The 106,973-nt window shown below is 43.2% G+C and overlaps 5 protein-coding genes across 7 annotated transcripts; 4 read left to right on the forward strand and 1 right to left on the reverse strand.

Annotated features, from left to right (window-relative positions):
* Nucleotides 1–17,214: 17,214 nt before the first annotated feature.
* LOC128407475 (alpha-1-antiproteinase 2-like) lies at nucleotides 17,215–20,444 on the reverse strand. The gene is made up of 4 exons (XM_053375868.1): nucleotides 19,757–20,444; nucleotides 19,078–19,348; nucleotides 18,633–18,780; nucleotides 17,215–17,414 (listed from the first exon to the last, which is right to left on the reverse strand). Exons 1-4 carry the CDS (start codon nucleotides 20,394–20,396, stop codon nucleotides 17,223–17,225), a joined length of 1,251 nt encoding a protein of 416 aa, XP_053231843.1. The 5' UTR covers nucleotides 20,397–20,444; the 3' UTR covers nucleotides 17,215–17,222.
* Nucleotides 20,445–35,198: 14,754 nt separating this feature from the next.
* LOC128407480 (alpha-1-antitrypsin-like) lies at nucleotides 35,199–46,345 on the forward strand. Of its 2 annotated transcripts, XM_053375880.1 has the most exons (5): nucleotides 35,199–35,278; nucleotides 36,682–37,369; nucleotides 42,341–42,611; nucleotides 44,129–44,276; nucleotides 45,965–46,345. In XM_053375880.1, exons 2-5 carry the CDS (start codon nucleotides 36,703–36,705, stop codon nucleotides 46,166–46,168), a joined length of 1,290 nt encoding a protein of 429 aa, XP_053231855.1. In that variant the 5' UTR covers nucleotides 35,199–35,278; nucleotides 36,682–36,702; the 3' UTR covers nucleotides 46,169–46,345. The 2 variants fall into 2 exon arrangements, with proteins under 2 accessions (XP_053231855.1, XP_053231864.1); XM_053375889.1 differs by lacking the exon at nucleotides 35,199–35,278 and having other exon boundaries at nucleotides 36,642–37,369.
* A 3,195-nt stretch (nucleotides 46,346–49,540) lies between these two features.
* Nucleotides 49,541–62,091, forward strand: LOC128407491 (alpha-1-antitrypsin-like). Of its 2 annotated transcripts, none has more exons than XM_053375903.1 (5): nucleotides 49,541–49,610; nucleotides 57,104–57,809; nucleotides 58,714–58,984; nucleotides 60,490–60,640; nucleotides 61,722–62,091. In XM_053375903.1, the coding sequence occupies exons 2-5, from the start codon at nucleotides 57,140–57,142 to the stop codon at nucleotides 61,923–61,925; spliced, it is 1,296 nt and encodes a 431-aa protein (XP_053231878.1). In that variant the 5' UTR covers nucleotides 49,541–49,610; nucleotides 57,104–57,139; the 3' UTR covers nucleotides 61,926–62,091. The 2 variants fall into 2 exon arrangements, with proteins under 2 accessions (XP_053231878.1, XP_053231888.1); XM_053375913.1 differs by lacking the exon at nucleotides 49,541–49,610 and adding an exon at nucleotides 52,810–52,833.
* Nucleotides 62,092–69,420: 7,329 nt separating this feature from the next.
* LOC128407499 (alpha-1-antitrypsin-like) lies at nucleotides 69,421–74,150 on the forward strand. Its single transcript, XM_053375926.1, has 4 exons — nucleotides 69,421–70,152; nucleotides 71,038–71,308; nucleotides 72,580–72,730; nucleotides 73,781–74,150. The coding sequence occupies exons 1-4, from the start codon at nucleotides 69,483–69,485 to the stop codon at nucleotides 73,982–73,984; spliced, it is 1,296 nt and encodes a 431-aa protein (XP_053231901.1). The 5' UTR covers nucleotides 69,421–69,482; the 3' UTR covers nucleotides 73,985–74,150.
* Nucleotides 74,151–89,387: 15,237 nt separating this feature from the next.
* LOC128407504 (alpha-1-antiproteinase-like) lies at nucleotides 89,388–100,082 on the forward strand. Its single transcript, XM_053375939.1, has 5 exons — nucleotides 89,388–89,469; nucleotides 93,829–94,440; nucleotides 96,480–96,747; nucleotides 98,344–98,491; nucleotides 99,836–100,082. The coding sequence occupies exons 2-5, from the start codon at nucleotides 93,846–93,848 to the stop codon at nucleotides 100,025–100,027; spliced, it is 1,203 nt and encodes a 400-aa protein (XP_053231914.1). The 5' UTR covers nucleotides 89,388–89,469; nucleotides 93,829–93,845; the 3' UTR covers nucleotides 100,028–100,082.
* The last annotated feature ends 6,891 nt before the right edge of the window (nucleotides 100,083–106,973 follow it).

The following is a 106,973-nucleotide window of genomic DNA, read 5'->3' on the forward strand; positions in this document are numbered from 1 at the left end:
TAAGCAGCTATTTATCTTGGGGCACTGTCTGCTTCATTAAACACAACTGACTAACCCCAGAACAACAAATATTGACCATGGCTTGCACTGCTGGACACCAATAGTCTCAAGTCTACAGCGTTGTGGCGATCACACAGGGTCCCCGGACGTTTGACGGTCTATTGATCCCTGTGCCACCACTGTGATTGCTTCCCCGCTGCCACCAACCCGTTTCTCTCGGGTACACACTGAGTCCAGACAGTTGTTAATGTTAAACCAAATAAACAAGTTTATTTTATAAGCATTAACAAGTTTATGGTTTCAGATAATTTTTCTTGTCAGTTTCTTAACCTTAGTTTCTTTATTGGCCTATACCTTCCTAATACCTTCTAACTGATTATCCCAGCTGTTTAACTGACTCCTCTTAACATATTCTCTCACTCTCTCACATCAAACTAGCCCAACCCACAGACTTATCCTTCCTCTCCCTTCTCTAATTCCAGACTGACTTCTTAACAACTCTAACTCTAACTCCTCCCCTTGGGTTCCTATAGGTTAGACATTTTACAATTAGTTAACCCTTTCCTTATGAACCCAGTATGATGTCACCAACCTAGGAGGGCAAACGCCACAAGCGTACTGTCCCTTCTAGTGAGGATAAAATTGGGGGTGTCAATGGGTTCTCCTGGCAATCTCATACCCCCAATTGTCCCATTTTAAGTGGGACATCTTGGATCACAGAAGCCAATCCTGGATTCTGTTTGGATCCTGGAATGTCCCATTTAAGAGGGGCACTCTGGCACAAATCAACAGGGCCAACCCGACTGTTTCCACAGGTCCTGAAGGCAGGCCAAGGAGGAAGGGGGAGGAAGGAAAAGGAGGGAACTCATGCCTGTAGTAAAAAAAACTTCCAGGGCTTAAGGGAAAGTCTTGGTTTTGGGGAAAAGTGTACCCTCCAAGCCAGGAGGAAGGGAGTCAGCAGCGTCGGGAGACACGCACTTGCTTCGTGTGTGCTAGGCAGGGGCATTTGGCTAAACAGTGTCCTGATAGGAAGACAGGGGGATTCCTTTCAGGGGCCAGGGTGGAGGAAAAGCCCAAACCCCAAGCAGAACAGTCAGGAAATGGCCAATCCCAGCCCTTAAGAGAGGCCAGGGGCTGGGAGACAAGTCAGTAGAGGGGCCTCAAATGGAACCAGCCATTCCTGGGATAGCTCTGCCCATGATGATACAACTCCCAGATGGTCGCAGGGTGCAAGGGCAAGCGTTGGTGGAATCGGGAGCTTCTCTAGACTTTGTCGATGCAGATTTTGTGAAGCAACACAACCTTGGGAAACAGCAACTAGACTCCCCAATCGAAGTACAGATGATAGATGGTAGACCCTTAATGAGGGGGAGGTGGTTCAAGCCACACAACCGTTAGGGGTGGAGGTGGTGGGGCACAAGGAGACAATGAGGTTCCATATCACTAAGTTAGCGACACACCCCATAGTCCTAGGAATGACGTAGCTCACAAAACACGATCCTGTCGTGGCCTGGTTCCAACGCTCCTTAACTTTCACGTCAGCCTTTTGCCAAGCGAACTGCTTGAGGCTTGAAGTACCTAGAGAGGTGCGAGCGAAGGGGGCGGAGGTAGGAGGGAAACTCACGGGTGAAGAGAGTTCCATACCCCCGCAGTATAAGGCCTTCAGAGACGTGTTCTGTGAGAAGGAGGCAGACCAGTTACCCCCACACCACCCTTATGACTGCAAAATAGACTTGGTGCCAGGGGCCCAGATACCCACCAGTCGCCTCTATTCCATGTCAGAGACAGAACTAGCCGAGCTGAGGGAGTTCCTGTAGAAGAATTTGGCAAGGGGTTTTATCCTACCAACAAAGGCACCAGGGGGAGCCCCAGTTTTCTTCGTAAGCAAGAGGGACATCCCAGAAAAAAGGCTCGTTGTGGACTATAGGAGGACCAACAAGCTCATGATTCCCAGCCGAAACCACTTGCCACGTATTGGGGATCTGCTGGAGAGGTTGAGATCAGCAAAAATTTTCACCAAGTTGGACCTGAGGGAGGCCTGCATCCTGATACGGTTGAGAGAAGGCGATGAGTGGAAGACGGCCTTTAATACAAGATATGGGACCTTTGAGTACTTAGTGATGCCGTTTGGTTTGCAATCGGGCACCACCGCCTGCCAGGCCTTCATCAATCATGTTTTGGCAGACTCGCTAGACAGAAACGTGGTATCTTACCTTGATGATCTTTTGATATACTCAGAAAGTCCTGAAGAGCATGTGCGACACGTAAGGGAGGTGTTGCAACGGCTGAGGGCGCATAGACTCTACGCCAAGTTGGAGAAGTGCCAGTTCCACGTGACAGAGGTGGAATTTTTGGGGTATCGTGTGTCTCCTGAGGGGGTGCATATGGGTCCTGCGAAGGTGAAGGCGGTTTTGGAGTGGCAGAAGCCTAAGACCAAGAAGGACTTGCAGAGGTTCTTGGGCTCCGCTAACTACTACAGAAAGTTCGTGCCTAACTACTCGCAACTCACCACACCCCTCACTGACTGCTTGAGGGCAAGAAGCCATTTGTCTGGACAGAGGAGGCACAGTGCGCATTTGAGAGGCTCAAGGAGATGTTTGCCATGGAGGAGTATCTGCACCACGCAGATCCGTACAGACCGATGGTAGTGGAGATGGATGCTTCTGAAAGGGCAATAGGAGCGGTGCTACTGCAGGAAGACAGCCACGGGGACTTACGGCCTTGTGCATTCCATTCGTGGAAGCTTAACGCCTCGGAACAGAACTACACCATTTGGGAAATGGAGCTGCTGGCTATAAAAGAGGCCTTGGAGATATGGAGGCATTTCCTAGAAGGTGCACGACACCAAGTGGAGGTTCGCACCGATCACAAGAACTTGGAATATTGGAAGACCGCGAGAACAACTGAACCAGAGACAGATCAGGTGGTCGCAGTTCTTTGCCCACTTCAACTTCCACATACAATATGTACCAGGGCACCTGAACTAGAGGGCGGACGCCTTGTCCCGGAAACCAGAATACATGAGGGGAGAACAGAAGCAAGAATTGAAACACATTCTGAAGCCAGAACAGTTGCAACTAGTGGCAACGTCGATTGTCGGAGTAGAGGAGTTCAAGCGCCAAACACAAGGAGATGAATTTGCGCAGCAGAAACTGGCAGCGATACGTAACAAGGAGAACAGCGCTGAAGGATTCACTGAAAGGGAAGGCCTCTTGTTTAAGGGTGAGGTGCTCTACGTGCAAGAAGGGGATTTGCGAGCACGAGTCATGTGGCAGTGCCACAACAACCCGACGGTGGGTCACTTTGGGCAGTACAAGACCGTAGATCAACTAAGGAGATGGTTTTGGTGGCCCAGGATGAGAGAAGAGGCCCAGGAGTATGTCAGGGCATGTGACACTTGCCAACGAGCAAAAACACCTAGAGCAGCACCAGCGGGGCTTCTGCAACTGCTTCCGACTCTGCAAGGACCTTGGGAGGCGATCGCGATGGGTTTTATCACAGACTTGCCACCTTCTCAAAAGCAGACAGCGATCTGGATCATGGTGGACTTGTTCACGAAAATGGCACACTTCGTGCCATGCCGAAACGCTGCCGTCAGCACAGGAAACAGACCACGTGTAGACCACGTGTTCAAACTGCACGGGCTGCTGTTGCGAGTGATTTTGGACAAAGGAACACAATTTATGTCACAGTTTTGGAGGAAGCTGATGCAGCTTTTGGAAGTTGAAGTGTGTCTGACATCAGCAAGACACCCTCAAACCAATGGAGAGTCAGAGAGGACCAATGCTACGTTGCAGCAGGGGGGCCACTAGGGCGCATTGGAAGATGGCCGACAATACCATCTCTCTGGCTCACATGAGGTAATTAAGAGGCTGATATGGGAGTATGCAGCCTCCCTTGTTACCCCAAGGGAATGGGGAACACTGCCTTGCCTGTGGTTGCCATAAATCACCCCCAGATTCGAAAGAAGGAGGTGAGGGCACTAGGCACACAGTCCTCGTGGGAGACGGCTCTCCCTGAAGCTGTCTCTAATCGCGCGTCCTGGTTGCAGGAGTTCAAAATAAACAATTAGAGAGAAGCAAATGCACATATTTCGAGTGAAGATTGGGAGATAAGACTGCTAATTAAAGTGATCTATCTGAAGTGGAGCAACGGGCTGGATTTAACAATAAATCAAGAAGAAGATTCATCAAAGGATCGGTATGTCGGAACGGGACTGAAAAGGGGGCGACTTTTCTTTTTTTATCTTATGTGAGTACCTGACAATCCTCCCCCCCAAGAAAGAATCGTTGCAATTACTGATTACAAGCAGGATGATTAAGAACTGTGTAGAAATAAATTACTAATCAAAGATATGGCTTGTGGGAACATCGGGAAAGGAATGAAAGCTCTTTGTGAGGCAGTTATAAAAAGAGAGATTTGCTACGGCAGGCCTGGCCACAGGATATGGAGGGGGAGGAGGACCATGGCTTGTTATTATATCGGACTGTGAGTTTGACCTGGCAGGGCCCCCTGAGAAAATTGAGGAGAGACTGGCATGCCTGTGGAAATTAACGGACAGACTTTGGGAATGTTTTGTACGGAGGTGTGGAAATGGCGTCTGTCTATTTTGATATGGCTCTTGGAGGAGTGTAAAATCTGTTACAATATGAGAACATCGCAGCTGCAGACAGCCAGCTTGTTGACATTATGTGATATGGCTAGCTGTGGGAAAGTAAATTCCCGGAAGTTCACAGGCTTTGGGAGTCTGTGTCCAGTGTGTAATTTGAGACCTTCCTCTTGCATATGTACAGGAAGTATTAGTCTCTTGCTTGCTGGAGTCTGAAGTGATCGGACGTGTTTTCTTGTAGGCTTGTACAGTCAGGAATAAAGACATGTAAATAGATTTCTGGCTATCTCCTTTCCCTGTTGGGAAGCAAGGAGGGAGGGGTGTGCATTTTCCCACACTGGGAGATGTCGCCTGTTGAGACCTATCCTGAACTTGTGGGGATTGCAGCCAGGGGGGTCACCGGTAAACAAGCCGGGAGCCTGGGAGAGGAGCCAGGCTTGTTTTCCAACATGTGGTAGCAGATCGGAGGTCGATGGATCGTAAACATCCTCTGCAAAGGGAGTGGTAGCACGCGGATGGTGGCTACTGAGTAGCGGCTGAGGACGGCTGAACACCGGTGGAGACGTGTTTTGCTGATAAGCTACGTTCCATGGACCCCTGAAGGTATGCTGATTTATGGCTGAAGGAGTGAACGTGGATAGGAATCCTTCTCCGGTTCACTGAAAAGAAGCTGTTTTTTTGGATTAAAAACAGCACAGAGAAGGCCACATACTTCGCATTCCAGGGCAGCTGATAAAGTCTGCCGTCGCCTGCCATGTTCCGTTGCCTAGCGACAAGATGTGAGTACTTTTTGAGCTAATTTATGAGCTAGTTAGCTTTATAGGCAACAAGAGAAAAGCAAGCCGAAACGAAAGCGAGGCTGGGACTGAGAGGCTTGGAATAGCTGTTGGAATTTCAGCGTTTGCTTGCTATCTCACAGACTGAGAAAGGGACTTTCCAAGCTGGGCTAACTGCCAGGTGCAAGCAGCTTGTAAACAGCCCAATAGACTTTTGGATTTTACAGCTCGCTGCTGAAGGCTGAGGCTTGGAATTAAGATGGCTCTGTTCTCTCAGAAACTCCGGAAAGTTTGTGAAGCTGGAGTGAGAAGCAAGGAAACAGAACTGTTAGAACTCAAAACTAAGACTTTGTCCAAAATGTATAATTTGCTGTTGAAATGGAATACTCAGGATGAGACGGTTAAATCTGTAATGATTAAATGGGCACAAGACGTTGGACATAATATTATGTTTGCTGACTGGGAACAGTTGTGGACCACTGGGATTAAATTTACGGCATGCAATGCCTTAAGAGAGAATATTATGAAAATGATGTATAGGTGGTACATGACCCCAGTCAAGCTTGCAAAAATCTATCATTTGCCCGATAATAAATGTTGGAAATGTAAGGAAAATGAAGGTACATTCTTTCACCTTTGGTGGACGTGCCCCAGGATTAAGGCTTTCTGGGAAATGATATATAATGAATTGAAAAAGGTATTTAAATATACCTTCTTGAAGAAACCAGAGGCCTTTCTCTTGGGCATGGTAGGCCAATTGGTGTCAAAGAAGGATAGAACGTTTTTTATGTATGCCACAACAGCAGCAAGAATACTCATCGCAAAGTATTGGAAGACGCAAGATTTACCCACTCTGGAAGAATGGCAGATGAAGCTGATTGACTGTATGGGATTGGCAGAAATGACTGGCAGAATCCGCGACCAGGGAGAAGAGTCGGCAGAAGAAGATTGGAAAAAATTTAAGGACTATTTACGGAAATATTGTAAAATTAAGGAATGATGAATGATGCTGGATTGAAATTAAGTGGTTTCTAGCTGTAATGGTATAAAGGAATATGAAAAAATGGTTTTTTATAAGTAAAAATTTAAGGTTATAATAACCTAAGATGTTGGATAGAAAATAAGGTATTTTTATAAGTTGTAATGCTTTGAGATAAGGATTTGCTGAACAAATAATTTGAACTGGACTACAAGAAGGGGAGGTATGAGGAGGTCAGAGAAATATGTTATTGAAAGTTAAGTATAAGTGAACTATATGTGTTTTTAATCTTTTTGTTTGTTTTTTGTTTGTATAAAAATTTGAAAACTTCAATAAATATCTTTTTTTAAAAAAAAAGAGAGAGAGAAGCAAGGGCCGAGAGTTGGCTGCACCAGAGGGGGAGAGCCAAGATGGCGCTGGCCAGATTCTTGAGAGCTCATTGAAAGCTGGGAGGAGCTTTGAGCCCCAAAGGGGAGGTGAAGGAACTGTTGCTGTTCCTGTTCTTGCTGCAATGGATGTTGCTGACAGGGGGAGTGAGGCTCGGAGTTATAGCACCCCCACTGCTATTGCAAGGGAAGAGCAAGCTGAAGCTCTGAACGTTGTTCTTTGTTACAATTGTGGTCAGCCTGGGCATATTCAGAGGAACTGTAAGAAGCCACATCAACAGAAAGGAGCTAGAGGGAGCTCTGCAAAGCCTGAGGCTTCAAGCAAAGGTCAAGCCAAGTCCCAGGCAAAACCAGCTAAGGCTTTGATGTTGCTTGAGGCCACATCATTGGTGGAAAACGCTTTTATTTTGAACACAGGTTGCACGCAGCACATGGCATCACACCGGGAATTGTTTTCTACGTTTAAGAAGCAACGCTTCACTGTGAAGCAAGCCAATGGCCAGGACTTAGAAGCGACCGGATTCAGAACTGTGTATCTGGAAAGCCTGAACTTGACTATAAGCAATGTGTATTTTGTTCCTGATTTAAAGTTCAATCTGCTGAGTGTTTCGCAGATAACTAAGAAAGGACTGGTGTTGTCCTATGATAAGGAAAGCTGCAAAATCTTCAAAAATGGAGAGCTGTATCTTTCTGCCAGAGAGAAAGATGGACTGTATCTGTTGACATTTGAGGAATCTGATTACAATATGTCTATTGCATGTGATTCTAAAATGATTTCTCTTGCAGGTGTGACGAAAGACGTCGAGGATCAGCAGACAAAGAAGGTTAACCAAGTTTTTCAGCGAGTGTATGCTGATGTAATTGGTCCTCTAGCACCATCTAGAGGCAATGCTAAATACTATCTTGTATGTGTTGATCATTTTTCTCATTATGTATGGATTTACATTTTGCAGAGGCCCAAAGAAGTCTTAACAAGGTTTCAGGAGTTTTGTGATAAGGTTAAGAATGTTCATGGTGCTAATGTTGATTGTCTTTTCATAGATGAAAAGCCAGTTTTTCTTTTACAGGATTTTCAGGATTTCCTGGAGAAACAAGGGATAAAGCATAAGGTTGCTGTTTCTCAAGCTGCATGGCACAAAAGTATTTGTGTAAAAGTGAACAAAGAGTTGCAAAATGGCATGAAGGCACAGTTCCTAAGTTCACATTTGCCAAATGAGTTTTGGGCTGAATCTTTATCTTGTTTTTGTTACACTTGGGTGAGAAAGGTTTCAAAAGGTATGAAAAGTTCTCCTTTTGAGAAGCTGTTCCATAGAAAACCTTCTGTAGCACGTTTTAAGGTTTTTGGATCTCATGTGCAGACAGAAGCTCCAGGTGGAGTTAACAATGCAAAAGGCATTTTTGTGGGTTATGAAAAAGGTCTCTACAGAGTAATTTTGTCTGAATCTGGTCAGGTGATTCTCACAAAGTTTCTAGAGAACGCTCCTGGACAAGAGAGAGGGGTTTTTCACACCTTTCCCACTGATTACAATTCAGATGATGATTCTGATTTTTCTGATTATTCTGGTACAGACAGTGACACAGACAGCTCAGAGAGTTCTGTTGACACAGTCATTGAGAGACGTTCTCACACAATGTCTAGACCTACACAGGTTAAAGCTGAACCAGAAGTGATTGAACCATTGTTTACTGTTGGGCGTGGTTCTCCAAAAGGTCCTGAGGATGAACCAGTCAGCAAAGAGGATCAGCACCTCATACGCAGGTCTGAGAGGGTTACAAAGGGCATACCACCCAAGAGGTATTCTCAAGAGTTTGCTAACTCAGCTGTTGCATGTGTTACTATTGTTGACAACTCTAGACAAGTTAAAGCTGTGTCTAAGTCAGAGACAAAGACACAACTGGGAGTTGCTAAGCGTAATACTACATTCCCTAGCCAAGGTAATGCAGATGCACTCATTCCTTGGAAAACAGACAACCAGAGAGTTACATTGGGGAAACCAGTGGCGGGTAGTTCCAAGGGTGGAACTGAAACAACAGGGGATTGTTATATGTATAACAACTGTTTGTTTTCTTCTCTGGACCAAGCTTTGTTCGCAGCTAACGATGATTCATATGGGGGAGGATGTTACAATATGAATACAACACAGCTGCAAACTGGCAGCTCGGTGAAAACATCACATGATGTGGCTAGCTGTGGGAAAGAATCTTCCCGGAAGTTCACAGGCTTCACACAGCTTTGTTCAGTGTGTAATATGAGACCTTCCTGTTGCGTTTGTAAAGGAAGTTTGTGTCACTTGCTCGATGGAGACTGAGCTGATCGGTAATGTTTTCTGTAGTGCTGTAAAGTCAGAAATAAAGAGATGTAAATAGACTTTCTGACTATCTCCTTTCTCTTGCTGGTATGCAAGGAGGGAGGGGGTGTGCATTTTCCATGCTGGGAAATGTCACCTATAAAGATCTCCCTGGATGCCAGCCAGGGCAGATCACCAGTAAACAAGCTCCGGGGACCTAAGCGGGGGGCCAGCCTCTCCCGAGGGGGCTAGTTTTCCAACAAAGACTTATTTGTAAAAAAGCCAGGCAATGGATTCAAATGAGGGGGGGAAAGGAGATTCTGACTAAACATGAGGAATAACTTTCTGACGTAAGAGCTGTACAACAGTGGAATGGACTCCCTCAGAAGTTTTTACCACAGCTGCAACGGGTGAGCTCCGATCGCAGTAAGCAAGTCAGGGCATACACCAGTACTGAGAGGGGCAACGTTTGGCTAAACGACCCCTGAAAAGGCTTGGAAGGAAGCTCAAGCCAAAGGAACTTCAGCAGTCTCCTATTGGAGTCCCGGCACCCCTCGCCGAAAGAAAAACGGCAGAGGTGGGGGGCAATCCAGGCACAGAGAATAAGATCAAACAGACCGGTGAAAAGCCTGACATCACTGAAGCAGCGACAAGGTGGTAAAATCTCTATTTCTATATTAAAATAAACGTAAAGTGGTAGCAGCAGCAACAAAACCTAAAAGGAAATAAGAGAAGAAGAAAAAGGGGGAACTCGGGGGGAGACCCCTCGCGGAGTGAGTAAACCCAAAACAAAATAAAGAGTAAAAATAGTGGAGGGGAAACAATGCTACCACAAAAGTAAAGTGAAGACAGAAGAACAGAAAAAATAGAGAGAGTGTGTAAAGAAATCACTCAGGTTGCAATTAAAATATCTGAACAGCACACTATCTAAAATGGACTTACTAGAAAGCGCAGAGCAGTGCAGGCTGCGTGTTATTGGAGCTGGGTAGAGTAGAGCAGCCGCTTTGAAACTGAAGGTCCTTGAAGGAAAGATAAAGACAAAGGAATAAGGAATGCTGTGGGGAAAAGGAGGGGAATTTAACAAATATGATGGTGACGAGGATCTGAAGACGCTGAGTAATCACTGAGGAGGAAGTGACGAAGACAAAATAGTGAATGTGAGGTTTAAAGGACGACAGAAGCTGGCGAGCTGAATAAATAAGAACACAGTGACACACAATGGACAAAGGAGGAAAAACAGCAGTAAAGGAAAATTGAAGCCACAGAAGGACATCTGGTGCTTGAAAAAGAGAATGCAAAATGTCTCATGCAATTAAAAAACAGACGACTGGAACTGGAGGTCAACAGCAACAATTAAGAAGGAACTCAGGCTTTGAAGAAATTGATTTGAGAGAGCTTATCATAAGTTTGACGGCGGACATTGGAGGAATGAGAAGAGATTTGGAGGAAAAAATCAATACAATTGACGGGAAATTAGAAAAATTAGAAAACAAAATGGGGAAAAATGAAAAAGAAAATGAAGAAATAAAGAAAAAAATAACAGAAGTCTTAGAAGGAATGAAGGAGACAGATAAGAAAGTACAAGAAATAAAGAATAAAAATCAACAAATGGAGGAGATGGTGAAGAAAATCAGCAAAGAACAAAGGGAAGAAAGAAAATAAAACAAAGATAAGACATTATTAGCAGGTATTAGGCTGCTTCTATTCCGCAGCCTCCTTCAAAACCAATTTTCACTATCATCTCCTTTTTCATACCTGCTCCTCTTCTCTCCTTTCCTGACATTTCCATTGGCTCACAGACCACCTCCATGGTACCCTCCAAGCCACCCTCTGCTGTAGCAGCATCGGATATTTACAGAACGTTCAGAGGTGTCTCTGGGAAGAAGCAAGGAAAACTATTTGCAGTAAGTGGCTATTTATGTTGGGGCACTGTCTCCTTCATTAAACACAACTGACTAAGCCAAGAACAACAAATATTGACTATGGCTTGCATTGCTGGATACCATCATCATCAACCTTTATTATGGTCCAGAGACCCAACGAATCATTACCAAGCAATACACAATTCATACGGCCTACCTCCAGGTTAAACAAGCATTTTGTTCAGAATATAGGGATCTAAAAACTTTGCCACTGCTAATGTTCTAGCGTTTGTCCGGTCTTCCAATAGGAACCTGACATAGTGAGCCTCTGATTTTCCTGGGAAAGGTACCAGCAATGGTAATAACAGTTCAGCCCTGGCTTGCTCATATTTTGCACAGTGCAACAAAATATGTTTTATGGAATCGATGTCTTGAGCACACGAGCAAAGTCTGTCCTGGTAGGGAACTCCTCTCAACCTGCCATCCAACACTGCAGAAGGAAAGACGTTTAGTCTGGCTTTGGTGAAAAGCCTTCGATAATTTGGTACTGTCAGATTTTTAATGTAAGATGTTAACTTAAAGACATGCCCATATTGTACTCCTACTGCCAGTAGACTGCAGACTGTTGGGAAACACCCCCAGGAAGGCTGCCAACTTCCCAAAGCACCGGGGCTTCTCTCCAGTGTTCACTCTCTGGCTGGATTCCTCCCTCAGTCCGGAGAGACCGGTTATGAGCGACCCCTCCCTCCTGAGAGGAGCAGGCTAATCTTCTTCTGGTGTCTCATCACAGACGAAAGAGACAGTCCGTAGCCTTCTCAACTACTTTATTAAGGCTGTACAACACAGCTCTTACAAGCATGACTACTCTCCTGAACAGCAAGAGCAAGAGTCTCCGACTCGACTCAGACTTCGACTCAGAAGTCAAAGTAACTCTAAGTAACTCTCCAGTTGCAAGAGAACTAGCTGAGACTTCCTGTCCCACGCTCAGAGACATCACATGATGTCAACAATGTAGCTGCTGCTCGCAGCTGGTGGGAAACTAAAATCCCAACACAAATTGAGTGTGGTCGAGATCACAAGTCACTGTGTGCATTATCCCATAATCTTTGCTTTAACGTCTTTAGGGCGCCTTCATAACCCAGGTAATACAGTTGGGGGGGGGGAGACAGACCAACAGAGGTGGCTTTTTTAGCCATGGTTTTCTGCCATTTGCTGACAAATTCCTCATTGGTCAGGTGTTGGTACAAACCCTTCCCTAGATCAAACACTGAAATCCTGAGCCAATGTTTTAGGGCAGCCCACCACGCTTTAGTTGAAATTGGGCATTCACCAGCTTCTAACAGAAGTGTGGAGTTGGGGACACAGTTGGGTACCTGATAAAAGCTAATAAAAGACTGATAAAAATAATAAAAACAGCATCAACTGATGCGGAGCTCAAGTCGATGCTACCACTAACAACGCCATCTTGACCTTCCGCCACCTCTGTCAGATACCAATAGTCCCAAGTCTACAGCGTACGGTCCCCTCTAGTGAGGATAAAATTGGGGGTGTCAATGGGTTCTCCTGGCAATCTCATACCCCCAATTGTCCCATTTTAAGTGAGACATCATGGATCACAGAAGCCAATCCTGGATTCTGTTTGGATCCTGGAATGTCCCATTTAAGAGGGGCACTCTGGCACAAATCAACAGGGCCAACCCTGCTGTTTCTAAAGGTCCTGAAGGCAGGCCAAGGAGGAAGGGGGAGGAAGGAAAAGGAGGGAACACCTGCCTGCAGTAAAAACAACAAAAAAAACCTTCCAGGGCTTAAGGGAAGGTCTTGGTTTTGGGGAGAAGTGTCTCCCTCTATGTGTGAGAGAGACAGGTTTAGTTCTCTGGTGACAGAGAGAAGCCAGACTGTCCACTGCACTGATCAATCTCCCCATTCCCAAGAAGCTAAACTATCCTAAATCCCATTATCACTTTTGAATGCCAGGAAGACCATGGCAGTGATCTGCCCTCTTTGAAGATAGTCCCAGGAAATACTGGGTTTGCCTCTAGATTACATGACCAGCTTGCTTCCAGGCTTGCTTATAAGAACATTTTCTTTTAATGTGAAGAGTGTCTGGTTCACAAAAAAGCATCCAATGTCAGGGGCTGGTCTGAATCGGATGCCAGAGACTGGTCTGACTCTGAAGATGGGGGGATGCAGTTGCAGACAGTTCAGCCTGTAACAGGGAAAGAAGGGGAGGATTCATCCCCATCTTCCTTCAACATTCCCAGAAGCAGATTTAGAGGCTGCATAGTTGGGGGAAGAGTTAGACATCTTTGATATGGTAGCTAAGCAACCAGGAGGGAGGGAGTGTTTGGGATATTCTTCAATCGAAAGTGGCGGGGAATTCCCTCCCTCCCCTCAAACTCAGAGGACTGAAAAGGTTAATGAACAATGGAAGCACAGGGGTGGGGAGCAGACCTTTGGTGCACTTCTTGCTGTGGAAGGGGAGGGGATTCAGAGTGAGCAACTGACATCCTGATAGAAGATGGCCCAGGGCTGCTCTCGGTAGTTGTTGTTGTAAATCAAATGAAGTATAAACCTGCCTGAGGCTCTTTAATCCTTATCGGAAGCTCCCAGAGAGAGGGGAAACTCCCATGCCTGCCTGCGTATCTGACATCCAATAGCGATAAGAGTGAAAATGTTTATGACACTTTAAATGGGAAGGATGGCAACTAGGCAATGAAACTGCAGGGGCATTTAACAGCAATCCAAGGAAGCCAAAGCACTGTAGGATAAAATGCACGTGCCTAAGACATATGACAAGAGACAAAATATACAGATATTTGTTTGAGAAAACCATGCTGGGTCTTGGTAATCACAGCATTATTTTCTAAGTGCTCACAGGCAGATTGTTTAATTATCTATTCTAGGACCTTGAAATCAAGGTCACTGCCAATGTCTTCTCCCCCTCCCCTTTTGAAGATGGGGAAAACATTTGCCCTCCTCCAGAGTGCAAAGACCTCACCTGTTCTCCAAGAATTCTCCAAGATTATAGACAGAGGCTTTTGGATACAGCTCATCAGGCCCTGCAGATTTGAATTCATTTGAAGTTCCATTGCCATCTTTTTTCCCTGCCTTAGACTGCAGCTCCCTCTATGGATTATTCCCCCCCCCCCGTTATCCCCAGGTTGGGCACTGCTTTTCTTTTCAGTGAAGACAGAGGCCAAGTATGTGTTGAGCAGTTCTGCCTTCACTCCAACACCAAATATAATTTCTCCGTGTTCTCCACACTGAGGACCTACTACTTGCTTGTTCTTCCTCTAGCTTTGGGCATAGTCAAATAAACCCTTTTTATTATTTGTAACGTCTCCTGAAAGCCTCAGCTCATTCTGAGCTTTTGACCTACCTGACCTTCTCCTTGCAACTGTTGGCTGCTTGTGGATACTACACCTGCATGAGAGTTAATAATAAAATACTGTTAACCTGATCTTTCAAATGGCACAGGTGTATACACACCCCAAATTATCATGGAGTGACAACTCAATCAATGTTTTATTTATTCAGTTTGGGAAAGACTCTCCTCCCTGGAAGAGAGGGGAGTGGTTGTGGGCGGGAGCCCGAGCTCCGCCAAGGGGGCGTTAGCCCCCTGCCTCCCCCACTCACCTGGCTGGCGCCCACGCCCACCGGCAGGCACCCAACCAGGTGCCTCCGAGGGGGCGTGTGCAGCAACTCAATGCTGCGGTGCCAGCCTCTCCTCTGCCTCATTCCCCGTCGTCCCGTCGCGAGTCACCCACCCTCCACTCCCTTTGAGCTCAGGGTCTTAGTCTTTTCTTGGCCTTGCTATGGACCTTAGGTTGGTCGCCCTGGTTGTCCGAGGGGCCTGGTAGGAATTTTTCCATTTGGCATTAGGCTTTTTGGTTTTTTCGCCTACCTCGTAGCAATCGTCACAACTTTTGTGGTATTGGTGGGTAGGTTAGGCATTGGAATAATGTGGTGTGGTGTGTCAAAGGGCTAGGTGTGGCCATCGCCTATGCCTTCAATTTTTGGGTATTCCGTTAAAGGAATCTGGCGGTCGTGTATTCTGTCCGATGCCTGCTTGGCGGGAGGCCATGGCACGACCCTCGGTGACATCAGGGGAGAGCCTATAGTTGGATTAGCATCAACAGGCTCCACCTACTGGTGAATAAACCCACCTCCTATAGTCATCCAATGCCTAAGCCAATACCTTTTCACTGCTGTAATCAATAAAGTTGTGGCCTTTTTTTGCCCATTAACCTTATACCACGTGTCCTTGTGTATTCATTCCACATAGCGGGGGTCGGGTCCTCAAACCACAACCTGGGACAGTAATCACTCTGATACCTAAAAGCATCTTATCAATCATGCTTTATATTGGAAACCCCATGTTTTCTGTGCTGCAACACAAGTTGAGCAATCATTTTTTAAAAAAAAATATTTATTGAAATTTTCAAAAAATAAAGAAAAAACAAAAAAAATTAAAAACACATAAAATTTACATTTCTTACTATCAATAACCAATTTCCTTGACTTCCCCACACCTCCCCTTCTTGTATTCCAGTTCCAATTTTTAGCTCAGCAAGTTCTTGTCCCCAAACTTTACCTTATTTTCTTTAATTCATTTTAATTAACCAATTTTAACTTATAAACCTCAATCTTTATACATCAGTACTTATTCTTAAAAATCTTTTTCTAAGGTCGACCCCAATTCCCTTCCACGAATTCCCCATTTTTATGTTAGTAGCAAAACAAAATTAAATAAAACAGAATATAATTGTACACCCTTTGGATTCCCAAAGCCCCACCCCCCCTTTCCCGGTTTCGAACCCCAACAAAAGTCCATCAGTCCATCTGCTGTCAGCCTGGCGACCTCACGTCCGAGGCTCTTAATTCTCTCTCAATTCCTCTCTGCCGGTTTTTTTGATAGTCCTTTATATTAAACACCAAATCTCGAAGAAGCTCTGTCCCAATAAGGTCCATATTTCTTCCAGCCAGGCCTCCATATTTAAAAGTGGAGCCAAAATCTTGTTTCTTGCTTCTCTTAAGTCCAAATGTCCCAAAAGCTCCAGTTTCCACTTTAGCCAGGTTTGTATTCCATACATCTTCAGATCTCTACATAAGGAGATCTCTCCATTCTCCATTCTTCAATTCAAACCAGATTTTCATCATCCTGATCTTATTTTCCTTTGTATCCATCTTAACCGGCCTCTGGCTCTCCTCAATCATCTGTGGCATTATAGCTCCTCCTTCCTTTTCCTTCAAATCATCATGTTTCTCTTTCATCACATTCTCAAATTTCTCAGATTTCTTTTCTTGTTCAGCTGCAGAAATTTTTAGTTCAACTGCAAAACTTTTTTGAGCTGCAAAGACTTGAGTCAAGTCCCTCCCAGGCTCAGTAACTTTATTTACTGTTCCATTCAATATTGTAACATTTGTAGCCAAAACATTGCTCTGTTCCTGCAACTTTGCCAAGAGAAAAAAAGGCCTCTCCAGTTCAGCCAGTGTTTTTCCACTTACAGCCATTTTTGTAATGTCCTGAACCCCCTCTAGAGGGATTCTGGTTTCTTAGTATCTTCCAGTTCCAACCCAAAAGTCAAGTTAGCCAAATTGTAACAAATATAACCAGCAAAGACAACAGGAACAAAGTTCTCCTTTTCCCCCAACTTTGACAGCTAGTTTGACAGCTGTCAAAGTCTTCTATGTCTCTCAGCAGGCTCTCTCACCGATTGCTCCCGGGTCCTGGGGGAGGGGTGACAATTCCGCTCTCAATATTAGCTCTTATCCTCCAGCACAATCACTTATATTGCCAAAACGTGGAGTTAATTGCTTTTATCCACAAAAGAGAAAGATGTTCTCTCAACCTTAGTTATAAAATCCTTGCTTTAAGATGTTTACAAGGCGGGTAGGCGGACTTCCTCTTTGCACCTTACCCGGTCGTGCCTAATTTCCAAAAAAGAATTTCCCTTTTTAAGTCCAATTTCCGTATTACTCACGGGTTGTTACTTTTAGTCCAAATGTTCAGAGAAAGAAGTCAGCGCTCTCCATCCATGGCATGCGGCTTCACTCAGTAGGGGAAGCAGTCGACTCACAGCACCGCACCGCTCTCCGTCCCCCGTTCCGGAGCCTTTAAAAAGGCTCCTTCGCGGGTCGGGGGCGCAAATGGTGCCCGCCGAGTCACCAGGTCCACAGGCTTCAGCGCCTGTGGTTTCTGAGGGTCCCCGCGTCGCCGCCGCGGCAGGACCCGACTCCTACTAAGCCGATTCCCTCCGGAGCTCGGAGGGAATCCGCCATTAGGCGATGGCGCTAACCCAGAAGTCCACAAGTTGAGCAATCATGCCTCAGTAGGATTCGTGACTTTTCCCATGAAGATGACGGTATCAGTTTCCTCGTCAACAGTCACCAACAAAAAGGGGAAATTGAACACCAGTACAGGAGGAAGGGAGGTAGGACCAATTTCAATAGCAGTAGTAGCTGCAGCTTCAGTGCCATTCTTGTCGACATTTAAATAAGCTTTGTGAATAGCCTGCAAAGAAATACAACAAAAATTAGTGCAAGATTGTGTCTGACTCAGGATTTTATCATGAGAAAATCTAGGCCTTCAAAACAAACAAATCCGCTGAATGTCTTAAGAAACAATATCATGTGGTCGTTTCTCACTCTGATTACCTATTGATCTGGTTCCTCTAACCAGTTCTAAGCATCATATTTGTGTATCAGTCAGCCTCAAGGAACGGATGGAATTTTCTGAAAATCTTGATGTCAATCTTCTCCATAATTATTTTTTCCTAGTTCTTGTCTCTCTCCCTTACTGTTGATGAGAAGCAATATCCCCATCCCAGGCTCATTATGCTAAAAATACGAACAATTCTTTCATATATACATCATATATAATATTACCCTATTACTCCTATAATATTATAAACACTAGGTTTCCAAAAGTAGCCAGCACATAAACAGATAAATACAAAAGTTTATATAACTGGATAAAAGACATATTTAGTAATATACTTTAAAATTAAGCTACAGTAATACACACAGCATATAGTTCATCAGCACTATAGTATATTGTATTTTAAAATGGGGTTTCAGAGTTTTTAGGGGTTTTGGAATGTTTTATGTAGATTTTCAATTTCATTGTTCTGTGCAGCACAATGACAATAAAGATATTGTATATATCATTTAAAAAAATTACAGTGCCTGAGCGGGTCAGGCTAAAGCAAGTATGTGATAAACGATACTGTCTGCACAAAGCTTGCAAATATATCAGATTTCTCCTCCTTCTCCAATGCTAACTGCATTCTTCGCAAAGCAACTGGTACCGAATCATCTGCTCTTGAAAATTCTGTGTCAGAGGTGGGGAAACTGTGGCCCTCCTGATATTTTTGGATCCCATCAGCCCCAGATAGCATGACCAAGGGAAGAGGGAGAGCTGGGGCTTAAGAGTCTCTCCATCAGTTCTGTTGGGAGACCAGCTCCATTGGGGCTCCCCTCTCAACTGTCATCAAGCACCACTCATGCCATTAGGCTATAGCAGAGGGAGAGATGGGTTTTTGGTTGCTCTTAATCATCATAGCTGGAATAGCAAATATTTTTGGCTCCTCCTCTCCATGAGAGATGCGATTATGGTTCAAGTACCCCAAATTATGTTCATTTGAACATAATTCAGACAAGAGGGTACCTCTGTGGAAAATGGAGGATGCAAGAAAATATAGATCAACCTGTTGAATTTTGAGAAGCCTACCTTGGAAATCTTCACCTCAGGCTTCCCAGTAATTCCAGAGAGGTCTGCTTGATCTGTGAAGACCTCCGTAATATGCATTCTTCTTAAGATCCCTTGGATAACATAGTTGCCAGAGATTGTGAACTTTGGAAGGAATAGATCTATTCTCCTGTTGAAAGAGGAACCAGAGGCTAGTGAGGTATTGCTTTGGAAAAAAAATGTGCCAGGAGGATTTTGGGTGTCATATGGCAGGACAGAATTCTAATCAAAGATGTGCTCTCCCAAGCCCACATTCCTAGCATGTTTGCACTCCTGTCTCAGGGATGACTATGCTCAATTGATCCTGTTCTGGAATTACAAGGGACTTGGTCATTACACAGCCTAACACTACCCCTCAAACTCACAACAATATATTTACACCTACAAATATGTACTACACTCTTTCCACTATAGCATGTGCACTTACTGTGATTTTGTTGAATTCATCCATTTTAACAAAACGTCTTTGCTAAGAGCATTTTCCAACTGCTTCATTTTTCCTTGGTCAGGAAGAATAAATAATGCTGAAACATTGCTCTTGTAAGGGAGCTTCACAACCTTGCAGGACAGGATCTTATCATGGTAAGTCTCAAACCAGCTGACTTTGTTCATCATAGGGACTTTCACCGTTGTTTCCTCATCCACGTAGAAGTCTCTTTCTCTTGTATGCAGAGGATCGAAAGGTTTTTCCCAATTGGCTTATGGAAAGAACAATAACAGCATACATGTCATTTAATTCTTCAATATATTAATTGTCATACTCAGAGCTTTTAATAAAAGCTTCTGTTTAGTGGCATCTTACTGTGCTGAGATACCTGCCTTTGCAGCTCTGTTCTTAATCTAGTTCCCAATTACTTAATCTCATTTCCAGGAAAAGGTACTCACAATATATTTGATTTGTTTCGATAATGGTGGAGGTCAATTTTCTGATTGATTAAAGGTACTTCTTTGTGATGAGAAGTCTGAGAAGATTCTTCTCACACAATGGGCAGATGATGACTCTAGACTAAAGCACCAACAAATCTCAACCACAGCTTAAAGTTTAAACCTTAAACTGAGAAGATCCAAGAAGCAAAACCTGTATAAAACAAGTCCATCTGACTTACCTCTCATGTAAATATAGTTCACAATAACCATTAGATCCTCTGGGTCAAGACCTTTGACAGCATCAACTATTTTCCCATTTGTTTTTTTTCCTATATAGCTATTGATTTGACTTTCAGCTACTGCAGGATTCTTGAAGTTAGTCGGAAGAACATCTGCCTCATAAAAATGTTTGGCATCATCCAGGAACTTCTTCGGGAGTTTCACTTGGTCATCTGTGAATAGGGCGTTCCCAATGCTCAGGTGGAGTTCAGCATTGGAGGGGTTCAGTATATGTAAGAGATGATGGAAACCCTCATGTATTTCCTGTTCAGTGGTATCTGACTGGTTAAAGCCAAGTCCTGACAAAAGCTGATTCAACGTGGTTGTTCTAGCTCCCAGTGACACCATGGCCAAGGCAGTGGACATGCTCAGAGGGGGAAAGAAAATGTTCTTCTCAGTGCTCTCTGAAGCAACGTGGTGGTAGAATCGAAAGGCGAAGTCAGCATTTCCTGGGGCTTTCTTCAAAGAGGGCAGATCTCTTTCACCTTCAGCAGGAGCAGAACAGCCATGGTCATGATCCTCTTTGTGGTCAGGGGTATAGTGACATTGGGCAAAAGCACAGAGACCAGCAAGAAGCAAACACAGGTAGAGGTGAGACATTGTGTTCCTCTGGAAGTCGTCTGTGAAGACAAATCACATTCAAAATTCATCATTGCAATGGCTTGCCTTTCAGTCATTCAACTCTTATATGCCTTTCTGGCAGGATTTTTTACAAAACTCACTTTCTTTTCTTTTGGCAGAATATTAGATGCATAGTGATCTTTGTTAAAGCCTTTAATAAGGTTGGAGTGAGGTAAAATAAAGCAAGATTGTTTGTGAGCGCATGTTTGTGTTTCTTTGTGATAAGAAAGCAGCATACCAAACCTCTTTCACCTAGCAAGCAGCTGTTTCCCTGTCTCTTGGAGCAAAAAGAGTTTTATGGCAGCTTAAGGACTCAGAGCACAATCCTATGCATGTATAATTGGATGAAGTGGGGCTTACTCCCAGCTAGGCCCCAAGCTATGTTTTGGAGGAAGTACCGAGGAGAATTAGGAGGGAAAAGCAAAGTACGAAGTGAGGAAGGAAAAAAGGAAGAGCTATCGGATGAGGCGGAACAAGAAGAAAGAGCTCAGCAAAGGGTGGAAGGATAAAGAACTATGCCAGTGGTAAATAATCAGACCAATAACTATTACAAAACTCTTCTCCTTTACCACTGCAGATAATTTAAACTCTTTCTACTAACTTTACAATTTTTTAACTAATAAAGAATGAAATTTAAATTGTTATCTTGGAACGTAAATGGTTTAAACAATAGGAGGAAAAGGCAGAAAATAGAACGTATCTTAGAGAGGCGGAAGTGGGACCTTGCTTGTTTACAAGAAACCCACGTCAATACTAAGCATAAAAGATTATTGGTAAAACCAAAGTTAGGGGAATAATTCATCGCATCTGATGTAAGAAAAAAGAGGGGGGTTGTAATGTATGTTAAAAGCTAATACGAACCAGTATTGTTATATGAAGATAAAGAGGGGAGGATTGTAATAGTCAAAATATCACTAGAGGGGGAACCAATTGTGGTAGCGGGAATCTATGGATCAAATGAAAGAAAATCAGAATTCTATGTTAAAGTAAGATCATTGTTAATGGAATATATAGATATGAGAATTATTGTGTTAGGGGATTTAAATGGAGTAATGGAACCAGAATTGGACAGATCGCAGAAGAAGAGAGGGGGAAATGAAGGGAAGCTGCCAAAACGTTTTGTGGAAATGGTAAGGATTTTCGATTTAGTGGATATATGGAGATATAAATATCCTGTTGAAAAGGAGTTCACATATTTCTCAGAACCAAAAAATTGTGTATGGTCAAATTGACAGTATATGGATTACTAAGGATATAACAATTAAAGCAGAGAATGCCGAAATATTACCAAAAACACTTACAGATCACAATCCAGTATCATTAACTCTTAAAGGAAAAGAGGAGAAAGCGGGGGGAAGGTGGAGAATGAAACAATTGGAAACAATTGGAGGAAACAATTGGAGGAAAGGGACAGATGTAAAAACAGTGTGGGATGCTGGGAAGGCAGTTGTTAGGGGATATTTCATACAACAAAACTCAATAGCATATAAGAATAAAGAAAAAAAGAAAAGGGAGCTTTTAGAAGAAGTTAAAAGGAAGGAAAAATTGGCCTATGAAAGCAAAAATAAAGAGAGATTAAATCAAGAAATTAAATTACTGAGAGTAGAATACAATAAAATTATAGAACAGGAGGCAGAACAACAAATCAAATTTTGGAAATATAAAAATTTTGAATGGGCAAATAAACCAGGCAAGATCCTTGCCTGGCAATTAAAGAAACAAAGAAATGAAAAATTAATAAATAAGATAAAAGTAGAAGAGAGGACAATAAGGGATATTACAGAAATTTAAAAAGAATTTGAAAAATATTATAAAAAAATATATCAAAAAGATGAAGTGTCAATAGAAGAGAGGAATATATAAAGAAAAATAAATTAATAGAGAAAGCAGAAAATGACCATAAATTATTAAATGAACCAATATCAACTGTAGAAATTAAGAAATCAATTCAAAAATAAAAAATAGGGAAATCCCCAGGTCCAGATGGCATACCAGAAGAATACTATAAAGAAATGTTAAATGAATTAATCGACCCTCTAAAAGAAGTAATAGAGGAAGTGATAGAGAAGGGGGATATTCCAAACTCTTGGACCCAAGCGTATATAACGTTCCTGCCAAAACAAGGTACGGACTTGGAATCTGTCTCAAATTATAGACCCATTTCGTTGTTAAATTCGGATTATAAAATTTATGCAGGATTATTGGCTAAAAGGTTGGAAAAAAATAATAGGAAAAATAGTACATAAAAATCATGCCGGATTTGTGGAAGGAAGACAAATAAAGGATAATATTAGAAATATAATAGACATAATGGAATATCTACAAGTAAGAAGAGATAAACAAGCAACCCTAATTTCAATTGATGCGGAGAAGGCTTTCGATAAAATCTCATGGGAATTTATGAAAAAACTATTAAAAGAATTGTGTCTAGGTGAAAAATTCCAAAAAGGTATGAATGCAATATATAACCAAGCAAAAATTATTATTAATGGAGAGTTTGGAGAAGAAATCAATATATTTAAAGGTACAAGACAAGGATGCCCCCTATCCCCAATGTTGTTTATAATAGTATTAGAGGTTCTATTAAAGAAAATAAGGCAGGACAACCAAATAAGAGGAATAGCAGTTGGTGAAAAAAGATATAAGTTAAGAGCCTTTGCAGATGATGTTATGATCACAACAGAAAATCCCCTACAATGCACACCTAGAATATTGGAATGTTTAAACGAATATGGCAGATTAGCAGGATTCAAATTAAACTATGGGGAAACCAAAATATTAGTGAAAAATATGGAAGAAAAAGATAAAGTGAAATTACAATAAATTACAGGATTGGAAATTAAAAAGAAAATAAGGTATCTTGGAATAAATTTAACAACAAATACTATGGATTTAAGTAATGAGAACTATGGAAAATGAAATAAAAAATGATTTGCAAGTATGGGGGAAATTAAATCTTTCCTTACTAGGGAAAATATCAGTAATAAAGATGAACATATACCAAGGATGATGTTTTTATTTCAAAGTATCCCAATACTAGGAGGAGATAAATGTTTTAATAATTGGAAAAGAGATTTGGCCAAATTCGTGTGGTCAGGGGAAAAAACCAAGAATAAAACACAAAATAATGATAGATAAGAAGGAGAGAGGAGAATTTGGCCTCCCTGATATGGAGTTATATCATGATGCAGTGGGTCTGACCTGGCTAAAAGAATGGATCAAATTAGATGACTCGGATGTATTGGATTTAGAGGGAGAGGAGACGAGATTTAGATGGCATGCCTATCTAATAGATGAGAAAGTCGAAGTACATAAAGGCTTCCTAGGGCATATAGTCAGAAAGTCTATATATAAAATATGGGAGAAATATAAAGAACCGAAAACTCCTTGGTGGGCATCGCTGGCAGAAATTGTCGCAGTGAAAAAATTAAATATGAAAGAAAATTGGGCTACTTATTAAATTGTATTAAAGGAAGAAAACGGAGAATTGGAATTAAAGGATTATACAGAAATTAAAGCTCATGTTAGTGACTGGTTCCAATATATTCAAATTAAGTATAGATTAGCGAAAGACGAGAAGTTAGGATTTGAAAAAGAAATATCAAAATTTGATAAATACGTAATACAAGAAAAATAAAAAAATATATCTAAATTGTATAATCTGATCTTAGAGTGGGAAACAAAGGATGAACTGGTTAAAGCATCCATGATTAAATGGGCGCAAGATATTGGGGAAAATATTATGTTTGAACAATGGGGAAAATTGTGGAAAGAAGATATGAAATTCGCTATGTGTTATATATTGAAAGAAAATTACCTCAAAATACAACATAGATGGTATTTAACACCTGAAAGAATAGCAAAAATGAATAAAAATTGTAGCGATGTCTGCTGGCGATGCAACACTGGAAAAGGTACTATGATGCATATATAGTGGAATTGTTTAAACATCAAACAATTTTGGGAAACAATATATAACGAAATGAAAAAAATGTTCAGATATTCATTTAGGAAAACACCAGAAGGTTTTCTATTGGGAATAGTACCAGGAAGTCTAAAGGAAGAAGACAAGACATTATATTTATACGCAACAGTAGCTGCAAGGCTATTGATTGCGAAAAATTGGAAAAGTGGTTTTATACCGACAAAAACAGAGTGGCTTGCCAAATTATTGGAGTATTACAATATATCCAAAACAATGGGAGAAATTGGAAGGCTCTCAAAAGAGAAGATAGACAGGGACTGGAAGGTGTTTAAAAGATACTTGCAAAACCATATTGAAATATCAGAACTCCTATTAGAATAAACAAGTTCCATTTCAAATACTGAAATACTAAATAAGATGGATAACAATGTGTAATAGAAAAAGAAGCAGAAAATTGGGTTAAAGGTGTGTGAAAGAAAGTAATAGAAGTGGAAAGAAATTGCAATTGAGTAGATTGGAAGTCTAACACAAAGGTGGGGTGAGGGAAGGTGATGGGCAAAGGAAATATCTGTGGGATTGAGTGCAGGTATGTTTGAACATTTCTAAGGATTGTATGAAATGTATGTTTGTATGCTTGTATATTTGTAATATGTGTGCATTAATGCTGAATTATTTTAATAATAAAAACTTTTCCCCAAAAAAAAGAAGTCGGAGAAATCTCCTTCACTGGTGGTTTTTAAACAGAGGTTGGATGGCCATCTGTCAGGGCTTATTCAGCTGTGATTCCTGCATTGCAAGGGGTTGGGTTAGATGACCCGTTGGTCCCTTCCAATTCTATGGTTCTATGTCATAATTTCCTAACTCCATTTCTGAAACTGCTTTTCTCTTTTATTCCCCATTTGCACTTCCGTTTCCACCTTTGCCCCCATTTCCATGCCTCCTCCTCACTTTTCCTTTACTGTCATTTCCATTTGCACACAGACCACCCCCATGGCAACCTCCTAGATCTTCCTCCTCCCATACATTGCAACTATTAAGCCGTCTTTCCCCCTTCCTCCCAATTCTAAAGCCATACCTCCTATTTTGCAGCCCCTTTGTAACTCTCCCCCAATTTTAGCATCACTCCCATTCCCATGCCTTCACCTCCCTCCTTTTTTGCAACTCTCCCTTGCACACAGACCCCCATTTAGCTCCTTCGATCTTCACACCCAATGCTAACCACCCTTTTCAACTCCCCATTTCTAAAGCTGCTTCTATTCCACAGCCTCCTTCAAACCCACTCCCCTTTTCACCATCACCTTTTCCATACCTGCTCCGCTACCCTCCTTTTCAGACACCTCCACTTGCACACAGACCACCCCCGTGGTACCCTCCAAGCCAAGCTCTGTCATAGCAGCATCGGGAAAGGCTAGTTTGTTACTTACATTCAGAGGTGTCTCTTGGAAGAAGCAGGGAAAGCTCCTTGCAGTGAGCTACTATTTATCTGTGTTGGGTCATGTTGTCCTTCACTAAACAGAGCAGGCTAACCTAACAAATATTGACCATGACCTGCATTGCTGGACACCTGTAGTCCCAAGTCCACAGAGTACTCTCCCCTAGAGTGAGGGTTCCAATGGGTTCTCCTGGATCCTGTACGCAATATGGGGATTGGGGCTCCTGCATCCCGGAAGTATCTTTGCTTCTGTATCTATTGCTGCAAAATAGATACCAAGCAGTAGCAAGATTCCAGGGGGGTTCCAGGCACCCACCCAGGATCTGTGCTCCTTTGGAGAACTGAAGACATGGCAGAGGCTGTTGCAGCTTTAAGAAATATGGTTTGTTCCCTATTTACACCACTGTAGTCTTATATAACACCATTTTGCAGGGTGAGCTGTAAGTCAAGATGAGCCAGGCTGCTCAGGTGGCAGATTTGGGTTCATTCTTCACAAGTTGTACCCATCTCTTCACAGCTGATTGAAATATGCCTCGCACATTGGAATCAGCAGAAGCTTCCTTTTACATGCACTTCCGCTTTTAAGGCACTAGGGAGCAGTGGGAGCTGTTAATGCACTGACAGGCAGCAGGGATGGGTAACAACAGCCTGGGCTTCTTGCTCAGGTTGTTCGCTTTCTTATGAAACAGGCTTGAGGCAGGTGAAAAGCCATCTAGGGTGCCCACTGAGCCTCTTGGCCATATTAGGCTGCCTGCCTGGCCCCCTGGCCCTGAATCAGCAAGGGAAACCCACATGACCTGAAAGTGTTGCTGGGCAATGCCAGGTCAATGATGAATAAAACCACTGCCATCCATGACCTGATTGTGGATGGAGGATTTGACCTGGCATGTGTGACAGAGACCTGGTTGGATGAAGCAGATGGGCCTGTCCTTGCCACTGTTTGCCCACCAGGTTTCTCTTACGCACAGCAACCCAGGTCATGTGGGCAGGGAGGGGGGGTTGCAGTGATTTTTAGGAAGTCATTAGTCTGCACCAGACGTCCTATTGGGAAGACCCGGTTTTCTGAGTGCATGTTCTGGAAGTTGGGCAATAGGGTCAGTACAGGATTCCTACTGGTGTACTGACCTCCACGCTGCACCAAGGATTCCCTGCCCGAGCTGCTTCAGGTCGTGGCGGATATGCTCCTGGAGACACCTAGCTTGGTTGTCCTGGGGGATTTTAACATCCATGCTGACACGACCTTACAAGGGGCCGCTCGGGACTTCATGGAAAGCATGGCCTCCATGGGGCTGTCCCTGAATAAGTTTGGCCCAACTCATAGCCGCAGACATGCCTTAGACTTGGTGTTTACCTCTACGGATGTTGGTGATCTGACACTAACTAAAAGCGAAACAAAAGAAGTGCCATGGTCAGATCACATCCTGGTGCAGCTGGACTTCTCCGCGACCCTTCCCCTCTGCAGGGAGGTGGGACCAATTCGGATGGTCCGCCCCCGCCACTTAATGGATCCAGTTGGCTTCCAGAGAGTGGTAGGGGATGTTTTACCCCAAGTTGATGGCCTTTCAGCTGATTCCCTGGTGGCATGCTGGAATGTGGAGTTAACCAGGGCTATTGACTGTCTGGCTCCGAAGCGCCCTCTCCGATTGCATGGAGCCCGGACAGCCCCGTGGTTTTCCCCGGAGCTGAGGGCGATGAAACAATAGTTGAGATGGCTAGAGCGCCGGTGGCGGAAAACACATTCTGAATCAGACCGAACATGGGCTAGAGCTCAATGTCGAGCCTACCAAGTGGCAATGGCGACGGTGAAAAGGGCCTTCTTCGCCGCCTCCAAGGCATCTGCAGAAAACAGCAGCAGGAGACTTTTTCAGGTGGTTCGCAATCTATCGGAACCACCTGTACCACGGGGCCTGGTAGGGACCCCAAGATCTCCTGCAATGCCTTTGCAAAGTTTTTTGCAGATAAAGTCGCTCAGATTCAGAAGGAGGTAGACTCCACCGTGGGAGCAGGGCCGGGGCGGGAGAGTGCTAGAGTTCTGTCTGGTCCTGTTACATGGGATCAATTCCAATCTGTTACCTCCGAGGATGTGGACAGGCTGCTTGGACAAGTGAAACCGACCACCTGTCTCCTTGATCCTTGCCATCCTGGCTGATAAAAGCAAGCCGGGAAGGGCTGGGTGATGGGCTCTGCGGGGTGGTGAATGCTTCCCTCTGTGAGGGAGCCTTCCCAGACCCGCTGAAAGAGACAGTCATTAAACCGCTTCTTAAAAAAACATCTTTAGACCCGGCCAATTTGGCCAACTATCGCCCAGTCTCAAATCTACCATTCTTGGGCAAGGTGATTGGGTGGGGGTTGCCGAACAACTCCAAGCACGCCTGGAGGATGCGGACCATTTGGATCCCTTCCAGTCGGGATTCAGGCCTCACCATGGGACTGAAACTGCCTTGGTCACGCTGGTTGATGATCTCCGGCGGGCTAGGGACAAAGGTGAGAGCTGTCTCCTAGTTCTGCTGGATCTCTCAGCGGCCTTTGACACCATCGACCATAACATCCTTCTGGACCGTCTTGAGGGGCTGGGAGCTGGGGGCACTGTTATACGGTGGTTCCGCTCCTTTCTCCTGGGCCTTGTCCAGAAAGTGGTGGTGGGGGATGAGTGTTCAGACCCCTGGGCTCTCACTTGTGGGGTGCCTCAGGGTTCCGTCCTCTCCCCCATGCTTTTTAATATCTATATGAAGCCGCTATCTGCCTGGCATGCTCTGGTCCATGGGGTCACGAAGAGTCGGACACAACTAAACGACTAAACAACAACAACATGAAGCCGCTGGGAGAGATTATCAGGGGGTTTGGACTGGGTGTTCATCAGTATGCAGATGACACCCAGCTCTACCTCTCCTTTAAATCAGAAACAGTGAAGGCGGTGAAGGTCCTGTGTGAGTGCCTGGAGGCGGCTGGAGGATGGATGGCGGCTAACAGACTGAGGTTGAATCCTGACAAGACAGAAGTACTGTTTTTGGGGGACAGGGAGTGGGTGGGTGTGGGGGATTCCCTTGTCCTGAATGGGGTAACTGTGCCCCTGAAGGACCAGGTGTGCAGCGTGGAAGTTATTTTGGACTCACAGCTGTCCATGGAGGCGCAGGTTAACTCTGTGTCCAGGGCAGCTGTCTACCAGCTCCACCTGGTACGCAGGCTAAGACCCTACCTGCCTGCGGACTGTCTCGCCAGAGTGGTGCATGCTCTAGTTATCTCTAGCTTGGACTACTGCAACGTGCTCTACATGGGGCTACCTTTGAAGGTGACCTGGAAACTGCAATTAATCCAGAATGCGGCAGCTAGACTGGTGACTGGGAGTGGCCGCCGGGACCACATAACACCAGTTCTGAGAGATCTGCATTGGCTCCCAGTACGTTTCAGAGCATGATTCAAAGTGTTGGTGCTGACCTTTAAAGCCCTAAACAGCCTCGGTCCTGTATACCTGAAGGAGCGTCTCCACCCCCATCGTTCAGCCCGGACACTGAGATCCAGCGCCGAGGGCCTTCTGGCGGTTCCCTCATTGCGAGAAGTGAGGCTACAGGGAACCAGACAGAGGGCCTTCTCGGTAGTGGCGCCCGCCCTGTGGAACACCCTCCCATCAGATGTCAAAGAGATAAACAACTACCTGACATTCAGGTAGTTAAGGCAGCCCTCTTCAGGGAAGTTTTTAATATGTAACGCTGCATTGTTTTTAACACTTGATCAGGAGCCTCCCAGAGTGGCTGGGGAAACTCAGCCAGAGGGGCGGGGTATAAATAGTAAATTATTATTATTATTTAGGGAGTTAGTTGGCTGGTTAGTTAGTTGGGAAAAGGCAGTTGGGAAAGCAGTTGGCAGGCAGATGGAAATAGAGAGACAGTGCAGTTGGTTCTTGTGTGAGGGGAGGTAGAAGAGTTAGAGACAGAATAAAATAAGACTAAGAGGGTAAAGGGTAACAGCGTTTCGAATGCATTTAAAGTTTATTTGTGTTTGCAGTAACCTACAATCTTCATTGTTAACTTAAGAACCTGACTGAGACTAAGTGATTTACTGGGGAGGACCTGGTTGGTTGCAGCGGATTAGTGCTGTACAGGTCAATAGTCCGTGAGATGACCAGGGGCTCCGTACGAACGCCACAGTAAAGGACCCCTGGATGGTTAAGTCCAGTCAAAGATGACTATGGGGTTGCGGCACCCATCTTGCTTTCAGGCCAAGGGAGCTGGCGTTTGTCCACAGACAGCTTTCCGGGTCATGTGACCAGCATGACTAAGCCGCTTCTGGCGCAACGGAACACTGTGACGGAAACCAGAGCACACGGAAACGCTGTTTACCTTTCCGCCGCAGCGGGACCTATTTATCTACTTGCACTGGTGTGCTTTTGAACTGCTAAGTTGGCAGGAGCTGGGACGCAGCTGGGACAGATTCGAACCACCGACCTTCTGATTGGCAAGCCCAAGAGGCCATTGGTTTAGACCACAGTGCCACCCACGTCCTTGTGCTAAGAAGCAAGGCTTAGACATAGTCCAGGGGTGGGGGACTTCAGGCCAAATGGCACCCTTCAGGTCTACTTTTACCTTTTTACCTATCAGGCTCTCCCTAGGACAGACTTCTCACTGGTGCTACACCATCAAGTACATTAGCTTCTCTAGAATGTGTCCTTGAAGGGTGATAAATGCGGAATAACCAGCTTCATATAACCACAATATGCTTAAGTCTACTTAATGCATGAAGGCGTTAAGCTGTCTTGCCAGGCTTAGCTATGTCCACTTCCCTTATCTTGACAGGAAATGGACAATCAAGCCTATTATTCCCCCCAGTCTACCTGTGTAGCTCAGCATGTGAAGAGGTTTCTTCATGTGAAGAGCTCTCATAAGCCACTCTTGAATTCCTATACCAATAATTTAGGAAATTTTGCCCCTTTGTAACTAAGCTAAGTTTTACTACCTGTGCAGGTGTATGGGAAAGCACACAAATCAGACTTTTGAAGAGTTTGTATGGAAACTAATTTGTAACTTACCAAACGTGTTATTTTCCTATGCTGGGGGAAGTGGGAAATTTTGTAAGGAACTTGGAATGGCATTGGTAATAATAATGATGATGATGATGATGATGATAATAATAATAATAATAATAATAATAATAATAATAATAATAATAATAATTTATTTATATCCCGCCCTCCCCAGCTGAAGCCGGGCTCAGAGCAGCTAACAGCAGTAAAAGTAGTACAGCATTCTAAAATCAATTCATTCTAAAATCAAGTTCTGTGAGGATTACCAAAGGAGGGGGTCAGGCTGTGCCTTGGCCAAAGGCCTGGTGGAACAGCTCTGTCTTGCAGTGTGATAGGAATTTTATGGTCTTAGATATATGGTAATGTTCATAACCGCACATACATAGATCAACACAGGAAGGCCAATGTGGAACCATTTTGATTCCTAAACTGAGCAAATGTTTTCTCTGCAAGGTCAAACTGGAAAAACCTCCCCATTGTCTTTTCCTTCACAAGTCCTGTCTTGGGGGTATGTCTGTGTTTGAATAAGGGTGTGAGCCTTATAATAATAATAATAATAATAATAATAATAATAATAATAATAATAATAATAATAATATCTTTATTGTCATTGCCCCCTCTCAGGGACAACGAAATTACTCGACTGCTCCATAAAAACACTAATTAAAACAATACAGTATAGTACAGCAAGGAAGATTAGATGACTTTCAAAGTCCAGGCTTCCCATTCAGGGCTGAGATCGCTCTGGAGAAGAAGCTGTTCTTAAGACGGCTCGTTCTTGTCTTCATCGTCCTGTATCTCCGTCCCGACGGCAGGAGCTCGAAGAGACAGTGACCAGGATGCGATGGATCACCACAAAAGACTGGCCAGGCTACCAAGGAAATCCAATTAAGTAACTTGCCAGAAAGGAGATAAACAAGGACAAGAGAAAAACAACATTTAAATTTCTGTGATGTAGATGGGATGTATCTGAGGGGTGGTCTTAGGTTACACCCCTTCTGTGATGTATGTATGATGTTTCTGGGGTGGTTTTGATCTACAGGATGGGAATTTCAAGTCTTTATAAGCCCTTGCACAGCATTTTTGTGGGTCCTCCTCCTTTCCTGCGAGTGAGGGGAGCACCCTGTTGCAACAGATCAATAAAGATCAAGCTTACTAGCTGCTTTGCTTCTCAATATTCTCTGGTTGGCCTCTGTTATTCTCTCTACCAATAGGGAACCTATGTAAGGACTCTATATGGGCTCTTGGATACCCCATAAGGGAAAAGGGCATATTTTTATTTACAACAGCAGGCCCTGTGGAAAGATGTCAAGTCCCACAGGGCCCTAGTCTCTTGTGACAGAGTGTTCCACCAGATCGGGGCCCCAGCCGAAAAAGCCCTGGCTCTGGTTGAGGCCAGCCTAAGCTCTCTGTGGCCTGGGACCTCCAAGGTGTTTTTGTTTGAAGACTGTAAGGTCCTCCATGGGACATACCAGGAGAGGCGGTCCCGCAGGTACGGGGGTCCTAGGCTGTATAGGGCTTTAAACCAGCAGCTTAAACCTGATCCTGTACTCCACCGGGAGCCAGTGCAGTAGGTATAGCACCAGGTGAATGTAATCCCGCGGCAAGGACCCCATAAGGAGTCTCGCCGCGGCATTCTGCACCCGCTGTGTAATTTAAAGATATAACAGCCTATACTTCCACGCTTTACTTAGCTTAATGTTTTGTGATTTTAAATCTCTGTGGGGGTTTTCTCACCAAAGAGCATTTGCCCCAAACTTGGATCTTGGCATCTAGGAATTCTCTCTCTCTCTTTTTATTATTTTTATTATTTTCAATAATCATAGTAACCAGGAAGTTTAGCATATATATATTCTGTGTAGAGATCTGCTTTGTAAGTATTCTGCTATCTCCTCCTCCTTTTCATTACACTTTTCGTATAATTTTTCAAAATATTTAACAAACCTCTTGGTGATTTCTTCCGTTTTATCTATGATCTTCCCTTCATCCATTATTCTATTAGTAGATCTTTCTGCCTTTTCTTCAATTGCCATGCCAGTAATTTCCCGGTTTTATTTGCTGACTCAAAATACCTCTGTTTCATCCACCTTAAGTTATTTTCTATCTCCTGATTAACTAATGCTGACAATTGATTTTGTAATAGCTTACCATTTTTGCTTGCTTTCTCATTTTAGGATGTTTGGCTAGTACTTTTTCATTTTCTTCATTTTCCTTTTTAATTTTATCCATCTTTGCGTCCCTATTCTTTTTTTGAATTGATTGTTGAATATAAAAGCCTCTTAAAAATGCTTTACTCACATCCCATATTACCCTAATATCCGTATCCTGCACCTTGTTATTTTGGAAGAATTCCGTAAGTACCGTATTTTTTCACTCCATAGGATGCACCAGACCATAGGGCACACCTAGTTTTTAGGGGGCGAAATAAAGAAAAAAAAATATTTCCCCCCCCAGCCCCAAAGAGCAAAGAAGCCAAGACAGTGAGCGGGATCCATCCCGCTGGCTGTCTTGGCTTCCTCTTTAGCCACGCACAACCTCTCCAGCCGGGAGAAGGCAGAAGCCAAGACAGCGAGCAGGATGGATCCCACTAGCTGTCATGGCTTCGTTTTTAGCCGTGGGGCTGGGGTGGGGGAAGCCCAAGCTTCCCCCGACCCCAGAATGGGTCCAGGAGCGGTGGCGAGGTTGCACGCAACCTCGCCTTCACTCCCGGAGCTTGCCGGGCTGGGGGCGGGGAAAGCCCAAGCTTCCCCCGACCCCAGCCCCCAGAACGGGTCTGGAGCTCCTGGAATGCTCCTGGAGCTCCATAGGACGCACACACATTTTCGCTTCATTTTTGGAGGGGATAAAGTGCGTCCTATAGGGCGAAAAATACGGTGATTCTTGTGCTTTGGCTAAAAAAATGGCATCGTTTAGGATTTTCTCATTCATTCTCCATCTTTAGTTTACCCTTCTCCTGTTTCTTAGTTCTACTGTAACCAAGTTGTGAACAGTTATCGATCTAAATATAATATCTGATTTTTTTTAACTTCAGTAGTAGATTGTTAGTTATCCATATTCCATCAGTCCTGCCCTCTGCCTTTTTTACTTGGGAATGATGGGTAATTTTTTTCTCTATAGGATGCTTGTAACACCGCACATCCTTCAGATTCAAACTCTCCACCATACTAAAAAAAGTAGGGGAGAGTCTTCCTCTCAGTCTACCTCCTGAGTCTGTATGATCAAACTCCAAAGAGGTAACTCCATTTAAGTTTCCTAGCAATATAATCTCCTCATTTATAAATTCTAATAACTTATCTTCCACTACCTTGAAGAACTCTATCTTATCCCATTTGGAGCATAAATTCCTGTTATCACAAATTTTTTGTTAGCTTTCCCCAGAATTCTACCCAGAATTCTACCTTCATTGTCCTTAAAAAAAACTGCTTCAAATTTTGGGTTAACGTATATTACAATGCCTCTCTTTTTCTTTAAATCTGGAGATATAAATTCTAGACCTAAAGATATAAATTCTAGGCATCTAGGAATTCTCATTTGCTTCTCTTTCTTCCCTAGGTGGAGGATGGAGAGATGCAGACATGCACATAGAGAAACCTCTTGACTGAATGTAACCTACTGTAGAAAGATCAGAGGCATGTTTGTTACTCCACCCACTTTTGTCCAACCCGCGGCTGGCATGTGATCCCTGTAAGGTAGCCCATAAGGAAATGTGACCCATGAGCTGAGAAAGGTCTTCCCCTACCTGCCATAGCCCATGGGCTCTCCCCTGACTCCTCCCTCTCAGTGTTTATCCCCGCCTTCCCCTTTCCTGTTTCTCACTTTGTCACCTTCTCTATGGAGTCTTTGCACATCTCTCTCTCTCCCCCTTAGTCCATTACTCCAGATACCACTGCTCTCTTTAACCCTTTCATTTTCTACTCCCATACCGTTATCATTTAGTTAGCTGCTCTGTCAAGGAAGTGGAGGAGTGGGAACCTGCCTTTCCTGAGGCATTGTTATAAGTGGAGGAGATTCAGACTGGTGAAATATGGTATTCCTTATTTATAGTATTTTTAGATCACCCAATAACTGAGGCTCTGTACATAGAATCATAGAAGTGTAGAGTTGGAAGGAACCACGAGGCCCATCTAGTCCAGGAATATAGTCAGGTATCTGTGCCTCTGAGCAAGCAGTGGTGGGTGCCACAATAAATGGCCACAATATGAGCTTGGACTACTCAGAAACGAGTGGCTTGAGATCCCTTTGGTCAGGGAAGTTCATGCTTATTTATTTAAAATCCAGCTCTTTATCAACCTGTAGTACCATTGCACAAAGGTCAGGCGGAAGCTGCAAATCCCTTGCATCACATTTTGTACCCGACTCCCTTTGGCAACCCATATTTGCTCTGCTTAATGGTTAATAATGAATACTGCGTACAAGCCTGGTATATAAATTACAGGTTTAAGAGGATCGTAGTGCAGAAGGGTGCTGCAATATTCTTTTGGTGATCTGTAAGTAAGCTATATATTCTTTTTCACTCCTCTCTCTAGCTTGTTTTGGCATAGCTTATGATATCTAGTGTTTATTTCATTTCCTTTTCTGGGTTAACATCCATGCAGATCTAAATCAATCTCTGTTTAATGTTCAGACAGATTTTTTAAATAGGCTAGATCAATGGCTATATTCTAAAGGTAAAGGTACCCCTGCCCGTACGGGCCAGTCTTGACAGATTCTAGGGTTGTGCGCCCATCTCACTCTAGAGGCCAGGAGCCAGCGCTGTCCGCAGACAGCGTGACGAAGCTGCTCCGGCGAACTGGCACCAGAGCAGCACACGGAACGCCGTTTACCTTCCCGCTAGAAAGCGGTACCTATTTATCTACTTGCACTTAATTGTGCTTTCGAACTGCTAGGTGGGCAGGAGCTGGGACCGAACGACGGGAGCTCACCCCGCCGCGGGGATTCGAACCGCCGACCATGCGATCGTCAAGTCCTAGGCACTGAGGTTTTACCCACAGCGCCACCCGCGTCCTGGCTATATTCTAAGTGGGGCTTAATCTCAGATGCAGCAACTTGTTATGTTAGCATGAAATCTCACCCACTCCTATTACAGGACTGGTTCATCAAACTGGAAACTCAGAAGTTCCACGACAGGTGGTACAGAGCAGCCCAGTAGAGTCAACTGCTGCACCATAAACCACATGGACATGGCAGATGTCAGAATCTTCCTCTGCTATGTAAAAGGAATGGGTACCACTGCACACTTCTTAAACAAGTGCCTGCATGTTCGGGCCAGCATCTAAGAATATGAATCATTTCTTTGGTTCTGTGTGTGGCTAGGTGCATAAATGACTGGAACTACTGACACAGTTCTATCCCATTCACGTTAATGGCAGGATTTCATTAATTTTATGACAGAGCAGGGATAAACCAAAGTTGCCTAAAGGGGGTCAGTTAGGATTCTCAGGTAAGCATCAGAATGAAAATGAAATAGTCTTTGCTATTCAAAAGTTGATTTCAAAATGATATGTGAAAATAACTATATACATAGATACAGGTTAGGTATAGATACATAGTTGTCAAAATTAATATTACTATGTTAAATTTCAAAAAGTGTGAAAACTTGAGAGTATCACAGAGAAATATTCCATGGTTCGAATGTGCCAGTTTTATTTTTAAATAATAAACTTTTTTTTAAAAAAAAGCCATTGAAACACTGAAAAACACAAATGTGGAAACCATTTTCTATCAAAACTCTATTCTGTACGTGATTTAGTGAAACTAACAACATTCTTTCTTACGCCACTCACAGGAAAGGTGAATTATTTCTGTTGTATAAATGTATAGGTCTAGGGCAGAATTCACCTTTGTTGCAGTTTTGGATTGATCCTTTAACATCTTGTGTGGGAATTATCAGCAGAAGAATTACAAATCCCAAATGAAGCTGGTCATCACCCTCTCCTTGTTACTGATTAGTCTTGAAGTCCAGTGCCATCAACTCCCAGGACACAACGATGACCAGGCTAGCCAAGGAGACAAGACATTACTGGAACATCCACATCTTTCTTCAGAAGAACAGAGACAGGATTCCTCCAGCTATCTTAAGATAGGTCCCAGTAACTCTGACTTTGCATTCACATTCTACAGGAACATAGCTTCAGGCGCGGGTTCGAGGAACATTTTCTTCTCCCCAATCAGTATCTCTACAGCTTTTGCACTGCTGACCCTGGGTGCCAAGTCGGAAACCCAAAGTCAGATTCACAAAGGACTCTCATTTAACCTGTCAGTGACTGAGGAGAATGAGATACACAAAGGATTCCGCCACCTCATCCATGCCCTTCACCGCCCGGATAACAAAGCACAGGTGAAGATGGGAAATGCCTTGTTCATTGAGCAGTCGTTGAAGTTTCTGCCTAAGTTTTTGGAGGATGCCAAAACCTTCTATGAAGCAGAAGCCTTCCTCACCAACTTCACCATTCCCAGAGCGGCCAAAAGGCAGATAAATGATTACGTGCAGAACAAAACTCAGGGGAAAATAGCCCATGCACTCGAGGACCTCGATCCAAGCACTATACTGGTTCTTGTGAACTACATCTTCTTCAAAGGTAAGTTGGAAGAGTAATTAACTGAAGGGACTGGCAACACAAATTTCCTTTAAGAGGAGTGCTCTAGTTCAGGGCTCCAGTCAGCCCCGAATTAGGAGCCTTGGAACTCACTCCCACTAGAGGCAGTAATGACCACCATCTTGGATGGCTTTAAAAGATGGTGGGACAAATTCATGGAGGAGGAGGCTTTCAATGGCTCCTAGCTATTGGCTATGGATCCCAGTTGCTGGAAACCTCAAGAGTGGAGATTGCTTATGAACTCATGCCCTGCTTGCAGGTTTCCCCACAAGCATCTGGGTGGCCACTGTGAGAACAGAATGCTGCAGTAGATGGGCCATTGGCCTCATCCAGTAGACTCCTATGTTCTTACGCTTGCAGTGCTGTTCAGGGAATTTCAGTACTGGGGAAGGGAAAAGAGACACCTTTTCTCTCTGCCCCCCCTCCTACACTTCCCCTGCTGTGCTGGGTACCATTAGAAGTTTACCAGTCCCAAACCTAAGTGCTTTATAGTTATATGGCAGAGATGGGCATTCCATGATGGAAGTTGAGAAAAGGGAAAAGATGTGCCTCTTTTCTTATTTGAGAGACGAAATGGTTCCATTTTCCTTTCTTCCTCCTGAAACTTCCCTATAATAACTCAAGGGGTGAGTGGGAGCTATTATAATTAGTATTAGCATTCATTGTGTTAATAATGTTATTATTACCATTCTGAAGAAATTTTAAAATATCCCTGTTCACCCAGGCATTTGATTGCTAACAGATACTGCTCCTGGCAACCTTGAAATTATGAGCTGTAAGGATAGGCCACTGTTTGTAAATGTTTTTAGATGTTCTAAATGTGTTCTTAATTATCTTGATGTGCTTATTCATTATTATTTTTTGAATTGTATTGTCATCCTGCTTTGCTCTTTGCCATCCTGGGCTCCTTTGGCAGGACAGGCAGCACAGAAAATTAATATCTTCATAAATTAGGGCATGCAAATTCCAGCCCTAATCCCAGTTCCCCACCCAAGATGCTTAGTACAAGCATACCTACCCAAATACTGCATACCTGCTGGTCTCATTCCTGAGCACTATGTGTATAAAGTACGATCATACCACTTTAAACAGTCCTGGCTTCCCCCAAAGCTTCCTGAGAACTGTAGTTTAAGGGTGCTATTCCTCTCACAGAGCTACAATTCCCAGAGTGCTTTTACAGTCAATCTCTTTCCCCAGGGAACTCTGTGAGGGGAATAGGGGCCTCTTAAACTCCAACTCCCAGGATGTCTTGGAGGAAGCTGGAACTGTTTAAAGTGGCATGATATTGCTTTAAATTTACAGTGTGGACGGGGCCCTAGGCACATTGCAGTCATGAGGGGAAACTTGAGTAGAAAAGTGCTGAGTGGCTGCATCTTGAGGCTTACTTTTGCCATCCAGTGGACTCTCTCACTGTGATTAAACTGATCTTCTGAGGTCCTTAATCATGCAAGGAGACTTTCTGCTCCACAAGTTACACTAGAAGACAAGGAAGCAGAAAGCACCCACATGACAGTAGGGACAGGGCTAAAGCTCTGGCCCTACAGCTCTTTTCTACTTTTTTTGCCCTTCCACCATTATAATATCTGAAGAGGGCTAGAATCTGCCTGGCTCCTGCTTTCATTAGACTGTTTCTCTCTCCCTTTCTCTGTGGACTGGAGTACCATTGATCTTCTGAAAGGAACCTTTTGTCACAAGTTCTTCTCAGGCAATTTATGTAGCTTTAATGTTTTATTTTTACTTTTTTAAAAAAAATAACCACATTTCTGTATACCTAGGAGGTCCTCCCCAAATATTTAAAAACCACCTTTCCTGTTGCTTCCATTTTGTCATCATTTTTTTTCCAAGCTGATAGTTATTCAACCAGCTGACATCACTATTAAAGGGAATAAGTGGGACCTGAAACACAATGTTGCAGATATATATCCCTGTTAGGTGGGCATACAAACATGTAACGATGGCAACTTTTTAAGGCTCTGATAAATACTCATTCATCTAAAACTCTCAAGAGCTGTTGTGCTCACATCTTTCTTGTGTGTTTCCCATAGGCACTGTGAGAACAGGATGATGGACTAGATAGAAAAGCCAGTTGGATCAGACCAGTGGCCTGTCCGCTTATGCCTTTTTGAAAAAAATGTTGTTCCTGAAACAACAGAGAAGGGTAGTGGAGATCTCAAATTTTTGTGTTTGCAGTTGGGTTTTAGAGCAGAGTATAGCACCAATGAAATTGCAGCCTGCCATGGAATGTCAAATTTTAATTTGTTAAGAAGAGCAAACTTCCAGTAAACATGAGCAGTTGAAAAGAAAAAAAAACATGCTAAAAGGTTCAACATAACGATTAGCTCAAAGTCAGAGAGAAGCTTCATCCCTTTGCATGGCAAGGCCCCATGACCACCCTGTTCCCTAAGGTGCAAATAACTAGACAACACACAGCTTATTGGGTTTTGGGGATCAAGTAAGACCACAACTTTATTGGTTACAGATATGAAAGGTTTGGCCATAGGCATTGAGGTAAGCAATGGCGCATGACACTCCCACCCGTCCGCCAAGAGGGTGAAGCCAGTGGTCCGCATTGGAAAAGTGGGATGGCCCTAGCTCCCATCTGGGCATCGTACAGGAGCTGCCTTTTAACAGGATCTCCTTACTCATGGAGGGGCAGACAGAGGCTATAGCCTCCCCTCCAACCAAGTCTAGGTTTGCCCAATGCCTAACCACCTTACAAAGTTGTGACAATTGCTATGAGGCAGCCAAAAACCCAAATGATTGAGCCAGTTTGCCAGGTGGAAATAAATTCCTGACCGGGCCCTGAATCTAGCGACCGACATTGTCCATAGCAAGGTCGTACCACTGGTAAAAAAACACCAACCCTAATCTGAGGGAGGGTGGGCGGGAGAACCGGCACAGAGAGAGAGGCCAAAAGACCCTGCTGGCTTGATATTTATCCTTCCCCTGGGCATGGTACCAAGTGCTACTACTGGTCATTGGCACCGTGGCCTGGTGATGCCCCATGCATCACTGCCACCATTGGCCAATTTGGTGGCAGGAGTACAATCTGGCTGGCAATAGGCCAGTTCATAGGGGAGACACCGTGCCCGCCCACCCCAGGAGGGCCACCTGCCCCAGGAGGGCAAACGAACTTACACTGTGAGTATTCCACTGTGTCCCATTGACATTTTCACTGTTTTGTGTACTGTTTTGCAAGCGGCTGCTACAGTTACGTATTTTTCACTCTATTTTTTTTAATTTCTCTTTATTAATTTTCATACACACATATACACACATACGTACAGAAAATAAATTATTCACGGGAAAAAAACAATAATAAGAACAACATAACTTAGTTATAAGAAAACAAAAAAAAACAAAGACAAACATGTAAGTTATTGACTTCCCTCCACCTCAGTTTTGGGTTATGTAATACATTTTTTCCACAGTTTATCTTTAAAACTTTTGTATGTCGAAGGGTTATATTAAGCCTACTGTGATCTTTGGATTTTTTAAATCTACTTCAATATAGGTTATGAATTTATTCCATTCTTTAATAAACTTTGTTTCTTTCTGGTCTCTGATTTTTTGTGTTAATTTTGCCAATTCTGAATATTCAAATAATTTACTTTGCCAATCTCTTACTGTTGGGATATTGATTGATTTCCAATTTTGGGCGATTAAAATTCTAGCAGCTGTTGTTGCGTACTGGAATAAGGTCTGGTCCTCTTTCTTCATTTCATTGCCAATCATTCCCAGAAGAAAATTTTCAGGTTTTTAAACAAAAGTATATTTAAACATTTTTTTTAGGTAAAGGTAAAGGTACCCCTGCCCATACGGGCCAGTCTTGACAGACTCTGGGGTTGTGCGCCCATCTCACTCAAGAGGCCGGGGGCCAGCGCTGTCCGGAGACACTTCCGGGTCACGTGGCCAGCGTGACATCGCTGTTCTGGCGAGCCAGAGCCGCACACGGAAACGCCGTTTACCTTCCCACTAGAAAGCAGTCCCTATTTATCTACTTGCACTTAGGGGTGCTTTCGAACTGCTAGGTTGGCAGGCGCTGGGACCGAGCAACGGGAGCGCACCCCGCCGCGGGGATTCGAACCGCCGACCTTTCGATCGGCAAGCCCTAGGCACTGAGGCTTTTACCCACAGCGCCACCCGCGTCCCCATTCTTATAGATTTTTCCTAATTTTACAGGGGTGATGTACCATCTGTACATCATTTTTTCCATGTTTTCTCTTAAGGCAACACACGCAGTGAACTTCATATCTTTATTCCAGAGCTTAATCCAACTATCGTATTCCAAATTATATCCCAGATCTATCTCCCATTTCACCATAACTTCTTTTGTTTCCTCCTCCTTAGTATCCCATTCTAACAGTTGATTATACATTTTTGATAAGAGTTTTGAATTTCCTTCCAGTATTTCTATCTGGAATCTTGATTTTTTCCCCGTTTATCCCGATCTTTTTATCTTCTGTCCACAGTGCATTAATTTGATGGAATTGTAACCAACTCGTTAATTTATCTCCTAGTTCTTCATACATACGTATTTTTCACTCTATAAGACGCACCAGACCACAAGACACACCTAAGTTTTGGAGGAGGATAACAAGAAAAAAAATATTCTGAATCTCAGAAGCCAGAACAGCAAGAGGGATTGCTGCTCAGTGAAAGCAGCAATCCCTCTTGCTGTTCTGGCTTCTGGGATAGCTGTGCAGCCTGCATTCGCTCCATAAGACGCACACACATTTCCCCTTACTTTTTAGGAGGGAAAAAGTGAGTCTTATAGAGCAAAAAATACGGTATTTTGTCTAGGTTTTAGGATATATATATTTAATCACTCACTTCTATGCCTCTTGCATTTCCTGTACTTACATTATGAAATACTTACCTATTGCACACAAAGTTGCCTTTGGAGGGAATTAAAAATCATGCAACTCTTTTGCCTAATCTTTTTCTTCCAAGCTTACTGGCAACACCCTTTTGACACTCACATGATCCGGGAAAAAGACTTCTTTGTGGATGCAAACACTACGGTGAAAGCCAGCCTGATGTATCGAAAAGGCTACTACAGATACCTCCATGATGAAGACTTGTCTTGCTGGGTGGTGGAGATTCCATACAAAGGAGATGCCACGACTTTCTTCATTCTGCCTGACGAAGGAAAACTGGAGCATGTGGAAGGTGCATTGGTAAAAGAAAGTCTGTCTAAATGGATAGCATCTTTTAAAACAGAGTAAGTCTTTTCTCTGCACTGTTTCTTCAAATGCTGCTAAATCGAAGAGTTGAAGCTTTTTGTTTTAAAAGGATACCAGATATATATATATATATATATATATATATATATATATATATATATACCAGTTTCAGGGGGCCACTGGTAAGGACACCCCATAGACCTAACCTCGGCTACTGCTGTCAGCCCCCTAACCTCAGGTTTATCTAGATGTGGGTTCAGACTGGCCGATATCTGGTTTTCAACATTGTGACATATCACCAGCTAAACATTGTGATGTACCGATAGATCACAATGTCTGAAATAAGGGTGGAACTTTGCAGAGGCGAACAGTGGGGCTCATGTCAGGATGCTGCCAGTGGCTCCTGGCTGTTTGCCCAGGAAAGTATAAAGACAAGAAAAGGTTTCTTGCCATCCTTTTTCATTTCAATACTTACAGTGAGAGGCTATAGAACCCAGGCTCTTGGATAAGGGCATTGTCCCGAGTGAATCTCCACCCCACCCCCCGTCTCTCCCACTTCCTCCTTCATCACTTCTATGGGTGCTGCTACATGCCCTCTGCCTTTGAGCTCTTTGTTCTCCTACTTTTATGGCCAGGTTCTGGGAGATGGAGGGTCTGGGATGCTTTCTGATGGCACTGTGTCAGCCAGCTGCCTTTCCGCTTCTGCCTCCTCCTTCTCCTCTCCCATTATCTCCCAACTTTCCCCCTCATCTGCCTCTGAGCTCTGACCCCCAGCAAACCCCTGCTGTAAATCTATACTGTCTTCCTCTTCCTCTTCCCTAGAAGGGTCAGGATGGGGACGCAGTCTCCATCATTCCTTCTCTACCCAGTCCCTGACACTGATGGTTCCAATCTGCCTGATGAGCTACCTGTTTTCGAGCCATAGGCTCCCAAGGTGTGAGGCAATGGGAGCTTCCCTGGGAGTGAGTCCTCTGAATTTGAGGAGCCCGTTTAAAAAGCAGTGAGAAATCTCCATCCCATGGGCCTAATGGAGCCCAATAGGGGTCCTAATTTGTCCTATTAGTTCATCTCTCCCTAAACCACATTCACCTGCCCACACAAGGCATTATATATGATGTTAGTTGTGGGGCAGGTTATGACACAGCACCTTGGCATAATAACTGTGGTTTACAGGTGCTGCCAATCAGCTGATCACCAGCACTTGCAAACCCCTGAGAATTTGCCGCCGTGATTTGATTTCAGCGGACATTATGGCAATATCAGTCCCGCACGCCTGTCAAAATGGCACATGGCAGTTGCTGGAGGTCAGGATCTGGCCTGCAAGGTAGATCCAGTTCCTAACTCCCTCTACTAAAGCAATGTACTCTTGGAGTGGAGAAACAGTGACCCTTCAAGAGGCTTCAAGAGACCCTTCAAGAGACCCTTCCTATGCACTGGGGCCCTTTTCCAAGCTTGAATGTGCCTCAAGGCCAGGGAATGTCACTGTGTGGGTCACGACTCAACAGCTGAACACCAATGAAATAACATATGGATTCTTTTTCTATTTCTTCATCAGCAATGTACGTCTTTTCATCCCCAAATTTTCCATTTCTGCATCCTATGATGTCAAAGACTTATTACAGAAGATGGGTGTGCAAGACGTCTTTAATGACGCTGCTGATCTGTCTGGCATTACCGGAGAACGTGACCTGATGGTTTCCAAAGTAAGTGCTTTCTCTCTTTGATCAAGTGCTTCTTTAAACCTTCATGCTCTGTCATTTGGTCCTCGATTAAAAGAGGACAACATTACCTCCAATAATTTCTCAGAAGCACGTGAAGAACATCTGAGAAGGAACTCTTTTTGTTGATATTTTTCTCATTTGCAGGAAGCCATGAAAACGTTGCAAAATGTGAATCACAGATCCATACCATACACTTAAAGTGAATTCAGTGCACATTTAAAGCACATGCTTCCCTCAAAGAATCATGGAAGCTGGAATTTCGCCTCCACAGACTTACAATTCCCAGAACCCTTGACAAACTACAGTTCCCAGAATTCCCTGGGGAAAGTCATGTGCTTTAAATTTGCATTGAATGTGCCTTAAATTTAGACTCAGCCACACTTCCTTTTGTGCTGCATTTCTAGGCATAGATCCTGGCTTTCCAGGTCTGAACAGAGATGTATTATTATTATTATTATTATTATTATTATTATTATTATTATTCCCTGTGCTTTCTGCAGGAGAACCCTTGTTTTGCTGCTGAATTTGAGCAAATGGCAATCAGGTTTTCAAGCATTGTCATTTGCTCTGATTCAGCAGTAAAAGGTGGGTTTTCCTGGGGGAAGTGCTGGGACCAAAAAAAACCACCCACAGACACAAATCTGGGAAACCCAAACCTGTGCGTAGAAAGCATGGAGTGATGGGAAATGTGGGTGAGCCATCAGTGACATTGGTTTGTCTTTAGACTGACACCTGAAGAATGTATTCTTCCAGGAGTCTCATGGTTAAATGTCGATTGGATGGTACATCATGTGTTTAGTACATTCATTTGTTTATCAGACAAATCAAGGTTATCTGGGCACTGAACCTTCTCCTTCTCTACTGCCCCCCCCCCGGGTGCTAAGACCAACAAGGGAGATCCTCCTGGTAGTTTCACTGCCCTCAGAATTCAGGGAATAAGGGCCTGGGAGACAGCGTTCTCTACAGCAGCCCCTAAGTTGTGGAATTCCCTCTCCACAAAGGTGTGTATTTGTTTTGTATTCCCCATCATGTGCTGAAGACACACTTCTTTACCCTGACTTTTGACAGTGTGGTATATTTTGGGACTCACCATATTCTTGTGGACTGTGGAGACATTTAGAAGACCCCATTTTTCCTCAAAGAGCTACAATAGCCAGAGCAGTTTAACATTCAATCCCCCTTCCCGGGGAACTGTGAATTGTAGCTCTGTGAGCAGAAAAGGGGTCTCCTAAGAACTCTTAGCACCCTGGACAAGCTGCTCCCAGGATTCCTTGGGGGAAGCAATGATTGCTTAAAGTGGTACAGCACCACTTTCAATGTACAGTACAGAAGGGACCTAGGTTGCAGTATGTGCTTGTTTGTAGTGTTGGCATGGTGCCCAGGACATTTTCTCCTGTTTGTGAATGTGCTCACGCCGCCCCTGCCCACCCCTCCAGGTTGGTAACCCCTGCTTTATCTAAAAGATCAAACACCCTCTTGGATTTGAAGGTCATTGTGGACAAGCTATCACAGATAAAGCAATTACAGTAGATAGAGCAGCTGCTTCAGGGAGGTCTAATGGAAAGATCCTCAGTATGAGAACAGTGATCATCACAAGGGTGTCCATATTCATCTGTGAACTACTGGAGAATGTGACCTGCAGACAATGATATGTTGTTCTTTCCTCACAGGCCATTCACAAGACTGTGCTGGATGTTAACGAGAGTGGCACTGAGGCAGCGGCAGTCACCACGATAGAGTTTATGTTCCGTTCCGCTCCATTTCAACCTGTACTTACTATCATTTTCAACAGACCCTTCCTGATGATTGTTTTAGATGAGGCAACACAGGGCGTTCTCTTCCTGGGGAAGATCATCAACCCTACCGTGCAATGACTATTAGAAGAGCCAGAGTATTACGAGTACAGCCTTTTTAGGAGATTAAAAAACTGGATTTCCCGCTTTGCATTTTCTTAGCCCAGTCCTGGTGGTGCCCATAACCAGTTGTCTCTGGGATGAATAAGAAGACGACTGACTTCAAAGCCATTTTATAATAAAAATGATTTTGAAACATTGTGATATTGTGGGTTAACCCTTTTGAATCTGCAATATGTTTCTGTCCTTGAAAGGGGCCCACAAATCCCTAGGTGACCTCCTAAATCCCATTTTAGAAAATCAAGTCCCTAAATGAAGGCTGAGCAGATGGTAGATCACAATCAGCCAGTAGATTTGCAGGAGAGTTTCTGCCTCCCAGTTCTTTGAACGGCAACAACAAAATGAGTTTGCCCAGGTAAAGTAGGCTGCTGAAATGAGGGGGAAAGCTAACCAGAAGTGGACTTGTGTATGAAACGATAATAACCTCAGTTCAGTTCTGGTTCTGAAAATAAATTCAAACCAACTCAGAAGGTGCTCAGAGGCATACTGTGTCCTTTAATTCTAACTGTATCTCGTTTACATATGGCATTTTACATCTGATTGGTAGATATTGGGGTTCTGCAGGGGGAAACAAACTAAAACTGAGAAGCCTTCCATGCCCCTATCATAAGGAAGAATTTCTCTGTGGAGATAAATGGCTGGCACTAGGCCAGGAGAATCAGGCATGATTCTTAGTGACTCTCATTTTTCTTCCATTGGACAAAGTATGCAGAATACAATCAGGACACGTTAGTAAGTAAATGTGTGATAAGAAGGCAACAACCACAAAATGTGGAAAGTAGAATAGCACCCCAAAAGAAGCCATCATCTTCTGTGCCCTGCCTGGGGGCTCATGGGCAGATGGCTCCGAACACTCTTCCTCATCCAGCCAGTCCCTGACATCAGGAGACCCCATTCCGCTCACAGAGTTACAATTCCCAAAATGCCCTGGGGAGACGGATTGATTGTTAAACTACTCCGAAGCCTTTCTTTCCCCCTGATAACATTTCTGAGGTTTTTCTGAGAAGACCACTTTGCAGAACTTTCTCCTAATATTATCTACCGCTATGTTGGGGAACCAGCTTCTGTGGGCCTTGACATACCTGTTTGGCCCAGGTGCTGATGCTAGGCCTGTTCACTACTGTACTCGAGGGGAGGGTCATTTGGGACCTCAGGCCCAAGGTCCAGCTCTAGTTGCACCGCTGGGGTGTGCAAGCCACCAAGAGAACTGAGCAGTCCCAGCAACCACAATTTACTCGTTAATGTTGTGTCTAAAAGAGAAAGCCTAAAGCGGAAAAGTCAAATTTGGAAAGCAATACAGCATAGAAACAAGACGCAGCTCTGGAAAACTATTGGGTGGATAACAGTCAAATATTTTGCTGCCGATTTCACTCTCACAAGTCCACTCACCCTCTCTGGTGGGTGCCATTGAGGGCTGGCATCCCCAGAAGCATAGGAAGGGGGTACGGTGGGGGCAGGCCGCCCTGGGTGTCATCGCTGAGGGAGGTGACATTTGGCGTGCTGCCCGCCCGCAACTCCCAAGCCTACCTGCAGCTGTCGTGGGAAAGGGGAGCTGCACCGCTTTGTTGGCAGCCTTCCCCCCTTCCCCCTTCGCTTTGACAGCTCAGGGGAGACTTGGGAGTCGCGGGTGGGCGGCACACCCAGGGGTGACATTTGGCGCACTGGCCACCCGTGACTCCCAAGCCTACCCCGAGCTGACAATGTGGGGGGGGGGAGTGACCAAAAAAAGCAGTACCGGGTACCACCTGACCTTGCTATGCCTCTGGGCACCCCCCCCCCATGTGCCAGGATCCGATGTGGGAAATCCCAAGGACTGTTTCCCAGGCAGCAAAGGAAGCCTCTGGGCCGAACTTGCTGCCTGGGTAAGTGGCCCTGCCAACTCGCCTAATCAGCGAATCATGAGTGGGCATAGACCACCAGGGGGTGGGCCTAGCCTGCCTCTTTGGTATATTACATAGGCACATGGTTTGCTCTGCAGACACTTTCTGTTGGCGTTCCCACCCTTTATATATTGCTGTTGCATGTTGTTCTGCCTGACCTTGGTATGGCATAACTGGTCGCCGTATTCAGGGCCAAGTTACATACCTCTTGCATCTGTTGTGGCCTGCTTTCACCCAAATATTTTGCTGGTGATTTTGCTCTCACAAGAAGTAGTGACTGTTGGGATACTGCCAGGGAGATAAGGTCCATCTGAGCCCCAAGCTCGGATGCCGGACGATCCATCGACCTCCCGTAGTCAGGCAATATCAGCAATTCAGCGACACTAAGCCTCAGGCTTAGTGCACACTCTGACAGCAGAATTCACACAACAGAAGTTGCACAGCATGAGAGCAGAACTGCATATTTACAGTTTTATTCAGCGTAGGTCAGAACAAAGAAGGCATGACCGTCTGGTCCGACTGCTCAGGCAAAACAGGCAAAAACGAAACGAACGTACAACATAAACATCCTGTGAGACAGGAACTTACGCAGGCTGTTATACAAACATCCTGCTCCCTTTTAAGGTGGAACGGAAATATCCTAACAGTGACGACCACTAACTTGATGGCTTTGAAAGAGGAATACACAAATTTGTGGAAGATGAAGATAGCAGCCATGATGTCTAGGTTCTACCATCAGAGTTGGAGGCCGCATGATTCTGAATGCCAGTTGCTGTGAATCACAATGGGGGCGAGTGCTGTTATCTCTTGCTTGGAGCTCCCACAAGCATCTGGTTGGCCACTGCTAGTAGATTGGCCATTGAACTGATTCAACAGACTTTCTTATGTTGAAAAATTATCTAAAAAGAGACAACCTTTTAAACAGGGTACAGGAACCTTTTTCACCTTCCAGTAGTGGGTAAGAGCAGAGGCAAAAGTGAATAAATGTAATTACCTTTATATAGTAGGCTAGGTTCTACACCCCGCTCTGACCTCCATCTAGAAAAACAGGATGAATTATCAGAGTTCATTGACACTTTCTAGCCAAGCAAAAACACTCAAGGGGAAGAAAACAGCCAGTGAGAGGCACATACTGGGGAGAAAAGTATGGAGAGAGTTTGGGGGCCCAGGTAGAAGGGCCTGAGGTTCCCGACACCCTCACCTGAGACCTAAGGAGATGAGGAAATGTGACTATTTCCATCTGTGAAAATTTGGGAGAATATGAGAGAAGACATGGGGCCACAAAATGACTTGAAGCTATAATGTTTGGGGCCATTCATATGACCCCTTATCTTGGCTGCTGATACCATTGTGCAAAGTCTAGAGACCACTTGAAAACCCATTGCTTCACATTCTGCTCTCTGTCCCTTTGATAATCCATGTTTGTTCTGCTTAATGGTTAATGCTGAAGACTAAGTATTATATAAGTCTGATGCATAACTAAGCAAGGAATCACATAGCCCCTAGAGTCAGTTGGAGATTCTGTAAGTATGATAGATATTTTTCTTTTTCTCTTTATGTTTTATTGAATTCTATGCATGGGACCAGGAAAGTACAAGAGTCTTCATCCATTTTCTCTCTTCCCCCACCTTCCTATCCCTTCTCACTGACTTTGGTTTATCACAAAATCAGGGACGCAATAAACGACAGTCAGAATCACCAATTATCTCAAGCACACACATAACAAAAATATTAACCAATACCAACATTTTTTGTTGATTGGACTGGATACTTTTTTATTCTGCAGAGATCACCATTTGGGATGCAATATCTCAGAATGCATGTTTTCATGGGAATTTGTCCCAACCTGAGTAGGGCACATTTAACCCCAAACTGGAAGCTCAAATGTTCTGCAAAATGTGGCCCATTGCCAACACTGGACACTAATGAGTATGTGTCTAAAGCACAAACTGGATTTTCCTTGTGTTATACTAAAGGACTGGGCACTAATGCAGACTCACTGTTATTTAAAAACATTGCATCTAGCTTCTAAAATGTGACATGTTTATTCAACTGCACTATTCACAAGAAAGGTGAACTATATATGCTGGGTGTAGGGCAGGATAAGTAAAAATGCGACAGACATGGTATAATTCAGATCCTACTAGAGTCAATGGCAGAACTCTGTTGATATGTTCTAATGCATACCAATGCATAGAAATGTAAAAAAAGGCAGAAGAAGAAGAAGAAGAAGAAGAAGAAGAAGAAGAAGAAGAAGAAGAAGAATAATTTGGATTTGATATCCCGCCTTTCACTCCCCTTAAGGAGTCTCAAAGCGACTAACAATCTCCTTTCCCTTCCTCCCCCACAACAAACACTCTGTGAGGTGAGTGAGGCTGAGAGACTTCAAAGAAGTGTGACTAGCCCAAGGTCACCCAGCAGCTGCATGTGGAGGAGTAGGGAAGTGAACCCGGTTCACCAAATTACGAGTCCACCGCTCTTAACCACTACACCACACTGGTGGTTCCCTCGTGGGGGGGGGGGGGGAGTCAAACCCTTCACCCAGTTCTCTAAAATAAAATAAAATAGGTTTTGCCTTTAGGAAGATGATTTGTTAATGATGCAAACATATATTTTGAATGAATATTTTATTAAATGCATTATGATCACTCTAGAATGCAAGTTAGGAAGCTTGCAAACTTAAACACAAAAACAAAGACATTTGATATATGGAATAATTTAATAGTAGCTTCTTTTAAAAAATGGAAACAGTATTTTATCAAAATGTCATTTTTCTATACAAAACCTATGCAAACCTGTGCAGCTAACTTTTGAAATGTCTTGTTATGCTATTCACAAGCTCCATGGATGAATCATGTTGTGTGATTTACAAGCCTAATCCACCGTTTCAACAGTCCCAGACATTTCCAGTGGAATCAATTCTTTAACAAAACCCTGTGCTTTAAACAGAGTTGAACAGGATAATTTGATTAAAAATAATTGCCTTACTGTCTGCAGGCTATTTTCTTTTTGGAAAAATAGTTACTGATCCCATTGAAGGCCTTAATCCACCTCTCCTTACTACTGTGTGTTCTCCAAGTTCACTGTCACCACGTCCCAGGACATCATAAGGACTCTGAGGGTCATGGAGATATGCTATTGCATTAACTTGTGAAATAGTTCTGTCCCTAAACAACAGGAAAATGATAGGGCAGACAATGCGTAACTCCAGCAAATCATTGGGGTGGAAATAATGGTGGCTTTATGAAACATTAAGGCAAGGAAGATATAGCACCAATGAAGCTTCCCTCCATCCAGAAAACAGATTATTTCCTTTCCAAAGGGCACAGACCAGAAATAGTATGTCAAAATGGGAGGGGGCATTTCAGCTAGCCCTTCATGGTAGAAGACTGGATTTCTGAAGCAAAAGACTGCCAAAACTCATATTATTGAAATTGAAATACTTTATTGTCACTTGTACAACTTGTATACAGTGAGATTACACGAGCACCTCCCACTCAGCTCTCTTAGTCTTAATTCCCCTTGTTTATTGATGCATACCCACCAAACCCAAAAGTCAGTTGCCCTGTTGTTATCTTTTCATTCAGCAGCCTAACAGCCCACAATAGAAGCTGTTCTTTACCCTGTTGGTGTGACTAATCATGCTTCTATATCTTCTGCCTGAGGGCAGGAGATCAAGAAAGTGTCCGCCAGGGTGTGAATCATCCCTGAGAGTTTTCCTCATTCTCCTGAGGCAATGTTCTTTTGCTATTTCATCCAGCGGATTCATGGGACGGCCCATAATATCTTGTGCTGTATTCACCACCCTGTGTAGGCACTTCCTATCAGATGATGTCAAACCAGCGTACCACACCAAAGCAATATTTTGTGGCCTAAACTTTCATCTGTACTAATATTACAACTTAAGAGGACGGTAAGCTAAAAGTCTCCAGGCACTGCAGTTGCCCACTAGGGAATCTCACTTGGTGAGGTTGATGTTGCCAGCCTTCATGTCACATTTGCCTAAGGTATCAGTATAGGGAAACCTTCCTGATGCTATTGGATCCCAGCATCCCTCAGCTCCAGACAGCACAGTCCGTGGTCAGAGATGGTGGGAGATGTACTCCCACAACATCTAGAGCATGGGTAGGCAAACTAAGGCCCAAGGGCTGGATCCGGCCCAATCTCCTTCTAAATCCAGCCCTTGGAAGGTCCGAGAATCAGCGTGTTTTTACATGAGTAGAATGTGTCCTTTTATTTAAAATGCATCTCTTGGTTATTTATGGGGTATAGGAATTAGTTCATTTTTTATTCCTCCCCCCCAAAAAAAATATAGTCCAGCACCCCACAAGGTCTGAGGGACAGTGGACTGGCCCCCTGCTGAAAAATTTTGCTGACCCCTGATCTCGAGGAATAGGTTCACTGTCCCTTGCTCAAAGCTTTTCAATCTGCCATTACCTCATGGCCTCAATGGGCAAAATGAAGGGACACGCTAGCAGGCGAAAAACAAATTGTGTCACATTTTGATTCTCTGCCTTCCTTGGAAAATCCTTGTTTGTTCTGATTAATGGTTAATTATGAAAATGGGCATTTGGGGCATATCAATGATTAAGAAATAGTGGCAGAGGCCTGCTTAATATTTATAAGAGCAGGTTAAAATATCAGAAAACAAAAGCAGGAAACTAAATTTGTAAATTAGGATAGTGGGAAAAGCTAAAGAAGATAATTTGACGGGCTTTTGGGGTGATTCACTTGCAACTTTGGCAGGTGCTGGTTTTTATGATATCTAAGGAATGCACATTGAATAAATGCAGCATATGCTAAAAGAAAGGACTTGAATAGAAATGTGTTAATGACTTTCTTGAATAATTCAAAAGATTTCATATTAAGAACAGCTAGAGATAAACCAGAATTTGCAAAACTGGGAGCGAAAATCAAATACTTTTTTCATAGATCTCTCACCAGTGTCCCTGCAAAAAATAATCATGAATTATGTTTTCTGACTGGGAGACTAAAGAAATGATATAAGTGGGGTATATCTTTTAGTATATTTTTTGATATGGGCGTAGGTGCTATACAATTAAAATTAAAGAGGAAACATTGCCTTACATAAATATGTTGGATGAAGGAGAAATTGAAGCTACTGCTTCATTGAATAATTCCAAGTTAGCCTAATAAAGGGGGGAATCATTCATTGAGTGACAGAATGGGGGAAGAAGGATTTAAGGATGAATGGAAATTGCTTGTTGAATTTACAAAATATACATATAATGTAAATATGGACAAATATAATAGTTTTTCTATGTAGTAAAATGTAAAGTGTGTGTGTATCTTTAATACAGTTTGTTTATTTGAAAAAACAACAACCTTGAGTTTTGGATTTCCAAAGGTGCTTGTTTATGCAGCTCTTTGCCAAACAGCTCTGGTCCAAACTGGAAGGACCATCAGCACTTACCAGTTGGTTGAGCCTCTAATGTTGCCAGCGTGTTGTGTCTTGTGTGAGAGAAGTGCTAAACCTGACAAATGTCATCTATGTGATTTATTTTATCTTTGGCAGAAGAATTACAAGTTCCAGGAAAGTCTATCATTTACTTCTTCTTAGTGATTGCTCTTCAAGTTTATTGTCATCACGACCCAGGGCAGCCCAAAGACCATGCTGATCATGGGAATAAAAATCAATCTAAAAAGCAACGCCCACCTTTGACACTATTCCAAGCAAAAAGTGACTGGCATAAGATTGTGCATTTTGATTCTACAAGGAATCAATGGCGCATGTTGATTCTACAAGGAAATTGCTTCTGAGGCAGCTGCTCAAAATATTTTCTCCACTAAGCATTTCCACACCCTTTGTAACGCTCAGCCTTGGGGCTAAATCTCAGACCCCTAGACTGATTTACAAGGGACTTGCATTTAACCTGTCACAGATCATGGAGGCTAAGATCCAGAGAGGATTCCACCAGCTCTTCTTTAAGTTTCACCATCCAGGCAACAAAGCCTGGGTGAACATAGGGAATGCCTTGTTCATAACGTGTTCAAGGAAAATCCTCCCTCAGTTTTTGGAAAATGTCAGAACCATGTATAAAGCTGAAGGCTTTTTGAATAACTTTTCCAATTTCACAGAGGCAGAAAAACAGATTAATGATTATATAGGGAGATAAAGTCATGAGGAAATAGCCCATGCCATTGATTGCTTCAATCAAAAGGATGCACTGGTGCTTGTGAACTATATGATCTTTAGTCAGTTCCTCTCTGTTATGAGGACCAGGTTCAAGACCTTGTCATGTCTTCTACCATAAGGGAAATGAAATTGTCTGCAAGGCAATGGAGGGATTTATTGGCCTTTACATGTTTGGCAGAGTCCTGACAGGTATTGGAGTAGTTGAAGTCTCCCATAACAACAATATCTTTCCTTTTGTAATGTTTGGTAATCTGCTTTAGGAAGGAATCATCCAAGTCTTCATTCTAGCTTGGCAGTCTATAGCAGACACCCACAGTGAGGCCGTTGACCTACTATTTTTACCCATATACTCTAAATCTACTTTCCATGCTCCGGGTCATGGATTTATTCACGATTAAACACATCCTTTACATATAAATACTATTCATCTTGCTTACTTCCCATACTCTGTGCATTGGTATAGAGACAACTGAAACCATGTCATTCCCTCCAGCTACTTCCTTCTTGTCATTTCCTGCCCTTTATCAGGTTTCTGGAGCGCCATCATTATCCCCTGTCCTAGGTGTTCCTCTGTCTTCTGTATTGTTGTCTGCCTCCTGCTCAGGATCCAGTTTAAAGCTTTCCTGATCAGGTTTGTGAGACTCTTAGCAAACACATTCTTGCCAACCTCTGTGGAGTGCTGCCCATCTCCTCCAAAAGTCCTTCTTCAAGTAAGCAGAGACCATGATCCAAGAAGCCAAACTCTTCCTGATGACACCACCTGTGCAGCCAATGATTTACTTCCAGTTTTTTATTCTCTCTTCCTGTACCACAAACTTCAACCGGGTGGAGTGATGGAAAAACAACCTGTGCCCTACGGCTCTTCAGCTTCCTGCCTCATAGCCCCTTGCTGTATGTTGAAGCTGTATGTGGCAGTATTGTTTGTACCCACATGAATCAGAAGGAAAGGGTAATGGTCAGTGGGATTTATAAGACTTGGCATTTTCTCTGTCACATATTTACATCTGGAAGAAAGCACACCTCTCAGGACATCCTGTTACCTCTGCACACTGTTGCGTCTGTGCCAGTCACTGGGACAGCTTGTGGGCTTCCCATAAGCATCTGGTTGGCCACTGTGAGTCAATGAGCCATTGAACTGATCCAACAGGCATAATAATAATAAAATAATAATAATAATAATAATAATAATAATAATAATAATAATAATAATGCCCCACCCATCTGGCTGGGTTTCCTCAGCCACTCTGGGTGGCTTACAGAATATATAAAACACAATAAAGCATCAAACATTAAAAACCTCCTGATACAGGGCTGCCTTCAGGTGTCTTCTAGAAGTTATGTAGGACTTAATCTCCTTGACATCTGAAGGGAGGGCATTCTCATGTTCTTATGTTTTTGAAAAATTATCTAAAAAGAAGTAACTTTCTAAAAGAGGGTATGGGACCCTTGATCAGCCAGAGGGTGACATTGGCTGCTATGCAAGCTTCTGAGGGCTACCTTCCAGTAATGGGAAAGAGCATGGGCAGAAGCAGTGCTTTTGGGGTGGGGGGCTACTCAAGGGCACGCTGTACTGGCACAATTTTTGTCAAATGTTAAAAGTGTGGCACCTACTATAAGAACTTTATGGTAAGTACCGGCACCTTTTTTTCTATATATATATAAAAAAGCACTGAGCAAAAGTGAATAGACAGACAAATGTAAATTTTACCTTTGTACAGTAGGCTAGTTTCTACATCCCGCTCTGACCTCCACTTAGATAAACAGGATGCATTATCAGAGTTCATGGACACATTCTAGCCAAGCAAAAACACTCAAGAAAACAGGCAGTGAGAGGGAAGAATACAGCCTATGGGGAGAGAAGTATGGAGAGCAGCATGGAGAGAGTTTGGGGGCCCAGACAGAGAGGCCTGAGGATCCCCATACCCTGACCTGAAACCAAAAGAGATGAGGAAATGTAGCTATTTCCATCTGTGAAAACTTGAGAGAGTATGAGGGGAGACTCATGGCCACATGATGGCTTGGTGCCATCAGGTTTGTAGGCCATTCAAAGGACCCCTTATCTTGGCTGCTGATACCATTGTGCAAAGTTTAGAGACCACTTGAAAATCCATTGCTCCACATTGTGCTCTCTGTACCCTTTGATAATCCATGTTTGTTCTGCTTAATGGTTAATGCTGAAGACTAAGTATTATATAAGTCTGGTGCATAACTAACAAAGGAGTCGCATAGACCAATATAGTGTGGTTTGGAGAATTCTGTAAGTATGATATGCATTTTTCTTTTTCTGTTTATCTTTTATTGAATTCTATGCATGGGAACAGGACAGTACAAGAGTCTTCATCCATTTTCTCTCTTCCCCCACCTTCCGTGAAAAAGAAAAGTCAGCTCCTTCGCACAAGACTCCAAAAGAAAATCAAATAGTTTTTACTTGGCGGAAGATGATTTGATAATGATGCAAACATATATTTTAAATGAAAACATTAAATGCATTATGATCATTCTGGAATGCATGTTAGGAAACAGAAACATAAAGATGTTTTATATGAATAAGACATTTCAAAAGTTAGATATGTTGTTTTGGTAGGACAATGACATTTTAATCAAATGTTATTTCCATTTTTCTTTTAAAAAATGGAAATAACATTTTATTAAAATGTCATTGTCCTATCAAAACAACATATCTAACTTTTGAAATGTCTTATTCTGTTCACATGCTCCATGGATGAAATAAGTTGTGTGAATTACTAGCACAACCCACTTTTTCATGTCCAGTGGGTTGAATTGTTGAACAAATTCCTGTTCTTTAAACAGAGTTGAAAAGAATAATTTGATTAAAAATGGCTCTTTTACTGTTTATAGGATATTTTCATTGCCGAAGAATACTTACCAATCCTAATGAAGGCCTTAATCTCCCTCTCCTTACTACTGAGTGTTCTCCAAGTTCACTGTCACCACGTCCCAGGACAGCCTAAGTACTCTGAGGGTTATGGAGATAAAATGATATTTGAACCCCCACATCCTTCTGTGGAAGAAGAACAGGGTCAGAACTTGACCTACGCTCATGAGATTGCTCCCAGTAATGCCAACTTTGCATTTAGATTCCACAAACAAATAGCTTTAGGTGAAGCTGCCAAAAATATTTTCTTCTCTCCAGTCAGCATCTCCAGCACTTTTGCAGCACTGACGCTGGGTGCCAAATCTGAAACACAAAGCCAAATTTACAAAGGACTTGCTTTTAACCTTTCGGAGACTGAAGAGCACAAAATACACAAAGGATTCCATCAGCTCATCAGTATCCTGAATGACCCAAACAACAAGGCCCTGATTAACACAGGGAGTGCCTTATTCATAGATGAGCGACTGAAAATACTTCCGAAATTCCTGGAAGATGTCAAAACCTTGTATGGAGCTGAAGCCTTTTCATCCAACTTCCAGAATTCATTGGCAGCTAAAACCCAAATAAATGATTATGTGCAGGCCAAAACTCATGGGAAAATACCCCATGTGGTTGATGAGCTTGATCCAAGGACTGTGATGGTTTTACTGAACTACATCTTCTTCAAAGGTAACTTGAAAGAAAGATAAATAAATTGGGGGTTTGTAAAAAAAAATCTCCAGGCATCATCTAATCTGCTTTGCTCTGCCACTGACTTTTGTAATTGCAATACTGGAATAAAAGAAAAAAGAAGAATCTTCAGGCATCCTCAGAATAAGAAGGGTTTTGTAGATGCAAATTAACAGCCATACAGGCACACAGGCAGGTGTAATAAAATTACCAGTAATTAAGGGGAGTTTTGGTTTTGAGGTAGAATGAAAGTCATAGCATGGAACCATAGGGGTTTTTTTAATTAAAGAAATGGGGGGTAGAGAGACTTCCCCATTCTTTTATGTTGGGTTATGTGTTTGGTCTTTCAGCTTGTTCAACATCACAGAAGGTCAACATGGAAGCAGGGATACGTCTAATGGGCAATAAGATGTGATCTGTGCTTACCTTTGCTTTACAAGTGTAGGGGTAGAAAACTTCTTCTCCACAAGCTAGATGCATCCCTCCAGACTTCTTTAGCCATTCCTCGGGACTCTTCCCAGACCATAATCCCTTCCTCAGGGCCATGTCTCCCACTGGCCCTGCTCTGTATTTCCTTCAACACAGAGAATTGTATCCCCCAGGCTGCATCCCTCAGCCTTCCTGTTCCACATCCTCCATGCATTTGCATGGCAGGAATGTGTCCTTGAGGTGTGGCAATACCTCCTGATTCCCTGGATCAAGGATAGAGAGATCGGTGGGGAAGTCTTTCTCTGAGCATCTTTACCTCTGGCCCCAACTCACCATTGGCATGTTGCCCTTGGAAGATTTCCCAGGAGAAAATGAAGCCCTTAGGCTTAAAAAGATTGTCCTCCATTGTCCTGGTGAATTTCACGATTCATTTACTCGGTTCTTGGAACTTTTCTTTTCTTTTCTCCCTTCAAAGCCCATTGGAAATATCCTTTCAAAACTCACTTGACAAAGGAAGAAGATTTTTTTGTAGATGCAAACACAACTGTGAAAGCCAACCTAATGTATCGAAATGGCTATTACAACTTCCTCCATGATGATGAGCTGTCTTGCTCAGTGGTGGAAATTCCATACAAAGGAGATGCCAGCGCATGGTTCATTCTGCCAGATGAAGGGAAAATGCAGCAGGTGGAGGATGGCTTGAGCATGGAATTTCTGGATAGATGTAAAAGATCCTTCATATACGAGTAAGTCTCCTATGTGCTGTTATTAAAGTGTTGCTGCTGTTGAGCTGATATTCCATGGCATTTCTCCTTTGGCCATTTGGGGGAGAGAGGGCAAAACAAAACTACTACCACCACCCCAAGAAAAAGAGCGGCGGAGAAGATGGGACATTTCATAAGGATGGAAGTGTGGAGATTTGTGCCCTTGCTCTTACTATCTTTTACAACAGGGGGAAACCCTATAGCCCTCAAGATATTGTTGGACTACAACTCCCATCAGACCCAGTCAGCACAGCCAATGGTCCGGGAGGATGGGAGTTGTAATCCAAAACATATGGTCAACCAGAGATTCCCCACCCCTGTTTTACAAGCAGACCATGAGAAATAATCAGAAAGAAACACCCTCACTTTCTCAAGGGATGAGGAATTTTGGGGAATGTGGGTGGGGTTTGGCACAGTGCTACCTTTATTATAGATGATGCCTTTATAGTAAAAAGGGACCCCTGATCATTAGGTCCAGTCGTGACCGACTCTGGGATTGCGGCGCTCATCTCGCTTTATTGGCTGAGGGAGCCGGCGTACAGCTTCCAGGTCATGTGGCCAGCATGACTCAGCAGCTTCTGGCAAACCAGAGCTGCTCACGGAAACACCGTTTACCTTCCCGCCAGAGCGGTACCTATTTATCTACTTGTACTTGGACGTGCTTTCAAACTGCTAAGTTGGCAGGAGCTGGGACTGAGCAATGGGAGCTCACCCCATCGTGGGGATTCGAACCGCCGACCTTCTGATTGGCAAGTCCTAGGCTGTGACGCAGCATTCACGTGACAGCTTATTCCATTTTCAAAATATTCTCTTAATCATTAAGTTCCTCATTATATGTGAGCTTTCACGTGATACAAAAGACACCTCTGGAACTATAGGAATTAAAGGAGAGAGATGCAGGGATTATAGACAGTAAACATACACACACAACCAATTTGTTTATATTTTAAATTTAATATAAATGTCTTGTTGTGGAACAAATTAAGTTTGAAGTGTGCTTTGGGGTGAAATATTAGGGGTGTGGCTCCCAGAGATTCATTGCATGAGGAAGTTGGCTCTTCAGCTATAGAAATTTGACATTCCTGAGTCAGCAGGCTCCAAGTAAAAATCCATTGTATGGAGGTCAGTTCTTCATAACCACCATTTCTCCCCCAGTTATGGTCCACCTTGATGCTAAAGTGCAGCCTCCCCCAACCTGGTGCCTTCCAGATTGGACTGCCCATCATGAGCTAACTAAAGTTGATGGCAATTTCAGTCTCACACATCTGGATGGCACTAGGTTAGGAAAGGCCCCTATAGAAGACGAATAACAGAAGCAGGAGGTGAGCAAAGAAACCACCCTGCTATTGATACACCAGCATACAAATCCACTATTTGTCCCTGTTTAATTGTACATACCAATGTTATATGCACTTCTGGAGGTAATCTAAACAAAATTATGCACTCATAATTTAATGTTTGGATTTTGCTGTCCATGTGTTAATCAGAGAAATGGACCTGTACCTTCCAAAAATTTCCATTTCTGGATCCTTTGATGTCCAAGACACTTTGCAGAGAATGGGTGTGACTGATGTCTTTAGCGACAAGAATGCTGACCTGTCTGGAATTACCGGTGAACCCGATCTGAAAGTTTCCAAAGTAAGTATGTGAGGGGGTCTGCTCCTGAATATTGCTGTCTTATACAAGCACTTTAGAAAGGCATTTCATGAGACATGATCTGGTTGTGGGCATTATTATTGCGACTATTATTATTTGTGCCCTTTCACTTGGCATGTGCATTAGGATGAACGCCAAGGTGGAGGTCGCTTGTCAAATTCATATACCCAAGGTGTTCAGAGCGAAGGGGGATGACTGTTTCCAATCTTTGTCTCCACCGCCTCAGGCAATGCATGTAAACATGCCCAGGAATAAGGAAAGCTTTCATCCCTTCTGCATTAGGTAGCTTCCATGCCCAGACTATACTTTGTTTTGGTTCATGTGGATTCCTTATTCTGCAGGTCTTCAGAATCATTATATTTTTTAAAAATAAATATACCCTTTCTTCCATACGTTTGTGTCTTGAGTCATCTTGTGGGTGTGATGGCAATGCATTTTTCTTAATCTATGTTGGCAAGACATTTGGATACTACGTACAATTCAAATCACCACACCTTAAACAGAACACTGTAGACTAGGAAATAGTTCAGAAACGGCCATCTAAAACAATTATAGGGTAAAGCAACGGCCTATAGAATTGTAGAACTGTAGAGTTGTAGAATTGTAGAGTTGGAAGGGACCATCAGGATCATCTAGTCCAACCAACTGCAATGCAGCTGTCGCATGCGGGTGTCGAACCTGCAAGCTTGGCATTATCAGCACCAGGCTCTAACCAACTGAGCCATAGGAGAGCTTACAATGTAGAAGTAGGGACAATGAAAGTAAATAAATAAGAGGTGACATGATAGTTCAGAAAAGGGCATCTAAAAGGATTGTGGGGTAGAGGAACTCCCTGTTTATTTGCAGGGGCAGGGAGAGTGGAGGCAAATAAGGGGCATCATAGAGGTGGAGAAGGGGGAAAGAGGCAAGATCTTACCATTCATAATCCTAGAACCCAGAGTCACCTAGAATTTTTGGATATTTACATGGAAGACAGAGGTAGTTACCCATTCAGCACACATGTTATGGAAGGCTTTCCTCCATCACATATGAAGACAAGTAATATGTCACTATTTCCCTCCAGGCCATTCACAAGGCTGTCGTGGACATTCATGAGGGTGGCACTGAAGCCGCCGGAGTCACAGTTTTAGAGTTTTCACCACAGTTTGAACGTCTTGATCCTAATCCTATCTTTATGATCAACAGACCCTACCTGTTTCTAATTATGGAAAAGAAAACACACAGTGCCCTCTTCTTAGGGAAAATTGTGAACCCAACTGAAAAATGAGTACGTGATCAGATCGAAATTTCCCATTGCAATTTCCCCTGATCTTTAAAACATGGATTTCCTCACTTTGTACTAGCCTAACCCCAGTAGTGTTATCCAATTTGCTGTGAAATTAAATAAGGCAATGAGCACAAATCACTGCTGGAATAAAATGATTTGAAAATATTGTAATCTTGTAGACTATATTTCTTACACCATTTGTTGCCTACAGCATGTTTCTGGCTATGGAAAGCTCCACAGAACCAGGCATGACTCTCAGGGTCCCTATAATTTCTGCAGGATCAAGTAACGAGGAGCGAGATGACACCAGTTATCCTTTTAGAAACAAAAGCCTGACACTTTGAATCTTCTTTCAAAACTGGCACCCACCATCACGCCTCAGGGCTGCAGGCTAGTTTGGGCGGGAGAAAGCCAGGTCATGTGGTAAACACAGCTCTGTCTTCCACCAGATGGGAAACACCAGAGAAAGGGTTGAAGGAGAGTAGCTGGCGAGGCTGCCATCACCACTGCCATTCAAGTTTCCACCAATGGAGGCAGCTAACATGCTCTGCATAATGGATGCAATTGTAGCCAACCCTGGATGCAGAATGTTGGGTTGGGGGAGCAAGAGAAAAAAAGGAGTAAGCCCAATGGATCTGTTTGAAATGATTCAGCCAGAATCAAGGTTATTTTTTTGCTGAAACAGGAGCCTGAAACATTTCGGCGCTAGGGAAATTCCTCAACTGGGGACAGGAAGAACGATTTGCCTGTCTCCGTTGCCTTCACCTTTTAAACAGCTCTCTCCCTAAACAACAGCAAATCGATAGGGCAGATAATGTGTAACTCCAACAAGTGCTTGGGGTGGAGATAATGGTGATGTCTTCTTTATAGAAAACCGCTTTTAGAAATGTTAAGGCAAGGAAATGTTAATGGCTTTCCCCCATCCATGAAACAGATGGCCTTTTCCATTCCACAGACCTCAAACAATAGGGCAAAATGGGAGGGGACATTTCAGCTCGCCCTTCATGGTGGTTAAGACTGGATTTCTGAAGCAAATGACTGTCAGAACTATCAGAACCAAAGCAACATTCTGTGGCCTAAACTTTTGTCAGGCCTAATATTACACCTTCAAGAGCAGGGTAAGAAAAAAAGCCTTTGTCTGCGTTCCCAGCCATCAAAATCTTGCTGCTTCCTTCCTTGTTTCTGCTGGCCTTGTGAAGCCAGAGAAAACACACAGCCTAAAGAATAGAAGCATGTCATACAAGTTTCACTGGACATGGCATTCTACATTTTGCAACTGTTTCAGAGGTGGGTGGGAAATACCTTATTGTTACAAATGTTGGATGCCACCCCCAAACTCTGCCAAGCTGTGGCAAGATTCCAGGGTTTTCCAGGAGCTCACCCAGAGTATGTATTCCTATGAGTATCAAGACGCGGCACAGACTGCCGTTCCTTTAGAAATATGGTTCAACTACACCTACATATAGGGACGAGGGGTGGCGCTGTGGGTTAAACCACAGAGCCTAGGACTTGCCGATCAGAAGGTCAGCGGTTTGAATCCCTGCGACAGGATGAGCTCCCATTGCTCAGTCCCTGCTCCTGCCAACCTAGCAGTTCGAAAGCACTTCCAAGTGCAAGTAGATAAATAGGTACCGCTCCAGCGGGAAGGTAAACGGTGTTTCGTGCGCTGCTCTGGTTCGCCAGAAGCGGCTTAGTCATGCTGGCCACATGACCCGGAAACTATACGCCCGGCTCCCTCGGCCAATAAAGAGAGATGAGCGCCGCAACCTCAGAGTCGGTCACTACCGGTTAATGGTCAGGGGTCCCTTTACCTTTACACCTACATATAGAGGGAGTACAGATCTTACAGCATGGTCATCTCAAGAGGGGCTTGTTCCCCACAGTAGTGCAGCACTGGAGTCCAAGGCATCTCTCCCAGCTGGCCTTCAGCCAACCAGCCAAGGTCATTCTCGCCTTTTCTCAGCTTTCCCAAGCCTCCTGTCAAAGGACCCAAACTCTTCCTGTGACATCACACCATTACCTTGACAACATTCGAAGCAGCCTGTTTCTGTTCACACCTCAGGGAAGGGGCAAAGGATAGTTCTCTTGCCCTGCCAATGGCCCTCAATGACCTTGTATTGCTTCTTAATGGCCCTAGCTTGGCCACGTCATTTTGCATAGGCCAGGCCAGGAATTCCTCTGCAGCCCTTCATATCCCAAATAATCAACATTTATTTTTGTCTGCTATTTGTTAAAAGACTGCTATTTGTCTGCTATTTGCTAAAAGACTCGATGGCCAGGGATGGTGGGAGTTGTCGTCCAACAACATAGAGGAACACAGATTCACCTTCCCTGGCTCAAAGCGTTTTATTCTGCCCTTACCTCATGGCCTCTTTGCGCAAAAAAAAAAGTATGATGAAGAAGAAGAGTTTGGATTTGATATCCCGCTTTATCACTACCCGAAGGAGTCTCAAAGTGGCTAGCATTCTCCTTTCCTCTCCTCCCCCACAACAAACACTCTGTGAGGTGAGTGGGGCTGAGAGACTTCAGAGAAGTGTGACTAGCCCAAGGTCACCCAGCAGCTGCATGTGGAGGAGCAGAGAAGCGAACCCGGTTCACCAGATTACGAGTCCACCACTCTTAACCACCACTCCACACTGTCCACCACTCTTAACCACTATGCCACACTGGCTCACACGTCATATTGTTTATGCTCCTTGCAACGTATCCAGTCTTAGTCTAGGCACTACTTTAGATTAATACACACTGGAAAACACTGACTTATGTTCTTGGCTATGCTTCTCCCATAGCCACAGTCTCGGATTCAATCCGAAATCAAGCATGGCACTCTCTGTCTGGCTTCCCAGCCTTCAGCTTTTCAGTTTCTAGCTTACATCGCTCCACTCTGGCCTTTGTCCTTCTACCAGTCAGCTGAGGGAAAATGGGGGGCTCACCCATTTTCCCTCTGTCTCAAAGCCACTCCCTTTGTTTCCTTAATGGCCCGTTACCTCACCAGGAAGCTCCTTGTAGATTTTAACACTTCTTGGATCCAGGAATCAGAAGTATATTTATATATAGCCTACCTGCCCCAACCAAAAAAAAACCTCATAACAAATGGCTGAAGATGAAGACTTTAACCGAGAAGGAGATATATAAGCAGAATTTTTAATAGGCATCAAGACTGGCTTAAAATGATGCACAAGTGACATATGAACAGGTAAAGCCTCTCCGCCCCCCACCCAGTTTTTACAGATCTAAAACTTTTGTGATCAATCAACAGAGACAGAAATGTAACTTAAATTGATAGAAAGCTGAATTTGAAAAATCCGTTTAAACAAATGGCGGGTGGCAGAGTTAAATTAAAATATAAGATATCTTTTTTAAAAAAACTTTTATTACATTTTCAAAATTTACAAAGAAAAATAAAAAGAATAAATTGATCCTAAATTACATATTCTGAGATAAGAAAAAAATTGTACAAAATACATAGTAGAAATGTATAAAGATCTCAGATAAATAGGACAATGAAAAGAAAATAGCACAAAAAATTAATAAAAAATAAAAACTCAACAAAACAAAATCAAAACAAAACAGAAAATTATTTATCAAAAACAACATTATTTAAGGAGTACAAACCTTAACTTAAATATTCTATACACAAAATTCTAAAAAGAAATTACCTTCATACTGGTTTGAGTCCCTTATAAATTTCTTGACTTCCCTCTATCTCTTTGCAGTTTCAACTCAACTATTGCATTTAAATTATCTGTATTTAATTGTTTGTCCGGACACTATGAAAAAAATTCCTTTTCTGTGAAATTAATCTAAACACAGCCAAGTGTTGTTATTGGAACCATATTTTATTAGGTAATTTTTAAAGCAATCCCATTCTTTTTTAACCTTTTCTCCTGAGTTGTTTCATATTAACTCAATATTTTATTTTATTTTATATTTTGGAGAGTTCCAAGTACTCGCACAACTTTAACTGCCATTTGTCTTTTGTTGATGTTGACTAGTTTTTCCAATATTTTGCTGCTTTCCAAGACTCTGGCTGCTGTTATCGCATAAAGAAACTGCTGTCTGGAGCTGAGGGATGCTGGGATCCAATAGCATCAGGAAGGTTTCCCCATACTGATATCTTAGGCAAATGTGACATGAAGGCTGGCAACATCAACCTCACCAAGTGAGATTCCCTAGTGGGCAACTGCAGTGCCTGGAGACTTTTAGCTTACCGTCCTCTTAAGTTGTAATATTAGTACAGATGAAAGTTTAGGCCACAAAATATTGCTTTGGTGTGGTACGCTGATTTGACATCATCTGATAGGAAGTGCCTATAGAGGGTGGTGAATACAACACAAGATATTATGGGCTGTCCCGTGAATCCGCTGGATGAAATAGCGGAAGAATGTTGCATCAGGAGAGTGAGGAAAATTCTCAGGGATGATTCACACCCTGGCCGGCACTTTCTTGATCTCCTGCCCTCAGGCAGAAGATACAGAAGCATGATTAGTCACACCAACAGTGTAAAGAACAGCTTCTATCGTGGGCTGTTAGGCTGCTGAATGAAAAGATAACAACAGGGCAACTGACTTTTGGGTTTGGTGGGTATGCATCAGTAAACAAGGGGAACTAAGACTAAGAGAGCAGAGTGGGGGGGTGCTTGTGTACATCACCTTGCCAACAAACGTCTGTATAGTTAAAGCTATGGTTTTCCCAGTAGTGATGTATGGAAGTGAGAGCTGGGCCATCAAGAAGGCTGATTGTCGAAGAATTGATGCTTTTGAATTATGGTGCTGGAGGAGACTCTTGAGAGTCCCATGGACTGCAAGAAGATCAAACCTCTCCATTCTTAAGGAAATCAGCCCTGAGTGCTCACTGGAAGGACAGATCCTGAAGCTGAGACTCCAATACTTTGGCCACCTCATGAGAAGAGAAGACTCCCTGGAAAAGACCCTGATGTTGGGAAAGATGGAGGGCACAAGGAGAAGGGGACGACAAAGGACGAGATGGTTGGATAGTGTTCTCGAAGCTACCAGCATGAGTTTGACTAAACTGCAGGAGGCAGAGGAAGACAGAAGTGCCTGGCGTGCTCTGGTCCATGGGGTCACGAAGAGCCGGACACGACTAAATGACTAAACAGCAACAACAACAACAAGTTGTACAAGTGACAATAAAGTATTTCAATTTCAATTATATGAGTTATGGCAGTCATTTGCTTCAAAAATCCAGTCTTCTACCATGAAGGGCTAGCTGAAATGCCCCCTCCCATTTTGACATACTATTTCTGGTCTGTGCCCTTTGGAAAGGAAATAATCTGTTTTCTGGATGGAGGGAAGCTTCATTGGTGCTATATCTTCCTTGCCTTAATGTTTCATAAAGCCACCATTATTTCCACCCCAATGATTTGCTGGAGTTACGCATTGTCTGCCCTATCATTTTCCTGTTGTTTAGGGAGAGAGCTATTTCACAAGTTAATGCAATAGCATATCTCCATGACCCTCAGAGTCCTTATGATGTCCTGGGACATGGTGACAGTGAACTTGGAGAACACTCAGTAGTAAGGAGAGGTAGATTAAGGCCTTCAATGGGATCAGTAACTATTTTTCCAAAAAGAAAATAGCCTGCAGACAGTAAGGCAATTATTTTTAATCAAATTATCCTGTTCAACTCTGTCACATCTTTGCATCTGGAAGACAGCATACCTCTCAGGACATCCTGTTACCTCTGCACACTGGGACAGCTTGTGGGCTTCCCATAAGTATCTGGTTGGCCACTGTGAGTCAATGAGCCATTGAACTGATCCAGCAGGCAGCAGACATAATAATAATAATAATAATAATAATAATAATAATAATAATAATAATACCCCACCCATCTGGCTGGGTTTCCTCAGCCACTCTGGGTGGCTTACAGAATATATAAAACATAATAAAGCATCAAACATTAAAAACTTCCTGATACAGGGCTGCCTTCAGATGTCTTCTAAAAGTTATGTAGTTCTTAATCTCCTTGACATCTGAAGGGAGGGCATTCTCATGTTCTTATGTTTTTGAAAAATTATCTAAAAAGAGGTAACTTTCTAAAAGAGGGTATGGGACCCTTGATCAGCCAGAGGGTGACATTGGCTGCTATGCAAGCTTCTGAGGGCTACCTTCCAGTAATGGGAAAGAGCACGGGCAGAAGCAGTGCTTTTTTGGGGGGGGGGCTACTCAAGGGCACGCTGTACTGTCACAATTTTTGTCAAATGTTAAAAGTGTGGCACCTACTATAAGAACTTTATGGTAAGTACCGGCACCTTTTTTTCTATATATATATATATATATATATATATATATATATATATATATAAGCACTGAGCAAAAGTGAATAGACAGACAAATGTAAATTTTACCTTTGTACAGTAGGCTAGTTTCTACATCCCGCTCTGACCTCCACTTAGATAAACAGGATGCATTATCAGAGTTCATGGACACATTCTAGCCAAGCAAAAACACTCAAGAAAACAGGCAGTGAGAGGGAAGAATACAGCCTATGGGGAGAGAAGTATGGAGAGCAGCATGGAGAGAGTTTGGGGGCCCAGACAGAGAGGCCTGAGGATCCCCATACCCTGACCTGAAACCAAAAGAGATGAGGAAATGTAGCTATTTCCATCTGTGAAAACTTGAGAGAGTATGAGGGGAGACTCATGGCCACATGATGGCTTGGTGCCATCAGGTTTGTAGGCCATTCAAAGGACCCCTTATCTTGGCTGCTGATACCATTGTGCAAAGTTTAGAGACCACTTGAAAATCCATTGCTCCACATTGTGCTCTCTGTACCCTTTGATAATCCATGTTTGTTCTGCTTAATGGTTAATGCTGAAGACTAAGTATTATATAAGTCTGGTGCATAACTAACAAAGGAGTCGCATAGACCAATATAGTGTGGTTTGGAGAATTCTGTAAGTATGATATGCATTTTTCTTTTTCTGTTTATCTTTTATTGAATTCTATGTATGGGAACAGGACAGTACAAGAGTCTTCATCCATTTTCTCTCTTCCCCCACCTTCCGTGAAAAAGAAAAGTCAGCTCCTTCGCACAAGACTCCAAAAGAAAATCAAATAGTTTTTACTTGGCGGAAGATGATTTGATAATGATGCAAACATATATTTTAAATGAAAACATTAAATGCATTATGATCATTCTGGAATGCATGTTAGGAAACAGAAACATAAAGATGTTTTATATGAATAAGACATTTCAAAAGTTAGATATGTTGTTTTGGTAGGACAATGACATTTTAATCAAATGTTATTTCCATTTTTCTTTTAAAAAATGGAAATAACATTTTATTAAAATGTCATTGTCCTATCAAAACAACATATCTAACTTTTGAAATGTCTTATTCTGTTCACATGCTCCATGGATGAAATAAGTTGTGAGAATTACTAGCACAACCCACTTTTTCATGTCCAGTGGGTTGAATTGTTGAACAAATTCCTGTTCTTTAAACAGAGTTGAAAAGAATAATTTGATTAAAAATGGCTCTTTTACTGTTTATAGGATATTTTCATTGCCGAAGAATACTTACCAATCCTAATGAAGGCCTTAATCTCCCTCTCCTTACTACTGAGTGTTCTCCAAGTTCACTGTCACCACGTCCCAGGACAGCCTAAGTACTCTGAGGGTTATGGAGATAAAATGATATTTGAACCCCCACATCCTTCTGTGGAAGAAGAACAGGGTCAGAACTTGACCTACGCTCATGAGATTGCTCCCAGTAATGCCAACTTTGCATTTAGATTCCACAAACAAATAGCTTTAGGTGAAGCTGCCAAAAATATTTTCTTCTCTCCAGTCAGCATCTCCAGCACTTTTGCAGCACTGACGCTGGGTGCCAAATCTGAAACACAAAGCCAAATTTACAAAGGACTTGCTTTTAACCTTTCGGAGACTGAAGAGCACAAAATACACAAAGGATTCCATCAGCTCATCAGTATCCTGAATGACCCAAACAACAAGGCCCTGATTAACACAGGGAGTGCCTTATTCATAGATGAGCGACTGAAAATACTTCCGAAATTCCTGGAAGATGTCAAAACCTTGTATGGAGCTGAAGCCTTTTCATCCAACTTCCAGAATTCATTGGCAGCTAAAACCCAAATAAATGATTATGTGCAGGCCAAAACTCATGGGAAAATACCCCATGCGGTTGATGAGCTTGATCCAAGGACTGTGATGGTTTTACTGAACTACATCTTCTTCAAAGGTAACTTGAAAGAAAGATAAATAAATTGGGGGTTTGTAAAAAAAAATCTCCAGGCATCATCTAATCTGCTTTGCTCTGCCACTGACTTTTGTAATTGCAATACTGGAATAAAAGAAAAAAGAAAAAAGAATCTTCAGGCATCCTCAGAATAAGAAGGGTTTTGTAGATGCAAATTAACAGCCATACAGGCACACAGGCAGGTGTAATAAAATTACCAGTAATTAAGGGGAGTTTTGGTTTTGAGGTAGAATGAAAGTCATAGCATGGAACCATAGGGGTTTTTTTAATTAAAGAAATGGGGGGTTGAGAGACTTCCCCATTCTTTTATGTTGGTTTATGTTTGGTCTTTCAGCTTGTTCAACATCACAGAGGGTCAACATGGAAGCAGGGATATGTCTAATGGGCAATAAGATGTGATCTGTGCTTACTTTTGCTTTACTAGTGTAGGGGTAGAAAACTTCTCCTCCAGACTTCTCTATCCATCCCTCAGGACTCTTCCCAGACCATAATCCCTTCCTCAGGGTCATGTCTCCCACTGGCCCGGCTCTGTATTTTCTTCAACACAGAGAATTGTATCCCCCAGGCTGCATCCCTCAGCCTTCCTGTCCCACATCCTCCATGCATTTGCACGGCAGGAATGTGTCCTTGAGGTGTGGCAATACCTCCTGATTCCCTGGATCAAGGATAGAGAGATCGGTGGGGAAGTCTTTCTCTGAGCATCTTTACCTCTGGCCGCAACTCACCATTGGCATGTTGCCCTTGGAAGGTTTCCCAGGAGAAAATGAAGCCCTTAGACTTAAAAAGATTGTCCTCCATTGCCCTGGTGAATTTCACGATTCATTTACTTGGTTCTTGGAACTTTTCTTTTCTTTTCTCCCTTCAAAGCCCATTGGAAATATCCTTTCAACACTCACTTTACAAAGGAAGAAGATTTTTTTGTAGATGCAAACACAACTGTGAAAGCCAACCTAATGTATCGAAATGGCTATTACAACTTCCTCCATGATGACGAGCTGTCTTGCTCAGTGGTGGAAATTCCATACAAAGGAGATGCCAGCGCATGGTTCATTCTGCCAGATGAAGGGAAAATGCAGCAGGTGGAGGATGGCTTGAGCATGGAATTTCTGGATAGATGTAAAAGATCCTTCATATACGAGTAAGTCTCCTATGTGCTGTTATTAAAGTGTTGCTGCTGTTGAGCTGATATTCCATGGCATTTCTCCTTTGGCCATTTGGGGGAGAGAGGGCAAAACAAAACTACCACCACCACCCCAAGAAAAAGAGCTGCGGAGAAGGTGGGAGGAGACATTATGCGACATTTCATGAGGATGGAAGTGTGGAGATTTGTGCCCTTTTTCTTACTATCTTTTACAATGGGGGGGGGGAACCCAATAGCCCTCAAGATATTTGTTGGACTACAACTCCCATCAGCCCCAGCCAGCACAGTCAATGGTCAGGGAGGATGGGAGTTGTAGTCCAAAACATATGATCAACCAGAGGTTCCTCACTCCTGTTTTACAAGCAGGCCATGAGAAATAATCAGAAAGAAACACCCTCACTTTCTCAAGGGATGAGGAATTTTGGGGAATGTGGGTGGGGTTTGGCACAGCGCTAACTTTATTATAGATAATGCCTTTACAGTACAGGACAAGAGTCATCAGTTTTGAAACCTAACTTGGATACATAGGAAGCTGCTTATCCCAAGTCAGACCATTGATCCATCTAGTAAGCATAGTCGTAGGCAGCATTCACGTGACAGCTTATTCCATTTTCAAAATATTCTCTTAATCATTAAGTTCCTCATTATATGTGAGCTTTCACGTGATATAAAAGACACCTCTGGAACTATAGGAATTAAAAGAGAGAGATGCAGGGATTGTAGAGTCCCATCTACAAATGTCTGCAGTTGTTTGGCCTCAACCCTCTTGATCATCTTCTCCAGAAGTTGCAGTAAGCCACCGATGTATACAGTATACATGCACACACAACCAATTCATTTATATTTTAAACTTAATATAATTGTATTGTTTTGGAACAAAGTAAAAATCCATTGTATGGAGGTCAGTTCTTCATAACCACCATTTCTCCTCCAGTTATGGTCCACCTTGATGCTAAAGTGCAGCCTCCCCCAACCTGGTGCCTTCCAGATTGGACTGCCCATCATGAGCTAGCTAAAGTTGATGGCAATTTCAGTCTCACACATCTGGATGGCACTAGGTTAGGAAAGACTCCTATAGAAGACGAATAACAGAAGCAGGAGGTGAGCAAAGAAACCACCCTGCTATTGATACACCAGCATACAAATCCACTATTTGTCCCTGTTTAATTGTACATACCAATGTTATATGCACTTCTGGAGGTAATCTAAACAAAATTATTTGCAGTCATAATTTAATGTTTGGATTTTGCTGTCCATGTATTAATCAGAGAAATGCACCTGTACCTTCCAAAAATTTCCATTTCTGGATCCTATGATGTCAAAGACACTTTGCAGAGAATGGGTGTGACTGATGTCTTTAGCGACAAGAATGCTGACCTGTCTGGAATTACCGGTGAACCCAATCTGAAAGTTTCCAAAGTAAGTATGTGAGGGGGTCTTTAGAAAAGCATTTCATGAGAGATGATCTGGTTGTGGGCATTATTATGGCGACTACTATTATTTGTGCCCTTTCACTTGGCATGTGCATTAGGATGAACGCCAAGGTGGAGGTCGCTTGTCAAATTCATATACCCAAGGTGTTCAGAGCGAAGGGGGATGACTGTTTCCAATCTTTGTCTCCACCGCCTCAGGCAATGCATGTAAACATGCCCAGGAATAAGGAGAGCTTTCATCCCTTCTGCATTAGGTAGCTTCCATGCCCAGACTATACTTTGTTTTGGTTCATGTGGATTCCTTATTCTGCAGGTCTTCAGAATCATTATATTTTTTTAAAAATAAATATACCCTTTCTTCCATACATTGTGTCCTGAGTCATCTTGTGGGTGTGATGGCAATGCATTTTTCTTAATCTATGTTGCCAAGACATTTGGAATACTACATACAATTCAAATCACCACACCTTAAACAAAACACTGTAGACTAGGAAATAGTTCAAAAACGGCCATCTAAAACAATTATAGGGTAAAGCAACGGCCTATAGAATTGTAGAACTGTAGAGTTGTAGAATTGTAGAGTTGGAAGGGACCGTCAGGATCATCTAGTCCAACCAACTGCAATGCAGCTGTCGCATGCGGGTGTCGAACCTGCAAGCTTGGCATTATCAGCACCAGGCTCTAACCAACTGAGCCATGGGAGAGCTTACAATGTAGAAGTAGGAACAATGAAAGTAAATAAATAAGAGGTGACATGATAGTTCAGAAAAGGGCATCTAAAAGGATTATGGGGTAGAGGAACTCCCTGTTTATTTGCCGGGGGAGGGAGAGTGGAGGTAAATAAGGGGCACAATAGAGGTGGAGAAGGGGAAAAGAGGGAAGATCTTACCATTCATAATCCTAGAACCCAGAGTCACCTGGAACTTTTGGATATTTACATGAAAGACAGAGGTAGTTACCCATCCAGCACACATGTTATGGAAGGCTTTCCTCCATCACATATGAAGACAAGTAATATGTCACTATTTCCCTCCAGGCCATTCACAAGGCTGTCGTGGACATTCATGAGGGTGGCACTGAAGCCGCCGGAGTCACAGTTATAGAGCTTTCACCAAGGTTTGGAGGTCTTGCTCCTAATCCTATCTTTATGATCAACAGACCCTACCTCTTTCTAATTATGGAAAAGAAAACACACAGTGCCATCTTCTTAGGGAAAATTGTGAACCCAACTGAAAAATGAGTATGTGATCAGATCGAAATTTCCCATTGCAATTTCCCCTGATCTTTAAAACATGGATTTCCTCACTTTGTACTAGCCTAACCCCAGTAGAGTTATCCGATTTGCTTTGAAATTAAATAAGGCAATGACCACAAATCACTGCTGGAATAAAATGATTTGAAAATATTGTAATCTTGTAGACTATATATTTTACACCATTTGTTGCCTGCAGCATGTTTCTGGCTATGGAAAGAGATCTCTGTTTCAGTGGTTAATGCTGAATCCTGCAACAATGCCTGCTTCTAAAAAAATAAAAGCTCCACAGAACCAGGCATAACTCTCAGGGTCCCTATAATTTCTGCGGGATCAAGTAACGAGGAGCGAGATGACACCAGTTATCCTTTTAGAAACAAAAGCCTGACACTTTGAATCTTCCTTCAAAACTGGCACCCACCATCACGCCTCAGGGCTGCAGGCTAGTTTGGGCGGGTGAAAGCCAGGTCATGTGGTAAACACAGCTCTGTCTTCCACCAGATGGGAAACACCAGAGAAAGGGTTGAAGGAGAGTAGCTGGTGAGGCTGCCATCGCCACTGCCATTCAAGTATCCACCAATGGAGGCAGCTAACATGCTCTGCATAATGGATGCAATTGTAGCCAACCCTGGATGCAGAATGTTGGGTTGGGGGAGCAAGAGAAAAAAAGGAGTAAGCCCAATGGATCTGTTTGAAATGATTCAGCCAGAATCAAGGTTAATTTTTTGCTGAAACAGGAGCCTGAAACATTTTGGCGCTAGGGAAATTCCTCAACTGGGGACAGGAAGAACGATTTGCCTGTCTCCGTTGCCTTTACCTTTTAAACAGCTCTCTCCCTAAACAACAGCAAATCGATAGGGCAGACAATGTCTAACTCCAACAAGTGCTTGGGGTGGAGATAATGGTGATGTCTTCTTTATAGAAAACCGCTTTTAGAAATGTTAAGGCAAATAAATGTTAAATGTTTTTAATTCAGTTTTACTAGCAAACCAGAGGTGAAACTAATCCCTTCCCAGCCTCAGGAGGAGTGCAGGGAACGTTCGCGCAACACACCTACACACTGCAGCCGACACACTTAACGTGTTGCGACACACACTTCGGAAAGCTCTGAGATAGATGGACAGACTCAATCAACTTTTGGGGAAAGGCGTTCAGTGATAGAGCATCTGCTTTGCCAGGTCCCAGGTTCAAACCCTGGTGTCTCCAGAAAGGGCTGGGAAACACTCCTGCCTGGAACCCTGAAGAGCAGCTGCCAGTCAGTGTAGACAACACTGAGTGAGATGGACCAATGGTCTGGCAGCTTCCTATGTTTCTAACTCCCAGCATCCCTCTGTCATTTTTATGCAGAAACTACACCCAAAATGTGCACGATTCAAATGCAGACTTTTCATGAACCCTGCCAGTTAGTGTTGATGGTGCTGGGGCCAGTGAGTGGGCTCAATATTGGGCAGTTTCCCATGTTCTCCCTTCCTCACCAGCCTACAGCGTAGGTCGGTAGCTCAATGGCAGAACATCTGCTTTGAATGCAGAAGCTGCCAAGCTTAATCCCTGGCATCTCCAGGTGGGGCTGGGAGAGACGCCCAGGCAGGAACTCTGGAGGGCCGTGGGCAGTTGGCATAGACCAACCTTTGCCAACCTGGTGCCCTCAAGACGTTGTAGGACAACAGCTCCCACCAGCCCCAGCCGAACACACCAATATTGAAACAATACTATTCAAACTTATTTCTTTTCCAAAAAAAAACCTTCCAAAAACAATTTGAATAACCTCCTAAAAGCAGTCAGCTCCCCTCAGACTAATACTGCCACTAATACAATTTCTATCCTGCCCTTCCTCTCAGAGAAATCCAGGACAACATACACCATAGCCAAAACTACACAGTTCAAAGCAAAACATTTAAAAGCAATTAAGAACCCCCCTTTTAAAAAGCCACATACCTTCACAATTAATAATCCCAAGGTTGCTGGGGTGAGTAAGCAAGAGGAAGCAAGAAGGTTTTTATATTCCTCCTGAATGTTAATAGCGAGGGAGTCTGAGATGCTTCACCAGGGACGGTGATCAATGGATGAGGAACTGCTCCAGTATAGAACAAAAATTTAAGACTTCACTGTGTGTTGCTGTTCCTTTGGTTCATCACAGAGGCAGGAACAACCCCCTGCAATCTGACTGCATCACCTCCCACTTCCCTGCCTTTTCTAGCCTCCCTGGCAGCCTGTCTCCTTAACATCTTCCTTAGTTTCCTGTTACTACACTGCAACTCCTCTTCTCTTCTCTTCTCTTCTCAGTTCTGTCTTTCCCACACCTTCCTTGCACAACTCCAATGATCCTCCATCTGTTTTGCCCCAACCTCCCTCCCTCCGTTTGCTTCGTCAGTCTCCCAGCCAGCTCCTCTCAAGCCTTCTGTGATCTCTCCTCCACTGCTTCTGCATCTCTCATAAGGCACTGTCTCTCTGTCGGGTCTCATTACGTCCCTCCACCCACAATTCCAGCTTGCCAGGCTCCTCATTTGCATATTCATCCTCCCGGGCAACACTCTGCACAAGTGGTGGTCATGCCCCTCCCTCACATAAGAGTACAGATTTATTTTACAAAGTCTAAATTCTGTTTCCAATTTAGATTTTTCCACCTGGAAACCAACTTTCTTATCTGAATTGTAAACCTCCATTATCTGATAATAATGAAGCCAGTCTCGCACTTTATCTTTCAATTTCTCAAAACTCTGCAATTTCAGTCTGTCCCCTTCTTGTTCCAAAATTTCCCAATATTTTGGCCATTTGGCCTCCATGTTAAGTTTTCTCTGAGCCTTAGCCTCCATCCATTTTATTTTAGTTTATAAACATTTCCCTCTTTTTTTAGACAGTTTGATAAGATCTCTTATATTTTTTATGGAAAACAATTGGCTAACATATAAGGAAATATTAGAGGAAGAAAACAACCAACTTGAAACTTAAGAAATATGAAGAACTAAAAGAGACAGATATAAGTTGGTTACAATATTATCATCTAAATGAAATCTTTAAAATAGACAAAAAACGGATGGATTTGATACAAAAATATCACATTTAGAGAAAGAATTATTATTAAATAATAGAAAGATATTATCAAAAATATATTATCATATATATATATATATATATATATATATATATATATATATAGGATTGGAATTTGAAAGATGAAGAAAGTGAAGGAAGTGATCGTAAAGTGGGCACAAGATTTTGGATAACCAATTTAAATGCAAAAATGGGAAGAACTGGGGGGGGACGACATTAAAATTTACAGCGTGCTATCTGATTAAAGAAAATTTTAAGAAAATGACCTAAAGATGGTACCTGACCCCATCCAAATTAGCCAAAATAAATAGAATTAATAACAATAAGTGTTCGAGATGCAAACAACAGGAAGGAACCTTTTTCCACATGTGGTGGACTTGTCCCCTAATTAAAAAAAATTGGGACATGATTTACAAGGAATTTTATAAAAAAGCTAAACTAAACATTCCTAAAGAAACCAGAAGAGTTTTTATTAGGCATTTTAACAATAAGCATCCCAAATGAAAGTAAAAGAGTGTTTCTTTATGCGATAGCAGCAGCCAGAGTCCTGGAAAGCAGCAAAATATTGGAAAAATTAGTCAACATCAACAAAAGACAAATGGCAGTTAAAGTTGTGTGAGTACTTAGAACTCGCCAAAATGACAGAGTTAATATGAAACAACTCAGGAGAAAGGGTTAAAAAAGAATGGGATTGCTTTAAAAATTACCTAATAAAATATGGTTCCAATAACAACACTTGGCTGTGTTTAGATTAATTTCACAGAAAATGAATTTTTTTCATAGTGTCCGGACAAACAATTACCGTATTTTTCTCTCTATAAGACGCACCAGACCACAAGACGCACCTAGTTTTTGGAGGAGGAAAACAAGAAAAAAAATATTCTGAATCTCAGAAGCCAGAACAGCAAGTGAAAGCAGCGATCCCTCTTCCTGTTCTGGCTTCTGGGATAGCTGCGCAGCCTGCATTCACTCCATAAGACGCAGACACATTTCCCCTTACTTTTTAGGAGGGAAAAAGTGAGTCTTATAGAGCAAAAAATAGAGCAAAGAGATAGAGGGAAGTCAACAAATTTATAAAGGACTCAAACTCAAACCAGTATGAAGGTAATTTCTTTTTAGGATTTTGTGCATGGAATATTTAAGTTATGGTTTGTACTCCTTAAAAAAAGTTGTTTTTGATAAATAATTTTCTGTTTTGTTTTGATTTTGTTTTGTTGAGTTTTTATTTTTTATTAATTTTTTGTGCTATTTTCTTTTCATTGTCTTATTTATCTGAGATCTTTATACATTTCTACTATGTATTTTGTACTATTTTTTTCTTATCTCAGAATATGTAATTTAGGATCAATTTATTCTTTTTATTTTTCTTTGTAAATTTTGAAAATGTAATAAAAGTTTTTTTAAAAAAAGGTATCTTATATTTTAACTTAACTCTGCCACCCGCCATTTGTTTAAACGGATTTTTCAAATTCAGCTTTCTATCAATTTAAGTTACATTTCTGTGTCTGTTGATTGATCACAAAAGTTTTAGATCTGTAAAAACTGGGTGGGGGGCGGAGAGGCTTTACCTGTTCATATGTCACTTGTGCATCATTTTAAGCCAGTCTTGATGCCTATTAAAAATTCTGCTTATATATCTCCTTCTCGGTTAAAGTCTTCATTCTTAACCATTTGTTATGAGGTTGTTTTTTTGGTGGGGGCAGGTAGGGTCTATATTAATATACTTCTAATTCCTGGATCCAAGAAGTGTTAAAATGTACAAGGAGCTTCCTGGTGAGGTAACGGGCCATTAAGGAAACAAAGGGAGTGGCTCTGAGAGAGATAAAAAATGGGTGAGCCCCCCTCCCTCAGCTGGCTGGTAGAAGGACAAAGGCCAGAGTAGAGCGATGTAAGCTAGAAACTGAAAAGCTGAAGGCTGGGAAGCCAGACAGAGAGTGCCATGCTTGATTTCGGATTGAATCCGAGACTGTGGCTATGGGAGAAGCATAGCCAAGAACATAAGTCAGTGTTTTCCAGTGTCTATTAATGTAAAGTAGTGCCTGGACTAAGTAGTGCCTGGACTAAGACTAAAACAATATGACGTGTGAGCCAGTGTGGCGTAGTGGTTAAGAGCGGTGGATTCGTAATCTGGTGAACGGGGTTCGCTTCTCCGCTCCTCCACATGCAGCTGCTGGGTGACCTTGGGCTAGTCACACTTCTCTGAAGTCTCTCAACCCAATCACCTCACAGAGTGTTTGTTGTGGGGGAGGAGGGGAAAGGAGAATGTTAGCCACTTTGAGACTCCTTCGGGTAGTGATAAAGCGGGATATCAAATACAAACTCTTCTTCTTCATCATACTTACAGAAGAATCTTCTTTCATTCAGCTCCTATTTTTCTTAGTGCATATTTTCTACCCACCAAATGCCCAGTTTTCATGATTAACCATTAAACAGAACAGATAAGGATTTTTCAAGGAAGGCAGAGAACCAATATGTGATGCAATTTGTTTTTAGTCTTCTTGCATTTTGCGCAGAGAGGCCATGAGGTAAGGGCAGAAGAAAACGCTTTGAGCCAGGGAAGGTGAATCTGTGTTCCTCTCTAGATGTTGTTGGACTACAACTCCCACCATCCCTGACCATCAAGTCTTTTAACAAATAGCAGACAAATAGCAGTCTTTTAACAAATAGCAGACATTAATAAATGGCAGGATGTTGATTATTTGGGATATGAAGGGCTGCAGAGGAATTCCTGGCCTGGCCTATGCAAAATGACGTGGCCAAGCTAGGGCCATTAAGAAGCAATACAAGGTCATTGAGGGCCATTGGCAGGGCAAGGGAACTATCCTTTGCCCCTTCCCTGAGGTGTGAACAGAAACAGGCTGCTTCGAATGTTGTCAAGGTAATGGTGTGATGTCACAGGAAGAGTTTGGGTCCTTTGGCAGGAGGCTTGGGAAAGCTGAGAAAAGGCGAGAATGACCTTGGCTGGTTGGCTGAAGGCCAGCTGGGAGAGATGCCTTGGACTCCAGTGCTGCACTACTGTGGGGAACAAGCCCCTCTTGAGATGACCATGCTGTAAGATCTGTACTCCCTCTATATATAGGTGTAAAGGTAAAGGTAAAGGGACCCCTGACCATTAGGTCCGGTAGTGACCGACTCTGAGGTTGCGGCGCTCATCTCTCTTTATTGGCTGAGGGAGCCAGCGTAAAGCTTCCGGGTCATGTGGCCAGCATGACAAACCGCTTCTGGCGAACCAGAGCAGTGCATGGAAACGCCGTTTACCTTCCCGCTGGAGCGCTACCTATTTATCTACTTGCACTTGGAAGTGCTTTCGAACTGCTAGGTTGGCAGGAGCAGGGACCGAGCAATAGGAGCTCACCCCGTCGCGGGGATTCGAACCGCTGACCTTCTGATCGGCAAGTCCTAGGCTCTGTGGTTTAACCCACAGTGCCACCCGCATCCCAAAGCTGAATTACTGTGTCACAAAATGATACATGTCAGTGAGACCCTTGGAGGCTTGGCCAGCACTCAGTGTGGCCTTTGGGTAGAAAAGGGTCAGGCAGCCCTGCAATATAGTTTCCCCTGAGAGAAGTGTGTTAGTTTGAACTCCTTGTATGGCAGCCAGGATGGAGTCTTTTGGCATGCCACAGAAGGCTGCACACACAACATTGGTACAATTCAGTAGCTTTATAGTCTCTGGACTAGGAATGGGCAAATCCGTCCATTTTGGCTCCTCTTCTCTGCAATCTTAAATTCTTTTCTGCACAATTGCACATCATTTGTGATATGTGTTTTCTAAAAAAGAAATCCTGGAGAAAAGGCATCAGCCTTTTAGTGCAAAATTCCTCCTGATATGGATCGGTCATCTAATGCCTGGCGTCCGATGGGCCGAGCCCGACACACCCGGGCGATGTGTCCCGATTTTCTGCACTACCTGCACTCTGCGTTGTAGAAACAGCAGGTCCTCCTCTCATGACTCTCCCCGCAGCTTGCGCAGTTCCCTCCTTCTTGTTGAGGCAGCTGTGGTCTGTGCGCTGCTTGAGTGCACCGCTGTACTCAGTGCACCTCCTCCCTGTCGGATCCTGAGTCGTTGGCGAGGTCTTCATGGTGGACCCTCGGTTGGGATGGCAGGCTCAGCCGTGCCTCTTGCGTCGACTTCTCTGCAGCTTCCGTTGCCAGGGCCTCCTCCAGAGCGACCTGGAACGTTAGGTCCTTCTTGGCGTAGAGGCATCATTGCAGCTTCTCATCCTTCAGGCCACCAACGAGGTGGTCACAAAGCATGTTCTTCAACTCTGAGAAGTTGCAGAACCGGGCTGCTTGGCGGAGGGAGGTTATGGTTTCTCCGGGGGCTTGCCGCTTTGCGAAGAAGGCATTTCAACGAGCCACCACCGAGGGCTGCGGCGAGAAGTGCCCCTTCAGCCATTCCATTATTGTTTGTAAGGAACAGTAGCAACATCTTCAGGCGTAAGGAGAGTCCGGATGATTTCGAACATCTCCTCTCTGCAGACACTGAAGAATATCGCCCTCTTCTTGGCGTCGTTGGTGACCCCTTTGGCTTCTAGGAGGAAGGTGAAACGGGAGGCATACGCTTCTCAGTCTCCTGATGCTGGGTTGAACGGCGAGAAGCTGCTGTTGGTTGCCATTCTGAGTTCCTTGGGTCCCAGAGCTGAAGCCTGGATACACGGTGCAAGGCAGCGGTGCGGCAGGTGGCGGTGCTGCGGTGCTGTGTGTGGCGGTCATCTTAGTGGGATCTCACCTTGGTCGTCAGTGAAATATACTTGGAGTTGAGAGTGGATTTCATGCTCTTTATTCAGCTCATAGTAGCAAGGAATGGAAGTTCCCCCAAAATATCTGCTTTATATACATTATTTACACAATGGGCTGCACGTGATTGGCTAATTCCGGGATTCTCCTGTAGGCCAATTGGGTTGCGGATTCACTTCCACCTGGAGCTGGATTGGGTGGCTCCTGCGGACCAATCATACTGCTGCATTGTTCTAGGACCAATCAGACAACTGCATTCTGAATCCTATTGTTCTAGGACCAATCAGACTGCTGCATTTTGGATCCTATTGTTCTAGGACCAATCAGAGTGCTGCATTTTGGATCCTATTCAACTTAGTACATAACAACACTTCTGCCTACAACCTTGCCAAATATATGCATTTTTGAAAAGCATACCCCTCCTAATATATAGCAGCTTTGCAAGTTAGTTTCTCTGATGTGTGCAAATGAATTATTGAACCCATTACTTCGTTGGAGAACCATGTTGCAAAATTCGGAGCACTGTCTTTCTGTTCACTTTTTCTTTTGGGAAGGGCAGATTAAGTGGGTTTGCCTTTAAAAATGCAAAACTGACCAAATTTCTCCCCCATCCCTAGCTACTGCACATCTCGTTTTAGTCTTCTGGTGTGGTTCTACTCTTGTGTGCATGTTGAATGAAATGGGGAGGGCGTGCCTGCCTATGTATTCACATTTTTGTACGTGAGGGAGGGGGTGTTATGCCCTAGACAACTCATGAAGGGATTTCTAGAGCTTAGCATTCCCAGAACTATCATGGACCCGCATCATAGACAAGTGTTTGCAGAAGTATTACTTTGGGGGTTGTCAAGGTCATGCTTATATCTGAGAATCAGAAGTCTGTCTGAATGCAGGAAGCTTCTCTGTATAGTCATACCTCGGATTACAGCCGCTTCAGGTTGTGTTTTTTCAGGTTGCGGACCTCCGAAACTTGAAAGTACCAGAACAGATTACTTCCGGGTTTTGGCAGTCGCACATGCGCAGAGTGCTAAATCCCGCCTTGCGCATGCGCAGAAGCGTCGAATCGCAACCCGCGCATGCGCAGGTGCGGGTTGCGAATGCTGCAGATTGCGAACGTGCATCCCGCACAGATCATGTTCGCAACCCAAGCGTCCACTGTAATTGAAAAAAAAAGAACAGGCATACTCCCCCCATGAGTTTCTAAAATTTGTGAGCAGGTCGCCATGTGATAATGTCTCATTTATAGGTGGATTCACCTCATTGCTCATAGACAAGGATCACAATAATTTAAACCTGCACATTATGTTTCTTGAAACACTACATAAAGCGCTAATGACCCCATTGCACAAAGTAAGCAAAGGTGTATAATGCAGCCAACTATGAAGTCTTCATCCCCCATGCACAAAAAACCCTTCAGAGTTGTTGTTGTTTTTAAAGAAACCTAATTACTTATACCTCAAAGGTACACGCATGCCCATACACAAAATAAATAAGAGCCTCTCACATTTTTGGGGGGGGGGGGGAAACTTGTGCGAAATGGTTAAAGTCTGCCATCTAGTGAGAGAGTGTGTGCATTTGCAAGGAAGACATTGAAATTCCTGGTATTTTAAAGCTGCTTCATCTATGCATATTGGGATGATATAAAAAGGCCCTCCTGTTAGGTGAAGTTTTTTGGGTTTTTTTACTGTTTTATTAAATTTGCTTAGTAACATAACATTATTATATGTATTCTATAAAACAAAGAATACAAAACAAAATTCATTCATACTACACCACTCAAGTTTTAAAATTCAATTTTCTCCATAAACTTTTTTATTTATATACATTTTGTAAACAAACAAAATCTCTCCAAGGCCTTTTATCTGTCCTGGCTGCAAATCAGTAACCCCACTCTTATTTGCAGAAGAGTGCAAATAACATTAATGCACAGCTAAATTACAAACCCTGCCTTAGAACTCTTCAAAGCCTCCAACTTCAAAATGCAATTGCATCTCCAGAAATGACATTCAAGCAATGACAAAATGCATGGACCCTTCTGACAGATTTCCAAGAAGTGAAAGTCTCTCTCTGCAGATATTTTTGCAGAGGAAGGAGCTGCAACCGGACCCTTGGTACAACACCAGTCCTTTTCTCTCTCAGCTTTTATTTGCTGAACAGCTGGTGGGTGGGAGGGGATCCAGTGGCCAGGTTAAACCAGTCTGTGGGTTGCTTCTAGCCCATGGGCTTTGAATTCCGCACCTTTGTTCTAAACGTTCGCAAAGCAGTACCTTATGCATGCTTCCCATATGGAGTTTTAAGCAGGAATATAGATCACATCCAACTGTAGGCACTGAGACAAGAGACAGGGTAGCAGGGCAGACGAAAGATTGCAACAGGGATTGCAGCAGCAAGCAAGATGGAGAAGTACTGGGGCTGGCCAGGAAACAGCAGACACCTGCCTTATTGTAACCAGCTCTTTTGTACCTGCTACCTGTTGTGTAAGCTAAAATTATGACCCCAGTGGATGTTGGATGTTCAGTCAACATTATAGCCTCCTATCAGTTCTGGTATTCTGTAACCAAGTTGCTGAATAAATATTTTGCAACTTAGTTAATGTAGGTGGATGGGTAAATCAACTATGTTTCAGCGTTGTTTGCTCTGGTTTTCCTGGATGCTGAATAACCCACTCCTTTCACGTTAGGGATATTAGAGCTGAGGGTATCTTTTTCGTTCCCAACCTTCGAGTCAGGTTTCTGATTTACTTAAGGCAGGGGTGTCCATACTTTTTTCAAAGAGGGCCAGATTTGATGAAGTGAACATGTGTGAGGGCCGACTAAAGCTTTTTTTGGGATTAAAATTGTTGAGCTTCTTTTGGGATTTCCCCCCAAAGTTCTTGAGCTTTTTTGATTTCACCCCAGGAAATAAACTGCCACAGAGGCTGGATTAAACCGAATGGTAGGCCTAATCTGGCCACACTTTGATCATGCCTGACTTAAGGACTTCTAAAAATCCAGATGGCGCCAATTCATACACAGCAAAATTAGATCTATTAGTATTGACTTGGAATAATTTTTGTGAGCAATATATTTATTGCAATATCCAAATTAGATTGCTTTTGAAAAACAAAACATGAGTCAGCTATAGATAAAATCTGCTCCCCCAGGTTCTATGGTTTAAATACAACCGATAACAGGATCACTTATATCTTAAAGTTAATAATTCCAGACCAATGCAGGGCATTTATGTTAACCCAACTGAACATTTTCCCGTCAGCTTTTGTTAAGGGGAGATACTTAAACATCCCTAGAAACATTGCTTATGTTATTTAAATGTGCTGGACAGTGTAGAACAAATTCTTTTCTCCTGTCCACTATATACCATATTTTTTGCTCTATAAGACCCACTTTTACCCTGTAGTTTGCTTTCTGCAAGACCAAACTGACATTGATTATATAAGTAACACATTCCTGAAGTGCTTTTACTGTCAGTAGCGTCATCTCCAAAACTCACGTCAGCATAAATTTCAAGACCTCCAGATTTTTGGTTAGTAAACCTTAATCTGTAGTGCATAGTACCCTTTAGATATCTGGCTATGCGTTTTAGTGCTTTCCAGTCTTGAATGGAGCTTGAATGGGGCTTTCCAATCCCCTTCATGGATCACTGCCTTGCCGTGGCGAAGGGGCTTGAATAACTCAGAGAAGCTATGAGCTATGCCGTGCAGGGCCACCCAAGATGGACAGGTCATAGTGGAGAGTTTTGACCAAATGTGATCCACCTGGAGCAGGAACCGGCAGGCCACTCCAGTATCCCTGCCAAGAAAACTCCATGGACAAAGACAACAGGCATATAAAAGTTATGACGCTGGAAGATGAGCCCCTCAGGTCGGAAGACGTCCAACATGCTACTGAGGGAGAGCGGAGGACAAGTACAAGTAGATTCAGAGCTGATGAAGCGGCTGGGCCAAAGCCAAAAGGACGCTCAGTTGCAGATATGCCTGGAAGCGAAAGGAAAGTCCAATGCTGTAAAGAAAAATATTGCATAGGAACCTGGAATGTAAGAACCATGAACCTTGGTAAGTTGGATGTGGTCAAAAATGAGATGGCAAGAATAAATATTGACATCCTGGGCATCAGGGAACTAAAATGGACAGCAATGGGCGAATTCAGTTCGGATGACCATCATATCTACTACTGTGGGCAAGAATCCCGTAAAAGAAATGGAGTGGCCCTCATAGTCAACAAAAGAGTGGCGAAAGCTGTACTGGGATGCAATTTCAAAAATGATAGAATGATCTCGATACGAATCCAAGGCAGACCTTTTAACATCACAGTAATCCAAGTTTATGCACCAACCACTGGTGCTGAAGAAACTGAAATTGACCAATTCTATGAAGACTTACAACACCTTATAGAAATGACACCAAAGAAGGATGTTCTTCTCATTATAGGGGATTGGAATGCTAAAGTAGGGAGCCAAGAGATAAAAGGAACAACTGGCAAGTTTGGCCTTGGAGTTCAAAATGAAGCAGGGTAAAAGCTAATAGAGTTCTGCCAAGAGAACAAGCTGGTCATCACAAACACTCTTTTCCAACAACACAAGAGACGACTCTACACATGGACATCACCAGATGGGCAGCATCGAAATCAGATTGATTATATTCTCTGCAGCCAAAGATGGAGAAGCTCTATACAGTCAGCAAAAACAAGACCTGGAGCTGACTGTGGCTCAGATCATCAGCTTCTTATAGCAAAATTCAAGCTTAAACTGAAGAAAGTAGGAAAAACCACAGGGCCGGTAAGATACAATCTAAGTCAAATCCCTTATGAATACACAGTGGAAGTGAGGAACAGGTTTAAAGATTTAGATTTGGTGGACAGAGTGCCTGAAGAACTATGGATAGAGGCTCGTAACATTATACAGGAGGCAGCAACTAAAACCATCCCAATGAAAAGGAAGTGCAAGAAAGCAAAGTGGCTGTCCAATGAGGCCTTACAAATAGCGGGGGAGAGAAGGCAAGCAAAATGTGAGGGAGATAGAGAAAGATACAGGAAATTGAATGCGGATTTCAAAAAAATAGCAAGGAGAGACAAGAAGGCCTTCTTAAACGAGCAATGCAAAGAAATAGAGGAAAACAACAGAATGGGAAGAACCAGAGATCTGTTCAAGAAAATTGGAGATATGAAAGGAACATTTCGTACAAAGATTTCCATAATAAAAGACAAAAGTGGAAAGGACCTAACAGAAGCAGAAGACATCAAGAAGAGGTGGCAAGAATACACAGAGGAACTATACCAGAAAGAAATGGATGCCTCGTATACCCCAGGCAGTGTGGTTGCTGACCTTGAGCCAGACATCCTAGAGAGTGAAGTCAAATGGGCCTTAGAAAGCACTGCTAATAACAAGGCCAGTGGAAGTGATGATATTCCAGCTAAACTATTTAAAATTTTAAAAGATGATGCTGTTAAGGTGCTTCACTCAATATGCCAGCAAATTTGGAAAACTCAGCAGTGGCCAGAGGATTGGAGAAGATCAGTCTACATCCCAATCCCAAAGAAGGGCAGCGCCAAAGAATGCTCCAACTACCGCACAATTGCACTCATTTCACACGCTAGCAAGGTTATGCTTAAAATTCTACAAGGAAGGCTCAAACAGTATGTGGATCGAGAACTCCCAGAAGTGCAAGCTGGATTTAGAAGAGGCAGAGGAACCAGAGACCAAATTGCAAACATGCGCTGGATTATGGAGAAAGCTAGAGAGTTCCAGAAAGACATCTACTTCTGCTTCATTGACTATGCAAAAGCCTTTGACTGTGTCGACCACAGCAAACTATGGCAAGTTCTTAAAGAAATGGGAGTGCCTGATCACCTCATCTGTCTCCTGAGAAATCTCTATGTGGGACAAGAAGCTACAGTTAGAATGGGATATGGAACAATTGATTGGTTCAAAATTGGGAAAGGAGTACGGCAAGGCTGTATATTGTCTCCCTGCTTATTTAACTTATATGCAGAATTCATCATGCGAAAGGCTGGGCTGGATGAATCCCAAGCAGGAATTAAGATCGCCGGAAGAAATATCAACAACCTCAGATATGCAGATGACACAACCTTGATGGCAGAAAGTGAGGAGGAATTAAATAACCTTTTAATGAGGGTGAAAGAGGAGAGCACAAAATATGGTCTGAAGCTCAACATCAAAAAAACGAAGATCATGGCCACTGGGCCCATCACCTCCTGGCAAATAGAAGGGGAAGAAATGGAGGCAGTGAGAGATTTTACTTTCTTGGGCTCCATGATCACTGCAGATGGTGACAGCAGTCACGAAATTAAAAGACGCCTGCTCTTTGGGAGAAAGGCGATGGCAAACCTAGACAGCGTCTTAAAAAGCAGAGACATCACCTTACCAACAAAGGTCCGTATAGTTAAAGCCATGGTTTTCCCAGTAGTGATGTATGGAAGTGAGAGCTGGACCATCAAGAAGGCTGATCACCGAAGAATTGATGCTTTTGAATTATGGTGCTGGAGGAGACTCTTGAGAGTCCCATGGACTGCAAGAAGATCAAACGTATCCATTCTTAAGGAAATCAGCCCTGAGTGCTCACTGGAAGGACAGATCCTGAAGCTGAGGCTCCAATACTTTGGCCATCTCATGAGAAGAGAAGACTCCCTGGAAAAGACTCTGGTGCTGGGAAAGATTGAGGGCACAAGAAGAAGGGGACGACAGAGGACAAGATGGTTGGGCAGTGTTCTCGAAGCTACAAACATGAGTCTGACCAAACTGCAGGAGGCAGTGGAAGACAGGAGTGCCTGGCGTGCTCTGGTCCATGGGGTCACGAAGAGTCGGACACGACTAAACGACTAAACAACAACAGTATTGAATAGCAGGTCGAGTAGCACGTCTGCTGAGCAGATTTATGCTGACAGCTATAACCAGTCTACTGCGCCTTGCAATAAAACTGAGCCTTCCTAACACACTTCTGAACAATGTATTATCAGAGAACGTATCACCCAGTATCATCATGTTTGAAACCTGTGACCATGGGTGTGTCTACAGCAGTGGCATCACTCAAGTTTAATTCATCAATCACATCTCTGATTTTGTGTGTCTGATGTACCAAAATATCACCTTGCTCATTTCTTTCTATTTCTAGAGAGAGATAATTGGTTACATCTCCAAGATTTTTCATATCAAAATGTCTCTGCAGTTTGGCAAGTGTGTTTTTGTACTCTGCTTCATTTTTCCACAAAAACAGAATATCATCAACAAAGCAAATGCAGTAAAGTTTGTGTTGGTTGTTTTCTTTCACAAACACACAAGTCAGCTTTCCCTTGTTTAAAATCTAATGAGAACAGTACCTCTGTTAGTTTAGTGTGCCAGTATCAAGCGCTCTGTTTCAAACAATACAGGGATTTCTTGAGTTTACAAACCATTCCCTCTTTAACCTGTACACCATCAGGTGGTAACATGTAAACTGCACCCCCCCCTTCCTCCACCCCTGTCCCCAGCCAAGGTCAGCAAATGGATTTATTCTTGCCTGAAGAGCAAAGACTCTTCTTTGGCAATGTTTGGACAATGTTTAAAACAAATACCTTTCAACAGTCCCGGTTAAGTATTAATGAAGCACTGCGCACACATTGCAGTTTGCATAAATAGCAGATCATAAAGAATCAGAGGCATTCTAACAGAAAGGAAGGTTCTGCACAACTGCTGTAAGTATCTGTCCTCTTTGGGTGTCCTCAAAACTGTCACTGTTTTGCAGGGGAAGTTCAAGCGCATACCAGAACCTTTTCAGGCTTGTGCAGTTAAAGTGGATAAAAGTGTTTTGTTGCCCTACAGCAACAAATCCATTGCTTTGGAAAGCAATGGGTAAAAATGCACTTAAAAGTGTGGGGGTGAACAAATGATAAATTGGAAGATGTGTAAAAACAGTATAAGCAAATCAGGATGAGTGAAGGATAAAAGCTTATTGACATGCAGATCAGACACAGGGCAGTATCCAGCCAGTGTCCCATCAGTGCCTGGATCAACGTTTGCACAGTGGAACTGTTGCTCAAGTTTAAATCTTTGCACTGACTGAACACGTTATTTAGATACTGTCCGTAGTCAATCTACCATGCAAGCAAATCAGGATGAATACAGAATAAGCAAACTCATCTGGATAAACCAGGGGATAGAGCAGTTAAATACTGCTTCGCAATGTATTTGAAAATACTGTGCCATATTTTCAAGTGAGTATCTTTAAATCTGCCTATTCTCCTGAAAAAAACTGTCTTTAAGTGACTTCTTGTTGTCCATTATCAGGGCCAATAGGAGTGATTCTTAGGATTTTTATTTCTTGCACTACTCAGAATCATACATAAGCTTACTTTAATGTCCTCGTCACTCAGGATGTTGGGTAATTGTGAAAGTTTCCCCAGATTTCCCTTCAAATTTTTGTGCTGATTGTTTATGTTTGTGCACATAAACCGGAGAAATGAAAGCATATTTTTTGTTTCCAAGTTTAAAAATGATTTCTTTGTACTCATGCATGAAAAGGGGAGTGAACATCATCTGGTGCAGAAAAGCATACACATTTCCAAGATTGGCATGTATTATAGAGTTTTTTAATGATTTAGAAGAAAGTAAACATGAGTATATTGAAAAGAGAATGTGATTGCATGGAAAGAGTATGGGGGAAGGGCCAGAGCTCAGGGCAGAACAAACCATAGCATCTTCAGGCAGCGCTAGGAATGCCCACTGCCTGAAACACTGGAGAGCAGCTATCAATCAGTGCAGACAATACTGAACTAGACTGAACAATGGCCTGGCTGTTTTAGGTAACTTCCTATGCTACTATGTTTCCTATGCTACTGTAAAGCATGGAAGTCAAATAATGCCATTGGGAATGTACCAGCCCTCTCTGGCCAGCTCTAAAACACTAAATGCAATTAAATGCTTACTCAGAAGAAGATCCAATGTAGAAATGACCTCCACCTTGCTGTTTTTAATTCACCTCACAAACTTGTGTTTAGCTTATAGCTACCTAGTATAGTTTGAACTTCTTTTTCTAGCATTTGAAACCTAGACTCTAGATAGATGATGATGATAGATAGATAGATGATAGATGATAGATAGATGCATCTTCAGTTAAAAGATATAGAACCCCCCTGTTTTTCTGATTGTAAGTTGATTTTAATATTGTCTTACTATATAATAAATTTGTAAGACTGTGATCATGCTGCAGTTTAGGTAGCTGCTAATTGGCGGCTTTGACAATTCCAACGTGATGGCAGAATGGCAGACAGGCAAGTGAGCAAGAAGCGGGCAGCCCAGGCGAGCTGTTTAAAGGTGCATGGAAGGCATGTCAGATAGCGATTTGGCAAACCACTCACCCTCTGTTAAACATCACGGTGTTTAAAGGAGGGTGGGAGCTCTCTGAAGTGTCTGCCAGGCTCCTTTTAATAGAGGTGAGGCTGGGGCTAGTTGCTTGAGGTGAACTGTGAGGGGAGGGTGGTTGGGGGAACTATAAGGGATAGGTGATGGGTGAAGTGTAAAGGAAGGGAATTGGTCAGGTGTAAAGGAAAGACTAGGTATGGGGTGAGGCAGATTGTTAAAGAGACTAAGCATTCCCTTATATTTTGTAACCCAACCTGTGAATTTTTGGTGAAGGGACAGTGAAAAAAAGCTCCAATAAATGGGAATAATTATCATTGCCATCCCATTTTTTAATTGCTGCTTTTTTTTCAAAATAGATGCAAATCATTACACATTCATTTTTAAGGCTACCTTGCACCTGCAATCTACATTGCTTCAATTCTAAAATAAAAGGTGAACATGTGCAAACTTTCACATTAAAATAATAAATGTATGAATTTTATGTTTAAATTGTGAATATTTAAACATAAATATTTAAAAATCCAAAATGCTTAAAAAAAAGTTATATTGAATAAACTTTAAAAACAATAAATACATATAGCATTTTAAACTCTTAAAGTCATCAGGTCTGCAGTCCTGGTGACTGACTGACTGATATTTTCACAGCTAATTGGCTCACAAGAGCTTGCTTTTGGCTAACCTGCAATAATTGCATGCATGTCGCTTTAAATTACCCAAATCCTACGTGCAAAATGGCACAGTGGCACCAGGCATGTATCCCCAGACAATGCTATTGCACACCTGAGACTTTTCAAAGTCCAGGATGACTGTCATAATCATTTCCTGCAACAAATATTTGTTCTTGTACTTGGGGATCAAAGTTTGAGTTTGATTGGGCTGTTTTTGGTTTATTTATTTTATTTGGGTATGGGGGTTTTGGTTTTGTTTGAATTTCTAGATATTCTGATTAGTGTTTTTTTAGATTAAGCTTCTTGCAAGGGAAATGTATTTCAATCCCTTCAAGTAACCAAAAATGAATTGCTTTGTGCGTACTCCAACAGGGGTAGTTTGCTAGTAGCGAAACTCTTTAAAGCAGCCCTCCACAACCTACTGTCCTCTAGATTATTTTTGTACTACATCTCCCATCATTCCTGATCATTGGCCATGATGACTGGGGCTGCTGGAGTTGAAGTCCAAAAGACTTGGAGGACACCAGGCTGGTTGAAAAATCCATTGCTCCGAGTAGTGACATAGATACAAAAGTCATTGAGTGCACTTGTATCACTAGAGTTCTCATTTACTTTATTTATACACTCCATTTATGTGTCGGCTTTTTAACAAAGCACTCAAATGGTTTACAACCTAAGAGGATCAGTCACATTAATAGAGGATAAGTTTATTAACAACCACAAGCCATGGTGGCTATGTTCCGCTTCCACTGTCAGAGATAACCTGTTTGTGAATAGCAGTTGCTGGAAATCACAAGTAGGGAGAGTGTTGTTGCAGTCAAGTCCTACTTCCCATAAGCACCTGGTTTCCCACCGTGAGAACAGGATGCTGGGCAAGATGGGGCTTTGGTTTGATTCAGCAGAGATCTTCTTATGTTCTCACTGGCCAATCGTGGACATTGTCACATCGTCCACATTTATGCCATGCCGTAGGCAGCTAGACCTGCAAAGCGGGGGTTGGCTCCATACCATGTGCACACTAACATACCCTCCAACATTTCTCTGAAGAAATAGGGATGTCCTATTCCATCATCAAGGGATGCGGGTGGTGCTGTGGGTTAAACCACAGAGCCTAGGACTTGCCGATCAGAAGGTCAGCAGTTCGAATCCCCGTGACGGGGTGAGCTCCTGTTGCTCGGTCCCTGCTCCTGCCAACCTAGCAGTTCGAAAGCACGTCAAAGTGCAAGTACATAAATAGGTACCGCTCCAGCGGGAAGGTAAACGGTGTTTCCGTGCACTGCTCTGGTTCACCAGAAGCGGCTTAGTCCTGCTGGCCACATGACCCAGAAGCTGTATGCCGGCTCCCTCGGCCAATAAAGTGACATGAGCGCCGCAACCCCAGAGTCATCCGCGACTGGACCTAATGGTCAGGGGTCCCTTAACCATTACCTTTATTCCATCATCATCATCATTTATACCGCACCCATCTGACTGGGTTGCCCCAGTCACTCCAACATATATAAAAACATAATAAAACATTAAACATTTAAAAAACCACTTCCCTATACAGGGCTGCCTTCAGATGTCTTCTAAAGGTTGTATAGTTACTTATCTCTTTGGCTTGGGGGGTCACATAACTCCATGCCCACCAACATTTCTCCATGAAAGTAGGGATGTCCTAAGGAAAAGCGGGACATTCCAGGATCAAATCAGAAACCGTAAATCTGGGACTGTCCTTGGAAAATAGGGACACTTGGAGGGTCTGCACTAAAGCATAACCAACATGTGCAAATCTATATTGCAGATAGATGTGTGCATATTATGGCGTTGAGGTATGCATTGTGTTTGGAGTGGAGCCAGTAAAGTACATTCTTGACTGAAGTCTGACAACACATTGTGAAATGCTTCTTCCATCTTCCTCTCATGTTGACCTTCAGGAGATGAGCTGACTCTGAATGGGAGCAAGAACTGTTTTGAGTTGTTGTTGCTGCTGTGGCTACTAACACATTTTGTGGCAAGTAAAAATCTCTCTCTCTCAATTCGCAGAAGAACTGACCAGAAGAATGCACTCTGCCATCTGTCTCTGTTTGATATTGGCCAGCCTCTCCAATGGGCATCATCAGGGTCCTGATGAACAGAACAGCACACAGCTAACTGCTATATATCCAAATATTGGCCGTTTTGCAATTAAATTTATTAGTCTGGCTTCTTCAGCCTCACCTGATGCAAATATTTTCTTCTCGCCCGTCACTATTGCATCTGCCTTTTCCCTTCTTTCACTGGGGGCAAAATCTGCCACACGCACTCAGATCCTAGAAGGCCTTTGCTTTAACCTGACAGAAATTCCAGAAAAGGAGATCCACCGGGCACTCCATAATGACTTTTCCGTGCTCACTCGCTCAGATTCTGAGTACCAACTCGAGCTAGGAGATGCTCTTTTTTTAAGGGAGGGCCTGGAGGCATTACCAACCTTTCTGGATGACGTCAAGGCTTTTTACGCCGCAGAGGTGTTGCCCACGAAATTCCAGGAGCCAAAAGAAGCCGAGAAACAAATCAACGATTATATAGAGAAGAAAACCCACGGGAAAATTTCAGAGATCGTCAAGGGTCTTGATCCAGATACCTCACTGGCTGTAGCGAACTACATATTCTTTAAAGGTACACTTTGGGGTGGGGGATAAATTCAACTCTGTTCAGATTTTAAGACAAACCTTCTAATTTGAATTTTCCGAAACCATGTGAAAGCTGAAACGCAGCAGTTCTTTGAAATTTGCACTTTGCTCAGAAGGGGCTCATGGGCTCAGAGTAAATCCCATCTCTTGGCAATCCAGTCAGATGGGCGAGGTAGAAATAATAAAATAACTATTATTTATTATTATTATCAGGGAGAATCCTTTGCCTGTGACTTGAGGCATGTATCTGGGGACAAAGGCATGGAGTGAGCCAATGATCCCCTTCCTTTAATCCCCCCAAATATTTAGTCCACAAGCATCCCCTCATTTGCTGGGGAAAAATCTTTGAGGGGCTTCTGTTTGTGTTCCCTTGGATGTGTGTAGTTCCCTCCATATGACCAGGAACACTGATAACGTCACACAAAGTGTCCTACTCTTGTTCAAGTGAGTTCAGTAGAAGCTGCCTACAAAACCTCCCTGCTCAACTGAAGGGGGTGCAATTCATGTGAGGACCTAGAGGGTAGGGTTTGCATACATATCCCCAGCCTCTGACATCATTCACACTTTGAGTGATCGAGAGTCCAGGCAACCTTGAGTCTCAGAGTGAAGCTGCCACCACATGTTATCTTCACCAGTAATAATAAAAAATAATTTTATTATTTATTTGCCACCCATCTGACTGGATTGCCCCAGCCACTCTGGGCGCCTGCCAACAAAATATTAAAACACAGAAACCCTCAAATTTAAAAAACTCACCTATACAGGGCTGCCTTCAGATGTCTTCTAAAAGTCAGATAGATGTTTATTTCCTTGACATTGGATGGGAGGGTGTTCCACAGGGCGGGCACCCAGCTGTAACATGAACACATTCAACCTACATTTCAGCTATTCATTCTTTCACCCCTAGAGTCTCTTACTGTAATGTCTCCACCATTATCCTAATTGCAGCACAGAAGGCATTTTTGTTGCATGACCCACAGTGGCCATGGTGGTAATGGTTAACTCTTCCCTTCCTAGCTACAACTCCCCAACCCCTGGCTGAAAAGAGCCCCCTATGCCTTATTTGAGCTTGATGGAAATTGAAGCCAACCATATACTTTTTTCAGGCACCATTGTTGTACAGCAGTTTGGGGAGGGGGAGGTCCACAGCAGATGGGGAAAGTTAACCTTTTCTTCCCCAGCCGTGGCCTTCTTAAAAATGCTCCCATATTTAGGGTTTGGGGTGGGGATTCCTAAAGGATCCAGCAAGAGGTTTAACTTTTTATCCAGTGTAATTGAAGCACCGGGAGGAGGTGGTGAGGTGGTGGAGAGGGATGCCCCAAGTGATGCCTGTGGGCTTGGATCCTACATTTGACCCCCTCAGCTAAGCAATTAATTTCCTTTACTTTCTTATTGTGTAAAATGCACTGCTCTGGTGCAGCTTTGTTGCTGTCATATTTGTTGGGGCATGTGCAAAGTGCCCACCCCAATGTCAGCAGGGTGTGCAAAAGACCAGAGAAACAGTAAACACTTCTAAGAAGAATCAGTTGCTTTACTGACAATAATGCAGTTCCAGATACATACAGCAGATACTTTCCTTACAGCATACAGACCACACTCTGGCTGAGAGCAAACTTGCCTCCAAACACAGCAGCCTTTATATTGTAGTTTCTGCTGAGTTGTTCTCACATGGTTGCTGACTCATTCTCACGTGACGAACTAGCTGCAGGTGCAGGAAAACACACCCCAGTTAAACAGTGCACCAAACGCAATCATATCTTGCCCTTTCCCCCCCCTCTGATGCATAAACATATATCAACCGTATTCAACCCTACATAGCAGTTCAGGAAGCTGAGCTGGAGTCTAGACTGCTGCAGCACTGCGATGGGAAAACAAACGGTGCCTGTCTATGAACCCGCTGACATGTAGCAACAATCTCTGCCAGAAAAAAACACACTAATATTGCAAATAAGATCAAATGTTGTGATTTGAATGAACTGTGTAATCTCTCCGTAATGTGGTGGTGGTCTCTTCTTTTCTCTTAAGGTGCCTGGGAAAAACCTTTTGATCCAGCTCAGACAGAAGAAAGGGACTTCTTTGTGAACGAACACACAACTGTCAAAGTCCCAATGATGCACAGGCTGGGCTGGTTCTGGTATTACTATGATGCTGAATTGCATTGCAAAGTGCTACGAATGGACTACAAGGGGAGTGCCACCACATTCTTTATTCTGCCAGACTCCGGAAAACTCAAGCAGGTAGAGGAGGCTTTCTCATTAGATACTTGGACCAAATGGGCAGTAAAGCTCCACCGGTAAGTTTTGTGTTGCTTCTTTAATGTTTCCATTAGATATATTTGTAACCAATCAGCAACTTAGGGCAAAGCTACACTGGTCGGTTATAACGTTAAAATGCATTATAAAAATGTGACACCAGAGGGTGCTGTAGAGCAGCAATCCGTCGGCAATAGGAAATTGTATTAAGAGCTATATTGTGGGGGATTTTTTACAGCGTTTTTACAGATCAGTGTAGATCCAGCCTTACTGTCTTCGATTACCATACCACTTACAAGGTAAAGGACTAGATGTGGACCATATAATATAGGAAAGCCTTTCTGAATGTTAGGACTGCTCTTACTTTGCCATGGCAAACTTATCTAGTTGTAAGACTACTCCTAGCCGTAGCTGTAGGATAACCAGCCTCATATAACCAAAATGCTTGTGTCTAATTAAAACATGAAGGTGTTAATGCCACAGAGTAAGCTGCCCTGAGACAAATGACTGGATGCTTCCCCCATGTCACATACAGAAGCTGACTTGACTGGCCATTCAAATCATACTTTAACATCGGTAGTAACCAGAATCGTCTGCTGCACCTGAGTACACAGCTCTGTCTATTCATAGCTCTGTGGGATGTGGGTAGCACTGTGGTCTAAACCACTGAGCCTCTTGGGCTTGCCAATCAAAAGGTTGGCAGTTCGAATTCATGTGACAGGGTGAGCTCCCATTGCTCTATCCCAGCTCCTGCCAACCTAGTAGTTCTAAAGCATACCAGTGCAAGTAGATAAATAGGCAGCACTGCGACGGGAAGGTAAATGGTGTTTCTGTACGCTCTGGTTTCCGTCACGGTGTTCCGTTGCACCAGAAGCAGTTTAGTCATGCTGGCCACATGACCCGGAAATCTGTCTGTTAATCTATTAGCTGGCTCCCTCAGCCTGAAGCAAGATGAGCACCACACCCCATAGTCACCTTAACCGTCCAGGGGTCCTTTACCTTTACCTACAGTTCTGTCCATCATCATCTTGTTGTCACTCCCAAATTTCTGCCACCTGAGACAGCTGCCTCACTCTGCCTAATGCTATGGCTGGCCTTGTTCTGAGATAACATATATGGAGCTCCTCAAACCTGAAATGTGCTCTGCAAATGCAAAGTATAACGGATGGAATATGCTTTCATGCTGCAACAAAGGGAAATATTGCAGCTCCATTCACAGGCTGTGGAACTGGGTGCCATTTTGCTGAGTACCTTTATACTGAACGGGGTGCCATGCCACAACATTTTGCACCGGCTGAAGCCTTTGAAAAGTTCTCAAGGGCAGCCCTACATAAAGTTTGTTGCTGTAACACGGCATTCAGCAACCTGGTGCACGCAGGATGTTTTAAGCTACAGCTCCCATCAGCCCCAGCCAGCAGGGCTGCGCTAACTAGGGCTTATAGGAACCGTAATCCAAAATACATGGTACGTACCAGGATGGTGATGGTTGCCATAGCTGGACAAGGCTCCAAGCACATTGAGTCTCAGTAAGAATATGTTTCTATCATATCTGCTTGGGAGCCGTGTGATGCCCTTCTAGATGTCAGCCATTTGAGCAAATAATTGAAGTAATTTCTTGTATCTTTCTGTTCCTGAAGTGCTACAGCATCTGTGTTCCTTCCAAAGTTTAATATTTCTGCCAGCTATGAACTAGAGGAGACCCTCAGCAAAATGGGCATTACTGATGTCTTCAGTGATCAAGCTGATCTGACAGGAATCACTGGGCAGCGTTTGAAAGTGGGAAAAGTAAGTTGAAAACAAGAATTCCCTTTAGTCACATGACTTCTTCTCTTTTTTTTCTTTTTTTTTTTTGCAAAGTATCTTGTTTTATTTGGGCAAGTTGAATTAATTGTGCTCCATCTGTTTAAATTATTCTTATTCTTATTAGTTAAAATTGTATACCACTGTTCATCCAAACATAAAAATGCAAAATGAGAACACAATATGCATAATAAAACGAAAACAAACCAATAAATCCCCTTCATCAAACACATTTAAAAAGGGTATAAGATTTTAATCACCCAAAGGCCTAGTTTAAGAGGAATATTTTCACCTGGCACCTAAAGATATATAATGAAGGCACCAGGCAAGCCTTGCTAGTAGGTGCTGGTAAGGATGGTAAGCAAAGACTCCCTCTTACAAATCTTAAGGACCATATTGCCTAATAATACGAGTTGCAACACACCACAGAATTAAGGAGATGAGGACCAGAGAAAGTGGACATATCAAAGAGGAAGGAGCTATACAACCTGCTCGTATGAATGGGAAATGAAATTGAGCACAACTACGATAAATTAAATAAATGTTACATTTGGCAGGATTAAAATTTAGCCATAATGTAGGCCCAGAGCAGGTGGCAGAAGTGTTGGATACTACAGTCATACCTCAGGTTGAAGTAGCTTCGGGATAAGTATTTTCGGGTTGCAAGCTGCGGTGACCTGGAAGTAACGGAGCATGTTACTTCCGGGTTTCACCACCCACGCATGCGCAGACGGTCAAAATGATGTCACGCGCATGCGCAGAAGCGGCAAATCGTGACCCGGGCACATGCAGATGCGTGGATGCTGGTTGCGTTCACTTCTGGATGCGAACAGGGCTCCGGAACAGATCCCATTCACATCCAGAGGTAACACTGTACTGGGGTCTTGGCAGCTGCCCTAGGAGACTAAGTATTGAAGCCAGGCCTTGTCCACCCTGTTCTTTTTTTATTTGAAGACATGTATTTGAAATAGGACTGTGCCATATGCTGTCTGACTATGATATTCTCTCCAGCGTTAGCCTCCTCAGTGCCAACAAAGCTCACATTTCTGAACATTAGGGTTTGCCCCAGAGTTCTGATACCCTTTTGAGTCCCTGGCTGCTGAGGGTCTCATTTGCCCTCATAGGCATTTATTGTGATTGGTTGCACCAACCCATGTGTTTTTGTGATGTCACCTCAGCAAAGTTACTCATTGACAGAAGGGGAAATCACATAGATGGCCAGAGGTAAGCGGCAGTGAAGACAAAGGCCTTTCAAAAAAAGCATTTCCTTCACAAATGAAATCCTTTTCTCCTCTCCAAACTCTGATGTCTTTCTTTGTTCTTCCTCAGGCTACCCATAAGGCTGTGCTCACTGTGGATGAGAAAGGGTCAGAGGCAGCGGCAGCCACTGTTTTGGAAGCCATACCTATGTCTATGCCTCCAACCTTAGAATTCAACATGCCTTTTTTTGTGCTGATGTATGAAAGACAGACCAACTACACATTATTTGTTGGCAAAATAGTAAATCCCCTTCAGCCCTAAGTGTCAGTGAATTCTGAATGAAGCTTTGGAATAAAGCATTTTGGCAACCCAATGTGGAGTCCTTCTCTTTTTCAAACCAGAGGCAGTGCAGAATGATGTGGGAATGAAAAGGAGTCTCCAAATACTTCTTTTCTGACTATTTTCCATGCTCCCTTCAGAGCATAAACAGTAGGTGTCCTGGTATTGTTTTTTGCAACAAACCAGAGGTCAAATCAAACATTACAGCCCCCACAGGAGAACCATGAAGAAGACAGTAGTGTTTCCTGTGATTTTTCAGCTGATCGGATACAATCTACACTTCCTACATGGGTTGCCATATGTCCAGATTTTCTTGGACATTTCAGCGATTTCAGCCCAGATACTGTTTCCGATGGCAGAATCCCAGCTCTGTCTGGGAAATTCCGGGTGTATGGCAGCCCTACAGGTGGTTATTGTTGTTGTTGTTGTTGTTTACATTTATAGCCCATCCTTCCTCCCAGAGGAGCACAGGACAACAAACACACAAACAGTAAAGCATATGAAAGCAATTGCAGTAAAGAAGTAGGCTATGAAATATGCCTAGTTGAAAGGCTTGTTGGAAGAAGGTCTTCAGTAGGTGCCAGAAAAAAGATGGAGTTGTCATTTGTCTAATGTTTAAGGGGAGATAACTCGCAAGAGTAGGTGCAGAATGAACCTCCAAATTAAGACAGGATCTGCAGGAGGCCCTCACCTGCAGTAACTGATTGGGTACATAATGGGTGGGACTATTTTTTTCAGGTTACAACTCCTATCATCCCCAATTGTTGGCCATTACGGCTGAGGCTGATGGGAGTTGGCTGGTGTGCAACCACACCTCAAGGGACTCAGATTCCCGCAACCTGACATGGATCATCTTCATGACACTAATTCACAGAAGTAGTTTTCAGAGGTGCTCAGATTTGGGGCGGGGAGAGGGAATAATATTTGAAGGCTTAATTTTTCGAGAGGAGCCCTGCTGGGTTAGAGTCAGTTCTCACAGTGGCCAAATGATGAGACACACACAGAAATGCAGCTGGAACATGAGACCCAGCAACTGGTATTCTAGAAGCCATGGATAGCCTGATCTGCATGAATAATAGCACCATAAGCACAAATCATCATGACTGCAGAATAAAAAGGAGATGTATGAGGCCCCAAGGATCTGTTACAACGAATTCTCAACAGTCACCAAAACTGTAATCTTTATTGATTTTTGAGTGCTTGCTTCTCTCCTTTTTTATGTGTAGTATAAATGTCCCCTGGAAGGTTTCTGGTCTGAACTATTGAAATGCCCCCTTTTATTTCTCTGGCAGCTGTTTCTTCTCAGCCCCATTGCTGATCTTCTTGGCCATCCCTGTCTTTGGCCTCATTTATCTTCACTACTGTTCAGTGGTTGCTTGTGTTTAATTGTTCCCCATGGCATCATCGCATCAGATTTTGATGACAAAATCACATACTGTGGCGATCACACAGGGTCCCTGGACGTTTCACTGTCTATTGATCCACTTTATTTCTCGCTGCCACTACCCAGGCCCTACCTGGTAAAATACTGAGTCTGTTTATTTATTTCAGTTTAACAAGTGTGTGGTTTCATAAACGGTCTCAGTCAACTACAATCATGGGCTGCCTATCCAGACCTATAACTTCCGCTACCTGCTCTCACTCACTAAACTACCTCTCAGATATTTACTTGTCTTCCTAGCTCCTAACTGTTCCTGACTCAGCTTATTTTGCTACACTAACTCAACCTACCCACAGACTCTATCCCAATTCACTCCCACTCCAACCAACCACCCAACTCCCAAAGAACTCCCTCCTTCGCCCCTCCCAGAGCTGGTTTTATAGTCCCACTGACTCCACCCCCCTGGGTTCTGATTGGGTAACTTGTTTAACTATTTCACCTCCAGCACTCTCATATGTTAACGTCACACATACATAGTTCTCTCTTCAGTCAATCAGATTCAATGGTTGTCGGAGGGCACAAAGGAGAGCATAGGAAGGGCCCTGCTAGATCAGACCTAAAACCCATCTCAATCAGATGCCCATGGGAAGTCCACAAGCAGGACTTTCTGCAACAGTGCCCTGCCCAAGTGTGGTTCCCAGCCACTGGCATTCAGATGCCTCCAGTGGTGGATGTTCTCCATGATTTTGCTTATCATTATTATTTTTAAAAGTCATCTAAATTGGAACAAAGGAGTCCAGAAACAGTAACAAGAACATGAAAGCAACTGGGAGAGTAAAAGGAGGGGCTTGAGCAGTATGCACAATGAATATTAGCATACTTGTTTAAAACATGATGATGATGATGATGTTTTTAGATTCGTGAAAAACAAACAGGAAAGTAGATGATTGCACTGGTGCAAAAAAAAAAAAAATGACAGAAGTCACCCACGCCTAAGTCCTGCTGTATCCAACAGAAGTCAAATCTGCCTCACCTTCATTACGTTTACTTTTGACTCAGATAATACTTCTTAAGCAATTTTGTACCATAGTGCCAAGCCAGGAGCACAGCATCCTGTAAGCACATTGCCAAATCCATCACTGGTGTGGAATAAATCATACTCACATGGAGCCAGCTCTTAAAACTATACTCCAGTTTCCAGGGACAGGATTGCTTCAATGGCAGGTGCATGTTGGACAGATAAATCATAGCCGTATTCATCTCCCAAGCTTGGCTTCCTACCAGTGACACCTACAGAGACTACACATATGCTACCTTGACTGTCAGTTCCTTTGCATGCTGGCATCCATCTGTTTGAGAAGGATTATGCAAGAATAGCTACACTATACCCCTTCGTTCCTTCTCATGCTCACATGGCTTCATTGGCAGCTGAGCTCCTGGGCTAGTCAGTTTGATCGATTCGATTGATTTAGATGCCCCCTTTCCACAGTGAGCAGTGCCTGAAGTGGTTGTAAACCACTTCTTATCAAAATGCAAAACAGTGAGGCATGGGGTCTAGGGGGAAGAAGGAAGTTTACAAAGCATGCCTGTAAATTCAAATAAGATCAGAAATCAGAAGTTTATAGTACACAGAACAAATTCAAAACTAGAAAAGATATAAATACATAAAAGCAAAGCAGAAAAGAAAGTTATCAGACACTGTTTTTAACACTTGATTGGGAGCTGCCCAGAGTGGCTGGGGAAACTCAGCCAGATGGGCGGGGTATAAATAAATTATTATTATTATTATTATTATTATTATTATTATTATTATTATGCAGTTCCAACTGCTGGTGCAGCACTTTGAGCACTTCAGAAACTTGTTTTAAATACAGTTGAGTAAGAGAAGGATCTTCTCAGCAGTCTAGAAGCTGCCTCCCTCAACTCTCCTCCGGAGGAGACCGACAGCAGCAAAAGGGAAACGTTGGGGAGGGCAATGATGACTGGAGACACAGAGGTGTGTCTTGCTCATTTCTCGACCCAAAGCTATGACTTGGAGGCCTCCCTGGAAACCCAATGAGGAAGCAGGATCTGCAGGAGTGTTAATGCTGTGAGCCCCTCCACCCTATGCTCGGGTTGTACATGTGTGTAAATAAAACCGCATGTCCTAAAACCACCACAAACTGCATTAACCTTCATGCCAAGGAAACCGAACCCAGGTCAGCACTGGAACTCCTGCAGTCTCTTGCTGGCCAGAGATGGGGGTTGCACATCACCTTATGTTCTCTGGGCAGCTTGCAAACATTCTGTTTGCAGCACTGGCTGAGAGAGAGAGGAAAGAGTGGCCATGTTTGGAAGAGAGAAGGGAAAGAGTCAGGAAGCCCTTTCTCCTCCCTCCCGTCCTGCTAAATTCCAGAAACTGAGCCAAAGGACTATTGATCCTCCTGATTGGCTGGCTTGCACTCCAGAAACCATTTTCTGGTTTCTCTTCAGATTGTATCAATCTTTCGCCTTTTACAGAAAACATTTTTGGAGAACCTTGAAATCCAGTGGAATCCAGTACAGGCAAAGTTTGTTTGTCTCCCTGATTTTCCTTGCTTTTAATGCTGCAATAGCGAGAGCTACCAGGGAGTATAAATGAGCAACTGACACAACACTTGTGCTTTCTCTGCCAAAAGTCACAATGTCCATTCCAGTTAGTTTGTGTGTTTTCAGTTTTTTCCCCTCTCGCTGCTCCTGTGTCCTCCTCGGCCCCCACCACATGGGATGAGCAAATGTCTCTTATCGTGTTCGTTCTTTGCATTTCCTATCTGTACCAGCCATTCTTTGCAGCCTCCCACTCTAACGCCCACACAGCAACGATTCCTTTCCCAGTACACAGCCATTTGTACAGAAGGTGGACTCTGCTCTGCAATCTCTGCTCTTGCACAGCCTATACTAGTTCATTACACTTCTCCATTTGATACCAGCATGGGCTTGTTCAGGAACAGGTCCCATGGAAGCTGAGGCAGCCTCTCACCTTTGTCTCCACCAACATTTAGACGCATAGCATGATGCTGGCAAACAGCACTAGCTCCAGTTTCAGGGGGCCACTGGTAAGGACACCCCTTAGTCCTAATCCCAGCGACTGCTGTCAGGCCCCCAACTGCAGGTTTTATCTAGATATGGGTTAGGGCTAGGCGGTATCTGGCTTTCAACATCGTGACAGATCACCAGCTAAACATTGTGATATAAAGGTAAGAAATGGTAAAGGACCCCTGGACAGTTAAGTCCAGTCAAAGGGGACTATGGGGTTGCAGCGCTTGTCTCGCTTTCAGGCCGAGGGAGTTGGTGTTTGTCCACAGACAGCTTTCCAGGTCATGTGGCCAGCATGACTAAACCGCTTCTGGTGCAACGGAACACCATGAGGGAAGCCAGAGTGCACAGAAATGCCATTTATCTTCCCGTCGCAGCGGTACCCATTTATCTACTTGCACTGGCGTGCTTTCAAACTGCTAGGTTGGCAGGAGCTGGGACAGAGCAACGGGAGCTCACCCTGTTGCAGGGATTCGAACCGCCAACCATTTGATCGGCAAGTCCAAGAGGCTCAGTGGTTTAGACCGATAGATCACAATGTCTGAAATAAGGAAGGAACTATGCAGAGGCGAACAGTGGGGCTCATGTCAGGATGCTGCCAGTTGCTCCTGGCTGGTTGCCCAGGAAAGTATAAAGACAAGAAAAGGTTTCTTACCATCCTTTTTCATTTCAATATTTACAGAGACAGGCTATAGAACCCAGCCTCTTGGATAATGGGGTTATCCTGAGTGAATCTCCACCCCCGTCTCTCCCACTTCCTCATTCGGGTGCTGCTATGTGCCCTCTGCCTTTGAGCTCCTTGTTCTCCTACTTTTAAGGCTCACCGGGTTCTGGGAGCTGGAGGGTATGGGATGCTTTCTAATGACACCATGTCAGCCAGCTGCCTCTCTGCTTCTGCCCCCTCCTCCTCATTTCCCATTATATATTACAATGTCTGAAATAAGAATGGAGCTATGTAGAGGCATTGGCCGACCCTTTCCCCCACATCGTGATTTTTGCATAGCGCGCTCACACACAGACCACGATTTGATTCACAATATATTGTCAGGTCAAAAATTATGAAACCGATATCACAGTATGGACTTCAAACCAGTTTGGGATGATATATCAATATATCACCCAGCCCTAATGTGGACTTATCCACTAGCTGTGTCTGGGAAACAACTGACCATTTTGACTGCCCACAATACCTCAGAGCAACATGATTTTCCCAAGATTCCAGGGCTGCATTCCAATTCCCACTTACTGTTGAGATGGGAGGAACCACAAGGATCATCTAGTCCAACCCTCTGCAACACAGGAACCTTTTTTGCCCAACGTGGGGCTCGAACCCACGACTCTGAGATTAAGTGTCTCGTGCTCTACCGACTGAGCTATCCCAGGGGTATGTAAGCCCCTCTGAGCTCAGCACAACTTGCTTCTTTGTCAGCACATAAAGGGACTGGTAAATATATTAAGGCATGACTAAAATGTAAAAGAACTTATCTTTTACATTAGTGAAAATTGCAGGGGGGCGTCAAACGAATGCAATGAAAACTGCCGAAGTACTAATTTTAGCACTGCCAAAGATTACTGCATAGATATTTCCTAGAGTGAGGAAGTTGAAGAAGTCACCTCAGCCTGCTCCCAGCTAGACTGCCCTTCTTCTTTTTGGCAGCTGGGCTGTGTGCCGGGGTGGAAATTTCAAACAGAAATTTCAGAGCATAATAGATGAGGCCAGTTTTACAGGATTTCCTGCATTCGTTCTTCCCTTAACGCAAGTCAGTTGGAGCCTCTTGGATGCTATATCTGTGTTTTAGTGAGTGAGGCCATCACCCCCACACTGCAATCCTGTAACTCAGTCGCTAAGTATTTTGCAACTCAAGGAAGATGGCTGAGTGGGCTCACAACATTTCGCCATTGTTTGTTCTGCTTTATCTCATTGGTAAATCATCTAGCTAGCCTTGAAGAGAGCTGCTTTACCTCAGAAGGAAGACATTTTAGGTGCATGAAGGCACATGCATATATTCATAAAATGATTTGTGGTAATTTTTTGAAGTTTTTTTTTGAGCGGGGAGTTATCAGGGTGCTTGGATCAGTTGGGCCTATGCTCTGATCCAGCAAGGCACTTCTTAGGTTCTTCATAGCCCTCCACTGCTGTGGCTTCTCAGCAACTGGTATTCAGTGATATATCGGCTCTGAAAATGGAGGTTCCTTAAAGCCACTGTTTTATTTACTACAATTATAAAATTATACAATTATACTTGATTATAAAAAGAAAAAAAACTCAAAGCGGTTTACAAAGAGCCACGTGATTTAAGTCATCTAAGCTTTTCTTCTCATAGACTCAATTTTTTACATTTCTGCTGCACTATAATTGCTGTGTGGCTCCATCCTGTGCCACTCCAACAAAGTAAGATCTGTATATACATTAATACTTGGGAGTGCAAAAGCACCATCTGTTTCCAGCCATAGAAAGGGATGTAATCAAACTGGTTCCACCACTTCTTCCTT

Source organism: Podarcis raffonei, chromosome 1 (genome assembly GCF_027172205.1).
Source record: "Podarcis raffonei isolate rPodRaf1 chromosome 1, rPodRaf1.pri, whole genome shotgun sequence".
NCBI lineage: Eukaryota > Metazoa > Chordata > Lepidosauria > Squamata > Lacertidae > Podarcis > Podarcis raffonei.

Coding starts and splice junctions, on each gene's coding strand:
- LOC128407475 (XM_053375868.1), bottom strand. CDS start 20,396: ATGTCTCACCTCTACCTGTGTTTGCTTCTTGCTGGTCTCTGTGCTTTT. Junction 19,349..19,756: donor GAACTATATTTACATGAGAG/GTAAGTCAGATG, acceptor TCTTTCCATAAG/CCAATTGGGAAAAACCTTTC. Junction 17,415..18,632: donor CTGAGGTGAAGATTTCCAAG/GTAGGCTTCTCA, acceptor ATTTCTTTGCAG/GCTATTCACAAAGCTTATTT.
- LOC128407480 (XM_053375880.1), top strand. CDS start 36,703: ATGAAGCTGGTCATCACCCTCTCCTTGTTACTGATTAGTCTTGAAGTC. Junction 42,612..44,128: donor ATAGCATCTTTTAAAACAGA/GTAAGTCTTTTC, acceptor TTTCTTCATCAG/CAATGTACGTCTTTTCATCC. Junction 44,277..45,964: donor GTGACCTGATGGTTTCCAAA/GTAAGTGCTTTC, acceptor CTTTCCTCACAG/GCCATTCACAAGACTGTGCT.
- LOC128407491 (XM_053375903.1), top strand. CDS start 57,140: ATGAAGGCCTTAATCTCCCTCTCCTTACTACTGAGTGTTCTCCAAGTT. Junction 57,810..58,713: donor GAACTACATCTTCTTCAAAG/GTAACTTGAAAG, acceptor CTCCCTTCAAAG/CCCATTGGAAATATCCTTTC. Junction 60,641..61,721: donor CCGATCTGAAAGTTTCCAAA/GTAAGTATGTGA, acceptor ATTTCCCTCCAG/GCCATTCACAAGGCTGTCGT.
- LOC128407499 (XM_053375926.1), top strand. CDS start 69,483: ATGAAGGCCTTAATCTCCCTCTCCTTACTACTGAGTGTTCTCCAAGTT. Junction 70,153..71,037: donor GAACTACATCTTCTTCAAAG/GTAACTTGAAAG, acceptor CTCCCTTCAAAG/CCCATTGGAAATATCCTTTC. Junction 72,731..73,780: donor CCAATCTGAAAGTTTCCAAA/GTAAGTATGTGA, acceptor ATTTCCCTCCAG/GCCATTCACAAGGCTGTCGT.
- LOC128407504 (XM_053375939.1), top strand. CDS start 93,846: ATGCACTCTGCCATCTGTCTCTGTTTGATATTGGCCAGCCTCTCCAAT. Junction 94,441..96,479: donor GAACTACATATTCTTTAAAG/GTACACTTTGGG, acceptor TTTTCTCTTAAG/GTGCCTGGGAAAAACCTTTT. Junction 96,748..98,343: donor TGGGCAGTAAAGCTCCACCG/GTAAGTTTTGTG, acceptor CTGTTCCTGAAG/TGCTACAGCATCTGTGTTCC.